Source organism: Papio anubis, chromosome 14 (assembly GCF_008728515.1).
Source record: "Papio anubis isolate 15944 chromosome 14, Panubis1.0, whole genome shotgun sequence".
NCBI lineage: Eukaryota > Metazoa > Chordata > Mammalia > Primates > Cercopithecidae > Papio > Papio anubis.
The window spans coordinates 71405753-71536428 of NC_044989.1; the positions used below are offsets into that span (position 1 = coordinate 71405753).

Genomic DNA, 130676 nt, shown 5'->3' on the forward strand with positions numbered 1-130676 from the left:
GTTGTAGAAAAAGTTATCTTTTTGTACCCCTGAGTTTGCAGTCTGTAAAACATTGGAGCCGCTACACAGGTACACACTTTCATATACAGTGTGTGCTTATACACTGATATACACAGACCATGAGCTTTCTCACAGGCATATACCCAGTGGTGTGCTGGTAAGTGTTAACAGTCAGCTTTCTGGAAACAATAACAACCTGAGTTGTAGCAGTTACCGATTTCTGTGGTGTAAATACTCCCACCATGGTGATTTCAAGCTACCAACATAATTATACCTCATGGAAGATGGAGAGTTGTACATGAAACTGGGTTTTTGTGAGCTGTGTGAGCTGGCTCCAGCGTAAGTTACAGGTGCACGTTTACGCATCTGCCTAAAGGTGCCTAAATATGCAGGCTTGCTTAGGTTTCTTTGAGAACTGAAACGTTAACTTGAAATCTGTAGACACATTAATATAGAAAAATACATGAGGACGTCATCTCAACTACATGCATCTGTAGACACATTCAGTCACTTAGAAACATATACAAAGAGAAGTTCGAATATAAAAAAAAAAATACACACCTACGCATAGATTGACACAAGCCAGGACATGCATATAAACTCACACATAGACACCCACATGTTCAGAAAAGAAGAAGGAGTAAACTAACCAGATTTGCTCCAGTTGCTGCCCTGGCCTGAGGCCCCACATCCCTCAGAACAATTTAAGATCAAGGCAGATAAGATCCCTCTTTTTTTTCAGTTCCCTTACATGGCTGAAGAGACTTGAAGAACAGAACATTTACACCAGCTGTGTATGGCTGCCTCTGTGCTCTGGGGACCCCATGCACCCCTTGTCCCTTGCAGTCCCGTAGGCTGTCTTTCCCTTGCTTTGCAGATGCCAGCCCCAGAGTCCCACCTCCACCCTCGGTAAGGAAGCCCCTCACCTCTGCCTCTTTCATTGTGGGAAAGTGAACTCCAGCCTCTCTCTACTTCCTCATCCCAGATCAACAGATGTTAGCATGACCCCCTCCTTGCTCCCTCCCCGTGACTCCTGCTCTGTCCCCCACCCCCACCTCCATCACTTGCTTGTTCATCTCTCACCTGGACCAATGTCCAGCCTTCTAAGTGTTTCCCTTCTCCAAACTCTTTCTTCCCATTTGTCACCCTGTAAGTGACCTACCAGATTATTTTAAAGCACAGTGCTGAGGTCACACATGTACTGGCAACTTTGAATGCAAGACCGACTAGGGCTAGATCTCTTTGAGGCCCCCTGACCACATGTCCAATTCCTGCTTCCTCAGTTCACAGTTTCACTTCTCCTTATTTTCTCTTTCTCTTCCTGATCTGTTCTGTAAATTTAGTTTCCGCTGTGGAATTTGCTTGCTCCCTTCTTTAGCTCAAATTGGGCATTTGCTACCCGTCATGTTTGTGACACCATGCTTTATAGTTTATAAACCACTCTCAAAGCTATTTGTGGAGTACTGAGGTTAGCCCTGGACATACTGTGGTGAGTAAAAACAGATGTCACTGTGTTTCATGAATTAAGTTAACAAAATCTGTTGAGGACCCTGACCAAAAGTCATCTGTCCCAAAATTGCAAGTAGATTTGTGAGGAAAGATATTTTCCTATTGTCTCTCTTACCACTCTTTCCCCAAACTATGGCCTCCCTGGGGTCATAGGGACAAAGTACAGAAGACAGAGAAGACTGTGGCTTACAGATTCTTAAAGAACTTTATCAACCTTGTGAGCATCATGGGAGCAGCCACTGGATGTTGCAAGCCCAGTGTACACTTGTATACCCTGCTATATTGCAACATCTTGAATTTCTTCCCCTTGATATTAACTACCCACACATAATAAGCCACATATATTATTTGTGTGAGCCTAGGCTTATTACTTTTATTTTAGAGCCTCCCGTTTCCTCATTTGTAATATGTGATTAGAAATCTGTCATTCTTGGCCTGCCGCAGTAGTTCACCGCTATAATCCGGCACTTTGGGAGGCCGAGGCAGGTGGATCACTTGAGGTCAGGAGTTCGAGACCAGCCTGGCCAACATGGTGAAACCCTGTCTCTACTAAAAATACAAAAATTAGCTGGGCGTGGTGGCGCATCCCTGTAGTCCCAGTTACTTGGGAGGCTGAGGGGCGGAGGCAGGAGAATCACTTGAACCCAGGAACCATAGGTTGCAGTGAGCTGAGATCGCGCCACTGCACTCCAGCCTGGGCCACAGAGTGAAACTCTGTCTCAAAAAAAAAAAAAAAAGTGTCATTCTCATAAGGTTTTTAGGATGATCAAACAAGATAAAGGTACATATAAAACAAGTTAAAGGTACATAAAAGGTACATAAAAGGTACTATACAATTATAATATACAACATCAATGTATTTTATTTATTCAATGCCATTTCTTCTTTAAATCAATTATTGGCCATTATTTATTTCATAAATAGGCACTCAGTGACCTAGAAATATTATGGTCCAGATGGAGACAACAGGGTTGTACAACAGAAATACAACGTGGGTCAAAATTTTAAATATCCTAGTAGCAACACTAAAAAAGGTAATTAATAAATTGGCAAAATTAATTTTACTAATCTATAATCTTGACCTACTATATCCAGAATGTTATCATCTCAACATGTGATTCATATAATAGTGACTAATGAGGTATTTTACACTCTTTTCTTGGTACTAAGTCTTTGAAATCCTGTGTGTATTCTACACTGACGGGATATCTCATTTTGGACTAACCACATTTCAAGTGCTTAGTAATCACATATGGATAATCACATGTGGATACTGTGTAGGACAGCACACACTAATTGGTAATGTAAGTACAAGTTAGTTAAGATCTGTGAAGGACTTTATGATTTCCAAAAGTCTTTCGGCATTTAAATCTTGCGTTAGCCCCAGCAGGTGGATGTTTATCATTTCCATTTTGTAGAGGACAGGCTGCAGCAATTACCTGTAAGTCACCCAAGATCATCCAGCTAGTAAATGGTCAACTCAATTCTTGTCTTAAACCTAGGCACTTTCCCTTTTACTTGCTTGCCTAAACAAGCAATACAAAGACAAACTTAATATTATCATACACATAGGCCCCATGGCTCATTGCAGTAGTACAGGAGAGAAACACTTATTTCAAAATCCACCTACAATCTAGTCTCCAAAAATCCTGCCCAGTTTAATTGCACCAGAATCTATTAACTCTGTAATTCTAAAAATATGTGTCTTGGATAATCTTCCAGCTCTAATGTGCTGTGAATAAAAAATGTCGTAGATAGGCATAAAAAAATCCTACCCTCTTCTATTACATTCTCCATCTGATATAGAATGTATGATATACACATATTCTATAAATGAATACATGATATAGAGTCTATCATGTAGCGATTTACTTTTTACTTCTGTGAATTACAACGTGGTACGGTAGGAAATGAGGAAGCTTAAAAAGCACAATTTTCTCACTAAAGCATAACCAGACAAAGAAGCCTATTAGGGTTTCTCCACCAGAAGATGGCAGGCAGTCAAGGGGGACAGAGTTCGACCGGCGACAGGCCAGCTGATTTCCCCTAAGAGATGCCAAGGGCAGCTGACCGCCCCTCCTGGCCCGTGAAGCTGCTCCCTGCGGGCCGAGAACTGCCAGAGGAGGCCCTCAGGAGCCACAGCTCTCCCTGACCTGGCCTGTATTTGCACCCCTAGGGATCCCATTCCCTTTCCCGACGCAGTGGAAGGAAAGGGAGCGGAATGGGGGTTGAAAGGCAATAAAAAACTTGTAAAGCCGTAACTGCTAGTTCTCCCAGTAGCCTATGTCCCTGCAAACATCCTCCACAAGAAGTAAACTGGGTGGGTAGTAAGAGGTGAAGGCTCCCTCCTCACTGCTGCCGGGACCGCCTGGGGGGCTTGTCTCTGTTTACCCAATTCCTCCCGGATCCCTACATTCACACGAGCGCAGGGCAACAATGTGAGCGTGTGTTCGTGTGTGCCCGTGTGACTCGCCATCGCGTGGCAGATGTTCGGTTGAACACTACAGTAATTTATGTAACAGGCTTATGAGCGCAGGTCCCTGAGCCCACAGCTTCGCGGGGGTCTGGTCGAGCGTGCGTCACAATCTACGCGGCCAAGAGCAATGCGCACGCGCAATATAACGCGGGGCTGCCAGCAACTTCCGGGCGCTAAGGGGCAGGCAGGGCAGTGACGTGTCCTAAGGGTCCGACGGACCTAGATACCCCTCTTTGGTTCCTCCTCTTGGGATTAGTGTCCATCTCTGGAAGCAGGATCCAGGAGGACGGGAGGGGCCGCTGCGGACCGCAGTCGCGCGACCCGGAGGACACGCCACTCTTAGGAACTCAGCGATCCACAACTCCTACCGGCGCCCCGCCCCGCCCATGCGCACGCGCACTGGGCGGTAGCTGGCTGCGCGGGAGCTTTCGGGACACGGGGCGGTGCCCAGCCAGCTGGAGGGAGGGAGGTGTCAGGTGGGGAGGAAAGCAAACGGCGGGACCAGCGGCGACGGTAGCAGCAGCATGGCCGCGATCTATGGGGGTATAGAGGGGTGAGTGCGGCCCGGCTGAGGGAGCCTGGGCCCGAGGGTGGGGCGGAAGGCCGTGGCCAGGCTGGCAAGCTGGTGGCCTTGAGCCACGGCGTCCGGGCACTTTGGTCGGCGGGACCTTGCGGAGAAGAGGTGTGTGCACGCGCAGGGGCGCCCTGCAGCGCGCGGCCGTATGCCTTACGGGGACTCTGCGTGTGCAATAGCCACACCCCGGGTGGGGGATCCTTTGTGTTTCTTGGCGGAACCACGCCCCTTTCTCCCACGAAACACCCACTCAGCTGTCTTCAGCTGGGGAAGCAGCGCCTTTTTCCTATTCTTGACCTCGGACAGAGTTTTGCAGAACAGGTGTCAGGTGTGAAATTGCTGAGCGGGGGCAGGGTGGGGAGTGGGAGTGGGGGTGGGGAAAAGCGGGACAGAGATCTTGGTTGGAGGTTATCCGGGAGCTGGAGCAGCTGTGAGCCAGAGTACTAGGTTGTCCTGATGTCTGAAAAACACTCCATCCCTGTTGGCCTGCCATGCTGCTTTCACTAGATTGCATTTTTCTGCTCAGAAGCTTGTTTACTGAACTTTTTGTAATAGTTCTGCCCCTGGGTATGACTATGGACAAGATATTTACCCTCTCTGGGCTACATATGTGCAAAGTGAGGATAGAGATAAATAAGATCGCTACGTCCCTGTCAGTGGCAGCAGTCTGTGAATCTGAGTGTGTCAAATCAGGGAATAATGGGGGTGGCTGTCCTCTCAGCCAGAGCACTGTACTTTCGAATCTGTGATTGTTTTCACTTTCCTGGCAGCCACACCCCACTGCTGATTCACAGACTCTACAGTCTTTTCCCATGAATTATTAGGAATGGTCTTTCCCATCCTGGATCTGTAGCACTTAAAAACAAAACAAAACAAAACAAAAAAAACAGTATAGAAGTCTGCATTCATCCTTGTTATAGTCATCTGTAAGATATGACCCGTTTCTTCCAGTTCGTCAAGACATTCTTTTGGATGTTGAATCTGCCAACTCATGTATTAACTACTCCCTTGAAATTTCATGTCCTCTTTGAGTTTGATGAGCGGTCTTCAGTGTCCTCTTCTTCCATTCCTAAAAGTAATGATCAATAAAGAAACATATATCCCACCACCACAGATCTCCCTGTGAACTATCGTGACCCCCCAGTAATCAACATTTGAAGGTTTACTTGCTTAAGTATGTATGAACTCACCCTGTCATGTGGTCAGCATTTCTCGCAAAGGTGTCTTAAAGACACCTGGATCTTGAAAGGCAGTCTTTAGCTATTGTGAAGGAAGCAGAGAGATGTGCCATTTTTCTTAGGAGTGTTTGCTGAGCATTGCCCGTGCCAGCTCCTGTGCTAGTGCTGAGAGGGTAAGTGATCAGGAGCTTGACCCAGTGGAACTTGAAGTCGAGTAAGAGGTGGACACAAAGCCTCTGAACACACTCTTCATACAGAGGAGTCCTTAATAACTTTAGAGGCACTGAAGATTTGACTAATGGAGACTTAACTAATTCGTGGGGGTGGGCCACACCTCAGAAAAGGTTTCAAGGACTAGGTGAAGTATAAGTAGAGTTTTGCAGGATAAGGACATCCCTAAGGGAAGAGGAGTGAGAATTATGTTTCAGTTAAAGAGCACGCAAACACTGAACCATAGAGGCGGGTTTGGGAGTGGTGATTGAGTTTGTTGAAACTGTGTCTTCCATCACACTGGGCTCTGCCAGTGTGGACAGCACAAGTTTAGTTCTCTCTGCGGGTTTTTTCTGAGCAAGACCAAGTGCCCTCTTGTGTTCTGTAGGGGAGGCACACGGTCCAAGGTCCTTTTAGTCTCGGAGGATGGGAAGATCCTGGCAGAAGCAGATGGACTGAGCACAAACCACTGGGTAAAAACCATACTGAGGGGATCAGAGGGCTTGGTTCTGATTTTATTCTCTGTAATTCCTGTTGAGGTGGTGGCTGGGGCTCATAGAGCAGCCTGTAGGGGCAACGTAGCTTCTGTAAGCCTTTGTAACTCCTTCTTCCCTTGATTGGGGCCAGCTGATCGGGACAGACAAGTGTGTGGAGAGGATCAATGAGATGGTGAACAGGGCCAAACGGAAAGCAGGGGTGGATCCTCTGGTACCGCTGCGAAGCTTGGTGAGTCTGGGGTGGAGCCGGGGAATTCAGCCATCAGTGACACTGAGACAGCTAGCAAGTTTGAACTAGATGAGTTTGATGACTGTAGAGGGAAGGACCTCCAAGACTTAGTCCCTGGTGTCGAAACCATCATAATCTCACCCAGTCTCATGGCTTCAGTTGCCACCTACAAACTACAAGTGTGTTGGAAGAGCACAGGCTTTGGAGAGCTGCCAAGACCTTGGTTTGAATCCCAGCTTTGCTGCTTAGTATCTGAGTAACCATGTGTAAGTTACTTACCTTCTCTAAGCCTCAGTTTCCTCATTTGGAAAATGTGGATAGTAGCTACCTCAGAGTTGTTGGGAAGGTAAAATGACATGATACATTGCAAAGCGGTTAGTATAGAGCCTGACCCATAAGCACTCATTAAATGTTAGCTATTATTACTCCTGCTTCAAATCTTTCTCCCAAGTTGCAGTAGCTCCAGCCACTCCCTGGACATACATGTGGGATGTTCTGCAGCCATGGGCAAACCCCATGTGTTCCAAACCAAACTTACCTCTCCATCGCCCCTCTGCCTGCCCCGCTGCCTGCTCTTTCTGTTAAGAGCACTACCGCCCTCCCAAGCTCCAAAGCTGGCATTGTGGAATCCATCTTTCTTCTGTCCATCCCCAGTCCAGGTTGTTCTTATAACCACAGCCTTCCGAGGGTTCATTGTGTGGGGTGAAAGGAGGACAGGCTGGGTGAGCAGGGAATGGCCAGATGGGGAGAACAGGAATCAGGCATCAGGACGGGGAGGGGGTTGAGAGAAGAGCTGGGGCTGGGGCTCTGCACACTCGCTCACCTCCCACGTGGCCTAGGGCCTATCTCTGAGCGGTGGGGATCAGGAGGACGCGGGGAGGATCCTGATCGAGGAGCTGAGGGACCGATTTCCCTACCTGAGTGAAAGCTACTTAATCACCACCGATGCCGCCGGCTCCATCGCCACAGCTACACCGGATGGTGAGGAAGTGGAGGGAGGGGTGAGAGTGAGAACTGGTTTTTTTGGGAAAGCCCCCTAGATACAGCTGACAAAACTTGTTCTGCAAATATCCAGAAGGCAGCCTCTCTTATGTTCCCCTCGACTCCTTCAGTAGTTTAAGTCTTTGCCAGAGCAAGGACCAGGCAGCAGGAGGGAGGGCAAGAAAGGTCTCTTGATGGGAATCAAGGAGTGGAGTCAAACGTAACTCCCCTGCAGATGAGGGAACCCCTGGGGGCCGTGTAGTGAGGAAGGCAGACTGTGGAAGCTGTCAGTGCTGAGGAGGAAGTGGGGTGGCCCTGTGATAGTGTAAAGAGTGTTGGTGTTGTGGGATTGGTGTTTGAATCCCAGTTCCTGTTTTGCCTGCTATACCATGTTGATGAAGTTCCGAAACTCTCTTGAGTTTCCGTTTCCTCATCTATAAAATAGAGGTAGTTGTATTCATAAGATGGTTTAGGGTATGAGTGAATATCACTGAGAACAGGTCTAGCACAATCTCAGTAAAGCAAGTAGAGTCACTGGAAAACCGGCTGGGCAAGAAGCCGCATTCCCTCTAAGAGGTGCAGGCTTGCATTTCTCTGTCCCCCTAGACAAAGGCATTATGGGATTGGAGTTTTTCTAAGATCCAGGCCCTCACCCTCAGGCAGGAAACTAGCTGGGCCCTGTTTTCTCCTCTATAGGACTGGGTGGTGATCGCTTGCCTGGGGCTGGTTTCTGTCCTGTCTTTCCACAGCAGCAAGCTGTTGCTCTGTGCTAGGCCTTGGCCACACGGAGCCTCCTATTCCCTTTCCCCCAGGTGGAGTTGTGCTCATAGCTGGAACAGGCTCCAACTGCAGGCTTATCAACCCTGATGGCTCTGAGAGTGGCTGCGGTGGCTGGGGCCATATGATGGGTGATGAGGGTTCAGGTGAGCTCACTGACTGGCCCAGCTCCTGGTCCTGGATCTGCCCCTTCCTTCATTCCCTGTCTTTCTCTCCCTACCCTTGGCTCACGGAGCCCTTGGGGCTTCCTGAGGACAACTCCTGAACCGGCCATTCCATGTGCAGGATCATGACTGAGATCATAGAGGTGCAAAGGCTGGACTAGCTGCTGACCCTGCTCTCCAGCAGTGACTTGCACCCAGGACTCAGATTCATCCCTCAGCACAGGGGCCTACCTGTGTTGACTTGCTGTCCTTAGGGAGGAGTTGAAACTGAGGGTAAGGCCATAGATGCCAGGAGATGGCATACCAGTCTGCTAGGGGAAAGGGTGTAGAAGCCCTTCCCACCATCACCGCTCTCCAAGTAGCATGTGTATATTTTCACAGGGGCCCTTGAGGTCCAGTTCATGGCAGTGACTCCAGTGGTATTTGTGACAACAGACTGACCTTGTCTTATCCTTGGGTAGCAGCTGGTGTGACACAGCCTCACCTATTCTGTCTTCTCCCTCCAACTTTCTCTTATCTTGGTCAGTCAGGTACCATTTGATTAGAGACCTCCCCACCCCCTCTCCCACCCTCTGCCACCCCTGGCTGGGAATCAGGAAACCTAATCTGTATAAAACTCAAGCAGATCACTAACCTGTCTGGATCTGAGTTTCCTTCCTCATGAGCTCAGGGTGACTGCTCCCATCTTCTTAGCCCTCTCTGCTCCCTGCAGCCTACTGGATCGCACACCAAGCGGTGAAAATAGTGTTTGACTCCATCGACAACCTAGAGGCGGCTCCTCATGATATCGGCTCCGTCAAACAGGCCATGTTCAACTATTTCCAGGTACTCCTCCTGCTCCCAGGAAGCATGCACACCTGGGGTAGGGCAGTGAATCACTCCAAGTAAGAGTGGATGCAGAGGAGGGCCTGGGCGGGTGGGCAGGAAATAGGATGAGCTGTGGGTCTGAGTTGCAGGGTGAAGTCGTAGGTGAGGATGGTGCATTCTAGGAGGTGCATTCTAGGAGATGCATTCTAGGACAGGGTGGTGCATTCTAGGAGGTGCATTCTAGGACAGGGTGGTGCATTCTAGGAGGGTGTCAGTCATGAGGAAGGGGTGGTTTGGGGACAAGTGATTAGGCAGACTTCATTATTGGGCAGCTAGAATCTGCTGGGAAGTGAAAGCAGATGGCGTTCTAGGCTAGAATGAAAAGTTCAGGGTGAGGTCGGAGGGCAGAGACAGCAGGTAGAGTATGAACGCATGCACTGGGCTGTGAGCTGCTTCTGGCCTGGAAGGGTCAAGAGAGCCCCTGAAGAGGTGGACAGGGAGAGTTCTGGGGGAGATGCATCTTCCTCCCCAGGGCACTGGAGATTGACTCCTCCTTGTTTGTGCCGTGTTCTTTTGTGGTAAGTTAGGAAACACCTGCCTTTAGCAGAACCAGAAGTAAAAGGCGGGAGAGAAGGTGAAAGGGAGAGGACAAGGTTGTTGAGTTTATTTGATAGTTACCTGTGAGGCCCAGTTAGTCTTCCTCTCCAGCCATTTAGGTGGGCTGGGGCTGGGGCTGGGACCAGGACCAAGGAAGGAAAATAGAGATGCTGGGAAGTAGGGCCTAGATTATCAGGGCTGAGGGATTGATGATGAAAGAGGAGCCCCGGCTAGGCCAAGGTGAGGAATAGGAGGGGACCAGGCAGATAAATCACTTGATGAGCAGTTGTCATAGGAGGTGCAGTTAGTAACTGTTAAGCTATCCCAACTCAGTCAATTGGTTCCAAACTCTACTGATAGGTCTGCTGCTCCCTCTTCTATCCTTTAGTCATTCTTATAGGGTTGTTACAAAGATCAAATGAGATAGTATATAACATGCTTACTACATTGCTGTAGGTGCTCAAGTTTTACCACCCACTCCCTCAGACATTTACTTAAAATGTATTCTGGGCCGGGCACGGTGGCTCATGCCTGTAATCCCAGCACTTTGGGAGGCCGAGGCGGGCCGATCACAAGGTCAAGAGATCGAGACCATTCTGGCTAACTCGGTGAAACCCTATCTCTACTAAAAATACAAAAAATTAGCCAGGCGTGGTGGCAGGCGCCTGTTGTCCCAGCTGCTCAGGAGGCTGAGGCAGGAGAATGGCTTGAACCCGGAAGGCGGAGCTTGCAGTGAGCCGAGATCGTGCCACTGCACTTCAACCTGGGCGACAGAGCGAGACTCTGTCTCAAAAAAAAAAAAAAAAAAAAATGTATTCTGGAGGATGGGTACGGTGGCTCACACCTGTAATCCCAGCACTTTGAGAGGCCAAGGTGGGCGGATCACTTGAGGTCAGGTGTTCAAGACCAGCCTGGCCAACATGGTGAAACCCCGTCTGTACTAAAAATACAAAAATTAGCTGGATGTGGTGGCGGGCACCTGTAATCTCAGCTACTCAGGAGACTGAGGCAGCAAATTGTTTGAACCTGGGAGGCGGAGGTTGCAGTGAGCTGAGATTCGCACCACTGTACTCCAGCTTGGGCGACAGACGGAGACTCTGTCTCAAAAAAAAAAAAAAAAAAAAGGATTCTGGGGAACCGTTGTTTCCTCAGGACCTTAGAGGTGTCAAAGATGTGTAAGTTTGTTGGGATTGCAAGGACCTGCCTTCTGTGGTCAAATAAGTTTTGGGAGAAACAAATTGATTTCTTGATTGCAGGACTTCTCAGAGCCTTAAATTTGCTAATGTGCATTGTGACTCCCCAAGGGAGAGTTACAATATGCAATATTCCTTAGATTCCTTTGACCAAAGAAATCTTTTCAAGAACATCCCAACCCAGCTACTCAGGAGGCTGACGTGGGAGGATTGCTTAAGGCCAGCCTAGGTAACAGCAAGACCTTGTCTCTAAAAAGGAAAAAAAAAATTACAAAAAAAAGAACAGCTCAAGAAACTACAAGAAACACTTTGGTGAACACAATTCTGTTCTATGTGCTGCCTTCAAACTAATCTATAAGAAAAATGAAGTCCATGTTAGAGAAAACAAATAACTTTTCTCAAATGAGAAATCTCAAATCCTTGTACTTTGGAGTTAAAAAAAAATTATTCTAGCTTTTCCAACAGTAGAGACATTAGGAAGGCCAACTTTGGTGAGCAGATTGGGATTTTCTTTTGCTTCTGATGACTCTTGTGCCCTTTCTCCTCTCAGGTGCCAGATCGGCTAGGAATACTCACTCACCTGTATAGGGACTTTGATAAATGCAGGTTTGCTGGGTTTTGCCGGAAAATTGCAGAAGGTACTGGAGGTGGGGTGGGTTTTATGTGGCTTTGTTCTTCAAAGATCCCCAATTGGGAGATTGAATGGGGTTCAGACAGGACTGGACAACAATTTTCCTCTCACCGAGTGACCTCAGTTCTCTGCTACCACTGGCCTTGGTGCTGGTGGGCCTTGGGGTGGAGGCAGAAGGGCACGTGGGTTGTGTTGACAGTTTTGTATTACCTGTGTTTTTCTCTTTAATAGCTGTCATGGCTTGTGTAGGCTGTATGCCTGTTTCTGAGGAATTTATGAAGCAGTTGTCCTTTGGACAAATCTATAACTTTTTTTTCCTGCCAATTATACTCAAAGAACTAGGGTATTATAGAGATGTTAGGCATATTTTGTTGGGTGTCAGAAGATGCTGAACAGAGGGCTTGTATATCTGTACATTGCTCTTTCTCCACTGTAAGGTTCGTCCTGCCTTAATTTGGGTTCCTGCAGCCTCAGGGCATTCTAGGGCTCTCTTCGATCCTGCTGGACTGAGTCCCCTCTAGAAAAGAGCCAGGAACAGGCTAACCAACAACAGATTATTAGAAGTGGGTGGAGGGCACTGACAGGAGTCCCATCCAGCTATTCATCTAGGGTCCTGGGTCCCCAGAGCTGTTTGTCAGTGGAGACTTGCTTCTCCACCTGCCACGAGGCAGGCATCCATCCTGCAGTAGAGTCCTGCTAGCTCAGGGTGCTCCCATGGTGGCTGCCTTGCAACAGAGAGAGAATAGCCCAGGAATGGCAGCTCCCTCATTTCTCACCAGTTCCGTTCTTCCATCCTCCCTACCCCAGGTGCTCAGCAGGGAGACCCCCTTTCCCGCTATATCTTCAGGAAGGCTGGGGAGATGCTGGGCAGACACATCGTAGCAGTGTTGCCCGAGATTGACCCGGTAAGTTGAGGTGGGAGTGAAGGTGGGGAGCTGCTGGGCGAGGGGTGGTCCTTTCCCACTGGGGATGGGACTATCCCATCAAACCCTGTGTAAATTGGATACTATTTTAAATGAACTTAGGGTCTGAGAAACATTCTGCAGAATGTCTGTAACAAAAAAGTTCTTTGGTCAAATGCCCACCTCTGTAATTGACCTGTAATCTGTATTTATATATAGTGTATTGGTTTAATGTATGTGTGTGTGTGCTGTCCCCTTTCCTTTTTTTTTTTTTAATTTTATTGTTTATTTTTTTGCGACACAGTCTCACTCTTGTCAGCCAGGCTGGAGTGCAGTAGCGCGATCTTGGCTCACTGCAGCCTCTGCCTCCCACTCCACCTCCCAGGTTCAAGTGTTTCTCGTGCCTCAGCCTCCCCAGTAGCTGGGATTACAGGCGCGCATCACAACGCCCAGCTAATTTTTGTATTTTTAGTAGAGACAGGGCTTTGCCATGTTGGCTAGGTAGGTCTTGAACTCCTGACCGCAAGTGATCCACCCACCTTGGCCTCCCAAAGTGCCAGGATTACAGGCATGAGCCACTGTGCCCAGCCTGTCCCCTTTTTTTCAGTTCATTTCAGTTCAGTCATGTTTCTGTTCATTTTCCTCACTTCTCTCTTTCCTTCCTCTCTATTGTTGCTCAACGCTTTTTCCTTCCTCTTCTCTCCTTGGCCTCTCTGAGTCTCTCCTGTTTTCCTCCTTTTTTTTTCCCTTTCCTGAGTCTATCTACTGTTTCTTGGCTTGAGGGTGAGTCACCGGGATAGGGTGGGTTGCTCATAGGAGACTCCCTGCTTCAGCACTGGAGAGGCTAGGTTGGCCCCCGTATCCATTTTCTGCTCTCCACCTAGGTCTTGTTCCAGGGTGAGATTGGACTCCCCATCCTTTGCGTGGGTTCCGTGTGGAAGAGCTGGGAGCTGCTGAAGGAAGGTGAGCCTGCGGGGAGGCTGGAAGGGCAAGGGCAGGGGACAGGGCTGGAAAGGAGGTGGCCCAGGAAAGCTGCTTGCCCCAGAGAGAACCTGCTTCCTGGACCCTGAGGCCTAGACAGGCCACTGATGCTCCCATCTAAGGCCCTCAACCTCACTCTGCCATTGAGCCCTTTAATGACGTCCCATCCACCTTCCTTGAACTCTTGAAAACATGTTGTGTTCCAAATGATTTATTGAATCAGAGACACTTTTTAAAAGTTAAAGACAGATCAAACTTAAAATTGGAGCACTGACTGGCACGTGATAACCTGTGGGGACATCCCTAGTCAACATAATTCTAGCCGGAAGAAAGAGGCCTGGCTGCTTAGCCCTGGCAGCCTTATGCCAGGCAGTTGGATGGTTTCCACTGGACATTCTGAAGTAGCTCAAGGACTCCCATTCCTACCATGGAGTTCCTGGCATTGGGTCCTTTGGAGCTGAGAGGAGGACAGGCCCCCTGTGCTACTGGCTCCAGTACCCACGATTTTTCAGGCTCCAATACCCAAGTACCCAGTGCACCCTGTGTGCTGGGGACTTGGCATGTAGGCCCTTCCAGCACCTCTACAGGAGTACCTCCGGGTCTGGGCGTCCTTGTCTCCCTTCCTTCCTGGCCCCCGTACAGTTTGCTGGTCTCCTCTTATCTCTGTCCTTGTGTTCTTCCCTCCAGGTTTTCTTTTGGCGCTGACCCAGGGCAGAGAGATCCAGGCTCAGAACTTCTTCTCCAGCTTCACCCTGATGAAGCTGAGGCACTCCTCCGCTCTGGGAGGGGCCAGCCTAGGGGCCAGGCACATCGGGCACCTCTTCCCCATGGACTATAGCGCCAATGCCGTTGCCTTCTATTCCTACACGTTCTCCTAGGGGGCTGGTCCCTACTCCACCCACTCCAAGCTCAGTGGACACTGGGTCTGGAAGGAAGGAGTCTTTTGCTTCCTTTCTCCTTTTTACAAAAACAAACATAGAAGAAAATAAACGCACTTTATCCACTCCCTAATTGGACTGCATTATCAAACACATATGCTGTGTACATCCTCAGTGCACCTGCCAGCAGATATCCCGGAGCCTAAGGAGTGGATTTAGCCCAGGGTTTAAAGCCCCGCCCCCAGATGCTCGGCCGGTGATCTGCATCCACTCAGCATGCACTTGGGCAGATAATTTATCTGCGTGCTACCCTTCCCCCCACATTACCACACATATGCACTATGTGGCTGCCAGTTAATCTGTGACCTGTTTTCTCCTGTCGTGTCAAGTGGGTAACGATTCCTGTGTGACCACAGCCACCAGAAACAAGTGTTCGCCATGCAGAACATCACAGAGAGTACCTTAGGCATATCACACCCTCTCCTGAGACTCCCAGCAGGATTTAGGGGGAAGGTACAATTCTAGACTGGCGGCATCGGAACCTCACTGGATTTAGTAATTGCAGGTAAGCAGGACGTTTTCCAGTTTTTCACATGAATGAGTTCTTGAAAGGTTATGAGGATGGCTGAGATCTCCAAGAAGACCAACTAGGCATCATTTACCTCGGTGGCCGACCTATTCCTGGCTGCTACTAGCCTGGCTCTGCTTACAGCCGACACTTTCTGTGTTGTGTGGCCCTGGGAATGAGGAGCATCAGTGAAGAGCAGACATGATTCCTGTCCTCTGGATATCACAGTTCGACCGGTGAAGGCAAACCTGAAGCTTCTGTTCCACTGCCTGTGTTGCTTGGTGAAGACTAAGGAGTCTTGATCCACAATAGCTGCCTCTCCGGGTGTTTTATGAGGAGGCATGTGGATCATGTCCTGCACATCAGTTCTCCAACTTGCAGACATCAGTTATTCTAGAGTTTGTTTTAAAATCGGGTTTCTGTCTACTCCCTTCCCCTGCCCTGAGCTATCTGATGATAATAGGTTAAGGATGAGATGGGGAATTTTCATTTCTATTCTACTAAACAGCTTGAGTAATTTCTGCTGCAGAGGTCCAGCATCTGCACTTGAGGGAGTTCTATGCTACAGCTGGTGAGTTCTGGTTAGGCCCTCTAAGACGCCTTGAACACTACCTTGTTGCCCAAGTCAGATCTTTCTTTCACAATGTAGCATTCATGTGGAACAGAATGGTAACAGCTCTCCTTCCATCAGCTCTAGCCCAATGCTGCAAGCTGGAGCTTTGAGCAATAGGAACTCCAGCCAGGTTCCTTCTGAAAGAACAGCCAGCCATCTTCACATTCAGCTATGACCAAATCACTGTGGTCTAGCACCCAGCAAGTCTCCAGTCCAGCACCTGGTAAAAAGCTTGCAGAGAGAGCAAGGACACAGCAGAGGCATCTTTGCTATAACCCACAGTCTTGATAAAACTGTTGGGTTATTAATGAGTGGTGAGCTTTGGAGATTTTTAAAAATATGCTGTCAGGATGAGGATCAAACAGCATTTCAGTGAAAAGAGTTTATAACTACTGAGAGCGACATGTTTTTCAGAATATGGCCCTCACTTTTCCTTAGATTGTCTAGACCGCAATTCCAACTGGACAGTGGAGGTTTTAGTGGAGGAGCACATCTTGATTTTTTTAGTCCCAGCATGTAAGTGTTGAAAAAATGCTGAAAAAAGGCAGTATTAAAGTGCATATGGTCAGATGTGTTCCTAGTTCCTGTCACATTTAGGAGATGTGATGAAGTCGCTTGCTCCCCGGTTATTAAGGCTCTATTAGACAGGCTTCAGTGCAGAAAATCACAAGTGATTCTTATTTTTTTATTTTTTGAGACGGAGTCTCGCTCTGTCACCCAGGCTGGAGTGCAGTGGCGCAATCTGGGCTCACTGCAAGCTCTGCCTCCCAGGTTCACGCCATTCTCCTGCCTCAGCCTCCCGAGTAGCTGGGACTACAGGTAACCACCACCACGCCTGGCTACTTTTTTGTATTTTCAGTAGAGACGGGGTTTCACCATGTTAACCAGGATGGTCTCAATCTCCTGACCTCGTGATCCACCCTCCTCGGCCTCCCAAAGTGCTGGGATTACAGGCGTGAGCCACCACGCCCAGCCAACCACAAGTGATTTTTAAAACTTTATTTTAGAGGTGGGGTCTTACTCTTGCCTAGGCTAGAGTGCAGTGGCACTATCATAGCTCACTGCAGCATTGAATTCCTGAGCTCAAGCGTTCCTCCCACCTCAGCCTTCCAAGTAGCTGGGACTACAGGCATTTACCACTACACCTGGCTAATTCTGTCATTTTTTTGTAGAGGCAGATCTTGCTGTGTTGCCCAGGCTGGTCTCGAACTCCTGGCTTCAAGCAGTCCTGCTGTCTTGGGCTCCCAAAGTGCTGGAATTATAGGTGTGAGCCACCATGCCCAGCCCATAAGTGATTTTTGCTGAGTTTTTCCCCCTTTATTTTATTTTTGAGACAGAGTCTCGCTCTGTTGCCCAGGCTGGAGTGTAGTGGTGTGATCTCAGCTCACTGTGACCTCTGCCTCCCAGGTTCAAGTGATTCTCCTGCCTCAGCCTCCCGAGTAGCTGGAATTACAGGCGTGCACCACCGTGCCCTGCTAATTTTTTGGTATTTTTTAGTAGAGATGGGGTTTTGCCATGTTGGCCAGGCTGGTCTCAAACTCCTGACCTCAGGTGATCTGCTCGCCTTGGCCTTGCAAAGTGCTGGGATTACAAGCATGAGCCACTGCGCCCGGCCTTCTCCCCCTTTAATTTTAAACTTATAGTGTCCCCCAACAAGCTCTCAGGAGCAATTGATGGGATTCTTTTATTACCAAGGCATTATGAGATGTATACATTCCCCATCTGAGCCTGTAACAGCCCTGTGATGAGACGAAAGCTTGGAACAAGCATTGGAATGAGGCTAGCACTGCCTTGTCTTCCTGTGCGATCTCAGGGATACTACAGCTTCATTTGTCCCTTTCATTCAGCAAACATTTATTGAATGTCTTGTAGGTGTGATGAGTACTCTAAGCATTAAAAGTAAGTACACCAAGGCCTGGTGTGGTGGCTCATGCCTGTAATCCCAGCACTTTGGAAGGCTGAGGCGGGTGGATCACAAGGTCAAGACATGGAGACCATCCTGGCCCACATGGTGAAATTCCGTCTCTACTAAAAATACAAAAATTAGCTTTAAGAGGCGTCGATGCAGCCTGTAGTCAGCGACTGAGGCAGGAGAATAGAAGACGGAGGTGGAGGTTTTGATGAGCGAGGTCGCTGCTGCACACTCCAACCTGGTGAGGAGACTCCATCTCAAGCGCCAGTACATCCAGCAGGCCGGGCACAGTGGCTCCGCCTGTAATCCCAGCACTTTGGGAGAATGGGGGTGGGTGGATGCGCTTGAGGGTGGGAGGAGTTCAGGCAATTACAGTGGTATGGTGAGAGAGCCGTCTCTACTAAAAATACAAAAATTAGGCGGGAATGGTAGCAGGTGAAGAATGAGAATGGCTTGAATCCAGGAGGCAGAGGTTGCAGTGAGCCGAGATCACGCCATTGCACTCCAGCCTGGGCAACAGAGCAAGACTCCACATCTCAAAAAAAAAAAAAAGAATATACCATCCACCTCTTCAAGGAAGCTACATTCTAATAAACCCTATATATACAAAACTACATACGACTATAGTATTTTAAAATGCTGTAAATAGGCAAGTCAGCTCAGGATCCACCAAACCCTGCCCCCTGCCCCGCCCCCTGCCTTCCGCCACCGGTCCTGACCTTCCATTTTTAGGAAGGAGGCAAAGAAATGATAGGGCTCAGAACAAAAGCCATGGGCATTGGGTTGGTCCCATATCGTTTTTACCATATGATAAAGCCCCTCAAGAAATCACTGGGAGATTTGAACGAGGTTTCAGTTTAAATAATTAGGCATTGCCAAACCATAATCACAACAGCAGGGACTGTGGCTGCCTGGTAACCCCCGTAGCCCTGTCCCTAAGACAATGCTTGACATGTAGCAGGCTCTCAAACTTGTTCAATAGTTGAAAGGCAGATAGGGAATACTTGTTTTCTAGGGAGGTAGTCAGTTTTGCCCAGAAACAGGAAAACAAATGTCTAGTTTCCCTTCTAGCCCAAAGATGTCACTGACTCTTTGTTCAAAGTTGTACATATCATTGTGACTATGGGCAACCATGTATTAAGTGCCTATTATGTGTCAGGCAGTATTTTAAAATTCTGTCATTATAGTTCCAGGGGAGAGGTGTGGCACCTTTACAAATAAAGAGGTTATTTGTAAATAAAGTTCAGGCCAATGGCACAAAGTAGTGAAGGTGGGATTCACTCAGGTCTGTCACTTCCAGGCCCATGGTTTCTGCTTTGTAACCCTATTTGAAAGGAAAACCACAACTAAGATTATGACCCATCCTGACACAAGAAGTTTCACACATATACACCATACATACCGCCCCTGCCCCAGTATGATGGCACAGTGACCCAACCTCATGTAGAAGGGTACCAGTGCCAGCAAATGCATTTAACTTTTACTGAGATTCTCAACAGCTGCCTTTTGTTTTGTATAGCAAATTTTTTACAAGGTAATTTTTTTCCATTTTTGATATTTTTATGAAAATTATTTTCTTAAGTTTTAAAGCCCTTTCCCTCCCCCAAAGAAGGATTAATAACTACCAAGTAATGATTAGGAAAAAAAAACAAAAGCAAAAACAGCTTTTAAACACTTGTGAAACAAGGGTAAGTGTCCAAAGTCAAGACCTTCTGGGCCCAGTGGAGGTGCTGGGCTGCCCCGGGACACCATCACTACCTCACCATCTACAATATCCTCAAGAGCTGAGCAGCCCTGCACAGACCCTTGGGGGCTTCCTGTTCCACAAGTTCCACACCCTTTTCTTCTCCATCTTTGCTGTTGGGCCTCCCCTCCAAATCTACCTAACAAAGGCAGCACGATCTTTAATACCTGTGCAGCTTTGTAAATGGAGACAGGATACTCTATTTCGAAAGCTGAGATTCCCTGTCCAGTCTGGGGGAGGAAAAATTATCCAATGTAGCATGGATGGTTTCACTTTCTTGTCCACTCAGACACACGCTCATATTTATTACATGGATTTATCGGATGCTTCAAAAGTCCTGATGTGTAGTAGCACAAAAGTTCCTTGTAAAAAAAGAAGTTGCAAAATTGTAAAAATTTCTGCAGCAGTTCTGACGCCGGATGACAAAGCTCGTTCTGATTAGTAGTTTTTTTTAACATGCACAGCAGCTTCCCCTATAAGTCCTGTTTGGAGGGTTCTGTTTAGACCACAGAAAGTTGGAATCCAAGTTTAAAGGCCTCTCTGCTGACAACATATGGTACATTATCAACAAAATTCTACTCGGCAATAAAAGGAACAAACTACCAAGATGTTATATGTCATGGACGAACCTCAAAAACATTAGCTAAGTAAAAAAGCCAGACACGGCCCGGGCACAGTGGCTCACGTCTGTAATCCCAGCACTTTGAGAGGCTGAGGTGGGCGGATCACGTGAGGTCAGGTGTTCAAGACCACCCTGGCCAACATGGTGAAACCCTGTCTCTACTAAAATACAAAAATTAGCTGGGCATGATGGCTGATGCCTGTAATCCCAGCTACTCAGGAGGCTGAGCCAGGATAATTGCTTGAACTGGGGAGATGGTGGTTGCAGTGAGCCGAGATCACGCCACTGCACTCCATCCTGGGCAACTGAGCCAGACTGTGTCTCAAAAAAAAAGAAAAAAAAAAGCCAGACACAAGACCACATATTATATGATTTTATTGATTCGAAGTGTCCAGAAAAGGCAAATTTATATAGATAGAAAATAGATTGTTGGTTGCCTGGAACTGGGAGTAAGAACAGGATTAACTGTAAAAGAGCATGAAGGATCTTATTGGGAGGAATACAATTGTTCCAAAACTGAGTAATAGTTATGGCTACACCATCGAGGGAAGTTACTAAAATCACTGAATTGTACACTTAAAATGGGTGAGTTTTATGATATGTAACATATGCCTCGTTAAAGTTTTTTTTTGTTTTAAGTGACGCAGGAAAATGGGGTCTGGAGGCAGGGAACATAAGGCCAATTCACACTTCAGCTGTTACAGGAAGGATCCTCTCCATAGGGCACAGACCAAGTAAATGACTTTGTAACTTTACTTCATCCTCTCCATTTACATAGGGCTTACCCCAAGTAACCAGTGGAATCCTCTAGAGGGTATTTAAACTCCCCAAAATTCTGTAACTATGCTTGGGTACACTCCCACACTGTGGAGTGTACTTTCTTTTTCAATAAATCTCTTCCTTGCTTTGTGCATTTTGTCCAATTCTTTGTTCAAGATGCCAAGAACCTGGACACCCTTCCCCATTAACAAAAGGACTCCCTGCCTCCCGGACCATCCTTCAAGCATTAAACATTTTTGAAGGCTCACAATCAACAGGACAGAATAATTACTTAGTGATGATTTCCAGAATGAAATATTTTACTAGTTTTTAGTAAGCACATTTTAGTATCTGTACACTAGTAAAATGTTTTTAAGTAAATTTTTAAGTACACTGGATAATGTAATTAAATGTATGCTAGTAAAATGTTTTATCTCATTTTTGTCATATTAGTCTAAAATGTTTATTATTTTTGTATAAAAGGTAGCCAATAGGAAGGTAGGACTGGGGAGAAAGCTCAGCAAATGTCACAAAGGAGACTCCTAGTAACAAAATCTGAGGAGCTTTTTCTTTTAAAATAAAGATGGTGCATCTGTCCCTTTACAGATTTCTCTCATGTCCCCTGGGCTGGGGAAGGTGAATCTCCTGCCTGACACCCTGTCGAGAATAGTGTATCCAGCTCTTCTATTCCCATGATGCCTCTAAAAAACCAGACTGACTGGGAACAGCAGTAGGGGTTTGGCCAGTGAGGGCAGGTGGCCAAGTGGTATGCAGGAAACTCTCATGTTTCCCTGGGTTGGCTTCCTGCTCCCCTTTCCCTGTCACCAATAGCAGCTTCAATATGGGAGAAGATTAAAACAAAGGAAAAAAAACAAAAAACTCTTTCCAAATTATAACCAACCAAGTCTGTGGAGGAAATTCACAAGGCAGTAGAGCAGCGTCTGCAGAAGGTGCTCTGCCTACTGGGAGAACTAATGATCCCTGTGAGCAATGCGGGCTGCAGTGAGTCACACGGGGAAATGTGGACAGAGGCAGAAGGACATCAAGGCCCCCACTACACACCAAATCGGAGTCAATCCTCCTCTTCTCCCCACCTGCTTCCCAAACTAATGACGTCCGCGTTATCCCAGAGGAGAGTGGCTAGGGACACCCAGTCCTTCCCAATATGTGCACATCTCCAAATCTTGGTCAAATCTGTCAGATTTCTAATAGTCCCAATACCTCAATATCACCTAAACTGAGAAAGATTATTAGCCCGTGATGGTGGGATCCTTATTGAAGAAGGCCTGCCCCCTCCTCACAGTAGGGCAGGCTCCTGGGTTCCCGATGGTTCAGGAGCCTGGGCTGTCATTTTTCTACCTGGGATTTGCAGCAGCCCTAATACAAGAAGATTCATTCATGCTGTTTACTTTGGCGGCCTCTTCACACAACTTTCCTCTCTAACACGTGTTAACTGTCACAGTATTCACCTCACCTCCTTACTTCCCAGCTTCTCCAAAATCAAGGCAGTAGCAATAAACAATTTGGAAAATGCTGCTTAGTATTTTATGCCATGGTTAGCTTTATAACCTTAATTAAAGAGACCCCAGGCTGAGGTGGCTCACCACACCCAGCCTATAATCCCAGCACTTTGGGAGGCTGAGGTGAGAGGATCACTTGAGCACAAGAATTTAAGAACAGCCTGGGAAATACAGTAAGATCAAGTCTCTACAAAAAATTTAATTAAAAAAAAAATTAACTGGGCATGGTGGTGCATACCTGTTGTTTCAGATACTCAGGAGGCTGAGATAGAAGGATAGCTTGAGCCCAGGAAGATTGATGGAGTCTTCATGCATGAGATTCATTTTCCTATAAAAGAGTCCCCAGAGAGCTGTCTTGCCCCTTCCACCATATGAGGATGCAGGGAGAAGCTACCATCCAAAGAGAAAGTACCAGTTAGAAGGAAGCAGACCCTCACCAGGCACCAAATCGGCCCAGCCTCCAGAACTGAGAAATTTCTGTTTTTTATAAGGTACCCAGTTTATGGTATTTTGTTGGCATATGGGCAGCCTAAATGGGTCAATGCAGTGGGTAAAATTTATGACATGATGGCTTTGGATCATTGGGCACAGTGAGGCAAGTTTCTTGAACAGCTTTGGCAAGCAAGTTGTGAGTCTTGAGAAATAAACTATATTAGTTGGTTCACTCCCAGAGCAAGTGTTTCCTGGAGTAAGTACTAAGTTCTTTTTTCCTGATTCCAGTAATGTGTAGTACAGGGATAGGAAAGTATTTTGGTATCAGTTATCCCAGCTGAGTGCAGAGGACTACTCAACCATACTGGAGCAGGTCGAAAGGCTTTAGGAGGCACATGTTAAAGAAGGTGAAATCGGGGCTGGACGTGGTGGCCCACGCCTGTAATCCCACTACTTTGGGAGGCTGAGGTGGGCAGATCACAAGGCCAGGAGTTCAAAACCAGCCTGGCCAACATGGTGAAAACCCGTCTCTACTAATAATACAAAAATTAGCCAGGCGTGGTGGCACATGCCTGTAATCCCAGCTACTCGGGAGGCGAAGGCACAAGAATCGCTTGAGCCCAGGGGATGGACGATGCAGTGAGCCGAGATCACGTCACTGCACTCCAGCCTGGCAATAGAGCCAGATCGTGTTTTTTTTTTTTTTTTGCTTTTTAAAAAAGAAGATGAAATTGATAGCATCATTTAAGAAACAGTACATCTTGAGATAGGATAAAACAATTGAGAGTTTGGGGTACATATATAACTAATCAAGTAAACAAACAAAAAGCAAACTTATTTACTCCCCTCCCCACCAAATAAATTATTTGCAGGGAAGGAAATCATAGTATACTACCTGACCCTGCTGTAATCATACATAGTAATAATAACAGGGTCTATTAATAAAAACACCTAATATACATCTAACCAAAATTATTATGTTTGGAAGACGTGAGGAAGGGAATGGGGTGAGTGTGTGAGAGATAACACACCAGGAGATAGGAAGATATTGAAAGAGAGACAAATGTTATCTTCCATAGAGGGGAGTCAATGGAAAATACAAGAAACTAAAAAAATCAAGAAATAGTAATAGAAGCATTTTATTTAGTGATATGAAGGTAATTTTTTTCTCTTTTCTTTTCTTTTCTTTTCTTTTTTTTTTTTTTTTTGAGACAGAATCTCACTCTGTCACCCAGGCTGGAGTACAGTGGCATGATCTAGGCTCACTGTAACCCCCGCCTCCCGGGTTCAAGCAATTCTCCTGCCTCAGCCTCCTGAGTAGCTGGGATTACAGGCAAGTGCCACCACACCTGGCTTTTTTGTTTTTGTATTTTTAGTAGAGAAAGGGTTTCACCACACTAGTCAGGCTGGACTCAAACTCCTGATCTTGTGATCCACCCGCCTCAGCCTCCCAAAGTGCTGGAATTACAGGTGTGAGCCAGCGTGCTCAGCCGAAGGTAAATAATAATAATTTAAAAAGCAGTTAAAATATTTTACAGAGATTGTGTCTTATTGAGGGCAGAATGGGAGAAGCGGGGAGTAGGCAGTGGTACTCCAAGATTGCCTTTTTACCATTAAAAGTCTTCAGAAGTGTTTTATTTAAATTACATGCATACAAACTTTAATAATATATATATATATATTTTTTTTTTGAGACAGAGTCTTGCTCTATCACCCAGGCTGGAGTGCAGTGGTGCGATCTCGGCTCACTGCAACCATCACCTTCCAGGTTCAAGCGATTCTCTTGCCTCAGCCTCACAATTAGCTGGGTTATAGGCGCTTGCCACCACGCCCGGCTGATTTTTGTATTTTTAGTAGAGATGGGGTTTCACCATGTTGGCCAGGCTGGTCTCGAACTCCTGACCTCAGGTGATCTGCCTGCCTTGGCCTCCCAAAGTGCTGGGATTATAGGCGTGAGCCACTGCGCCCAGCCAATAAAGTATTTTTTTTTTAATGTAAACCTGAAAGACAAAAAAAAATTGTCATTTGTAGGCTCAGGCTGAGAGTTGGGACGAGGACTATGAGAAATAAATTTCTGTTTTTTATAAGGTACCCAGTTTATGGCATTTTGTTACAGCAGTTTGAATGAACTAAGACAGTGGGCAAAATTTATGACATAAAGGCTTTGAATCATGGGGCACAGTGAAGCAAGCTGTGGTCTAATTATTTTGACCCACTTTAGCACATCTTTTGTTACAAACAAACTTTCTTAGACAAACTGTTGTTGAGCACACGTCAAAGTTTATTAGCTTTTTAGCAAGGGAATCTGAAAAGAGTGCCTGGTGCCAGGTCTGAGAGGGCATGGAAACTGGAGGGCCATATATTTGGGAAAGAGAATGCTTACATAAGCAGCTAATTTTTAAAATTAAGCAACTTATTAGATTAAAAATCCAGTTTCATTTCATATGGTCATAAAAACACTATGTTTGTAGAAAGGAAATCGGGAGCAAAAAGTCCAAGAAAGAAAAGCAGATGATAAGGAAACATTAGTGTTCATTAAGTGAATAACCAGGGTTTGGTCCCCTGATGATCCAATTCACATTGAAAGCATGCGTGGTCCCCAAACAGCTCAGAAGCAGAGTGTGGAGGAGGGCTATCTTTGCACAGTGAATGCACACGTTGCAAATGAAGTTAGAGTGTCAAACCATTTGTCTGTTCTCTAATCTTGGGACAAATATTTTCAATACTTCACACAAAAGTAGGACCAGACAACTAGTAACAGTAAAAAACACTTTGGGCTTCCAGTTTCTAGAGTGATAAAACTATAAAACAAAGGACTAGGCGCGGTGCCTCATGCCTGGAATCCCAGCACTAGGCCCATGTGGGCAGATCATTTGAGGTCAGGTGTTCAAGACCAGCCTGGCCAACATGGTGAAACCCCGTCTCTACTAAAAATATAAAAATTAGCTGGGCGTGGTGGCGGGCACCTGTCATCCCAGCTACTCAGGAGGCTGAGGCAGAGAGAATTGCTTGAACCTGGGAGGTGGAGGTTGCAGTGAGCCGAGATCGTGCCATTGCACTCCTCTCAAAAACAAACAAAAAACAAATGAATGACAATCCTCAACAATCAGATTAGTATTTTAACAATTCCATCTTGCAGTGTGCTGTGGAGATGTCTCTTAATGAGGAATTTGTATATAACCCCAATTCATGCTGAATGTAATGGATTATATAGAGTATCTGATTTTTCCTGATACATTCCTGAATTTTATTTGCTATGTTTTTAAATTTTATTTTTCCTTTTTTTCCTATGCATACCCACTTATTTGTTGTTTTTAAATGTAGGATGTATGCATTTAAAAATGGTTTTGTCAGGTTTTGAATTGAAGTTCTAGGACAGCAGAAAATGAACTGGGAGAGCTTTGAACTCCTTTCTGTTTTCCTGGAATTGCTTAAATACCATATGAATTATCTGTTCCTTAAAGCCTAGGTGAAATTCAGTTGTGGACTTACTATTCTATAACTGAATTTTACATACATAACAGAATTTTACATTCCATAACTATTCCTGGTGACTTTTCAATGGCAGAATTTTAATCACAATTTCAGTCTCTTCTGTTGAAATTGATCTATTCATGTTTTCAACTTCTTCAGATAACTTTGGTAATTCATACTGTGCTAGGAAATAATCTATTTCTTTTGGAGTTTCAAATATGTTGCTGTGGAGAAACATGTACTATTGTACAATTATTTGATTTTACTTCATTTTATTTGAGACACAGTCTCACTTTGTCACCTAGGCTGGAGTGCAGTGGGGTAATCACGGCTCACTGCCATCCTTGACCTGCAGTGGCACGATCACAGCTCATTGCAGCCTCAGCCTCCTGGGCACAAGTGATCCTCCCACCTTGGCCTCCCAAGTAGCTGGGACTACAGGTGTGCACCACCATGCCCGACTAATTTTTCTGTTTTTTGTAGAGACAGAGTTTCACCATGTCTCCCAGGCTGGCCTCAAACTCCTGAGCTCAAGCAATACACCTGCCTTGGCCTCCCAAAGTGCTGGGATTACAGGCATAAACCACCATGCCTGACCAGTTTGTACAATTAGTTTACAATCCTCCCTGGATTTTTATTATGTCTTCTTTCTCATTCCTATTAATCTATATTTTTGCATTGTCTGTTCCTAGAGATGGGCATGAACCTTATTTTTGAGCATCTTTAATTACCAAGATATTTAGGTTTATAATATTTATTGTATTGTACATTAAGCATTCTCTGTGTCCCATAGATTTTGGCATGGAATGTCTAACCTTTCTTTGTTTCTAGACAGTTTATAATTTTCCATTGTAGGATCCAACTAAAGCAGTACTTAGAGCAAAATTTACAATGCTGGGTGCCTATAAAAGAAAAGAAGAAAGGTCTCAAATCAATTACTTCAACTTCCACCTTAAAAAACTAGAAAAAGAAGAGCAGGGCTGGGCGCAGTAGCTCACGCCTATAATCTCAGCACTTTGGGAGGCCAAGGCAGGTGGATCACTTGAGGTCAGGTTTGAGACCAGCCAGGCCAACATGGTGAAATCCCGTCTGTACTAAAAATACAAAAGTTAGCCAGGCATGGCGTCACCCTGTAGTCCCAGCTACTCAGGAGGCTGAGGCATGAGAATCGCTTGAACCCAGAAGGTGGAAGTTTCAGTGAGCAGAGATCCCACCACTGCACTACACTCCAGCCAGGGTGACAGAGTGAGACTCTGTCCAAAAAAAAAAAAAAAAAGAAAGGAAACAAAGGAAGGAAGGAAGGAAGGAAGGAAGGAAGGAAGGAAGGAAGGAAGGAAGGAAGGAAGGAAGGAAGGAAGGAAAAATAAAGGAAGGAAGGAAGGGAGGGAAGGAGGGAGGGAGGGAGGAACAGAAAAAGAAGAGCAAATTAAAGCCAAAGTAAGATGAGGGAAGGAAATAATGAAGATCAGAGTGAAAGTCAGTAAAATAGAAAACAGAAAAACAATAGAGAGAATCAATAAAATCAAAGTCTCGTACTTTGAGACAATACAATTGACAAACCACTCATCAGACACATTATCACACAGTTATTGCGAAGTTTCTGTGAGTCTGGAATCTGAATGTGACCTCAAGGTGTGCAGTCAAGGTGTCAGCTGAAGGCTCAACTGAGAGAGAATGTACTTCTTTTTCTTCTTCTTCTTTTTTTTTTTGAGACTGAGTCTCACTCTGTCACTCAGGTTGGAATGCAGTGGGGTGATCTCGGCTCACTACAAGCTCCGCCTCCCAGGTTCACACCATTCTCCTGCCTCAGCCTCCCAAGTAGCTGGGATTACAGGCGCCTGCCACCACACCTGGCTAATTTTTTTTTTTTTTTTTTTTTTTTTTGAGACGGAGTCTCGCTGTGTCTCCCAGGCTGGAGTGCAGTGGCGCGATCTCGGCTCACTGCAAGCTCCGCCCCCCGGGTTCACGCCATTCTCCCGCCTCAGCCTCCCAAGTAGCTGGGACTACAGGCGCCCGCTACCGCGCCCGGCTAGTTTTTTGTATTTTTAGTAGAGACGGGGTTTCACCATGTTAGCCAGGATAGTCTCGATCTCCTGACCTTGTGATCCACCCGCCTCGGCCTCCCAAAGTACTGGGATTACAGGCTTGAGCCACCGCGCCCGGCATTTTTTTGTATTTTTAATAGAGACGGAGTTTCACCATGTTAGCCAAGATGGTCTCGATCTCCTGACCTCGTGATCTGCCCGCCTCAGCCTCCCAAAGTGCTGGGATTACAGGCGTGAGCCACTGCGCCCGGCCTTTTTTTTTGAGACTGAGTCTTGCTCTATTGCCCAGGCTGGAGTGTGGTGGCACAATCTCAACTCACTGCAACCTCTGTCTCCAGGGTTCAAGCAATTCTCCCATCTCAGCCATCCAAGTAGCTGGGATTACAGGCGTGTGCCACCACACCCAGCTAATTTTTGTATTTTTAGTAGAGATGGGTTTTCATCATGTTGACCAGGTTGGTCTCGAACTCCTGACCTCAAGTGATCCACCAGCCTCAGCCTCCCAAAGTGCTGGGATTACAGGCGTGAGCCACCGCACCTGGCCTGGGAGAGAATGTACTTCTAAGCTCATGGGGTTGTTGGCAGGATTCAGTTCTTCCCAGGCAATTGGACTGAAGGCCTGAGTTCCTCACTGTTGGCTGGAAACCTCCCTCAGTTCTTGGCCACACACACCTCTCCATGGGGCAATCCACAACATGTCAGCTGGCTAGAGCGAGCCAGCAAGTGGGGGAGTGGAAGAGTATCCGCAAGACAGAAGCCAGAGTCTCTATGCAACCGCATCTCAGCAGTAATATGTCATCACCAGTGTCATATTCTGTTGGTTAACTGGATAATCAAAATAAGACTTTCAAGCATAAAAAATATATAACATTTGTAAAGTTATGTGGGAGAGTCGGAATGGAAGTTAAGTTTCTATAGGTAAAATGCACAAGGTACAATTTCTGATCCTTAATGAAGAGCTTGTTTATAGTATTTATGTTATTATTTATTAATTTTTTTTTTGAGATAGAGTCTTACTCTGTTGCCCAGGCTGGAGTGCAGTGGCATGATCTTGGCTCACTGCAACCTCCACCTCCCAGGCTCAAGCGATTCTTGTGCCTCGGCCTTCAAAGTAGCTGGGATTACAGGTGCCCACCATCACACCTGGCTAGTTTTTGTATTTTTAGTAGAGATGGGCCTATGGTAATTTGTAAGTGGATAATGGAGGGTTTCGAATCGCTATTGTATTAATATTCCAGTATACATGTAATAAGACTGATGAGACAGTTTTGTTTTAAAATATCAGTGTTTACAGTACCCCAGAAATTATATACTTCATAATTATTTGAACTTGTGATAAAACAATTTCTTGTCACATTTGTTAAAATGAGAAAGGAGGCACACAATTTTTTCCTAGTAATTTTATGAGGTGTGCAAGTCTATAACTGTGAAGCCACTGCTCCAAACCACCATGCTATGTTGCCCGGTTGTCTTGAAGGTATGGCCAGGCTATTGTTTACACTACACACACCTTAGCTTCCTAAAATAGTCCTTGGTCCGTCTGCTCCCCAAAGTTTGCACAGCAGTTACTCCAGCGTCTCTCTCATTGGGCCCCTCGTTGTGACTCCCTCACACAGTGTTCCTCTCTTGTTCTCCAGCTCAGCAGTCCCTGCACTCTGCTCCTGACTTCTGTCCCTCAAGGCGCCCCTGAGAGGCAGGGCCTGGTCTTCCACTCTGACAGCTTCTCTCCCGCAGGAGTAGCCCCTGAAATCCTGCACAATGACATTTCTCGTTTTATTTCATGTGGATTGGGGAGTCTTAGTGCCTCATAGAATTGCTTTTTACTGGACTGCATAGTATGCCATTAGTCTGCACAAAGAGACATTACAAGAAAGAAAGCACTATTTGAAATGTGTTCCTTATTTATCATAGGGGTGCTGTGGAGAACTTTTTTTTCTTTTTTTTTGAGACAGTCTCGCTCTGCTGCCCAGGCCAGAGTGCAGTGGCACAATCTTGGCTCACTGCAACCTCCACCTCCTAGGTCCAAGCGATTCTCCTGCCTCTGCACGCAGCTGTTGAGAACATTTTCTATAAGCTCAAAGTGTCTTCTCTATGGGAACCTGAGGAAAATACTCTCTCGGCTCTATTGGGTAGAGTTGGCTTGTCTTAGACAACAATTTAATTCCGTTAAATTTGGAACTGATTGTGCTCCTGTGTCTGGCTACTAAGATCAGAGACAAACGTTTGGCTGCCCTTTGGAAACCGCATAGGCACTGATAAAGTATGTTACTTTACTATCATACCCTAAATTTCTATTTACTGTGACATCTAAAATCTATTTAATTGTTGCATTGTATGTATCTTTGTAATGTACATACATATATAGTGTTGCCCTCAAACGAGAAAATGTTGTATAAAATACATTCAGAGCCAAAAGAGAGTGAAATGTTGAACTGCACTTTCCATTGTCTTCTGCTGCAGTTCATATTAAGCTATGTTGAAGAAATGAGTACTGACTGAGAAGACCAGCACTTTAACTGCCAAGAGTCTTGGAAGCGACATTACTTCGGTCTGTCTCTCAGTCTGCTAGCTCAAAAGACAGATTTGGGCATAGCCTGACTGATCCTGTCTTGCAGGGTAGATTAACCAAACTCATTAGAGACAGATATATAAACCAGAATTTCACATCACAAATTTGTAATGAAAGATATACCTGTCAAGTAGACCTCGAATCCTGGCACTGACATGTTTGATGAAGATGGAGTGACAACAAAGGGAGTTAATATCAGGCCCAACAACAGGAATACAAAAACCCCCGGGGCCCAGGACACACACATGGGATGGTGTGCTCAGAGATGGTGGTTAGAAACCTCCAGCTCTCTGGGCATCTCTCTTCTGGCTCCCAGTGGATTGACCTTATCATGTCCCTTTAGTCTTGTTCCAAAAGATCAAATTTTTAGTTGGTAAATTATGTCTACATTCCTGTCTTCCACTTTGAGCCTCAGCCTCTATTTTCATCACCTTAACAGGAGTTTGGGGATAACGACTTAGTCAAGCATTTGAAAACAATCTCTTGGTTTATTCCCTGAAAAAGATCGCCAATCACTTCCATTCTTTGTAGATGTTCCATGTGTACCCGGCAGAGGGCGATCATACTTCCCTCATCTCCAGGTTCTTAGGAGGCACTTCTTGGAACCTCTCTCAGCAAAAACATGGCAGCCGTCTTCCCTTACAAAAACTATTTCTTGTTGTTTATAAAAATATAGAATAAATTTGACTTTTAAATAACTAAAGTTTGAATTAAAACTGAGAGGTAGCTTTCTGAATACAATATGCATTTTAAAATAAAATATGTGTCCAGTGGGTGAAAGGCACAGCACTAACAGCTATTATGGCTTAAAACTCAGCAGAGCCATGTGATCTATACTAGCACACCTATAGTGCTGGTAATCTGTGTCACATTTATAGGTCACCTTGAGACACAGAAACCTGTTGTTTCTGTAACTTCCAGCTGAATATAGTTATCTGACTGAAGAGGACATACAAATTCATAAAGCTCTCAGTTCATTTTGATAATTTTATAGCTGCTTCAACATTTCTGAGACAGGTAACCTGGAATACATTTTGGCAGAGATAGAGGAAAAAAAGTTTACTCTCTTACCCCAGACTCCAAGCATACTTTTCAAGGCTAGATCTCTTTCATTAAAATGTTACTTCTGGAGGCCATGGTGGGTGGATAACTTGAGGTCAGGAGTTTGAGACCAGCTTGGCCAACATGGGGAAACCCCGTCTCTACTAAAAATACAAAAAATAGTGACTGGACACGGTGGTTCAAAAATAGTAACCCCAGCACTTTGGGAGGCCGAGGAAGGCGAATCACCTGAGGCCAGGAGTTCAAGACCAGCCTGGCCAACATGATGAAACCCCGTCTCTATTAAAAATACAAAAATTAGCCAGGCATGGTGGTGTGTGCCTGTAATCCCAGCTCTTTGGGAGACTGAGGCAGGAGAATTACTTGAACCCGGGAGGCAGTGGTTGTGGTGAGCTGAGATCATGCCATTGCATTCCAGCCTGGGCAACAAGAGTGAAACTCTGTCTTGAAAAATAAAATAAAATAAAATAAAATAAAATAAAATAAAATAAAATGTCACTCTGGTCTTGTTCTCTTCTAGGAACAAGAAGTACCTACTTGTTTGTTTGTTGCAGGAGTACCTGCATCCACCCTGGGCCCATCATCAATATAAACAGCAAGGAACTGCAGTTTTAGATTAACTATCTAGAGATGAGCAGGTCCAGATTCTGGCCTTTAAATAGGTATAAAGACGTCCTCATACATTTGTTTCTTCCCTGAAGGTAGAAATAGTGGAAGTAGCATGGTTGGAGGACATCAGGCAGAAGTGGGCTTTTACTCCAGCTGTTTCCTCATTTGTAAAATGGGGTTGATATTAAGACCTAATCTCGTGGAGCTGTGGAGTTAAAATGTTTAGCACAAGTTAGGGGATGGAACTTTGTGAACATGAAAATCATCTTTAGGATGAGGTGAGGATCATCTATCAAGGCAGGGGACCCAGAGAAGAAAGGAGGTAGACAGGACATGGGACACATAAGGGGCAAGAATCCCGTCCAGGAGTGAAGAGTCTGACAGCGGGAACTGACAGTTAAGCTTTTACCTGTTACAACACCTACGCTTCACAGAGCAGAGACAACACTCAGGCAAACAAGGGCAAGGAAGAGCCGACTCCAGGACAGCTTCCCCTCAGTTCCGAGGACAGCCTCTAGTTGTCTGCTCTTCTGCCCAGTGGCGTGGAGCTGCCTGGGTCCCCTGACACCTTGAGGGGTCTCCTTCCTTTACCAACACCAAGGGAGCCAATGGAAAGGGGGTCAACTCCAGACAACCCCCCACTTCCCATTCTCAACAGTGAGAGGAGCAAGTGCTTACTGACCTCAGGTTAAAGACATGGTTATAGTAGCAGAAATGCTAAGACAAACTGAATTGGGTCTTGAAATTCAAGTCCAGTTATTCCTCCAAAGAGCCATTTTAGCATGTCTTTAAATCTCTTCTCATGCTTCACCATAGTTTCTTTGGATTTTGGTGGTGAAAATGCCAAACATCAGAAAACTTGAATACATGTGTATCCAGATTTAGCAAAACCAACCTGTGTCGGTTTATATCCATTGTGAACACCGTGTGTAGCTTGTGCTTCTCCATGTGCCACTGCTCCTGGCTCATCTTAATTCATCCCTGATTTCTGGTTATTATGAATCTTTAATCTGGCTGGCTTTCTCAGAAGTTTTAACACAGAAGTGCAAGGAAGATATGGAAATTGTTTTGGTAATTCTGGAACAAGATATTTTGAAACTCTTTTAAAAAATCATTTTAAGGCCGGACACGGTGGCCTACGCCTGTAATCCCAGCACTTTGGGAGGCCTAGGCGGGCGGATCACGAGATCAGGAAATCAAGACCATCCTGGCTAACACAGTGAAACCCCGTCTCTACTAAAAATACAAAATAATTAGTTGGGCGTGGTGGCGGGCGCGCCTGTAGTCCCAGCTACTTGGGAGGCTGAGGCAGGAGAATGGTGTAAACCCGAGAGGCGAACCTTGCAGTGAGCAGAAATCATGCCACTGCACTCCAGCCTGGGTGACAGAGTGAGACTTGGTCTCAAAAAAGAAAAATCATTTTAAAAACCAGATGCCTTTATGTATTCCCCTATGTAAAATGTGAAAGGTTCAGATGGTCATCAAGCCAGTGTCAAGTGGAATTGCTTACAAGTATTTGCTTTATGAGGAGAGGGGACATTATTTGGTCTGAATGTAGCAACCTTAACACACTGAGATTAGTGTCATCATCTTAATTTACAACAATAAAGATGTGCACCTGCTACAGTAATATGATGCCCAGGCAGGTCAAAGAAATGATTTAGTTGGTTTTACTTGCTTTAAGTAAACATCAAGACTAAGAAACCACACATTTGCATTTTATCAACTGCTTTGTAAAGAGGTTAAACCAACAAAATTAATTAAAATTGACAGAATTTACTGAGCATTGATTAGGGGCAAGGAAATGATGAACAAAACAGCTCACACCCAAAAACATTCTTGCAATGCTAACTAAACCACTGCAATTAACCTTTTAAAAGAAAGTTTAAAAAGATAATATATAATTATTTATTATTATTATTATTATTTACATTTTTTTTTAGATGAAGTCTGGCTCTGTCGCCCAGGCTGGACTGCAATGGCACGATCTTGGCTCACTGCAACCTCTACCTCCCAGGTTCAAGCAATTCTCCTGCCTCAGCCTCCTGAGTAGCTGGGATTACGGGCATGCGCCACCACACCCAGCTAAATTATATGGTATTTTAAAACCTATTTGAATAAACTCCAAGAATTTCCTAACTTTTTTTTCTCAATGGTACACTGTTGAGTTAGTCAGCCACAAGTACTTGGTCTTTTGTTCTGTATTTGATACTAATTAGAGTTTCTTCATGTAATTGTGAGGGTTTTTGTCTCATTTTTATGGTCAACTGTACTTTATTGGAATGCTTTCAGTTTCAAGTTAGTAAAACCTTAACTCAAACTGACTTCAAAAAATAAGGAAATTAGCCCATATAAAAAGCAGTTCAGAGAGGGTAATTTCAGGACTGAATAATCCAGCAGATTAAAATGCCATTGAAATCCTGATCTGACATGTAAGGACTTCAAAGATGCCACTCCATCCTAGTACGTCAAAAGCTAGACAAACTGAAAAATCAACAACTGTTCTCAGATCTGTCGGAGAAGTGAGGTCACAGGGCAAACTGTTGCCCCCAGACAGAGAAACAGACAGGTGGACACAGAGAACCACAACTTACTGGGGAGGAAACTCACAAACAGAAAGCTTTGTGGGAACCAAGCTTGCCCTGTAATTGTCAGTTATAGGAAACCTGCCCTGTAATTGACAAATCGTTTAAGGTTCTGTGTGGACTACTCTATGAGTTAAAAACTCCAACGACTCAGTCATAGCTCCCACCCCCAGTGCTCTTTTGTGACTTTTTCCTCTGGGACCTTCTACCAGGTTCTCTCAGTGCATAGCAGAAAAATCTCCTCTGGCTTCCAGCAGAAAGGGTGGGAAGTAACCATTTAAAAAAAATATACCAGAGCATTTCATTCTTTTTTTTTTTTTTTCTTTGAGACAGAGTCTTGCTCTGTTGCCTAGGCTGGAGTGTGGTGGCATGATCTCGGCTCACTGCAATCTCCACCTCTCAAGTTCAAGTGATTCTCCTCCCTTAGCCTCCCGAGTAGCTGGGACTACAGGCGTGCACCACCACACCCAGCTAATTTTTGTATTTTTAGTAGAGACGGGGTTTCACCATGTTGGTCAGGCTGGTCTCGAGCTCCTGACCCCATGATCCTCCTGACTCAGCCTCCCAAAGTGCTGGGATTACAGGTGTGAGCCACCGCAACTGGTATTCTGTTCTTTCTTAAAAGGCCTGTCCTCAAGATAAACTAGTTTACCAGAGCCTAACCTATTGGTGTTTTATCAAGGTCTAACTAACCTAGAGGAAGGGATACCCAATTTCAGCCCCCCATCCCACCTAAGGTGAGGAAAAACTGACAGGCACTTCAAAATTTACAGCTTAGGCACACAGGGTCACTACAAGACAGACTTAATCATAGGACTATTACCCATCAAGCACATACAAACACATTAGTAATAAAGAACTATTTACCAGAGTTCCTTTTCACCCAGCCCATCATGTCCAACTTTCAATAAAAAATTACAACGCACACTAAAAGGCAAAAAACACTGTTTGAAGAGACAGAGCAAGCATAGAACCAGACTCAGACTTGCAAAGGATGTTGGAATGATCAAACTGGGAATTTACAACAACTATGATTAATATGCTAAGGGCTCTAATGAAAAAAGTGGACAAACTGCAACAACAGATAGATAATGTAAGCAGAGATATATAAATTCTGAGAAAGAATGAAAAAGAAATGCTAGAGATCTACTATGGTTTGGGTATTTGTGTCCTCCAAATCTCAAGTTGAAATGTGACCCCAAGTTGTTGGAGGTGGGGCCTGGTGGGAGGTATATGGATCATGGGGGTGAATGCCTCATGAATGGCTTAGCACCATCCCCTTGGTGATGACTCAGTTCACGAGAGATCTCATTGTTTAAACGTGTGTCCCTCCTTGTTCTCTTGCTCCTGCTCTCACCATATGACATTTCTGCTCCAACTTCATCTTCGGCCATGTGTAAAAGTTTCCTGAGGCCCCTACCAGAAACCAAGCAGAGGCCAGCATCACACTTCCTGTAAAGGCTACAGAACTATAAGCCAATTCAATCTCTTTTCCTTATAAATTACTCAGTCTGAGGTATTCTTTATAGTAATGCAAAAACAGCCTAACACACAATCAAAACTGCTGTAAACAGAAATGAAGAATGCCTTTGATGAGCTCAAGGTGATAGTGACAGCAGGCAGCCAAATTCCAAGGCAGTTGGGGGTGGATCTCTGTTGAAACCCCACCCCCAAGCTGAAGACAGTTCAAAGCCTTAAAGTCACGCTACAGGCTAAATCCTCGGAATGGATTGAGAAATCATCTTCCTGTTTGGCATGCTTTCCTCTGATTGGGCCCCACCCTTCACCTATTTTACATACATCTATCCTTTTCTAATTGGTTTTCTACACTGTCATGCCCACCTTTGAGTGGAGGCTTTGCTTTAAACTTTCTTGCATACACACAAACCAATCCGCATCCACTCCCCATCCTGTGCCTATAAAAACCCCAGACTCAGTCAGAAGAGGAGGAGATGGCCTGACTTTGGGGAAGAGATGACCTAACTCCAGGGAAGACGACCTGCCCTTCCCATCTCCTCTCCAGTTCCCCTCTCTATTGAGAGCAGTTTTCCTCACTCAATAAAATTCTCTGCCTTCACCGTCCTTCATCTTCATGATCTCATTCTTCTTGGAATCTGGAAAAATGCTCAGGACCCATGGAATGCAGGTCCCCAGAAAGGCTGTCACATCAGCCCTTTGCACTTGTCAGTGGAGGGCAGCCGCCCCACACGACAAGGCAAGGGGCCAACTGAGCTGCTAACACACCACTGTCCGCGGACAGCAGAACTAAAGGAGCACTGTAACACTTCCTTGGGACTTCAGGGTTGTGGGCACCCTCACCTGGGTGCCACCATGTTCCCCTTGAGGCAACACACCTGGTCTGGCTGCAGGCCCTGCGTGGAGCTTGCTCATGTGTCAGTGCCTGGAGCAGCCAGTCAGAGCCTGCACTCACTCCCTTATGTTCTCCCTCCCACAAGTGGTTGAGCTTGGCGGGCCGAGTAGATGGGCATCCCTTCCATGAGTCCAGTTACTATTGACTCGGTGTGGTGGCTCACACCTGTAATCCCAGCACTTTGGGAGGCTGAGGTGGGCAGATCACTTGAGATGAGGAGTTCGAGACTAGTCTGGCCAACATGGTGAAACCCCATCTCTACTAAAAATAAATTAACCAGGCATGGTGGTGCATGCCTGTAATCCCAGCTACTTGGTCCCAGCTACTGAAGCAAGAGAATTGCTTAAACCTGGGAGGTGGAGGTGGCAGTGAGCTGAGTAATCGCTCTAGCCTGGGTGACAGATTGAGATTCTGTCTTTAAAAAAAAAAAAAAAAAAAAAAAAAAAAAAGCCAGGCCCAGTGGCTCACATCTGTGATTCCAGCACTTCAGGAGGCCAAGATGGCTGGATCACTTGAGGTCAGGAGTTCGAGACCAGCCTGGGCAACATAGTGAAACCCCATCTCTACTAAAATACAAAAATTAGTCAGGTGTGGTGGTACATACTTGTAATTCTAGCTACCTGGGGGGCTGAGGCAGGAAAATCACTTGAACCCGGGAGGCAGAGGTTGCAGTGAGCCAAGGTCATGCCACCGCACACCAGCCTGGGCAACAGAGTGAGACTCCATTTCAAAAAAAAAAAAAAGAAAAGGCTACTATTGAAAAGACAAAAGATAGTTTGGTGAGGATGTGGAGAAAAGAAAATTCCTTGTACACTTTTGGTGAGAATGTAAATTAGTACAGTCATTATGGCAAACAGTATAGAGGTTCCTCAAAAAATTTAAAAATAGAACTACCATGTTGTCTTAGTCCATTTGTGTTGCTACAAAGGAATACTTGAGGTTGGGTCAATTACTATTTTATTTTTTGTAGAGACAGCAGTCTTGCTATGTTGTGCAAGCTGGTCTTTATCTCCTGGCCTTTAGCAATCCTCTTGCCTCAGCCTCCCAGAGTACTATTACAGGTGTGAGCCACTGTACTCGGCCGAGGCTGGATAATTTACATAGGAAATAAGTTTATTTGGCTCAGAGTTCTGTAGGCTGTACAAACACAGTACTGGCATCTACATCAAACTGCTTCCACTTATGGTGGAAAGCAAATGGGAGCAGGCATGTGCAGAGATCACATGGTGAGAGAGAAAGCAAGAGAGAGGAGACAGGCATTAGGCTCTTTTTAACAATCAGTTCTCATGGTAACTAATAGAGTGAGAACTCACACATTACCTTGAGAATAGCACCAAGTCATTCCTTAGGGATCCAATGACTCAAACACCTCCCACCAGGTCCCACCTCCAACACTGGGGATCAAATTTCAACATGAGACTTGGCAGGGTCAAACAAACCATATCTAAAACATGGCACATATGATCCAGCAATTTCACTTGAGTATATACACTTGGATATATTTCCAAAGGAAATGAAATCAGTATGTCCAAGAGATATCTGCACTCCCATATTTGTTGAAGCATCATTCATAATAGCCAAGACACAGAATCAACCTAAGTGTCCATCAATGCATGAATGGATAAAGATAATGTTACACACACACACACACACACACACACACACAGAGTGGAATACTACTCAGCCTTAAAAAAAGAAGGAAATCCTGTCATTTGTGACAACATGGATGAATCTGGAGGATGTTATACTGAGATAAGCCAGGCAAAGAAAGAAAAATTCTGCATGCTCTCACTTATACAAGGACTCTAGAAAGGTTGAACCCATAGAAGCAGAGAGTAGAATACCAGGGACTGAACAAGGTGGGGGCAAAAGGGAGATGTTGGTCTAAAAGTATGAAGTTTCAGTTAGATAGGAGGAGTAAATTTTGGAGATCTGTTGTACAGCATGGTGGCCATAGTTAATCATGTATAACTGAAAATAGTCGAGAGATTTTAAATGTTCTCACAAAAAATGCTAAGTATGTAAGGTGATAAATATGTTAAGTAGCTTGATTCACTTAAAAAAAGGCAATATAGTGAGGCTTCATCTCTACAAAAAAGCTTAAAAAAACTAGCCAAGTGTGGTGCCATGTGCTTGTAGTCCCAGTTACTCGGCAGGCTGAAGTGGAAGGATTACGTGAGCCCAGGAGGTGGAAGCTGCAGTGAGCTGAGATTGTACCACTTGCACTCCAGCCTGGGTGACAGAGGGAGACGCTGTCTCAGAAAAAAAAAAAAGTTTCAAAATGTATACATATATCAGAACATCAGATTGCACACCATAAATATATACAATTTTTCTCAATTAAAAAATTAAGATACACATATAACAAAGATACAACGATGAAAGCAAAAAAAAGAAAAGAAAATTCCAAAACTAAAGAGTAAAGAGAAAAAAAGGCTGAAAAAAAAGGACCAGAATATCCAAGAACTATGGGACAGCTACAAAAGGTGTAACCATCACATAATGGGAACACCAAAAAGAGGAGAGAGAAAGAAACAGAAGCAATATTTGAAGCAATGACTGGAACTTCCCCAAATTCAAGCTATACACCAAACCACAGATCCAGGAAGCCCAGATAGGATAAATGTAAAAAACCACTCCTCACAAAACAAACAAAACAACCCAAAGCCCCCTCAAAACCTGCACCTAGGCACATCATATTCAAACTTCAGAAAATCAAAGATAATGAAAAAAATCTGGAAAGAAGCCAAAGGGGAAAATACCTTACCTATGTAGGAGCAAATATAAAAATAAAATCCAACTTCTTAGAAACCATGCCAACAAGAGGAGAGTGGATTTAAATATTTAGTGATGAGAGAACACACACACACACACACACACACACACATGCACGGAATCTTATATCCTTCAAAAGTGAAGGGGAAAAAAAGACTTTCTCAGACATACAAAAATTGAGGGAATTTATGATCACTAGGCCTGCCTTGCAAGAAATATTAAAGGAAATTCTTAGGCTAGAAACTCACATCTACATAAAAAGAAGAGCATCAAAGAAGGAATAAGATAAGTGAATTTTTCTTATTTTTAATTGATCTAGCAGATAACGGTTTGTTCAAAATAATAATAGCAACAATTTGAGGATTATAGTTAACATATGAGTAAAATGACACCAATGATACAAGGGACAGAGGGAAAAATTGGAAACATTTTGTTATTACTACAACACCTGTGAATTGTATAGTATTAATTGAAAGTGGACTTGAAGTATAGAAACAGAGAATAGAAAGCTGGTCACCGGGGCTAAGAATGGGGGAAATGGAAAGATGTTGGTCAAACAGTACAAATTTCCAGTTGATGAATAAGTTCTGGGACCTAATGTACAGCATGGTGACTATAGGTTATAATGTACTATGTACATGAAATTTGCTGAGAGAGTAGTTCTTAAGCATTCTCATCACACACAAACACACACACACACACAAGTAACCATGTGACATAATGGATATGTTAGCTGGACGGTGGCAGTCATTTCACAATACATACCTATATCAAAACATCACACAGTACACCTTGAATATATCAACAATTTTTTTGTCAATTATACTCAATAAAGCAGAAGAACCAGAAAAGAAAGAAAGTAGACTTGAATATGTTGTAAATGTATGTTACTAACTCTAGGGCAGTCACTTTTAAAAAGAAAAAAAAAATGGAATCATATAAAGTGTTCAATTAAAATCACAAATGGCAAAAAAATTGTGGAAGACAAAAACAAAAACAAGGCCAGGTGTGATGGTTTACACCTGTAATCCCAGCAATTTGGCAGGCCGAAACAGGAGGACCCCTTGAGCCCAGAAGTTCAAGGCTACAGTGAGCCATGAGTGTGCCATTGCACTCCAGCCTGGGTGATAGAGCAAGAACCTGTCTCAGAAAAAAAAAAAAAAAAAAAAAAAAAATTCCAAGAGAAATAAATAGAAAACAATAATAAATATAGTAGATGTTAATCCAACCTTGTTAGTAATCATTTTAAATTTTAATGGCTTAAATATACCAGTTAAAAGAGATTTTAAGTCAGAGGGGATCAAAAAATAAGACCCAACTATATGCTGTCTACGAGACATAAACCAGTTGGCCATTTGTATGTCTTTAAATATAAAGACAACTATAAATTAAAAGGATTGAGAAAATATACCATGCTAACACTAATCAAAAGAAAGCTGGAATAGCTATATTAATTTCAGACAGAACAGACAGCAAGCACGTAAAATTACTAGGGATAAAGAGGATCTTCACAGAATGATAAAAGGGGTCAATTCTCCAAGAATACACAACGAATCCTTAAAGTGTATGTGGCTAATAACAGAGCATCAAAATATGTGAGGCAAAAGCTAATATAACATCAATAAGAAATAGATGAATCCACTATTACAGTTAGAGACTTCAATATCCCTGTCAGAAATAGACAGAGCCCGGGCACGGTGGCTCACGCCTGTATTCCCAGCACTTTGGGAAGCCAAGGTGGACAGATTACCCAAGGTCAGGAGTTCGAGACCAGCCTGGCCAACATGGTGAAACCCATCTCCACTAAAAATACAAAAATTACCCAGGCATGGTGGCAGGCACCTGCAATCCCAGCTACTGGGGAGGCTGAGGTAGGAGAATTGCTTGAACCAGGGAGGTGGAGCTTGCAGTGCACCAAGATCACACCATTGCATTCCAGCCTGGGTGAGAGAGCAAGACTCCATCTTAAAAAAAAAAAAGAAAAGGCCGGGCGCGGTGGCTTAAGCCTGTAATCCCAGCACTTTGGGAGGCCGAGACGGGCGGATCACGAGGTCAGGAGATCGAGACCATCCTGGCTAACACGGTGAAACCCCGTCTCTACTAAAAAATACAAAAAAACTAGCCGGGCGAGGTGGCGGGCGCCTGTAGTCCCAGCTACTCGGGAGGCTGAGGCAGGAGAATGGCGTGAACCCAGGAGGCGGAGCTTGCAGTGAGCTGAGATCCGGCCACTGCACTCCAGCCTGGGTGACAGAGCAAGACTCCGTCTCAAAAAGAAAAAAAAAAAAAAAAAGAAAAAAGAAAAAAAGAAATAGACCCAGCAGGCAGAAAATCAGCATGACACAGCTGAACTCCACAATACCATCAATCAACTGGATATAATTGACATCTATAGACTACTTCATCCAATTACAGAATACACATTCTTCTTAAGCTTATATGGAGCATACATCAAACAGACCACATTCTAGGCCACAAAATACACCTTAACAAGTTTAAAAGAATAGAAATTATATATCATGCATGCACTCAGACCACAGTGGAGTTAAACTAGAAATAAAAAACAAAAATAGAACTACAAAATCCCCAAATACTTGAAGATTAAACAAGACACTTCTAAATAACACATGGGTAAAAGAAGACATTTCAAGAGATATGAAAAAAATATTCTGAACTAAATGAGTATGCAACTTACCAAAACTTGCGGGAACACCAAAAGCAGTGAGATTAGAGGGAAATTTATAGTATTGCATGGATATATTAGAAAACAAAATCTAGGCCAGGAGCAGTGGCTCACACTTGTAATCCCAGCACTCTGGGGGGCCACGGCAGGCAGATTGCTTGAGTCCAGTTCAAGATCAGCTTGGGCAACATGGGGGAGACCCTGTCTCCATTAAAAATACAAAAAATTAGCTAGGTGTGGTAGTGCATGCCTGTAGTTCCAGCTACTTGGGAGGCTGAGGAGGGAGAATCACCTGAGCTCGAAAGGTCAAGGCTGCAGTGAGCTGAGATCATGCCACTGCACTCCAGCCTGGGGGCAACTGGTGTGAGACCCTGTCTCAAAAAAAAAAAAAAAAAAAAAGAAGAAGAAAAAATCTAAAATAACTAATAGTCTAAGTTTCTACTTAGAAAACTAGAAAAAAATAGAGCAAATTAAACACAAAGCAAGCAGAAGGAAATAAATAAAAATCAGAACAGAAATCAATGAAAGTAAAAACAAGAAATCAATAATCAGTTTTCAGCTGATTCTTTGAAAAGATTAGCAAAATTTATAAGCCTCTATTTAGGCTAAGAAAAAGAGAGACACAAAAATTAAAAAAAGGAAGTAAGAGAGACAACATAAATTACCAGATATATAAAAAGGGCTATCACTACAGTCCCCATGAGCATAGTAAAGGAATACTATGAACAAGTCTATGCCCACAAATTTGATAACCTAGATAAAATGGACCAATTTTTGAAAATCGCAATCCACCAAAACTCACAAAAGAAGTAAGGCCACTTGAATAGGCTTCTATCTACTAAGGAAATTGAATCAATAATTAGCAACCTTCCAAAACAGAAACCACCAGGCTCAGGTGGGTTCATTGGTGAATTCTACCAAACATTTAAGGAAGAAACAGGCCTGGCATGGTGGCTCAAACCCATAATCCCAGCCCTTTGGAAGGTGGGAGGATTGCTTGAGGCCAGAAGTTTGAGACCAACCTGAGCAACATAACAAGACACTATCTCTACAAAAAATTTAAAAATTAGCTGGGTGTGGTGGTGCACAACTATAGTCCCAGCTATTTGGGAGGCTGAGGTGGGAGGATTGCTTCAGCCTAGGAGTTTGAGGCTGCAGTGAGCTATGATCATGCCACTGTACTCCAGCCTGGGTGATAGAGCAAAATCTCATCTCAAAAAAAGAGGGATGGGGGAGGGAGAATATATTGTCTATAGAGAAGAGTCAATTAGATATATCAACAATTTCCAATATGCAAACTATAAAGTGTAATTTGAAGAAAACTGTACACAATTTTATTTTAAAAAATTAAATGACTATACTAAAAAAATAAAATTTTCAGGAAAATGCAATAAGGTGTTACAAACAGACATGGCTAAGGCACTGATTGAAGTATATAAATAACAATAATTATTATTTTTTGAGACGGTTTCTTGCTCTGTTGCCTGGGCTGGAATGCAGTGGCGCGATCTTGGCTCACTGCAACCTCCACTTCCCAGGTTCAAGCAATTATCCTGCCTCAGCCTCCCGAGTAGCTGCGATTACAGGCACCCACCACCATGCCCGGCTAATTTGTTCTATTTTTAGTAGAGTTGGGGTTTCACTGTATGGGCCAGACTGGGCTCGAACTCCTGACCTCAGGTGATCCACCCACCTCGGCTTCCCAAAGTGCTGGGATTACCCCACCCTGGCTTCCCAAAGTGCTGGGATTACAGGTGTGAGCCACCATGCCCGGCCTATTGTTTTTAATGTTCAAATAATCCATATCAAGCTTTTAAAATTATGTAAACATTCTGGATAATTGTTATTTATCTTTAAAAATTTTTATTAGTGAAGTTTCTTAATTTTAAAAAGCCCACTGATAAATTAAACTTGTTATTCAATAAATGATTTTTGTTTTTGAGAAAGGGTTTCACCCTGTCACCCAGGCTGGAGTGGCACAATCACAGCTCACTGCAGCCTTGACCTCCCAGGCTCAAGTGATCCTCCCACCTTAGCCTCCTGAGTAGCTGAGACTACAGGTGCATACCACCATGCCCAGCTAATTTTTCTATTTTTTGTAGAGGCAAGGTTTAGCCATATTGCCCAAGCTGGTCTTGAACTCCTAAGCTCAGGGAATCCACTTGCCATGGCCTTCCAAAGTGCTGAGATTACAGGAGTGAGCCACCAATCCCAGCCAATGAATTAATTTTTTAAAAAGTGTCATTGAAAAGTTTTTTTTTTTCTGTCTCTCTACTCTGCCAACCAGAATCACCATTATCCTAAGGTTTTTGTGTTTTTGTTTGTCCCATAGTTGTTGGATAGTTGCTGGTAGCAACCAAATTACCTGTTTTCCTTCTTCAACTCTGGTGGGAGAGAGGCTGACTTATAGTTCTCATCTAGATGTGGGAAAGAACGTTTCCAGATGTCTCTAGAAAACCTTTCTTCATGCTTTTAGTCTACATATGAATTACATAACCATATGTAGTTATGAACCACATCATTAAACCCATCACTGGCAAGGGTGATGTAATTTCAGTCTAACCCTGGGGCTCTGAGAATTTTACCTGTGTGGGAGATGATAAGGATGGGAATCTAACCAAGTCAGAATTCTATTAAAGAAGAAATGATGGGGCCGGGCGCGGTGGCTCAAGCCTGTAATCCCAGTACTTTGGGAGGCCGAGGCGGGTGGATCACGAGGTCAGAGATCGAGACTATCCTGGCTAACATGGTGAAACCCCGTCTCTACTAAAAATACAAAAAACTAGCCGGGCGTGGTGGCGGGCGCCTGTAGTTTCAGCTACTTGGGAGGCTGAGGCGGGAGAATGGCGTGAACCCGGGAGGCGGAGCTTGCAGTGAGCCGAGATCACGCCACTGCACTCCAGCCTGGGAGACACAGCGAGACTCCGTCTCAAAAAAAAAAAAAAAAAAAAAAAAAAAAAAAAAAAAAAAAAAAAAAAAAAAAAAAAAAAAAAAAAAAAAAAAAAAAAAAAAAAAGAAGAAATGATGGATGGGTGCTAACACTAGCATCTACCAAACATACTGTTTTGCATTTCTTGTGATCACATTTCATTCTTATGAAAGCAAAATTTTATTATTGATTTATGGATTAAAGCAATAAATAAATTTTATAAAAAATGATTGTTTTATTTCCAAAGTTCATTCAGCTCAGGATGTATTTCACTTCTCTTGAGGCTACTTCTTTTGACAACTTACAGGTTTGGTGAGATTTTTCTGTTGTTACTGATTTCTAGTTTGATTCATTTATGGTCACGTATTTTATGTTTCAATTATTTTAAATGTGTTAGTTTCATAACCCAAGATATGGTCTACCTTGGTGAATGTCCCATAAATGCTCAAAAAATGTGTATTACATATTGGCTGATGGGACTGTTCAGTTCTCCCACGTACTTGCTTTTTGTCTAGTGGGTTTATCCATTACTAAACAAGGGGTGTTGAAGTCCCCAACTGTAAACTGTAAATTGGTCTATATTTTCCTTTTAGTTCTATCAATTCTTAGATCGTATACTTTGCAGCTGTGTTATTTGGTTAATGCACACCTGCGGTCTTTTTGTGATCGGACCTCTTCATCATTATGTAATGTACTTCTTTGTCCCTGGCAATTTTCTTTTGTCCTAAAGTTTACCTTGTCTGATAGTAATTCACTCCAGCTTTCTCTGAATTAGCGTTTGCAAGGTGTATCTATTTCTATCCTTTTACTCTTAGTTTATTGATTTTTACTGATAAATCATTGCTAATTTACCGGTATTTTGAGTTTCTTGTATTTAGCATTTGGTTGGGTCAGGTTTTTAAATTCACTCTCACAATCTTGGTGTGTTTAGAGCATTTACATTGAACCTAATTACTGATAAGTGAGGTTATCGGTCAGTCATTTTATTGTTTTGCTTTTTTTCCTGTTTCCCCTTACCTGTCTTCAAGCGGGTTATTTGGGCATTCTTTAGTAGTCCACTTTATCTACATTTTTAAGTGTATCTCTTCATATAGTTTTTCAGTGGTTACAGACTGCAATACACACATGCAGTTTATTGCAGTCTACTAGTATCAACATCTACCACTTGAAGTGGAATGTGGATATTTAACCACCATTTAAGTCCCTTTTACTGCCCCCACCCTGTGATGTAATTGTCTAAAGTATTTCCTCTACATACACTAAGAACCACATCAATGTTGTAATTTTTACTTTAACTTTTAAATGACAAGTATAATTGGATATTATACTTGTCTTCCATAACAAGTTCAGTGTCTATATATCTTCTCATTTACGCAACATCCATTCATCCATGAACTTGTTAGCCATTTTTCCATCCACTATGCATTCAATGCATCCATCTGTGATCCTTGAAATTTATCTGAAACTTGTTTCTAACATACTTGAGTCTGACCATCCTCTGCGATCTATTCTCTTTCCCTTCCTTTTTAATTCATTCAGATGTTGTTTTGTAAGTGTTTACATTTATTTCAAGTAGTGCTATCCCCAACTGAACCGTAAGCATCTTGGCAGTGGATTTCTATTCATTTTGTATATTTCCCCTAGGACCTGTTGTGGTGTTCTAGCATCTGAGTGATACCTAACTCTACAAATTACTACTGATTTAAAAAATAATTCAGCCACCTACGCACCCACTGGATGATGCACCAGGTTTTCCACAAAACTTCCTATACATCTAGCCCTAGCACCCAAGACACCTGGACCCTGAGGAACCTGTGACCATGAGTTGTTTTTGAAGAGCAAAAATTCTGAGATCAAAATTCCCTAATCTTAAACAGTTTGCTCTAAAAAAGTATTTCGAAACATTCTTAGAAAGTTTTGCCCCAAATAAGAGCCACAAAATTGTCATATACTTTCATAACTCCTTTGTGTATCCATCCAACATCACACACATACCCTTGTACATAGCTAACACATTACATTCAATTACCCCATTGTAGAAAAGGAATAATCTATTTCTATATGACTTTAATAATGTTCCCTAAGTAATTAGTAATCAAGGTTTTCTTCAAATTCAAATTAACAAATATGTTTAATTAAATATACATATTTATGGATTTATATACGTATATAATCTTTCTGTAATTCAGTTTTTAACTGTGAACTTTTACATGTTGGAAGCAGTGAAGGACTCAATGTCATAGTACATTTTGATAGTATTTGATAGGCTTTTTCAGGTCAATTAATTTAGTTGCTTGCAAATATAAATCAAGCTTGCTCCAGTTCCACAAGGACTCCATCACAGTCTTTAGGATGGAGAAAAATCACTGGTTTTCCATGTGCTCCTATTTTGACCTCTTCACTTAGACTGCGGATCTTCTTTGTTTTCAAATCCGTCACAGCTGCATTAATATTATCCACCTTAAGAAAAGGAAATACATTGAACACATTTGAGACCATAAAAATACCAACTTACAGTATCACAATATTCAAAAAAAACTGAGAGCTCAGGCAGTCTATCTCCTCTGCCTGTGGGCAGGACCATTCTTAAATCAACATTAAAAAAAAAGCTTAAGGCCGGGCGCGGTGGCTCAAGCCTTTAATCCCAGCACTTTGGGAGGCCGAGACGGGTGGATCATGAGGTCAGGAGATTGAGACCATCCTGGCTAACACGGTGAAACCCCGTCTCTACTAAAAAATACAAAAAACTAGCCGGGCGAGGTGGCGGCGCCTGTAGTCCCAGCTACTCGGGAGGCTGAGGCAGGAGAATGGCATAAACCCGGGAGGCGGAGCTTGCAGTGAGCTGAGATCCGGCCACTGCACTCCAGCCTGGGCGACAGAGTGAGACTCCGTCTCAAAAAAAAAAAAAAAAAGCTTAAAATTTCCAGAGAAGTAAAAGAAGTTACTAAATTTTTCTAGGTAAGCAACCACAATGCTTAGAATTTTCACCATTAGTAAATGTTTCTTCTTATAATCTGAATCATGTATGATATACTTTATAATAGTTTATTCTGGCAGTACTATTAGTGAGATTGAAGACACTGATTTTGCCTGAGAACCCTGGGTTCCTCATCTATAACACGCAAGTGAGGTCTAGCATATAAATTGACTACAGATTAAAATGAGGTAACAGATAAAAAGCTCTCAGTACAGTTTACGGCATAATAGGTACTTAGCAAATACGAGTGTTTCCCTGATCCCCAAAACTTGCCCTGCCAAAATACCTTTGACATTATCAAGATATACATGAAAATCACTATTAAATTGCCATTAAAATGCTATTCCCCATCTAAAAAAAATTTCAAACTTTAATGTTTTTGCAGCCTCTTCTAAGTTATTTCTATTTTCTTCATACTTATGGACACTCTAGGAGGAGCAGATATGTCTCTCTATACTTGACGGAGAAATGATCTGCCTCTATCTTGGGAAGTCACCCATTTAGACTGGGAACCTAGGAAATGGATGAAAAGGTATGATATGAATGGCCACATTCCTAGGCAGTCATAAATCACTAGTTTAATTAAAATCATTAGTTTAATTTTAAAAAACACAGAAGCACAGAGACTAGTATAACACCCATGTACCTACCATTCAGATCTAATACATATTAACATTTATACAATTTTATTTCCAAAGAGCCAAGGATTATATACTGAATTCTAAAACCAGTCGAACAGCTAATGAAGATACTAAATGTTACATAAATAAGCTATGATTTCTTCATATGGCACATATTCTACTTATATTTCTGATATTTCTTTTTGAAACCTCATAGGTATACAAAGTCATACATGCCTAGATTCTGAACACGGCTCATTTCATGACATTTTGCACTGTAGCTGGTTAATTCTCATCTTTTTCAGAATAGAACATGACCTAGAAGTTCGTGGCAGGAGCAGCCCGACCCACTTAGTGAGGAAAATTGGTCCTCACTGATGTCAGACATTGTCAATTTTATTTTTAAATTCATATCAGTATTATTAAGCTTTTTTTCTGCTGTGTTAGGTGGGATTGGAGCAGGTTTTAGTCTAGGACTAATTTTCCTCACTACCAAGCCAAAGTCCCTCTGAGTACTCTTCCCAATGTTACGGAAATTACTATGACTAGTAAGAAAAAACTATCCCCACCTCTATGTGTGGATTATTCCCTCCAATGCTTTCAAGGGGTTCTATTTCTAGCTTTCTAACATGCGTGCAATACTCAGATGAAGACATGAAAGGTACTACAGATCTTTGGAGTTCACTCTCTGTGCAGCTCTCCTGCAGCTCTCCACGAGAGAGCTGTGAACTCTAGCACCATGGCCTCCTCAGACTTCCAACTCCTATCTCCTCAACTCAGGGAGACCACTAAGTTCTGTGTGGATTCCCCCTTCCTGTACTGCAGTCTGGAAACTCTCTACAGCCAGTAAACTGGGTAACTGTAGGGCTCATCTTGTTTGTTTACCCTCTCTCAGAAATCAACTCCTGTGCTGCCTGATGTCCAATGCCAGAAATCCATTATTTCATGTATTCTGTCTACGTTGCTTGTTTGTTTCAGAGAGGAGGATAAACTGATCTCTTTTACACCAACTTGGCCAGAATCAGAATTCTAAATTGGCAGGTTTTTTCTGTCAGCAAGTAAAAAGTGTCATTACATGTCATTCTATAATATGTCTTTTTTACTTTGATTACTTTTAAGATTTTCTCGTCATCTTCGATTTTCAGTTTGACTATGGTGTGCTTAGGTGTGGCTTTCTTTTTCTTTTGAGACAGAGTCTCACTCTGTCAGCCAGGCTGGAGTGTAGTAGTGTGATCTCGGCTTACTGCAACCTCTGCCTCCAGGGTTCAAGCAATTCTCCTGCCTCAACCTCCAGAGTAGCTGGGACTACAGGCGCACGCCACCATGCCCAGCTAATTTTTGTATTTTTAGTAGAAACCAGTTTCACCACGTTGGCCAGGATGGTCTCCATCTCTTGACCTCATGATCTGCCTGCCTCGGCCTCCCAGCGTGAGTCACTGCACCTGGCCTTTTTTTTTTTTTTTTTTTTTTTTGAGACAGTCTCACTCTGTTACCTAGGCTGGAGTGCAATGGCACAATCTTGGCTTACTGCAGCCTCCGCCTCCTGGGTTCAAGTGATTCTCCTGCCTCAGCCCCCTGAGTAGCTAGGATTATAGGCATGAGCCACCATGCCTGGCTAATTTTTGTATTTTTAGTAGAGACTGGGTTTCACCATGTTGGCTAGGTCGGTCTTGAACTCCAGACCTCAAGTGATCTGCCCGACTTGGCCTTCCACAGTGCTGGGATTACAGGTGTGAATCACTGTTGCCCGGTCTGGTGTGGTTTTCTGTTTGCCCTACTTGGGGTTGCTGACTTTCTTGAAACCATAGGTTGTTTTACACCAGATTAATAGTGTCCCTGTCAACTATTTTTTCAATTATTGCTTCTGTTCTATTTTCTCTCTCTTTCTTTTCTGGGACTTCAACTATACTCTGCTAGAACTTTTGACCATGTCCTACATCTCTTTTATGCTCTATTCTGTTTTCTTTTTCTTCCATATTTTTTACCTCTTGATTTTGGAATTCTAGTTTCTAGAACTGTGAAAAGAGTAATTTCTGTTTTAAGCCACTAAGTTCGTGATCATTTATTATAGCAGCCCTAGAAGATGAATACAACTACCACACATCATACTGAAATTGAACAATGAAGTAGATGGATAGCTGATAGTGGGAGCTAAGTTTCTCACTGTTGGAATGAGAAGATAAAGGCCAGTGTGGTCTATGTGGTAATGGATTAGAGCTGGAGACATCAGTATACACTCAGGAGTTTATGACATTTCATGAATTCTATAATATAGTTATATATAGAAATGTGTATAGATATGTGTATATACACAGTATACACACCTATATCTCCTTGCCGTGCTGGCTCAGTACAATGATCCCCCTAGTAGCAATAAGCACACTTACCCCCCTAGTAGCAATAAGCACAAACCTAGATCTTGGCTTCTAATACCATTCTCCAATAGTAGGAACCAGGGCTCCTCGATAAAATGGCTAATTACATGGCTAGGGCAAAGAGTAAAGACGAATTTGGAGCATCTTATATAGAAGATGAATTTGGAGCATCTTAGAGTGCCAGAAAAAGAAAGGAAGTGCTTAAAAAACAAACACAAAACCAAAAATGATGGGGGTATGTCAAAGGGACACATGAATCAACTGAAAGAGCTCCTAATGGCCAAAGCTGGAACAATCTGAGGGGAAAAAAAAAAGTAGTATTAGATTGTAATGCAAGTCATAAAATAAATATCCACAAGTCCATACTGATATAACTCTCCATTCCTTAAGTGTGGGCCTTGCATAATGACTTCCTTCCAAAAGAGGATAATATGGAGAAGGGGGAAAAAAGAACAGCTTTCCAGTGGAGAAAGCTGACAACACCTCCTCACCTGGGAGATCAAGATTAATATCAACAGGAGTAAGTCATGTTGATAGCATGAATCCTTGATATGATGTGATGAGAATGGCACTTTACCTCTATGGTCTTTCTCCCCAAAATCAATAACATGAGTCTCTTAAGAAAAATATCACACAAATCTCAACTAAAGGACAGTTTACAAAATAACTGACCAGTAATCTTCAAAAGTGTCAAGGTCATCAGAAACAAGGAAAGGAGATCCTAGAAAAAGGTTAGAAAACAAAACAAAACAAAAAACCAAGGAAAGTTTGAGAAACTGCCACATGCGAGAGAAGCCTCAGCAGATATGATGACTAAATATGATGTGCTAGGGATGGAGGAGTAGGGGAAGGGAGAGCATCAGGATACATAGCAAATGCATACAAGGCTTAATATCTAGGTAATGCATTGGCAGGTGCAGCAAACCACCATGGCATACGTTTACCTATGTAACAAACCAGGATGTCCTACATATGTATCCTGGAACTTAAAATAAAATTAAAAAAAATAAAAATAAATGTGATGAGAAATCCTAGATGGGATCCTGGACTAGAAAAGGGACACTGGGTAAGAACTAAAGGAATCAGAATAAAGTACAGACTTTAGCTAATAACAATGAATCAGTATTGGTTCACTAATTGTGGTAAATGTATCAAACTATAATAAGATGTTCATAATTTTTTTTAAAGAGTCTGAAGAGATTAACCACCATTTATAATGACTGGATCTTGTTTTTATCCTGATTAGAATAAATCAACTATAAAAAAAATTTGTAAATCAATCTGGGAAATTTAATTTATGAGCTGTGTATAGATGGTTCCAAAAGATTTACCTTTAATTTTGACTGAAGTGCCAGAAAATAAAGATGATAATGTCACCGTGGTTATTTTTGTATTTCTTAGAGATTCAAACTGAATAAGGGTAAAATGACATGCTGTTCATTTAAAATAATCTAAGGAAAAGAAAAAAGATGATGTGTAGCAAGAGCTTGAACACTGTTGAACCTGGGTGATGAGAGTACTGATATGATTTTTTTTCTGCTTCTCATAAGTTTGAACGATTTCATAAGAGAACTCCTAATGCTTTGTTTGGCAGTAAACCTGCACATTCTGCACATGTATCCCAGAACTTAAAGTATTAAGGGTGTTGGGACCCTGGGCCGGGCGCGATGGCTCACACCTGTAATCCCAGCACTTTGGGAGGCCCAAACACCCTGCTTTAGGCCAGTCTGGTTCTCCCTATCAACATAAATGACTCTTCTGCTCTGTCCTACCTGAAGTCTTCAGGAAGGGAAGGAATGGGGAGGAGTCATAGATACTATGACATATTGTATGTCATGTACATACGACATACAATACTATTTCCCTTTTTGTTTTTGGTAAGTAGAAAGAAATACAGTCATGTGTCACTTGATGGGTACAAGTTCTGAGAAATGCATCACTAGGCAATTTCATTGTTGTGCAAACATCACCACACCTGGATGGTGGAGCCTACTATACATCTAGGCTATAGGGTACAGCCTATTGCTCCTTGGCTACAAACCTGTACAGCATGTTACTGAATACTGTAGGCAAGTGTAACACAATGGTGTCTAAACACATTTCAACACAGAAAAGGTACAGTAAAAATACAGTTTTACAACCTTATGGGACCTCATGTGGACTCATCACTGACTGAAACATTGTTATGCGGTGTGGACTGTATTTGGCTAAACTAGTAAGGTATGCTAATCATTCCTTATATTTCCTCTTTGTTTCAACTAGCACTAAGTTTCAACTAGCACTATTACTTCTGTTTATCCTTTTGTATTTTGTAGGCTGTCTTTTAGTCAGTCACCTTTAATCCTCTCTGGAAAATGTGGAGCATGTATGAATAAGTGAAGCAAGCAGGCAAGCTCTGGGTAGACAGGGACTACTTGTTCAGCCACATATCCCCAGCACCTTCTACAGTGAAGGACAGAGTGATACCAAAAATACTTAACAACCAGAAAAATACAGACAAAGATACTAATCAGATAGAATTGTGCGGCTGAGCATGGTGGTTCATGCCTGTAATCCCAGAGCTTTGGAAGGCTGAGGTAGAAGGATTGCTTGAGCCAAGAGTTTGAGACCAGCCTGGGCAATATATCAAGACTTTGTCTCTTAAAAAAAAAATTAGCTGGGCATCATGAGGTGATGCCTGTAGTTCAGGAGTTCCAGGTTACAGTGCATTATGATCGTACCACTGCACTCCTGCATGGGTGACAGAGTGAGAGCCTCTCTCTGAAGGAAAAAAATTGTAGAGGGAGAAGGGTGTCTGAAGGGTCCCAGAAAAGGGTCCTTCTGGAAAAGGAATGTTACTCAGGGGTTACAGAGCAGCAGCTGTTTACCAACCAGCAGGGAAGCATTTAAATATTTTTACAAACTCAATACAAATTTGAGTAAGTAAATATTTCTGGTGGCCCTTAAAGTTTTCACTGTGACACACTGTGCTGTCTGGGTAAACTCTCTAGAGAAAGCATGGCCAGCTCTGTCTCCTCAAGCAGAGGCACGCAGAAGGCAGGCAAGGCGACTCCCCTCTTGCCATCGCAGGCAGCAGGTTTGGACCACAAACACAAGCTGTGCCAGAAAACAGTGGGTGACTCAGTCCATACATGAGCAAGAGAAGAGATGGAACAAGATGCCCTCTAAACTTCCTCTAGTGAGAGGCAAAGACACACAAGAAATATGGGTAAACCTCACAAGAGAAAATAGAAACCAAGTCAACCTCAACAGAAAAATGCTGATTAACTAGTGAGATAGTAATCCACGTATGAGAAAGGGACATTTCAGCAAGTCTTTGAGTCAACGAAAAGCTACGGAGCATGCGCAAACAGATACATGCTAAGTCAGAGGTTTTATAAGATCCTGGTGAAAAAGGACAAAAAGTATCCCTGTGATAATTACACAGGGGAAAGCCAATTCTCTGATGAGTGGTTCAATATTTTTTTTTTTTTTGAGACAGAGCTCTCACTCTGTTGCCCAGGCTGGAGTGAAGTGGCATGATCTTGGCTCACTGCAACCTCCGCCTCCCAGGTTCAAACAACTTTCCTGCCTCAGCCTCCCGTGTAGCTGGGATTACGGGTGTGTGCCGCCACGTCCAGCTAGTTTTTGTATTTTAGTAGAGACGGGATTTCACCGTGTTGCCCAGACTGGTCTCAAACTCCTGAGCTCAGGCAATCCGCCCACCTCGGCCTCCCAAAGTGCTGTAATAGGCGTGAGCCACCGCGCCCAGGTGACACACCACTTTTTAAAAATCACCAAGTGTGGCATCCATTGATGGCCTTCAGTACCTTTCTCCTTTTCCTCCTTTTAATTATAGCAACCCCCAAGTTTCAGCAGGGCACACAACTGCCTAGCTAGAGACTACATTCCCGAGCCTCCCTTGCAGAGAAGTGTGTCATGTAACTAAGCTTGGGCCAATGGGATAAGGACAGAAGTGATCCTAGAGCATCTCCTTAAAGGTCCTTGCCAGGTATTCCCGCTCCACCTTCCCTTCCCTCTGGTTGGCAAATGGTGATGCCTGGAGTAACCTTGTAAGTCATGTGTTACGTGTCATATGTAAGTCATGTGTCATATGCAGAGCTGCCCATCAGCATAGGATAGCTAATATTAGACTGAAAACAGAAAAATAAAATCTTATTAAGCCACTTAATTTTTTTGTGGAGGGCAGAGAAAGATGATGGTGGTGTTATACTAAAATAGCACCTAACTAACCACTTTTCACACCTTCTCCTCTTACCTACCTTCATTTTATACTCAATACATTTGCATGTAACTCTTCCAATCTCTGCTTTTGAATCTGCCATTACATTACTGAGCCTCCACTATTCCTTATTTAACTGAACTTCTAAATCACATAGCCAGCCTCCTTTGAAGGCGTGGACTCTGTTGATGGAATACCGATAGTGCAGTGTGGGAGAGAGGGAAGTGGATTCAAAGGTCCTGCTTCTCACCCTGGGGGGTGGGGTAGGGCTTAGACAGACCCTCAGGTCCACTGACAAAGACCTGCAGCCAAAAGTAGCTCCCTAAAAATAAAATAAAGGCTAATATTAGGCCTTGTTTAGTTCCTTGCTTAAGGTCTTATAGCTTCCCTACCACGAATTTAAAACTCAGTTAATATAAGGAAGGCAACTGGCAACATGGGTAAGAGTGCAGACCCTGGAATCAGAACCAATCTGGGTTTCAGTCCCAGCCTCACTCCCTGCTACTGATACGACTGTGGGCAAATTAACTACTCTGTCTCAGTTTCCTTTCCAGTCAAATGGGGATAATAGGGCCCTCACAGGGGAGCTATGAGAATTTAAGAAAATAATATGTGTTGAGTTACTTTGTAGACATACTACTAGAGGACTCACTAAATGCTAGTTCTTTTTTTTGAGACAGGGTCTCGCTCTGTCATCCAGGCTGGAGTGCAGTGGCGTGATCACAGCTCACTGCAACCTCCACCTCAGCACTTCCTGGGCTCAAGTGATGCTCCCACCTCAGCCTCCCAAGTAGCTGGGACTACAGGTGCATACCACCACACCTGACTAACTTTTTGTATTTTTAGTAGAGATATCTTGCCCAGGCTGGTCTCAAACTCCTAAGCTCAAGCAATCTGCCCACCTTGGCCTCCCAAAGTGCTAAGATTACAGGTATGTATTAGTCCATTTTCATGCTACTGATACAGCCATACCCGAGACTGGACAATTTGCAAAAGAAACAGGTTTAATGATTTACAGTTCCACATGGCTGGAGAGGCCTCACACTCATGGCAGAAGGCAAGGAGGAGCAAGTCACATCTTACGTAGATGGCGGCAGGCAAAGACAGAGATTGGGCAGGGAAATCCCCCTTATAAAACTGTCAGATCTTGTGAAACTTATTCACTATCACAAGAACAGCATGGGAAAGGCCTGCCCCCATGATTCAATTACCTCCCACCGGGTCCCTCCCATAACATGTGGGAATTCAAGATGAGATTTGGGTGGGGACACAGCCAAGCCATGTCAAGGCATGAGCCACCACACCCCGCCACTAAGTGTTAGCTGTTATGATAACTCTGTGCCTTTCCACATGCAATTCCCTCTGCCTGGAGTAACTTTCTCCTTTTGTTCACCTGGGGAATTCTTTCACATTCATTGTAACTCACGCTCTATGAGGACTTCCCAGCAACTCAATTTGCCAGAAGCAATCAATCTCCTTCATCTGTGCTACTGCGAAGTCACACATATCAAATCTACTTATCATAGTATATTGCACTTGAGTGTTTAAATTTCTGCCCCTCCTCCCTATGGACATGACTCATATCTTATTCACTGCTAAATTCCAAGTACTTGGCAGAATACACATTGTAGGGTTTCATATATGTTTGCAATAATGAACTGAATACATCCTTGAATTCACTCTAGAATCAAACTACCTCTCCTCTGTATTAGAAATTTGGCCTAACAGGCCGGGCAAGGTGGCTCACGCCTGTAATCCCAGCACTTTGAGAGGCCGAGGTAGGTGAATCACCTGAGGTCAGGAGTTTGAGACCAGCCTGACCAACGTGGTGAAACCTCATCTCTACTAAAAATACAAAATTAGCTGGGCATGGTGGCGCATGCCTGTAATCCCAGCTACTTGGGAGGCTGAGGAAGGAGAATCACTTGAACTCAGGAGGCAGAGGTTGCAGCGAGCCGAGATCACACCATACTGCACTCCAGTCTGGGTGACAGAGTGAGACTCCATCTCAAAAATAAAAAAAAAAGAAATAAAAGAAAAAGAAATTTGGCTTAACAATTATGTCATTCTTTCTATCAAAAGAATTGTCCTAGCAAATTAAATCTATGCATAATTGTCATTGCTGATATTCTAAAAGGCAGTTATCTGAACATGAACATCTATAGAAATGTTCTCTAATGAGACTTTTCTTGTCTAACATTTCTTCACATTCCTTTAAAAATTGTTGGCAGATGCAATTCAGAAGATCTTAAAAATCAGTCAGTAATTGAAAAGTATTGACTTTGTAATAATGAAGTTATTAGAATTTTAAGGAGAGAAAAGAGTTATAAAGAATACTTAGCATGTGCACTGAAAGCTTTACTTTATAAAGTCTTTTCATTTGTTTCTCCTAATTGCCTTGTGATAGTGAAAACAGCTGTATTCCTGTTACATGGGAGGTCACACATGATCAGTTCTAAAGCAGATTCTATATTGTGGCTAACTTTGGTGGCACTTACAGTGGTCACTGAATCCAGACTTCAAAAAAATACATTAATATTATATGTTAGAATTTTCTAAAGGGAAAAGAAAGGTATGTAAGGATCCATCTTTGAGGAGGATGAATATTATCATTCTGCATAAAGAACCTTACAAAAGTTTCTAATGACAGTGACCATAATTAGTCTTAAAAAGTAAAAGACATATTTTAAAAGACAGATTTAAAATACCAGGCATTAAAATAATTAAAATACCTCGATGCAGATGTGATGCATTCCTCCAGCCTTGTTTTTCTGCAGAAAACCTGCAATTGGACTGTCACGTCCCAATGGATGAAGCAGTTCCATCTTGGTATTTCCCAGGTTGACAAAAACAACAGATACTCCATGTTCAGGAAGAGGGACCGCTTCACTTACCTGGGCCCCGAGAATATTCTTATAAAATGCTGCAGCCTTTTCCAAATCTGGCACTGCTATGGCTACATGATTGAGTCGACCCAGGTTCCACAAAGAACCTGCCACTTGATCCAAGGGCTGTGATGTGGAAGAAGCTCTTAATGTTGGAATGGGAGCTTGGAGTCTGGAAAAAAGCCCTGAAAAATTGAACAGCCATTGATATCCTTCTTTTGAGAATACACTTCTAAATTGAATTTAAAAAACTAAACAAATAACACATGCAAAAATTCGGTTATTTATATATCTATTATTTTCAATTATTGAAATGAAACCAGGAGATAAATGGAAAAACTTACACCAGAATTACTCTGCTCTGCCCATTCAAATAACTGACTGGAATAAAAAAGCTAATTCTGAGCTGTAGTTAGATTTAAAACACAGAATAACATTTTTTCATAATGATTCATATTTACCGGTAACACTTAAAGAATAGTGGCATATTAAGAATTATTTGCTATTCTCTCTCTGCATTTCACAATGAAACAACATATTTAATAAGAACAAGCAATTTCTCTACCTGTACCCAATTTTTTGTCTTATATTTTGTAATAAGTCCATTAAAGGTATAAACATACATTAAAAGAATACATACAGTATTCTTTAATGCTCTGTTGCCCAGCCTGAAGTGCTGGAGTGCAATAGTGTGATCTCAGCTCACTGTAACCTCCGCCTCCTGGGTTCAAGTGATTTGCCGGCATCAGCCTCCCAAGAAGCTGGGATTACAGGTGCCCGCCACAATACCCAGCTAATGTCTGTGTGTGTGTGTGTGTGTGTGTGTGTTTTTTATATATATATATATATTTTTTTTTGAGACGGAGTCTTGCTCTTTTGCCCAGGCTGGAGTGAAGTGGCGCGATCTGGGCTCACTGCAACCTCTGCCTCCTGGGTTCAAGAGATTCTCCTGCCTCAGCCTCCTGAGTAGCTGGAATTACAGGCGCCTACCACATGCCCAGCTAATTTTGTATTTTCGGTAGAGATGGGGTTTCGCCATGTTGGCGAGGCTGGTCTTGAACTCCTGACCTCAGGTGATCCACCTGCCTTGGCCTCCCAGAGTGACATGATTAGAGGTGTGAGCCACTGTGCCCACCCTAATTTTTGTATTTTTAGTAGAGACGGGTTTCACCATGTTGGTCAGGCTGGTCTCAAACTCCTGACCTCAGGTGATCCACCCACCTTCGTCTCCCAAAGCGCTGGGATTATAGGCGTGAGCCACCATTCCGGCCAGTTTTTAGCATTTTTAAAATTCACTATCACTGTGTCCTCATCAGATAGTTTCTTGATTTCCACAGACAACTCTGCATTCCATTCATTCAGCAAAGAGTCATTGTATGTCATTAACAACAAGAATGGCCTGAATTTACTGTGCACCTACTGTCTGGCACTGTATTTATTTTTTTACACCAACTGTCTAATATTCACAACAAACCTACAAGTTAGAAACTTAGTAAGTTTCATTGTTACCATGAAATCCAAGTGGATTACAACCCAGTACACATATACATAAATGTACAACTGAAACTAAATTGCAAAAAAAGAATACCTTCCACCTCAGCCTCCTGAGTAGCTGGAACCATAGGCAAGAGCTACCATGCCTGGCTAATTTTTGTATGTTTTGTAGAGATGGGGTTTCACCATGTTGCCCAGGCTGGTCTTGAACTCCTGGGCTCAAGCGATCCTCCCACCTTGGCCTCCCAAAGTGCTGGACTACAGATGTGAGCCACCACACTAGGCCAGTGAAAATGCTTTGAAACAGATAAACGTGACAGTTGCACAAACCCAGTGAATGTAATAATTGCTGTTAAACTGTACTGTTTTTTCTTTTTTTGAGACGAAGTCTTGCTCTCTCGCCCAGGCTAGAGTGCATTGGTGTGATCTCAGTTCACTACAACCTCCACCTCCCGGGTTCAAGCGATTCTCCTGCCTCAGCCTCCTGAGTAACTGGGATTACAGGTGCGTGCCACAACACCCGGCTAATTTTTGTATTTTTAGTAGAGATGGGGTTTCCCCATCTTGGTCAGGCGGTCTCAAACTTCTGACCTCGTGATCCACCCACCTTGGCCTCCCAAAGTCCTGGGATTACAGGCATGAGCCACTGCGCCCGGCCTAAACTGTACATTTTTAAAGGGTTTTGTTATGTAAATTTTACCTAAAAAAAAAAATGGCCCAACAATAAAAATCCAAAGGTGAAATTGTGTACACCAAGCAAACTGGGTAGAGAACAGTGAATAAAGAGGTTAAAATGAGATAGAGCTTTATATTTAATAAAAATGTGCTCCTGAAAATTTGTTGTGAATTGAATTCTTATTATATTTTCTCTTGCTACAAGTAACTGTAGCAACTTTTTTCCAGCTTGAGGTCCCATGACTAATAGAAATGGTGTATCTTTAAGGTATACAATGTGATGTTTTAACATATGCATAAATTATGAAAATGATTACCAACACTGAAGCTAACTTTTTAAAGCTATTTTTATTTCAGGTTGCCCTCTAATTCGTAGGAATTCACAGCTCTTTAGTTTTAGGTTTCTCTGCCTCCCATTTCAGAATAGTGCAGCAGAACTGCATTATTTTGAATTCTGTAATGTTTAATTTGTGATTTTTCCAATAAAGGTTGCTTTGCATGAATATACTACAATGTAAAACCACGTGCAAATAAATGCGTAAGATATTTAAAAATAGAAGTGTTAATAAAAAATGCGTGTAAAGATGAATACAGATTTAAGAAACTACTTTCACATATGTCAGGAAGCTGGTATACAGGTAAAAGATCAAAATTGGATGTGTATGTTAACTCTCATTCCAATCTTCCTTTCAATATCAGTTCTTGTTAATCACTTTTAGTGTCCTGACTTAAAAATAACATTGCATTTCTTTCAGTTCAGATTTTGCGCTTATTTCTGATTACACTTTTTAAACACTGTCCTTGCATACATAAAAGTTTAGCTGCAAGGATCTATAGTCAAATGCATTAAGAGTACTTATTATTTAAAGACATTAGATGTTAAATTTGTACAAAAAGTACTAAGTTCACCCATTTGAAGTGTACAATTCACTTCATATAATCTAATTTTAGAACATGTAATGAGATTTTTTTTTTTTTTTTTTTTTGAAACAAGTCTGGGTCTGTAGCCCAGGCTGGAGTGCAATGGCACAATCTCGGCTCAGTGCAACCTCTCCTTCCCAGGTTCAAGCAATTCTCCTGCCTCAGCCTCTCGAGTAGCTGGGATTACATGAGCGTGCCACCACACCTGGTTAATTTTTGTATTTTTAGTAGAGATGGGGTTTTGCCATATTGGCCAGGCTGGTCTTGAACTCCTGACCCCAGGCAATCCACCTGCCTTAGCCTCCCAAAGTGCTGGGATTACAGGCGCGAGTCACCGCGCCTGGCCAAACATAAGTCTGAATTTTCACGTATCTGGTTTGAGGAAACATACATATTTAGAAAGTCATTCATTAGAAGTGCCTTCAAGTTAGTCTGGTAAGTTTTCTCTTAACCATTTGACCAGTTAATTTCACAGCACCATATATATATCTCCAACTTGTTTCAAACTATGATCAAATTTTATTTTTATTCATTACAGTAACTAAACAGATTACATTTCTGTTAGCCCATTTACAGATGATTAATAAAAGTAAACCTATGCAGTCATGTAAGTTGGTCATTCTTGTCTCCCACCTAACAGGTTCAATTTCCATTTTCAGAACTTTTCTACGTGTTCAATCTGATTTTTCTGTGCTTTTGTTTTCCTGCGAAGTTTTACGTTCCTTAAAAGAGGGGCCATAACATAGAATTACCATGTAATCCAGCAATTCCACTTTTGAGAATATACACCCCCAAAAAAGCGGGAATTCAGAGGTATTTGTATACTCACGTTCATAGCTGTATTACAATAGCCAAAAGGTGGGGAAAACCCAACCGTCCACCAAGAGATGAATGGATAAACAAAATGTGGTATACACACACAACGGAATATTATTCAGTCTTAAAAAGCACCTTTTTTTTTTTTTTTTGAGACGGAGTTTTGCTCTTGTTGCCCAGGCTGGAGTGCAGTGGCGCAATCTTGGCTCACGGCAACCTCCGCCTCCCGGGTCCTGCCTCAGCCTCCCGAACAGCTGGGATTACAAGCGTGCGCCACCACGCCCGACTAATTTTTGTATTTTTAGTAGACACGGGCTCACGCCTGTAATCCCAGCACTTTGGGAAGCTGAGGTGGGCGGATCACCTGAGGCCAGGAGTTCGAAACCAGCTTAGCCAACATGGTGAAACCCTGTCTCTACTAAAGGTACAAAAAATTAGCCAGGCGTGGTGGCGGGTGCCTGTAATCCCAGCTACTCGGGAGGCTGAGGCGGGAGAATGGCTTGAACCTGGGAGGCGGAACTTGCAGTGAGCTGAGATCACGCCACTGCACTCCAGCCTGGGCGACAGAGTGAGACCCTATCTCAAAAAAAAAAAAAAAAAAGGTAAATTTTACTTTATGTATATTCAACCACACACAAAAGTGCAGCCATTAAGTTTCAAGTATCTTAATAGGACAAATCAAAGGCAATCTTTGGAATACACTATCTTCATTTTTCCTTTATGCCAAGACGTGTATGTAAGTTACAAAACAAACATTCACCTTTATCTGTATTGAGTTCTTGCAGTATGTATATGACCCGTTGGAAACCATACTTTTTCTCAAACTGTCAATCATTAAAGGGTGCAGTTCTAAAAGTACACATAAAAATGCCTTTTCCCAAATATTCATTTATTTATATTTTTACGTTCCTATTTTGTGTATCACCTAAGAGGGTATGCCTTACGGTTAAGAATGTGCTCTGGTGCTAGAAGGATTTATCACGAATGTCCCAGAGTAACTCTGGGGCATTACCACTTGGCACCTTCTTCCTAACAGGGAATCTCAGATTAAGGGAAAAACTTGCCCTCTCATAAAAGGAGGAAGAGAAAAAAAAGGATAAAGAGGAGAAAGTGAGAGTCAGAAAACGTGACAATTATTACAGTTATTTCTGTCATAACTTATTCTATGTACACATTTTTTAAAAAATGAAGGGGGAGAGAACTCAAGGAAGTTTCCAAATCCACATGCTTTTATCTATGTACGCGATGATAAACACATTAGTGCACGTGGAAAAATCCCTCCTTTTGTATTCTTTACACCACTGACCTTTGACTGTTCCCAACAGAAAGCTGGTCATGCTTGGAGTTCGGCCGAAGTAGCAGTTGTTGTTTTTACAGGACTTGCTCTCCTTTCTGGTTTCTCCCCATTCTCTTTATTGGTGCGCAGTAAAATAACTTACCAACCCGCTTCTATTCACTTCTGTCCCTGCCCTGCCTGACCCACCGGGCAAGTTCCCTCGCCTCTCCCGCCCACATACTGGAAGGTGCAGTGCCCAGGGCGCACAGCTCCCGGATGGCAATGGGACTCGTGCACAAGGCAATCCCCGCTACTACGCGGAGGCGTTTCTGGAAGTTACCGTCAGCCTAGGTGCCAGCAGCGGCCGTGGAACGCGCCCCCGGGGGAGAGAGGGCATTAGATAAAGGTGCTTTGGCCACGCCGAGGCCTCCTCCGCCCCCGACCTCCGTTCCCACACGCCCTGCCCCACGGCGACTTTCGCCGGTGCCCGGTATTCACCTACGGCATTCCCGGCGGCAGCCCTCAGCGCCCGCGCCATTTTGGAAAGCAACCCGCCACGTCCAGACCCGCAGAGGACGGTGAGAAACGCGCAGCAGAGGACGGGGCGGGAGGCAGAGGGGGCGGGGACAGACAGGTTAGGGGCGCGGCGAAGGGCGCTGCTTTCCTGCTTCAACACGCCTACTTTAGCTAAACAGAAACTTAAAGCCAGGACGGGTCACCCTTTGTGGGCCCCTGAAAAATACAAAACGAAGTTTCGAGAGAGTTCAAAGGCGTTTGGACCGACCATGGCGATTTTAGATTTCCGTGCCCCTGCAGAAGCGAAAGCGCTCGCGGTGCCATTGGCTCTGGATGAGGGCGAGTCCGGAACCTGTGCGCAGCGGAACTTTCGGCTCTGACATCCACGTTGCGCTACGCGCCTGTTTGCCGAGCGGTTTCCGGGCGGCTCCCTTCCCTTGCATGCGGCATTGTGTCGGGAGTTGCTGACAGCCATGGCCCCGCGGGTCTGGCGTCGACGGACCCTGGAGCGGTGTCTGGCAGAAGTCGGCAAAGCCACGGGTCGGCCCGAGTGCTTCCTCACGTAAGTGCGCAGATCCCGGGCTCGGGGTGCGACCGGGGTCTCACGTGGACGCGGGTTGCAAATTGTGGAGCTGGGGTAAGGTAAGGGGAAATATAAATCACTTTTCCCCAAATTTCGGAGTCTGTACTTTCCTAGGCTATCAAAATTTTAAAAATTGTTAACATTTATATAGATGGATCTCTCAGTTGAGTGTTACTGAAATCACCCTAACCTCAGTTATTAACGGCTAGAAGCTTCCCTTGGGCTTCTGACGCCCGCATCCCTCTACACACAAACTGTTGGTTTCTGCTTCCTCCAATGTGCTCCTAAAGCACTCAGTGCTTAGCATACTTTATTGAAAGTACGAACTTGTCACTTGTCTGTCCACCCCCCACAACTAAGCTTCTTGAGAATTAGAACTTTCATGTCTCTTCCCAGCACAAGCGTTTTATATGTATTTTGTTGAAGAATTTAAAATACGATCTGTGAAATTATTACTCATTTATATTTCAAACCCCGGCTCACAGCAACTACAGATTTTGCTTAGTTTGAATTCAGTAGCACACAACTGGGATATCCGCACTGTGCAACTTTTAACGATTTTTAAAATTTTGGTACTGTCAAGCATCTCAAATTCACTGCGTCCAAAATAGAGCTGTTGTTTCTGTTTAATAGAATTGTTGTTTCTGCCCACCCATACTCTGCCATCCCCTGAAGTCCTTTTCCCATGCTCACCTGTCAAGCACGTCCGTGTGAAGAGACCACTAAAACAGGCTTTGTGTGAGCAACAAGGCTGTTTATTCACTTGGGTGCATGTGGGCTGAGTCCGAAAAGAGAGCGAACGGTGATGGGGAAGAGGTTGCTTTATAGGAGTTGGGTAGGTAATGGAAAATTACAGTAAAAGGTGGTTATCTGTTGTTAGCAGAGGAGGAGGTCACAAGGTACATGGTAGGGAGATCATAAGACTTATTGTCCAGAAGAAGAATATCACAAGGTCCATTGATCAGTTAAGGTAGGGCAGGGACAAGTCACAATGGAGGAATGTTGTAATCTTGGTTAATCAGTTAAGGCAGGAACTGTTTTACTTCTTTGGTGGTTTTTCCGCTGCCCCAGACTTCTTGGCTCCTGCGGGCCACCTGGACGTATATGTGCAGGTCGCAGGGGTTACAATGGCTGAGCTTGGGCTCAGAGGCCTGACACCACCACGCAAGCCTTCCCTAGACAGAAGTAAATGGCACTTCTGTCTTTCCAGTTTCTCAAACATGAAAGTAGGCTGCTACTTTATTGTCTTCGTTTTTCTCTATTCTATATCTAATTCCTTAGCAGTCCTGTCAGTTCTACCTCCAAACTAAGCATATTCACTGCTGTAACTCCAGTTTACATCACCATTATCCTTTGCCTGGAATGCTGCATCAATCAACCTTCTAATCACTGTACTTTTCCTCCTCCTCCCTCCTCCCTTTCTTCTTCCTTCGTGTAAATCATCATTTCATCCCTCTGCTTAAAATGTTTTCTCTTTTTTTTTTTTTTTTTGAGACAGAGTCTCGCTCTGCCGCCCAGGCTGGAGTGCAGTGGCCAGATCTCAGCTCACTGCAAGCTCCGCCTCCCGGGTTCACGCCATTCTCCTGCCTCAGCCTCCCGAGTAGCTGGGACGACAGGCGCCGCCACCTCGCCCGGCTAGTTTTTTGTATTTTTTAGTAGAGACGGGGTTTCACCGGGTTAGCCAGGATGGTCTCAATCTCCTGACCTTGTGATCCGCCCGTCTCGGCCTCCCAAAGTGCTGGGATTACAGGCTTGAGCCACCGCGCCCGGCCTAAAATGTTTTCTCTTTACACTTTAAATGACAAACTCTTACTCCTGAGCCACGCGTAATTTGGCTCCCATCAGTCTCTCCAGCTTCACCTTCTGCCTCCTTCACACTTTAGCCGTGCTTACTTTTTTGTTCCTCAAGCTCACCTCTAGAGGATTTGCATCTTAGAGGATTTCTTCTGCCTGGAATACATGTTTCCCAATCTTTATAAGACTATCTCCTTATCTACAGCTTTCCCCTCGGATGTGGCATTTAAGAGAGGTTTTCCTTGACCACTGTAGCCAAAGCAAATGTTGATCATTGAATGAATAAGTGAATGAATGAATGGAGTTGTATATAATGTAACAGAATTGATCATTTAAGGCTAATTTACTACATATCTCCAAGCAAATAAATTTGTAATGGTTTTCCTGCCTAAAATCTATACAGCTGATTCACAGATACTTGGTTGACAGGTTTTATATATCAATGTAGGTCATCAGCTTATATGTTGTTGGGGGCCAGAATCTATACTTACACTTCATTCAAATTTGATTTTACAAAAGAGTTGGGTTTTTAAATTTTATTAAGAGTGCTGTGAAATTATTACCTATAATTCTAAATCTCAATTCCTCCCAATAGGATTCAAGATGGATTGGCATCAAAGTTCACTTCTTTAACAAAAGTGCTTTATGACTTTAATAAAATATTAGAGAATGGTAGGATCCATGGAAGCCGCTTGCAAAAACTTGTGATAGAAAATTTTGATGATGAGCAGATTTGGCAACAACTGGAATTGCAAAATGAACCAATTTTACAATACTTTCAGAATGCAGTTAGTGAAACAATTAATGATGAAGACATCAGTCTTCTCCCAGAGAGTGAAGAACAGGAACATGAAGAGGATGGTTCAGAGATAGAGGCTGATGACCAGGAGGACCTAGAAGATTTAGAAGAGGAGGAAGAAGTGTCAGACATGGGTGATGATGATCCTGAAGTGGGTGAGAGAACTAAAAACTCGAGCAAATCTGGTCTGAGGAAAAGCCCAGTTTTCAGTGATGAGGATTCTGACCTTGACTTTGATATCAGCAAATTGGAACAGCAGAGCAAGGTGCAACACAAAGGACATGGAAAACCTAGAGAAAAGTCCGTAGTAGATGATAAATTCTTCAAACTCTCCGAAATGGAGGCCTATTTAGAAAACATAGAAAAAGAAGAGGAACGAAAAGATGATAATGATGATGAGGAGGAAGATATTGATTTTTTTGAAGATATTGATTCTGATGAAGATGAAGGGGGACTGTTTGGAAGTAAGAAACTTAAGGTAAAGTTTTGAGAGAGGAGAGAACACTTTCCTCCTCAAATTAGCTTTCGTTCTCTTTTTCTAGGGGAGATTGAATTGTAGTTAGAAGTTTTAGTGATAAGAAATATTGTGCTCTATCTTATCAGTTACAAATGAATCTTCTTCCGTTCAATTTATGTTCCAGTTGGTCTTATAGTTTTGTGGTAGTGTTATTAGTTGCCATTTTCATCTAATCACTATTTAGTTATTCGTTTAGTTATTAGTTATTAGCTCATAGTGTTATTAAGTCAGAAAGTAATATATACATACAAATCTATGTGCATGTGTTAATATATTTTTCTATTCCTAATTAATAGTTTTTAAAATCTTTTTAGTCAGGTAAAAGTTCCAGAAATCTGAAATACAAAGATTTTTTTGATCCAGTTGAAAGTGATGAAGACACAACAAGTGTTCATGATGATGAGCTGGATTCAAACAAAGATGATGATGACATTGCTGAAGAGGAAGCAGAAGAACTAAATATTTCAGAAACGTGAGTATTTTGAACCATCCTTTATATTGTAGGCTGGAATTGCCCAATCATGTATGTGTACTCGTAGTTATCAAATGTGTCTGTCTTAAGAAATTGGATTCTCTAATATCAGATATTCTCAAGATAGCCAGAGGAAAGTCTCTGAATGTAAAGGGACATTAGATATCACTTAATGAAGAAAAATATCACTGGTAGTAGCAATCAAACCTTCCTTACCAGGAACTTTGATTTGGTTTTGTGTCAATAAAATCCTGTTATTTTTGTGAGATAAGAGATTTGTATTGTAGATTGATTAATATTTTATATATGTTGGACACTTTTTGTTCTGTTTCTTTTTTTTTTTTTTGAGACGGAGTCTTGCTCTGTCACCCAGGCTGGAGTGCAGTGGCGCAATCTCCACTCACTGCAAGCTCCGCCTCCCGGGTTCACACCATTCTCCTGCCTCAGCCTCCCGTGTAGCTGGGACTACAGACGCCCGCCATCACGCCTGGCTAATTTTTTTTTTTTATAGTTTTAGTAGAGACGGGGTTTCACTGTGTTGGCCAGGATGGTCTCGATCTCCTGACCTCGTGATCTGCCCGTCTCGGCCTCCCTGTTCTGTTTCTTACATAGCATTTTACCTAAATAATACCTTTTGTTCCTTAATAACTGAATGATTTTGGAAGTTCTGAGTATTTGGTTGCATTAGGTATATAAAAGAAGAACTTTATTAAGGGAAAATTTGTTTCCTTTTGTTTTTCTAATGGAAAGTAGCATATTTTTTTTTGTAAGAGTTTTGGTATTGTAGGGATGAAGATGATGACCTTGAAGAAAATGAAGACGATAAACAACATAAAGAAAGCTTGAAAAGAGTGACCTTTGCTTTACCAGATGACGAGGAAACTGAAGATACAGGTGTTTTAAATGTAAAGAAAAATTCTGATGAAGTTAAATCCTCTTTTGAAAAAAGGCAGGAAAAGGTAATTAGTAATTTATGGAATTTTTAATATACTTGACATTAACCATCCTTTGAAAACTATTAACCATCCTTTGAAAACAGATATCTTGGCCAGGTGCAGTGGCTCACGCCTGTAATCCTAGCACTTTGGCAGTCCGAAGCAAGAGGATCGCTTGAGCTCAGGAGTTCAGAACCAGCGTAGGCAACATAGTGAGACCTTGTCTCTACCAAAAATACAAAAATTATCTGGGCATAGTGATGTGTACCTATAGTCCAACTACTCTGGTGGCTGAGGCGGGAGGATCACTTGAGCCTAGGAGGTTGATGCTGTGGTGAGCTATGATTGCATCACTGCTCTCTAGACTGGGCGGCAGAGCAAGACCTTGTCTTAAAACAAACAAAAAACCAAAAATATTCCCATATGGAAAGCATCTGATGAGCAAAAGTCAGTGCCTGCATTTCAATTTGGGGCCTGTGAGTAAAATAGTTGCTTCTGCTGGGCGCAATGGCTCACACCTGTAATCCCAGCACTTTGGGAGGCTGAGGCAGGTGGATCACTTCAGTTCAGGAGTTCGAGACCAGCCTAGCTAACATGGTAAAACCTCATCTCTACTAAAAAAAAAAAAAAAAAAAAATAGGCATGGTGGCGGGCACCTGTAATCCCAGCTACTCGGGAGGCTGAGGCAGGAGAATCCCTTGAACCCAGGAGGCGGAGGTTGCAGTGAGCCGAGATGGTGTCACTGGATTCCAGCCTGGGTGGCAGAGTGCGACTCTGACTCAAAAATAAAAAAAATTTTTAAAGATAGTTGTTTTTTCCTTTGTCCCTAATGTCTTTATATATATAGCATGTCTCTCCTGATAAAGCTGTCCTGTGAGCCTCTTAACTGTTTTGACTGCTTTGGAGGATACCGTGTATGTCCTTTTTTTTTTTTTTTTTTTGAGATGGAGTTTCACTCTTGTCACCCAGGCTGGAGTGCAGTGGTGTGATCTTAGCTCACTGCAACCTCTACCTTTCAGGTTCAAACAATTCTCCTGCCTCAGCTTCCTGAGTAGTTGGGATTACACCACGCCCAGCTAATTTTTTGTATTTTTAGTAGAGACAGGGTTTCACCATGTTGGCCAGGCTGGACTGAAACTCCTGACCTCGGGTGATCCACCCGCCTCGGCCTCCCAAAGTGCTGGGATTACAGGTGTGAGCCACTGCGCCCGGCCGACACCACCTGTGTCTTTAAGGTACTCTGCAGATTTTTGTGAGTGCTGAATAGCCATAATTTTAATTTATGCCATTGCAAACATATCTTCAAAGTTGGTAAAAATTGTTTCTTTGTGTCATGATTTCAGACAAGTGAAATTTCATTTAATTTTTGTAGATGTAGTCTGGGTCTAATAATTTGGCTCTATCATTTATTTATCTTAAAATTTTTATCACAATAAAAATGAGAATAGGGCTAGGCACAGTGGCTCACACCTGCACTTTGGGAGGCTGAGGAGGGAGGATTGTTTAGAGCCCAGGAATTCGAGGCCAACCTGGGCAACGGGTCAAAAGCCCATCTCCACTAAAAGTTAAAAAAATCAGCTGGGCATGGTAGTGTGCGCCTATAGTATTTGCTACTCGAGAGGCAGATGGGGGAGGATCTCTGGAGTCCAGCAGTTCAAGGCTGCAGTCGAGATATGATTGCACCACAGCACTCCAGCCTGGGCAACAGAGCTAGAGACTGTGTTAAAAAAAAAAAAAAAAAAATGAGAATAGGCAGATAATAAAAGATACCAAGAATATCAAAAGAATTGTTTTTAAAATTTGAGAATCTGAATTAAATCCGTGGTTGTCAGATTGTCCCCAGAAGATAGAGAAATTCTAAGGTAAAAAAAGCACCATTATAAAATATCAATGAGTTAGTGTCCTTCCACCCCACTCCTCCCACCCTCCCCCAACACATAAAGAAAGAAAGGTTTGGTTTTATTGTGAAATTACATCAGACCTTCAAGTTAAGTTTCAGTAAATCACAAATAATTTATTTCAGTTTCCACATATAAAGAATAAAGTAGAACTTTCAAACTTTTTTTTTTTGAAACTGTTAGAACATGAAAACCCAAACCTGACAAAGGTAGCATTAAAACGCACGCGCGCGCACACACACACACACACACACACAAATTCACAAACGGGGTTGTAAAAATCCTGCAGCACGGTGGAAGAATTATGCCACACAACTGCATGAACCTTATTCTCTTGAATCAGTATTAGAAAATCTAGTATGATTCCTGACTGCAAGACATTAAGGAGAAAAAAACATATGGTCACCTCCATATGTCAGAAAAACATTTGATAAAATTCAATATTCATTTCTAATTTTTTTTTCACTCCTAGTGGAATACAAATATATCTATGCCATCATGCATGATGGGTGAAATTCTAGAAGCATCCCTTTAAGATTAGGAATGAGATAAGATGTCCAGTATTACAGTTACCACTGTTGATTAACATTCTTTTAGACTCATAAGCCAGCGTAACTACAAAAGATAAGGATAAGAGATTAGGAAAACTGCCAGGGGTGGTGGCTCATGCCTATAATCCCAGCACTTTGGGAGACCAAGGTAGGAGGATTGCTTGAGCTCAGGAGTTCGAGACCAGCCTGGGCAACATGGTAAGACCTCGTGTCTACCAAAAATACGAAAATTAGTCAGGCGTGGTTGCACATGCCTGTGGTCCCAGTTATTTGGGAGTCTGAGGAGAGAGGATTGCTTGAGCCTGGGAGGTGGAGGTTGCAGTGAGCTGAGATCACGCAACTGCTCTCCAGCCTAGGCAACCAAGTGAGACTGTCTCCAAAAAAAAAAAAAAAAAAAAAAAGATTAGGAATCCTGCAGATGTAATTATATTCCACTAGAAGTGAAAAATGAATGCGTTAATATTTGGAGAGGAAACTGAATGGATAAACTGAATTGATATTAGGAAAATAAGAGAATTCTGTAAGATAGCTGAAAAGGCTGGCATTTTATACACTGAAGTCATCATTGTTGTCTTTTAGAAGTTAGAGATAATGACCCGGCGTGGTGGCTCACGCCTATAATCCCAGCACTTGGTGAAACTCCATCTCTACTAAAAAATACAAAAATTAGCTGGGCATGGTGGCACACGCCTGTAATCCCAGCTACTCAGGAGGCTGAGGCAGGAGAATTGCTCAGGAGATGGAGGTTGCAGTGAGCTGAGATAACACCACTGCACTCCAGCCTAGGCGACAGGGTGAGACTCTGCCTCAAAAAAATATAAAAAAAGGAGTTAGAATAAGAATTTGAGTTTGGAGTCAAAAGAGTCAGACTCCATCAGATACTAATATTCTTTTTTTGAGACGGAGTCTTACTGTGTCAGCCCAGGCTGAGGTGCAGTGGCCGGATCTCAGCTCACGTAAGCTCAGCCCTGGTTCACACCATTCTCCTGCCTCTCAGCCTCCCAAGTGCTGGGACTCACAGGTGCCCACCACCTCACCCGCTAGTTTTTGTATTTTTTAGTAGAGACGGGTTTCACCGTGGTTAGCCGGGATGGTCTCATCTCCTGACCTCGTGGATCCGCCTGCCTCGCCTCCAAAGTGCTGGGATTACAGGCTTGAGCCACCGCGCCCGGCCCCAGATACTAATATTCTAATCAAAGAATTACTTCACTTGCGAATAGATAGATCACTTGAATAAAATAGAGCCCAGAAACAGACCCAAATGCGTCTGGGGAGTTTAGTATATTATAAACATGGCATTTTAAATCAGTGAGGAAAAGAAATTGTTTACAGCTCACCCCACCATAGGCAGCAGAAATAGGAAGTCATTGACAAAATAAAAAGATGGCAAGAACGGAATTGTAGAACAGTACATTTCTTGCTTTCCCACTTTTTAAAGTATTTTTTACTTTTACACAAATATAAGTGTAATTTTATTTTCTAAATGTATACTAATTATTTTGTGTCTTTCTTAGATGAATGAAAAAATTGCATCTTTAGAAAAAGAGTTGTTAGAAAAAAAGCCGTGGCAGCTTCAGGGGGAAGTGACAGCACAGAAGAGGCCAGAGAACAGCCTCTTGGAGGAGACCCTGCACTTTGACCATGCTGTCCGGATGGGTATGGGGCCCTCTTCTGTAAAGTGGTCATGTCTGTGCTTTTTCCATGGTTCCATTTCATACAAAGATTTGGGGTGATGTTTCTTTTCCCTCAACTTTTTATTTTAAAAATTTGTAAACACATGGCTTGGCACGGTGGCTCTCGCCTGTAATCCCAGCACTTTGGGAAACTGAGGCAGACAGATCACCTGAGGTCAGGAGTTTGAGACCAGCGTAGCCAACATGGTGAAACCCCATCTCTACTACAAATACAAAAATCAGCTGGGTATGGTGGCAGGTGCCTGTAATCCCATCTACTCGGGAGGCTGAGGCAGGAGAATCCCTTGAACCCAGAAAGGGGAGGTTGCAGTGAGTCAAGGTCATGCCGATGTACTCCAGCCTGGACGATAGAGCAACACTCCATCAAAAAAGAAAAAAACAACTTACAAACACAGAAAAGTTGAAAAAATATTACAGTGAACATCTATATGCTATTCAACTGGATTCACCAGTTACCATTTTGTCGTATCTACTTTCTCTCCTCAGCATATGTAAGAATGTATATGTGCCCCTTTTTTAAGTAAGTTGCCAGTCTCATGGCACTTCACTTTTAAGTGCTTTTGCAGGTATCTTCTAAGAACTAGGACATTCTCCTATATAATCACAATACCATTAATCCACCCCAAAAATTTAACATCAGTACACTGATGATACCTAATATATAGTTTATAATCAAGTTTTTTGCAGTAATCTGTTTCAAAGGCTTGCATCCTGTCATGGTCCACTGATTAAATTTTGAACTCCAACCTGAAACCGTGGTCATCTCATTGCCTTCTTTCTTGTACCCATTAAGTCAAAATGAGTTTTCATTTTATTTCAATGGAAGAGAGAATGGAAAAGAGGGGAAGAGTCCTTGGGTACCTTGGATAAAGTATTAGCACTTATTACCATATGTATCCTAGTTTTGTGGTTTTCAAACTTCAGGGAGCATCACAAGGCTTATTAAAGCACAGATAGCTGTCCCTCTTCCCCACTTTCTGATTCAGGAGGTATGGGGGTGGCCCAGAAATTTGCATTTCTAACAAGTTCCCACGTGTTGCTGACGCTGTGGATCCAAGGACTGCAATGTGAGAATCAGTGGTCTAGTGGATATCTACCTAATGAATAAATGTTGTATTTCCTTTAGCACCTGTGATTACAGAGGAAACCACCCTTCAACTGGAAGATATCATTAAACAGAGGATAAGAGATCAGGTCAGTAAGAATTAAATTTAACTTAATTGAAATGTCACTGAAATTTTTAGGAATAATGTGAGAGTACTTTGAGAGTGGGACTATTGCTTTTTATTTTCACTTAGTGTTCACAAACCTTAAATCTAGGCTACCTAGTCAGCTTTTGTTGTGTGAGGTGCTGCTCTTTAGTAGTACCTAGGAAAGACGAGTATTGTGCCTGAGAGGAGCCAGAAGCCATTAGTCTTGCTGACCTTTTGGGCGGTGCTTAATGAAGCTGGTGGCTGACCTGTGGTGGTTGCACCCAGAACCCTTGGCTTAGGCACAGTATCTGGTGTGGCAAATTACTCAGTATATATGTCTTAGTCTTTTTCCTGTTGCTTATAACAGAATATCTGAAACTGGGTGACTTATAAAGAAAAAGAATACAGTTGTGGAGGCCGAGGAGTCCAAGGTGGAGGAGCCTTCTTATCAGAGGGGATTCTGCAGAGTCCCAAGGTGGTGCAGGGCATCACATGGTGAAAGGGCTGAGCATGCTAAGATGCTGGCTCAGGTGTCTCTTGCTCTTCTTAAGAGCCACCATTCCCCCACCAATGATAACCCATTAATCCATAAATGCAACTACCATTCATGAGGGCAGAACCCTGGTGATCCAGTCATGTCCTAGAAGGCCCCACATCTCAGTTTTGCCACATCAGGGATTAAGTTTCAAAATGAATTTTGGAGGGGACGTTCAAACCCTAACATTTGTGGTAGTACTACAATTTAAAACCATTTCTCAATGGCATATTTTTTTCAAATGTTAAAAACCTAGTGGTTTTTGTTAAAGAATTGATCTGATTTTGTAAACTTAGAATAAATCTTAGATATATGGCATGTATAGTAAGAAATGGCTTTATAACATGTGTATAATGTTTGCCTACACTTGTAGGTCTAAAATAGAGTTTGAAGGGTGAGTATCATGTGCAGAACATCTTAAAATTTGAAATGAAATGTGATAAACTAACTCAAGGCTTGACTTTTAAACAAACTGTGTTGGGGAAATGTGGAATTAAAGTTGGTAACGAGGAAGGCTCATTTAAAACAAAAAACAGAAAAAGATATTTGAGTATTGCCTCCTTTGCTTTCCAAATGTTTATTCTTTGTGACTTGAATAGTTATTTCAGAAGTTGAAAATTTTCTTTTTGCTATAATTTGCTTACTCTGGAATAATGAGTAGTAATAAATATAACATATATTTACAATAATTTATTAATATATAATGATAATTTATTAATATATTGATAATATTTATTATAACAATATTCCAGAGGAAGATTCTTAAGTGAACCTAGAAATAAATTGTAGGTTTTGTTATGTTCTACCTGCCCTTTATGTTTCAGGCTTGGGATGATGTAGTACGTAAAGAAAAACCTAAAGAGGATGCATATGAATATAAAAAGCGTTTAACCTTAGACCATGAGAAGAGTAAATTGAGCCTTGCTGAAATTTATGAACAGGAGTACATCAAACTCAACCAGGTGAGGAAGCCTGTAAGGCAAAACCGTTATTAAAGAAATAGAAGTAGAGATCTAGGCTTTTTGTGACTGTTGAAAACATGAAATGGAAATCTTGAGCTCTTCAGCTACATCATTTAAGTATAAGACAGAGCATGCTAGGAATAGAAGGGTTCTAATATTCCCGCTTTATGTGAGGGGTTGCAGGGGTTGCTTTGCAATTAGGCTTTGGTCACCTGATACTTTTACAACTAATTATTAGCTTTCCAGCAATTATTATGGTGGTGCTACAACTTTAAAACCATTTCTCATTGATATTTTGAAGTAACTGACATATTTTACATGATTATAAATTCATTCTGATTTTTAGGTCTATTTTTTCTTTCACTTAACTAAAATCTCTGGGCTGAGTGTAGCGACACGTACCTATAATCCCAGCACTTTGGGAGGCTGAGGCGGGCGGATTGCTTGAGGTCAGGAGTTTGAGACCTGTCTGGCCAACATGGTGAAACCCCATCTCTGCTGAAAATATGAAAAAATTAGACAGGTGTGGTGGCGTGTGCCTGTAATCCCAGTTACTTGGGAAGCTGAGGCAGGAGAATTGCTTGAACTAGGGAAGTGGAGGTTGCAGTGAGCCGAGATCGCATCATTGCTCTCCAGCCTGGGCGACAGAGCGAGACTCCATCTCAAAAAAAAAAAGAAAAGAAATCTCTGGTTAAATAATAGGACAAGGTCATATTCCTAGGAATATTGTATGCTGATATAATGATCGAATTATTCCTTCACATTTGATTTAGTGGGAATGTGGTTAATATGTACTTAGGGATCAGATGGCATTTTTTTTCCTGCAAAAGCCATTTATGATTCCCAACAGATTTTGTTAATGAATGCCCTTCAGTTAGCAACAGCAAATTGCCCTGATGCCACTGTAAAATTGAAGAACTGAGAAGATTTGAATTAAAATTCTTCCTGCCTGCTTTGCAATCCAAGGTGGTAGCTGAAGGAGGATGTGTACAGTTTCATTTGAATCTTTGAGGAGATTCAGTAGATACAGAAAGTATTTGGTGACCACGAGAGTTAAAAATTATATATGTAATGCAATAGTTTATGCTAGCTCTAAATGTTAGTTTCGTTTCTCTCTTAGAAGTCAACAGCCAGTTCAGAAGTTTTTGAGGATGGACTTGGAGTTCTAGGAGCTAGGCTAATTCTGGAAGTGAAATGATGGTAAACAGCACATGTAGGAGCTTTTACTTACAGTTGTGTATATAAAGTGGCTCAGAAAAATGCTATATAGCAAATATACAGCTACATATTTGATTTTACAGCTATTGTTACCTAGAATGAGGTGAAAGGACATGTTTAGGATTTTTTAAAGTGTGAGGTAAGTTACAATAGTAAGAAGCGATAGTAGCGTGATGCCTGACCATGGCTGGAAGGTGGGTGCTGATGATGGACATTGGAACCAGACCTGGATGCGTCTTTGTCATCAGGATCAGGAGGCAAAGAGCCTATCTTTTCCTAGTTCTGCTGGTTTGTTTTTTTTTTTTTTTTTTTTTTTTTTTGGGTCTTAATAACAAAAAACAAAAAGCCCTCTTAGGCATTTAGAATAAGCATTTGGGGCCAAAGGGGACAGAGAGAGAAGCATGAAATTTACTTTTTCTCTTCAATAAAATTAACATTGCTGTCAGTTTTTTCAATGTGATTTGTCAGAATAAATCTTTAACACATTACATGTAAATAAAAGAAAAAAAAGTCCCTATCATCCAAATGGATATTTGGATAATTTTATGAAGTCTATATTAACACTTCTTTTTTTTCTTTTTTCTTTTTTTTTTTTTTCTTGCTCTGTCACCAGGCTGGAGTACAGTGGCGCGATCTAGGCTCACTGCAACCTCTGCCTCTCAGGTCCAAGCGATTCCCCTGCCTCAGCCTCCTGAGTAACTGGGATTACAGGTGCACACCACCAAGCCTGGCTATTTTTTTGTATTTTAGTAGAGACGGGGTTTCATTATGTTGGCCAGGATGGTCTCGATCTCCTGACCTCATGATCTGCCCGCCTCAGCCTCCCAAAGTGCTGAGATTACAGACATGAGCCACTGTGCCCAGCCAGCCACTGTGCTGGGCCTTTTTTTTTCTTTTTAATTGATGTGAGATTTATATAACATAAAATTAACCACTTAAGTGAACAAATTTGGAGCATTTAGGACAGTGTTATGTAACTACTAACTGTATCTCGTTCTAAAACATTTTTATCAGCCCACAATAAAGCCCTATATGCATTAAGCAGTTGCTACCCTTTCCTCACTTGTCCCAGCCCCAACAAACCCCAGTCTGCATTCTATCTCTGTGGATTTGCCTATTTTGGAACCATACCATATGTGGCCTTCCATTTCTGACAACTCATTGAGCGTCGTGTTTTCAAGACTGGCATTTGTCAGTGCTTCATTTCTTTTTTATGGTTGCACAGTATTCCATTATGTGTGTGTACCACAGTTTATCTGCTCATCCACTGATGGACATTTAGGCTGTTTCCATCTATTGACTGTTAATAGTGCCATGTACATGTATTTGTTTGAGTATCTGTTTTTAATTCTCTTGGTTGTACACCCAGGAGTGGCATTGCTGGGTCAGATGGTAATTCTCTGTGTAGCTTTTTGAAGACCTGCCAAGCTTGTTGCCACTGTGACCGCATGATTTTACATTCCTACCTATCAATAATGCACAAGGGTTCCAGTTTCTTCATCCTTGCCAACACTTGTTATCACTTGCTATTTTCTTTAAAAAAAAAAAAAAACAAAAAAAACTGTAGCTATCTTAGGAGGAATAGCTTAATTTTTGACAGAAGTAAATACCAAGGTTGTTAAATTTTTAAGTTCTGAATATTAGAGGTAATGGTTACTGTAGCTCCTAAAATGCACATCACATCTCTGGAAGGTGCTGGAACCCTCATGGTTTTAATTTTGCTTTTGGAATGTTTCCTTGTAGCTGAAGCTTTGGTGATGAGAAGTTGGGAATACCCTCATTGACCTTTAGTGTTTTGTCCTGTGATACATATCAAGTCTCTTAGTTTGACATTGTTGAACTTATTTCCCAAGCAAAAAACAGCAGAAGAAGAAAATCCAGAGCATGTAGAAATTCAGAAGATGATGGATTCCCTCTTCTTAAAATTGGATGCCCTCTCAAACTTCCACTTTATCCCTAAACCGGTAAGTGTGTTAACAGTTCAGTGTGTAGCTAGAGCAGGGTGACCTTCATAGCTTTGATCCTTTGTGAGACTAGCTCTTTATTTTGTTTCAGGATACAAACTTGTAGTAATTTCCTGTAAATTCCAGGCAGGGTCTCCATGAGGAAGGCTCAGTTCTGGTTCCATGACAGTTCTGGCTCTACCCAGATCTTCAGTGAGCCCCTGCCAGCTGGGGCTGGCATGGTCAGGCATCCCACTACTACTGCCTCTTACTATTTTAACTTACCTCACACTTTAAAAGACCCTCAGCCATAGCCACAGGGGCTCCTCCCTTCTCTACCCTCTCAGTCTTGTTGCATTTTCATTGTATAATGGGTTTGGAGATGTATGGATATCTATACCCAGCATTTATGGAGTATCTGCTATGTGTCATATTACATACATTAATAATATGTATGTGTCTTTACATACATTAACACTTAATGCACACAACACTGAGGCAGGTACTATAGTTTCCATTTCTCAGGGGAGAAAACCAAGGTTTAGGAGGTGGGAGGGTGAGAACTAACTCTGGGCCCATGCTGTCTCCGCTGCATGATGTTCCCTCACCAGGCCCAACCCTCTCAAATGCTCCTCCCCTGTCTGTCTGTCACCCAGACTTGGCTCTACCTGTCTACTCCTTGGAGCCTCATCTACTCACCAGCTTCTGTGAACCCATAAAACATGCTTGTACCATCCTTTGGTACTTGTTCACATGTTGCCCTTTGGTGCCTGTGTTGTTGTCTGAAATGGAATGTCATGAATTAAGGACTAGTTTAGAAGTCAGAACCTGAGTTGAGTTCTGCTCCTAACTGGCTTTATGATACAGGCAATCACTTCACGTTTCATCTGTACAGAAGAGCTAATCTCCAAGATCCTTTCTTATTAGTTGATGGCTAGGTGATTTTTTCCCATGCAGATATTTTGTCTTCTCAGACAATAAGCTTTTTTACCTGTTTTGTTTGTTTTTTTGGTGTATATGTATGCTTTTAATCCAGTTGTAATTACATGCTAGTAAGTTTTTGATGGCAGGAGCCATCTTTAGATTCCCAAAGTCCCTACTCTGGGTTGTGTGAAATAAACAGGTGAAGAGATGAGTGGAATTTCTCAACTCCTCTTGTCCAGCAGGTCTTACTGAGGTGAAGGATGTGGGCCCTTTCTGGGCCTTAACCTGTGTAATCTGGCTCTTCCCACCTCTTTGGTCTCTCTTGGCTTGCTACCCCCACCCCCACTAATCTTTTGATTCCTTCAGCAGGCCAAGTCCCTTGCGCTTTCTCGCTGTGCTCTTCCCCCTGGCCCAGTAGGCTGCACTTCCTTTTTGGCATGGCTGGCTCCTTATTGCCCAGGCTAGACGCCTTCCCCTCCTTGCAGATGTTCCTTGGCTCCCTACCTAGGGTAGACTGTCCTTCCCGCCTTGCTGCATGTCTCACCACTCGGCTCCTTTTCCTCATAGTTGTATTGCACATTTGCAGGCATTCACTAGTTGTTCATTGCTCTCTACTTGTCTTCAGGCAGCACAAAATGCATCTACTGTTCCACTCTGTTCCTTGCACTAGCTAGGATCTAATGCAGGGAAGCAGTTAGACATTCCTTGGAATATTGGGAAGTGAAGGAGAAGTGAATGTATTTGTGTCTATGTGCCCCAAATGAAAAGCCTTTCTTTTTTCCCATAAGAAATGTAGAATTGCTAGTGTAGGTTCTCTTTGATACTACTTTTTTCATGTTCTGGTTGGTATTTCACACACCATCTCTGTAGACTCCATTTACCAATCACAGCTATCATTTTTTGTGGCTTTTTTTTTTTTCCTTTTTTTTCTTTTTTTTTTTTTGAGACAATCTCACTCTATTGCCCAGGCTGGAGTGCACAATCTTGGCTCACTGCAACCTCTATCTCCTGAGTTTAAGCAATTCTCCTGCCTCAGCCTCTCAAGTAGCTGGGACTACAGGCATGTACCACCATGCCCAGCTAATTTCTTAGTATTTTTAGTAGAGACGGGGTTTCACCATATTGGCCAGGCTGGTCTCAAACTCCTAACCTCAAATGATCCGCCCGCCTCGGCCTCCCAAAGTGCTGGGATTACAGGTGTGAGCCACTGTGCCCAGCCTTTTGTGGCTTTTTGGACTGTCTTCTTTTTCTCCGTATTTCTCTTTAAATGCTAGAATGGAATACAGTGTTTTTAGTAACAGTTGAATGGTGGTCCAGTAGAAGAAATGATTTCTTTCACACTCTCATTTTTCTCTCACTTAGAATCCAGGATCCTATTATGTTTATGGCTTTTGTTCTTTGTGAAGTTTCCTTGAGCAGATAGCTCCATGCACAGGATGGTGATGAGGAAGAAAGAATACTAATGTAATTGCAATACATAGTCACCATTTTAATCACAGGATCAGTATGAAACCTGTTTTAATTACTGGATTTCTTGGGTAGTTCTTTCAAAAAAAGGCAAAAATCTGAAGCAGATGGTCCTTCAATTAACATTGCATCCTTTCCCCCTTTTTGTAATTGATAGCTTTGATTTATTCTGATACTGTTTTAGTTTTTCAAAATAGTTCAGTATTATTTCATATTTATGTTTATGGAGATGTTTTCAGTAGTTGAAAGATGAGGAAATTTATCAGTCGTCTGGTTTTGACTCTTGTTCCCATAAACGTCTTTCCTTGCATCTTTTTCCATATACTTCTTAGAGCTAGCGTTTTTTTCTGTAAGCAGAGTCAAGATAATAGAAATCAGCAAATCTTACCAAACAGCATTAATGGTTGTTTGAGAATGTCCACATGCATGGTAGATAGGAATAGTAGAGGAAGAGATGGAAGAACTGATGTTTGAAGATGGCAGAAATGTTATGGAAAAATGTAGAAATACGTGCTGTTGGAATGGTTTTGAGACGGAAAACCCTAAAATACCCAGGTCTCTGGGATCCTGAAGCAGTGCCGCCCCTCAGCACTGCCGTCATGCCAGTCCACTTAGGACTTTGGCTGTTACCATATCTAACGTTTTAAATAGTCTCCATTAGGTTTGCTGACTTTCAAGCAAGTGAAAAAAAAGATAATCTCCATAAAGTATTTTATATATTACACTTTAAGTTAATAGGTTCACAGTTCACACATTTTGTGCGAGAGTCCCTTCTGGCTTCCCATTGAATATATTATCTCTTTTCTAGCCTGTACCAGAGATTAAAGTTGTGTCAAATCTGCCAGCCATAACCATGGAGGAAGTAGCCCCAGTGAGTGTTAGCGATGCAGCTCTCCTGGCCCCAGAGGAGATCAAGGTAAGAAGCCAGTGTTGAAACCTTAAATGTCTGTTACAAGTTAGTTGATTTTAGCCGGACTCCATTTATTTAATGTCATTTGTCTTGCATTTGTAGTTCTTATTCCAGTGTATCTCGGCAGTTTCTAAGTATAAGCAAACTAGTAATGTTACAATATTCAAATACCAGTCTCCTATATTGTGGCTTTATTATGAGGTACAGTTTGAGAGTTACCATAAGAGCAGTTTTAAAATAGCTAGTATCAATATCTTGTTATAATCCAATCCAAATACTAGCAGTGATACTAAGTTTAAAACAAATTGCTTGCATTGCGTATATACTAGCAATAGTTTAGTATCAGCATTTCCCCCTTATTTTATTCGTGTAATGCTAATTAGTAATGGAATCCGAATCTAGAATTGAGCATTTGGTTATCAAATGCAACAATCGCTGCCATGTGAACACTGAAGCTCATGCCTCACATAGTAATAATGGTTTCTGCCAGGTGCTCATCTTCCTGGCTGGCTTAGCAGCAGGGCCTTCCTTGTCCCTCTTCACTTGATTTGCTACACCTACACTCACCCCTTCTGTCTGAGCCTCTGCCACCTCAGTGCTGGTGACAGCCCTGGCAGGATAGGCTGGCAGCTGAGGAGAAAAGAGATAAAATTGATCCTCACTAGAGAGATGTTTCCCTTCCCTTCCTCGGTTCTTTGGTCTCTGCCCTCTGTTCTCAGTCCAGTTGCTGTCATTAGCAGCTCAGAGCTGAGGCTGCCTCTGGCATGTCCCTGAAGCCCATTGGAATCTAAATGCTGTGGAGGGCTGGCTCCTCTTGTGCTGATAGGTTGAAAACCCAACTCTCCATGTTGCCTTCTTGTGAATTAGTTTGGGAACTGAACCGTCACTGTAAGAGTCTGTGCTGTCAAAGAATGCATTTCAGGTTTTAAAGAACTGAGTTACCAGTGCTCACTGGAATGTAGGTGGGGATTGCTCTGCGTCTTCGTGCACTTGGCCACAGACGCACAGCCTGCTCCCCAGCTACCCTGCAGTTTCTTCCATTCCAGTTTCCTAGTTGTTAAACTTGATTAACAAATATGTTGGTGGTTTTTTTTTTTAATAGGAGAAAAATAAAGCTGGAGATATAAAAACAGCTGCTGAAAAAACAGCTACAGACAAGAAACGAGAGCGAAGGAAAAAGAAATATCAAAAGCGTATGAAAATAAAAGAAAAGGAGAAGCGGAGAAAACTGCTTGAAAAGAGCAGTGTAGATCAAGCAGGGAAATACAGCAAAGCAGTAGCTTCGGAGAAGTTAAAACAGCTGACCAAAACTGGCAAAGCTTCCTTCATAAAGGTAAGGACAAGGGAAAGAAAATTGCTCAAGGGGACCTTTGTGGGGGAAGTGGATAGCAAGCACTGGGTGACTGGAATGTCTGAGCCAGCCGACAGCCCACCTGCGGGATGGAGGCGCATGATGCTGACCGGCTGGAATCGCAACCTTTAATGTTCTGGGGTTTTTCATGTAGGGTCCTCACAATAACCTGGGTACTGGCAGCAGTTTGTCTTTCACTCCTTTCTCTGTTAGATTATAAGAACGTTGTAGCAGTATGGAATACCTCCATGCTAACTGATTTAGTTTTCTGTAATTCTGGTCCTTTTTTTTCATATTTATGGTTGTATATGTTGTTGTGATGTACTATTTTTGGCTTTTTTCACTTATAAGTACATTTTACAGCATAAGCATGTGTTGTTTTTAATTGCAGGATGAAGGTAAAGACAAAGCCTTAAAGTCCTCTCAAGCATTCTTTTCTAAATTACAAGATCAAGTAAAAATGCAAATCAATGATGCAAAGAAAGCAGAAAAGAAAAAGAAGAAAAGACAGGATATTTCTGTTCATAAATTAAAACTGTAATATATTTTGAATATAATGTAAATATTAATGTGTAAGCTTATGTTGTGTCATTGTTCTGTTTTATAATACAATTCTTGAGAACCTTTCTTTACATTGGTGACAGATATTTGAGAGTTCCATAGTGTGAAAAGACAAACTCCTGACTATTTGCAAAGCCCTTCCGGTTTCCATTGGTGTGAAGCAGCACCTGGCTCCTCCCTAGGCCCTTCCTATTCAGGCACTGCCTGAGCTGATCCTGCTGTGCTCTTGCCATGGCCCAGGCCTGTGTGAGGGCCAGGCCAGCTTGTCCATATGGGCTGGTGTGCAAGCACTGGCCTGCAGGCTGAGAAGAGGACAGAGCCAGCCAACCCCCTCACAAGCAGCTGTCTACAGCAGAAGTCCTCACTTTTTGGGCTCTTAATTTCCTTCTCCCATTGCCCTGTCATTTCATAAAACAGTAGCATTTTCATGCCTGTGCCTTACTTCCTTCCCCTTTGGGAAATGATCTCATGTCATCTGAACAAAGGTTTAATGTAGGCTGTAGAGCCCTATCCACAGTCAGCTGCAGAGGACAGGTATGATGGAGAAGTGAATCTAGAAGCAATAGAAGCTCAATACAGCCAGGAATGTAAACTGTAGTCTGTAGAGTGTTCTGTGACCACCAGGTGCTCATTGTTTCAACCTCCCCATCCAGGGAAAAATGCCTTTTGTCTAATAGGCTCTCATATTGATTTGATGGAAATGCAGTAAGCCTTAGTCCAGATGGGTAGAGAATGTGGACTAAGATTCCACCAAAGCAACAGGTAAAGCCCTTCTGATTTTTTATCTACAAGGGGTCAATCAGTGGTCAAGAAGAGCCTGTGGAAGTTTGCAGTCTGCATTCCTGTTACTGCAGAAGATGGCTACAGCAGGGTAGAGCTAAGCTGTATGGGGCTAAATTAAGCACTGGCTTTTGTCCATTTGTGCTGCTGTAACAGAATACCTGAGACTGGGTCATTTATAAACAACAGAAACATTTCCTGCGGTTCTGGAGGCTGGGAGGTCTGAGATGAAGGTGCTGGCAAGTTGAGTGGTAAAAGCTGCTCTGCTTCAAGGTGGTACCTTGTTATGTTCTCACTTGGCAGAAGGTGGAAGGACACAAAGCCACCAAACTCCATTAGTCTTTTTATAAGGATGCTGATCCCATCCGTGAGGGCTCTGCCTTCAAGACTTAATCATCTAAAGGTCCTACTTTTTAATATCTCATTGGCCATTAAGTTTCGGCACGTGAATTTTGAAGGACACATTCAGATCATAGCATAGCATTCCACCCCTGGTTTCTCAAATTCACGTTCTTAACACGTTCATTCCATTTAAGTCCAAAGTCTCCTGTAAACGTGGGTAAGACCAACTCAAGGTGTGATTCATCCTGAGCCAAATTTCCCTCCAGCTGTCAAATTACATGCTTCCAGAATACAACGGTGGAATGGGCATAGGATAGATACTCCCATTTAAAAGGGACAAATAGGAAAGAAGAAGTAGTTTCGTCCCAAGTAAGTCCAAAACCCACCAGGGGAAACAACATTTAATCTTGAGGCTTGAGGATAGTCTTTGACTTTATGTCTCACCTTCCAGCCACACTGGGGTGAGGGTTGGGTCCCCAAGGCTCCAGGTGGCTCCACCCCCATAGCTTTACTGGGTGAAGCCCATGCCCTGACTCTCACTGGTTGGAGTCCTGTGCATGCAGCTCTCCCGGCCTGGCATTGCACACTGGTGGCTCTATAGGTGCAGGGTCTCAGGGGCAGCCCTGCCCCAATGGCTGTGCTGGGCATTGCCTGGGAATGTGTTCTCTGTGGTGACCCTGCCCCATGGCATTTCTCTGCCTGCATCTGATGCCCCTCAGTCCTTGACATACATCACTCACTTGGTTTTCTGGCTGCCAAGTCTCTTTTCCTCCTCCTCCGCTAGCTCAGTCTCCCTTGCAGGCTCCTTCTTACTGCCCCGCCTTTTGTTAATGAAATGCTTAGTCTTTTGACCTCTTAGTTATCTATCTACAGTCAATCCTTGGTCCCATGTATTGATACCATTTAAACCCCAACGACTCCCAAATTTATATTTCCAGTCTGACCTGACTTGATTACATCAGTTCAAGGGTTTTCATCCACAAGAATGTCTACGTGGTATCTCACATTTACATGTCCGAAACTGAACTCTTACTCTTTCCCCTCCCTCCTGCCAGTTGCTAGGCTAAAGGCCTCAGAGTTTCCCTTGACTCTTCTTCTCTTGTACCTTACCACCTTTACCATGAGTGAATCCTGCTGGCTCAGTCTTCTAAATGTATTCAGAATATAACGATTTCTTATCAATGGCAATGCCAACACCCCGACCCAAAATGTCATCATCATCTCCCGTTGGATTACTGCCTCAGCCTTCTGTTTTCCTCGCTCCCTCTCTTGCTTCCACCCTAGTGACCCCGTGATCTACTCTTAATGCAACAGGGAAAGGGGTCCTTTCAGAGCTTCTGCTCAAAATCTTTTTCTTCCCTCCTCCCATCTCACTCAAAGTTGATGCTCAAATCCCTACAATGACCTGCAGGGTCCTACATCAGGTGCTGGCAAACAGTAGCTGGATGGCAAGTTAGCCAGCTGTTTTTGTAAATAAAGTTTCATTGGAACACAACCACACTCATATGTTACGTATTGTCTATGGCTGCTTTCACACTACAATAGCAGTGTTCCCTAGTTATGATGGAGGCCACGTGACCCCCAAAACCTCAAATATTTACTATCTGGCCCTTCACAGAACAAATTTGCTAACGCTTGCCCTCTGTGATCTGGCTCTGCTACCTCCCTCGCTTTGTTTCTGCTCCAGTCTTCTGGGGTCTCCTTGGTGTTCTTAGAGCCCGCTAGGCAATCTTCCACCTCAGGGCTTTTTTTTTTTTTTTTTTTTTTAGACAGAGCCTCACTCTGTCGCCAGGCCAGGCTAGAGTGCAGTGGCGTGATCTTGGCTCACTGTGACTTCCATCTCCTGGGTTCAAACGATTCTCTTGCCTCAGCCTCCTGAGTAGCTGGGACTACAGGCGCATGCCACCACACCCAGCTAATTTTTTGTATTTTTAGTGGAGATGGGGTTTCACCATGTTAGCCAGAATGGTCTCAATCTCTTGACCTTGTGATCCGCCCACCTTGGCCTCCCAAGGTGCTGGGATTACAGGCATGTGCCACCGCGCCCGGCCCATCTGTCTTTCAAAAAATGTTTTTAGTTGGAAGTATAATTTATATTCAGTGAAATGCACAGATTTGAAGTGTACATTTTGATAAGTTTTAACAAATGCATTACCCATATAACCTACCTCCTTTCAAGATACAGAGCATTTCTATCATCCAGAAAGTTCTCCTGTGCTTTAATCCTGTCCAGCACTCCCCCAGCAGCTGCTGAACGTGCCTGAGGACATTGGTACAGGACTCTGGCCTCCCCAAAAGAGCTACTTGGACAAGTCTGCTTGGCTTACCCTAAATCCCAGCCTGCACTCTAAAAATTTCCATCCATCTTTAAACTGGTTGTACCTGTAACCCTCCTTCATCAAATAAATAAACCCTGAAAAATAGGAGGACAATACCCCTTCCTGGCCCAGCAGCCCAGGACCTAATATTTACTGTATACCTAAGCTTTTAGAAATACGATTTGCATGGGTGGGGGCTGGCGGCTGCATCCCCTCCTCCTCCTGGTAGCCCCTATCAGCCTACAGTTTCCGCAGAGCAGATCTAGCCAGGCAGCCTGAGCCTGGAAGTGCGGCGGAGCCTCCTGCTCATTCACCCTCACTAGGGTGGCAGCTGCACAGCAGCAACTGGGCTCACCCATTAAGCAAGAAGTCATTGTCTGGAAAGTGACACTCAGACCCCAGCCTGGGCAAGCGTGTCTGAAAGCTCCGTTTCTTCCAGTCCAGCTGTGGAGGGAGGGGGCAGAGCATACAGGGTTCTACTGCCCTCCCCATCCTTTAGCCGCCCTTCCTCCTGGGAGAGAGCGCCACTTGTTAATTGGCCAAAGCCTTCCTGAGGGCTGTAAGTTTGACAGGCTGGGTGTGTGTGGGCCAGCCATGCTAGACAGACAGGCTGGTGTGTCAGAAGGCAGCCACCTGGCCAGAAGAGGGTCAGCCCCCTTGGTGATCTCCTTCCCCCGGCTGGACGCAGCGTCCTGCCCTCTCCCCACGTGAATGCTCCACTCAGAGCTGCTTCCAAGGGCAGGGTTCTAACCCTGTGAGTGGGGACATTGTGTTAGTTTACAATGGGCCACGGTTTCCTCTGACATCTCCAACTCAGAGGCAGTAGAGAGGAGAAGAGAAATTCCCTGCACCTCCTCCCTCCTCAGCACCCCCACCTCTGCACACGTCCACATATGGAGAGCCTAACAATGGTCCCTGGGAGTGCCGCCATCTGCTTCTCCTTTCCATGCCTGCAGCAGCTATGCCCACCGTCCAGACCCTCACCCGCCTGACTCAGTAGGCGCTGCACTGCCTCTGGTCCTGCCCCTACACCTGGTCCTCTGTACCCATCAGTTCCCCCAGTCTGATTCTTGTTTCCCCCAACAAGTAGGGAGCATGTAAGGTCATCTGTTGGGTTGGGGGAGAGAATAAGGTGGGCCTGTGAGGATGAGGAGAAGCTTATGGTTGTGCTGGACACTCAGCTGACAGGCCCATTGGCCGCCTACCCAGTGGTCATCCCGCTCCCACCCTCATTTCTTCTTTGTTAACAAAACCTTGACTTCATTAAATATTGGACACCTATGAACTTTATGGACCCTTCTGCAGCCTCCCTGCCATGTAATGGTAAGTCTAAGTCAACCCTAGCAATTTCATTCCTCTGGCCAATGATTGCTTGGGGTGTGGGCATGAGCTGCCTCTTCACCTCAGCCTGAACCACAGCTGCCCTCTGCACTTACTGTGCAGACACACTGGGCCAGGGAGAGCTCCATCTTGATGGAGATGAGCTGTGAGGGCCTCTGCTGGTGGCTGGGTGGATCAGGTAGCTGTAACAGGTTTTGTTCAGAAGGTCATCCATCAGCTTCTCCTCAGCATTGGCCATGTGGTAGTCCCCTGGGATAACACACAGACCTGCTGTGCCCTTGTGCAACTGCCCCCACTGCAGCTGACAGCCACAAAGGGGAGAGTCGAAAGGGCCAGGGACCACAGGTGCCCCGAGGGCCAGCTGAGGCAGTTCATGAAGGTCCTGGCAGGCCTGTCTCTCCTTGGGAACTTCAAATGACATTCAAGACAGAGCTCAGCTTTCTCCTCCCATGCCATACCTCTTCCTCCTCCTCTTCCCTTGAGCAATAAATGGCATCCCACACTCTACACATCTGGTACAAAACCGGGTATCTCTTCCTGACCTATCCCTTGGTTTATCTAAGTAGCCACAAAGTCCTGTCTATTCTCCCATCTCCACCGCCACAGCCATGTCCCTACCTCCCCAGTCCTGCTCTCCTTCTGGTCTCTCCACCCGCACTCTTCCCCTGTCATCCATGCACCATACAGTGCCAGACAGGTCTTTCTACAGCAAACTGGACTAAGCCCTTTCCTTACCCACAACTCCCGGAGCTGAAGGTGGAGTTAAAACTCACATGTTTTGGCTTGGCATTCAGAGCTCTTTCCCCCTTGGCCCTGGCTTATCCAGAGTGCTCAGAGTGTGGGTTTGGTGCAGAACTGGGTCTGAGACGGTGCTTTCCCTAAGAAGAAACAGGGCTGAGATCGGGGGATTTTCCGGGTTCAGAGTTAGACCTATGGAGTGCAAGGTTTCTCTGAGACACCAAGTGAAGGGGTCCAGCTGGCAGCTGGCTCCTGGTCTGGAGCTTCAAGGAGAGGTCTCAGCTCAGAGCCATATTCAAGAGCCAGCTTAAATGCAGCCTCCTGCCGGGAACCCGCAGAGCTTCCACAGCCTCAGATCTGCCCCCTGCATACTCCAGATCTCTTGCCAAGTGGCGTTTGGGTCTTCATGTCATCTCCCTCCCATGTCTGGGAGTAAAGGTGAGGTGCAGGGATTTGCAGGGACTTGGGTACTCTGGTGTCTTCAGGGAGAATGTATTAGGTAGAGGGGAGGCGGCTTGGAAAGAGGGAGACTCAGAGGAGAGTCAAGGACATCTGAGCAGGCGAGCCTGGGAGCAGGAAAAGGGATGAGAGTGAGCAGAGGAAACTGTTGGGGCAGGGGAGCAGGTGGAAGGATCAGGGAGTGAGGGGGGGCTGGAGAGGTGGGGGTGGGGATGCTGGTGAGGGGCTGCCTGCCTCCCACCAGGGCCAGTTCACCTGGTCACCCCACACCCCTCCCTCTGAGGGTGGGGCCAGAGGGCCCAGAGCACGGATCAACCCAATTGAGCAGGCCTGAGGTGGACTCGGGTGGGTGCTGGACTGGACTCCTGGCCCTGGGGAGCAGCTGCCACCCTGCCTATTCCATCCACTTTCCAACTCACTGCCTATTGGAGCAGATGCAATATGGGTGCCTTCTGAAAGATGCTCCTGGTGCACCTGCTGCCTGCTGACCCTCCCCCAGACGGCCCCGAGCTCTCCAGAGGGGGGTCCTGTGGAGGCTTGGCCTAGATTCTGAGCCCTGCTTCTCGTAACTGGGACTCCTCCCCCCGAGGCAGCTGCTTGAGTACCCTGGAAGCCAGTCTGTAGCCTCAGGCTAGAGATGGATCCCTCCCACAACCCTTCTTTAGCGTATCTATTTGGACGGACTGCTCATTTCATAGAGAGGGGTGTGTCTTGCCCCAGTCCTTGTGGTGTATCTAAGGCAGCTGTGGCGTCAGAATCTGCAGCTCCCATCCCCCAGTCCTGCAATACTAGGCGAGGCTGGATCCCACATCTCTGAAGTCCCACCGGACTGGTGCGAGGTGGCTCCCAAGTCCAGGGCTGCTCTGCGGGCTGTGAGGCTCATGCTCCAGCTCCGAGCCCACCTGGTGTGCTCAAGTTGCCCAACTTTGGGCCTGTCCTGCCTCTCCGGCATTCAGCTGACCCCGAGGGACTCTCCCTCAACTTGACCACCAGTTACAGGCTCTAAGTTAAAGGTTCCCAGAACCTTAGACCTTTTGGCCCAACCCTCCATTTCTCAGCTGGGGAAACTGAGACCAAAGAGGGGAAGCAACTTTCTCAAGGACCCCCAGCAAGTCAGAGGCAGAACTGGGTCTAGGAGCCTCTTCCCAACAGAGGTCTTCCCTGACCTGTGAGCCTTTACTGCCTGGTTAACTTTCCCATAAGGAGACTGGAAATGGTGCTGTCCGGGGCGGTGTGTACCCGTGACTGCGCCAGTGTTTGTACCCATGAGTGTATGTGGGGGTGGGGGTGAGGGGTGTGAATAAACAGCAGGGATGCTAGGGGCTGGAATGCACTCTGCCTCACTCCAAAAAGGGGCGCGGGGGAGCCCAGCCCACCCCAGTACATGCTTAGACTTTCCAATCTTCAGAATGCCTGTGAGGCCGTCTGGGCTCAGAAGACAAGGGACAGGCCTTTCCCCCACAGATGGCAGGGGTGGCCCAGGATGGGTGAAAGCTTCTGCAGCACCGTTGGGGGTCACACCCCAGCCCATGAGCTGACAGTTAAGCAGAGAAGCCGCCACTAGGGGTCAGTCATGATCCAGCGATTCTGGTGAGCAGCGTGTCCCACCTGCCTCTGTCCAGGATCTTGTCTTCCAAGCCTCCTTGGGAAAAACTGCTCCCTGGCAGAAAAGGTCTAATAATTCGAGAGGAAGCCAGAGCTGGAATTCTAAACGGTGTGAGTGTGTGTCCCGTTTGAAAAAGCATATCCACCCTAAACATTTATATTGAAAAAATGGAAAGATATACCCACTGTTTTAGAATACAAACTATAGAAAGTAACAGTTAACAGAATCTTACTGGAAAGATAAGATTCTGCATCTGGAAAGGCAGAGTGATTTTCAGCTGGGTTGTGTGTCCTTAACTGAGGAAGGGAAGATGAGATTTATGTTTATTAAAAGGCAGCTATGAATTTATCTTTTATAAAGAGCTTACAATATATTAGTGCTCTTCAATCATGTGTCTGAATCACCCAGATGCCTGTGTAAATGCAAATTCCCAGGCTTCATTCCCAGAGATTCTGATCCTGTGAGCCTAGGGTGGGGCCCAGAAATCTGTACAGGGTGGTACAGGCTGCACCAAGACTGCACCTAAGAAACACTGCAACTGGCCCCTACACACACCCAAGTCTCCGGATATATAGGCAGGCATATTATCTCCATAAAACAGATGGGGAAACTGAGGTCCAGAATGGGGAAAGAAATGGTACAGGGCCACTCAGCAACTAGTAGCAGAGCCATGATACACCCACTGCCTGTGGACACCATCTCTGATGACAGCTTCATCTCCCTACAGGAACCTTGCCTACCCCCACCCCTACCTCCCGCCACCCCTGTGGTAGGTCTCTGTCCAAGGAAGATGTAGCCCTGGTCCTCTAGGCTGACTGGGTATCAGAGGAAAAGCCTGGCCCAGAGTGTAGGAGCTAGAAGGGCCCTTGGAATTCAGGCGGGGAAACTGCAGCCCAAAGAAGGCAGTCCTCACATTTGAACTCTGCCTGGAGAAGGGCTGGGTCTCCTTCCTGAGTGGTAGGTTCGGCTTCACTAGCTTGGCCCTCAGTCAAGGTGACTGTCCAGGCCCACCACACCTCGAGGTGGGTGACCAGAGGCAGTGGTGCCATAAAATGTGTTTCCTGGGAGATCCACCCAGGAAGAGCAAAACATTCCAGGGCTGGTGATTTGGGCAAGCCCCCTTCCCTCTTGGCCCAGTTTCCCCATTTCTGCAACAGCTGTGTCAGAGGAGACTTCCCTCTGAGACTGAGCTGCAGATTTGCTCCCGGGTGCCTACACCGCCCAGGTTGTTGGCTCCTCTGCCCCCATTCTTCAAGAAAGTCACCTCTTAGGTGAGGAAGGAGCCTCGGCCCTGTCAGGAGTGGGAGTTGGTGCACCCCCAGCCTCCCAGACCACTGGGGATGACCCGGGCTGCCTACAAAGATGGTGCCATCCATGGCTGCTCCCCAGCCTGCAGACGCCCACCATGGAGAGTGACACTGGCTCTCGCAGTGGCTCTGAGAAGAGGCAGCCCCCACTCCAAACCTTGCAGAGCCATCCAGGCCTTCCTGCACCCCAAAGAGACTTTTAGGAAAAGGAATCATCTCAAGTTCATACCCATGGGCGTTGCTGAAAGAAAGGACAGTGTGGGGTGAGCTGGCGTGAGGGAGTGCTGCTCTCTGCAGACTTTGCAGGGAGGTCACTTAGGAAAAGGGAGTGGAATCTGGGAGAGTGAATAGCTCAGGGTTAAAGGGAGGGGATGGGGCTGGAGTGGGCTGGCCGTGTGCTCTGCCTTGGGCCTTCCAACCTGGCCTCAGGTGATTCAAGGGAGCAAGCACATCCCTCTGCCAGCCAGAGAGCTCTTGCCACGTTTTGGAATCAGTGCCATTCCCTTGGGGGTTGGGGGGCAGCCCCTAACTCCGGACCTGGCTGGAACTGCTGCCTCAATTCTGGATCCAAAAGGGCCTCTGGCAGCTTCTCCATCTCCCTCTCAGTCCAGCTCCTTATCTCCTTCCCCGTGTGGGCCCCAGCAGGCAAATCCGACAACAGGAGGAACAAGGCAGGAAGAGTAGGTTCTGAGGGGGTGACCGTCTTAAAACTGCAGCTCTGCCGCCTTCTCTCCAGGACTCTCAGTCTTGCTTTCATATTGCCCCTTCCACATCATTTTGCTATAATCTAACATGTTGGCATGTGGTCGTTAAAAACAGTAACATTGCTGAGGTGGAGCAGACGTCCCCTTTGGGATGGTTTGGAGAAGTTAGGTTTGAGGGCTTCCTCTCTTCCGCAAACTGCAGCAGTAATAGGTGAGATATATAAAGTAAATAAAGGTCAGGCGCGGTGGCTCACACCTGTAATCCCAGCACTTTGGGAGGCCGAGGCAGGAGGATCACTTGAAGTCAGGAGTTCAAGACCAGCCTGGCCAACGTGGTGAAATCCCATCTCTGCTAAAAACAAAAATACAAAAACTAGCTGGATGTGGTGGGAGAAATCACAAGAACTTATGGTCAGATTGACTTGGGTTCAAATCCCAGTTTGGCCACTTAGCAACTGTGGTGGGCACCTCATCTTTCTGGGCCTTGATTTTTCCATCTATAAAAAGAGGGTGATAATTGTAACTCTCCCTCCCGTAGGGTTAGTCTGAGGTTTAAACAGGATAATGAACATGAAAGCCTCTGCAGACAGCACACTGCCCCTTCCTTCTCCTTTCTCCTGTCTCCTTTAAATTAACCACGGATGGGAATTCAGTAGGTGTTTAATAGTTGCAAGATCCTTTTACAGTGTAACCCTGACTGTTGCTTCTTCAACCATTAGTCATAACAAATGGTGTGTACTTCCATCTGAAAGTTCTGAGGGAAACAGGACATTAAGCTGTTTCAAATGCAGGCTTTAAGTCTAAAGTGTCCACTCTGCCTTGTCCTGAGTCACCTCCTCCATCCTTCCTGCTGATCAGACGCATCTGTGCTTTCAGGACTTATCTCCAAAAAGCCCGCCCTGATTCCTCCCAATCTTTATGGTCTCCTCACTGAAGGACCTCCTTACTCTGCATTTGATTCCCCATAGCTCCCTTACCGGGCTCCCCGGCTGTCTATTGGCGGCCAGGCAAAGGCTGGCGGTGCTGGTGGGAAACCTGCTGGGTGTTTTTCTTCCCTTCAGTGATGTGACCACTGCGGAGATGTTCAAATCTCCCAGCTAAAGCATGCAGTTAGCGGCCTGCCTCCAGTGGCTAGCATCTTCAGGCTTCACCCCAGCTTTTGAGTTGAGGCCACACTACTCCCGGGCAGCCCCCAGACCAACTACTGAGCACAACAAGAGTCCTAGGGCCTGCCGGCCCAGCCCAGGACTCCAAGGCTTCCTGTTGGGTTGGCTGAGACTTTGTTAGATCTGCACAGCAGTCTGAAGTCTTCCCCTGGCCAATCCAACTGCTTCCCCCTCTTATCTTTCACAGTAATTAGCCCTCCCTACCAAACCCTCTTCTACGCCTGACTATACCTCAGCATCTGCTGTCCAGAGCGCCCACCATCTCCAGCACCAGCGCAGCACCACGGAAGCGATGGGCTGCAATGGGCTCCAAGATGAAAGGCCGTGCAGAGGAAGCTCAGGGCTTCAAGGACTCCTGACCCTCAGGGGCCAGAAAGGGACCTGAGAACCTGTCTGTTCCAATTCCCCCTTTCACTTGTTCACATAGCACGGAGACCCAGATCTGGGCCAGGCCTTGTGCTTCAGGGATGGATGAAGTCAAGATCCCTGCTCTGGATGACCTTGTAGGGGAGAGAGAAGCAGCCTCACACTCTGTACCAGGGTCTGGGCATCTTGCTGGGAAAGCCGAATACTCAAAGGGAGTTGGGGTAACATTGCTGGATGCTCCACTTAAGGGCAGATGATGATTTTTAAGTCTGCCCCGGTGGGGCCTGATTTCCTTTTGTTTCCTTTGACAGAAGCCTTTTCAATGGAGACGCCTTAATAACAACGACAGCAAAGAACATGTAGTCAGTGCTTTCCCATCTACTGGGCACTATGCTGAGTGCATCAGGTAAAGCCTGGATTAGGAGAGACTGCAGAGGTGAGTCATAGCGTCAGGGGTCCTGGGCTTGCAATCTGTAGCTTACTAGCTGTGTGACCCTGGACAAGTTCTTTAACCTCTCTGTGCCTCATGTTTTTAATCTGTTAAATAGGGAGATCAAGAGTATCTTCCTGACACATGCTGTGAAAAATAAGCAATGCAGAACCCAGACAGGCAGATTCCGGAGTCCAGATCATCCCTAGATGGTTTGTAACTATAGCACTCATCTAAGGCCTGGTGAACAGCTTTATAAAAAAAACCTTTTTATTGAGATATAACATACATATAGGAAAGTTCACAAATAAATGTTCAGCTCAATGAATTTTCACAGACAGAACACACCTGTGTAATTAGCATCCAGCTCAAGACACAGAACATTACCAGCACCCAAAAGACCCCATACTTCCTCTGGGTCCCTGCCCTCCCAGAGGGAGCCACTATTCTAATTTCCAATGCTATAGGTTAGTTTTACCTGGTTTTAAGACTTTTCTTCAAACATTTCCATAATTTCTCCAAAGTGCTCTCATGCCCCTTTGTCATCCGTCACTCCCTTTGCCCTTGTCCCAAGCAACCACTGACCTGCTTTCTGTCTCTATAGTTTGTACTTTCTAGAATTTTGCATAAAGAAAATTATACAGTACATGATACTTCTTTTTTTTTTTTTTTTTTTGAGACTGGGACTTGCTCTAGCACCCAGACTGGTGTGCAGTGGTGTGATCAAGGCTCGCTGCAGCCTCAACCCCACAGGCTCAAGCCATCCTCCCACCTCAGTCTCCCTATCCTGGTAGCTGGGACTACAGCTGCACACCGCCACACCCAGATAATTTTTGTATTTCTTTTTTTTATAGAGACAGAGTCTTGACATGTTGTCCAGGCTGGTCTCGAACTCCTGGGCTCAAGTGATCCTCCTGCCTTGGCCTCTCAAACTGCTGGGATGATAGGCATGAGCCACCTCACGCAGTCTTCATTTTCTTAGTGGTGACTTTCAAAGAGCAACAGTTGTTCCTGATTTGCCTTCTTTCTCTGTGGATTAAAGACACACTTTATCAGTTTTATTTTATTCATGCTTTTTATATTCTATCTTAGAAATCTTTGCCTTTCTCACAATTGCAATGACATTCTCCTATCTTTTTTGGTCTAGAACTTTATAGTTTTAGGTTTTACATTTAGGTGTCTGATCCACGTTGAGTAAATTCTTAGTGTGTGGTAAGTATCAGTGCTCATTTTTTTCCACTGGATATCCAGTTGATCCAGTGCAATTGTTGGAAAGACTTTACTGTTCCCATTGAATTGCTTTAGCACTTTCGTCAAAAATGAACTGACCATATGTATGTGGGTCCATTTCTAGACTATTCTGATCAATTGATCTGTGTGTCTATCCTTTATCACCAAGAGCAAAGTATGCTTTAAGTATGTTCTGTGGCTTTAAGTACGTTCTGAAATCAGAATGTACTTGTATTTCTTTTTAATCCTTGTTCTTCTTTTTAGAATTTCCTTTAGTTGCTTGGCATGGTGGCTCATGCCTGTAATCTCAGCACTTTGGGGGTCCGAGGCAGGCAGATCATTTGAGCCCAGGAGTTCAAAAGCAACCTAGGAAATATAATGAGAAACCTGTGTCTACAAAGAATAGAAAAAATTAGCTGGGTGTGGTGGCACGCACCTGTGGTCCCAGCTACTTGGAAGGCTGAGGTGGGAGGATCACTTGACCCAGGGGAGGCCAAGGCTACAGTGAACCATGATGGCACCACCACACTTCAGCCTGAGTGACAGAGCGAGACCCTGTCTCAAAAAAAAAAAAAAAGAATTGTGTTTTCTTTTTGAGACGGAGTCTCGCTCTGTCGCCCAGGCTGGAGTGCAGTGGCACGATCTCGGCTCACTGCAAGCTCCGCCTCCCGGGTTCACGCCATTCTCCTGCCTCAGCCTCCCAAGTAGCTGGGACTACAGGTGCCCACCACCATGCCCGGCTAATTTTTTGTATTTTTAGTACAAAAATTGGGTTTTTTAGATGGGGTTTCACCGTGTTAGCCAGGACAGTCTCGATCTCCTGACCTCGTGATCCACCCGCCTCGGCCTCCCAAAGTGCTGGGATTACAGGTGTGAGCCACCGCACCCAGCCAAAAAAATTGTTTTAATTACTCTAGGTCCTTTTCATTTCCATATGCATTTTAAAACCAACTTTTCAAATTCTGAAGAAAAAAATAAACAATGCCTGCTGAAATTTTGATTGGGATTACACTCAGTCTATAGATAAATTAGGGAAGAATTATCACATTGGGCTATTTTGTATCTCCTAATCTAAAACATGGCATATCCCTCTGTTTATTTAGTTCCTCTTCAATTTCACAATGTTCTATAGTTTTCAATGTAGAGGTTTGATAGATTTATTCTTAGGCATATTATAAAATGTTTGGTACTACTTTAAGATTTTCAAAATTTCACTTTCAAATTGTTTCACACACAATTAGAAGGAATAAATTCAATGTTTGATAGCATAGTAGGGTGACTAGGGTTAAAAAATGTACCGTACTCAGGAGATGGACACCCTAAAGACCCTGTCTTGATCACTATGTGTTATTTACAGGTAATAGAATTTCACACATGCCCCACAGATGTGTGCAATGAAAATACATATATACATACATACATACCACTTGTAGAATAAAGTAACACACAAAAAATCATTTGCTGATGATAACTTTTATGATGAACGCTCCTTCCTTTCACAACAGGGATGTTGGGAGCACCCAGATATAGGGGGAATTCCCGCAGCACTCATTGGCAAACACTGTAGAAGATAAGATATCAAAAGGCTGAAAGAAGAGGAGAATGACTAATAAGACTCCAGGCCAGGTGCGGTGGCTCACACCTGTAATCCCAGAACTTTGAGAGGCCGAGGTGTGTGGATCACTTGAGGTCAGGAGGCCGAGACCAGCCTGGCCAACATGGTGAAATTAGCCAGGGTGGTGGTGCCGGTCTGTAATCCCAGCCACTTGGGAGGCTGAGGCAGGAGAATCGCTCTCATAGGCCCTTAATTTCAGCATCTCTAGAATAAAACTCAGGATCGTCTCTCAAACCTGTTTCTTTTTCTTTTTCTTTTTCTTTTTTTTTTTTTTGAGACAGAGTCTTGCCCTCTCGCCCAGGTTGGAGTGCAATGGTGCAATCTCAGCTCACTGCAACCTCCCCCTCCAGGTTCAAGCGATTCTCCTGCCTCAGCCTCCCAAGTAGCTGGGATGACAGACTGGCTACAAAAAAATAATTTTTGTATTTTTAGTAGAAACGGGGTTTCACCATGTTGGCCAGGCTGGTCTCGAACTCCTGCCCTCTTGATCTGCCCACCTTGGCCTCCCAAAGTGCTGGGATTACAGGCGTAAGCCACCACGCCCTGCCTCTTTTTCTTCTTTTCCTTCTTTTTGAGACAGAGTCTCACTCTGTCACCCAGGCTGGAGTGCAATGGTATGACCTCGGCTCAATGTAACCTCCGCCTCCCAGGTTCAGGTGATTCTCTTGCCTCAGCCTCCCAGGTAGCTGGAATTACAGGCACATGCCACCACACCTGGCTAATTTTTGTATTTTTAGTAGAGACAGGGTTTCGCCATGTTGGCCAGGCTGGTCTGGAACTCCTGACCTCAAGTAATCTACCCGTCTCAGCCTCCCACAGTGCTGGGATTACAGGCATGAGCCACCATGCCCAGCCTCAAACTTGTTTCTTGTCCAGTGTTTCTTTCACTGTAAATGGCAACCTTCTCCACCTGTTGCACAACACCCAATGGGAATAGTAGTGAATATCCAATAAATAGTGGTTGTATGGATGAGTGAATGAAGATTGGTAGCATAGAAAGTGAACTTATTCTCAGGCTGGGCATGGTGGCTCGTGCCTATAATCCCAGCACTTTGGGAGGCCAAGGCGGGAGGATCACTTTGAGGTCAGGAGTATGAGACCAGCCTGGCCAACATGACGAAACCCTGTCTCTACTAAAAAAAATACAAAAATTAGCTGGACTTGGTGGCATGTGCCTGTAGTACCAGCAGCTTGGGAGGCTGAGAGAGTGAAACGCTGTCTCAAAAAAAGACAAAAAAAAAAAGTGAACTTATTCTACATAACTTTTGAAGATAACTCCTCTGAGCTGGCTTGGGCTGTCCCTCCATGCCTGTTCCCATAATGCTACAGGCATTGTGATTTAAATAAAGTTCCATGAGACTGTGGGCCAGAGCATGTCCTTTCTCCTATGTTGTTCTGGGACTTCACTGAGACCACAGCTACCAGCAGGAAGAGGGTGGGCCACTTCTGGTCTTGGGGACACATATATCATTATTCTTCTTAATGTGTTTTATTTATTTATTTATTTATTTATTTAGAGATGGAGTCTTGCTCTGTTGCCCAGGCTGGAGTGCAGTGGTATGATCTCAGCTCACTGCAACATCTGCCTCCCAGGTTCAAGTGATTCTCCTGCCTCAGCCTCCTGAGTAGCTGAGACTACAAGCATGTGCCACCACACCCAGCTAATTTTTATATTTTTAGTAGAGACAGGGTTTTGCCATGTTGGCCAGGCTGGTCTCAAACTCCTGGCCTCAAGTGATCCACTTGCCTCAGCCTCCTAAAATGCTGGGATTACAGGTGTGAGCCACTGTGCCTGGCCTCTTGTTTATTTCTACATATCACCTGGGTCTTGGTTCAGTCCCAGAATTCAGAAGATAATAAATGTTTGAAGGAATGAAAAAATAATTGAATGAACGAATGAAACAACTCCATTGTCTAAGTACTATCAGTCCCTTTTTATAGATAAGGAATCTGGGGCTCAAAAACTGCCCTCCCTAGGAAGCAGCAACAACTGGGGTGCAAATCCAGCTCTCTCGGTACCCAGACCAGTAATTCCTCTACTACATCAAGAAAGTTGTAATTACTTGCCCTCGGTGTCTTGAAAAAAAGAAAAAAGAAAGTTGTGATAACTAAGTACAGATTTCATTTCATCTTCCTTTCAACTAATAGTTTTTAAGTGCTTCCTGCCTGCCAGGATGAAGCTATTGGATGAAGCTATTAATGTCCCCTTGAAAGCACAGACAGTCAGCCACAAGAATTTGAAGAGGGGGGAAAACCTTTCTGTTAGGCCCTGACCTGAATCAATTCTTGGTCACCTAAAGCAGTGGCCCCCAACTAAAAATTCCCAGGACTCTCCTCTAGAAATTCAAATTCACGCCTTTGGAGACTCCTGGAAACTTCTACAGTAACCACTGCTCTGGGCTGATGTGGTGCCCAGTCAGTCACTGCACACAGTCCAGCAGGAAGGCTCCAGACAGAAGCTTCATGAGGGTGAAGAGTAAGCATCTTTATTACTTTGTTCGCAGACATTAATATTACTTTGTTCGCAGACATTAACTGAGCACCTACGATGTCCCAGTCACTATTCTAAGTCCTAGGGATACAGTAGTGAACAAAACAAAACCCTTATCCTCCTTCATTCTATGGGTGATGGGGGTGTGAGATGGGGAGACAATGACCAAGTAAAGAAATAGGGCCAAGCATGGTGGCACATGCCTGCAGTCCCAGCATTTTGGAAGTCTGAGGCAAGTGGATTGTTTCAGCCCAGGAGTTCAAGACCCACCTGGGCAACATAGTTAAGCCCCATCTCTACCAAAATAAACAAACAAACAGATAAAAATTAGCCAGACTTGTTGGTGCACACCTGCGGTCTCAGCTACTCAGGAGGCTGAGGTGGGAGGATCACTTGAGACTGGGAGGCAGAGGTTGCAGTGAGCTGAGATCATGCCACTGCACTCCGGCCTGGGCAACAGAGCCAGACCCTGTCTCAAAAAGAAAGAAAAAGGAAGGAAGGAGGGAAGAAAGGAAGGAGGGAGGGAGGGAGGGAAGGAGGAAGGGAGCAAAGAGAGAGAGGAAGGAAGGAAGGAAGGAAGGAAGGAAGGAAGGAAGGGAGGGAGGGAGGGAGGGAGGAAGGGAGGAAAGAGAGGGAGGAAGGAAGGAAGGGAGGGAGGGAGGGAGGGGTTGGATAACCACTCTTTGTGGTGGTGAGCGCTCTAAAGAAAACAGAACATAGTGATGTGCCGCAGGGTGACAGAGAAGGGGTACTCTAGCTCTCTGAGGAGGTGACATTTGAGCTGAGACCTGAATGACCAGAAGGAACCAACTCTAACCTGGGTGAAGAATATTTCAGGCAGACAGAAGCGGAAATGGTGAAGGTACAGAGGGACAGGGTCAGTCCATGGAGGGCTTTGTGTCCAGAGGCTCTGGGTGGCGATACCAGCAGGGCCAGCAGTTTCTGAGGGGACTATCCACCCACACCTCCTCATTCCCACTCTAACCATGAGGCGTGTGTGTGGGGCGGGGCTGGGGGGAGGTAGGAGAAGCTGCTTGAGTGACACCAAGGACAACTTGGTGAACATGGGCAGTCCCGCTGAAAGGAAACCCAGGTTCATTGAGTCCAGTGGTCTCATCATACAGCCAGAAAACTGAGGCCCGGAGAGAGAAGGACTAATGTTGTACCTTGATCAGCAGCTAAGCCGAGACGGGAACCTAGGCTCCCTGCCTGTCCCTGGGACGTGTGTGTTTACAAAGTGCATGCTTGGGATAAGGCTGCCCTGTGTGTGGGTTGAAGGGTTGGGGTGAGCACATTCATGCAACACTCCGTGGCTGATAGTGCTGGGTGTTCAGCTGGGCTGCATCCTGTGGGGAAGATGTTCAACCTGATGGCTTCCTTGAGAGCTCCATGCAAGGGGGAAAGCCCAACACAAGAGGCAGGGGCCCAGCACAGTGCCCAGGCCCTTATGGGAGGAGCAGGGGAAGGAGGAGGAAGAAGAGGTGGTTGAGGAGGGAGCTCACAGCTGAGCAGGGTCAGGAAAGGACCCTGCAGGACTGTTCCTCAGTGGATGGGCGAGCTCTGTTCTTTTGTGGGGACTTTTATTTCTTCCCCTTGGGGAACTATTCTGGGCTCCTCACATCCCTCGGACCACAGATCTAACACCTACAGGAGCACTCCAAGGAGAGTGGGTATCAACTGCCTCCCACGCCGGTGAGTGCTGCCAGTCCCTCACTATGGGGAGGGTGCTCGGAGGCCCCCACACCAGGTGGAGGACCAGCATCTGGCGGACGACAGACTCATGGTGCAGAACATGCTGCTAGGCCCTGCGGGGAATTCGGTGAAGGGATTAACCAAGAAATAATTTACCATTTCAATGCAATGAGACTCCAAATCTGTGGGAAACTGCCTGGCGTGGAAACCTTTACAGAAAGCAGGTAAATGTATGCAAATCTTCATGGCCTACGTAATTTTCTTTTTCTTTTTTTTGAGAGGGAGTCTCACTCAGTCGCCCAGGCTGGAGTGCAGTGGCCGGATCTCAGCTCACTGCAAGCTCCGCCTCCTGGGTTCATGCCATTCTCCTGCCTCAGCCTCCCGAGTAGCTGGGACTACAGGTGCCTGCCACCTCGCCCGGCTAGTTTTTTGTATTTTTCAGTAGAGACGGGGTTTCACCGTGTTAGCCAGGATGGTCTCGATCTTCTGACCTCATGATCCGCCCGTCTCGGCCTCCCAAAGTGCTGGGATTACAGGCCTACGTAATTTTCTAACACAGAATGAAAACACAGCGTGAGTGGTTTGGGTGAAGGAGGAGGAGGCAGGCTCGAAGCAGGGCCTTCGGGGAGGGGAAGGACAATGCCTGACATTGGAGAGAGGGAGGGTTGTGGTTGGGAAGTACAGGGGTGAGCGCCAGAGGCCCAAGCCCGCTCCACAGTCTGTGATCTCCCTCGAAGCTATGAAAGGCTTTACTGGTCTCCACAGTGAACCAGCTTTTTAGAAAGGGACACACTGTAATTGTACATGTTTGTGGACACAATTTGATGTTTCAACACAGATATCCTCCATAATGATCAAATCAGGGAGTTAGCACATCCACCCCCTCATGCATGGATCATTTCTTATATGTAATGGAGTACTATTCAGCTATAAAAATTATGAAATCCTGTCATTGGTGACAACGTGGATGGACCTGTAGGACACCATGTTAAGTGAAATAAGCCAGACACAGACAGACAAATAGCACATGATCCCACTCATACGTGGAGTCTAAAAAAAGTGAACTCAGGGCCAGGTGCAGTGGCTCACACCTGTAATCCCAGCACTTTGGGAGGCCGAGGCAGGCAGATCACCTGAGGTCAGGAGTTCAAGACCAGCCTGGCCAACATAGTGAAACCGTATCTATGAAAAATACAAAAATTCGTCAGGCATGGTGGCAGGTGCCTGTAATCCCAGCTACTTGAGAGGCTGAGGCAGGAGAATTGCTTGAGCCGAGATTGCACCACTGCACTCCAGACTGGGCGACAGAGTGGGACTCCATCTCAAAAAAAAAAAAAAAAAAAATTAAAAATGAACTCGGGAACCACCAGAGCATTCAGTGGTGCCCGGGCGGGGAAGTGGCTGTCACAGGCCCCTCCCCTGTCACTTGATCTGTGCTCCTCCCCCATTCCTAGATGTTTTTCCAGGAACAACTCCTTTTACCATTTGGGTCTATCTTATTTCTCAGCATGCTGTCCTAGAGCGGATTCTCGGTCAGTCTGTACACTGTGTATAGCTCTCCTCTTAGACTGGGAACACTCTCAGCAGAGGTCTGGTGAGGGAGCGACAGAAGAGAGAAGAGAAGAAGCAAAACAAACTCCCAGTGGTCAGACCTTTCCTCAATGCAGGTCTTACGTATTTGAGTCAAGGAGATTTCTTTTCTTTTTTTTTTTTTCCTTTTTGAGACAAAGTTTTGCTCTTATTGCCCAGGCTGGAGTGCAATGGCGTGATCTTGGCTCACCGCAACCTCCACCTCCTGGGTTCAAGTGATTTTCCTGCCTCAGCCTCCCAAGTAGCTGAGATTACAGGCACCTGCCACTATGCCCAGCTAATTTTTGTATTTTTAGTAGAGACGGGGTTTCTCCATGTTGGTCAGGCTGGTCTCGAATTCCTGACCTTGTGATCCACCCACTTAGGCCTCCCAAAGTGCTGGGATTACAGGTGCGAGCCACCGCGCCCGGCCAAGGAGATTTCTTTTTTAATTGTGGTGAAATACATGAAACATAAAACTTACCATTTCAACCGTTTTCAAATGTACAATTCAGTGGCATTAGTACATTCGCCATGCTGTGTAACCATCACCACCAATCACTGCAGAAGCTCTTCATCACTCCAGAGGACACCCTGTGCCCATGAAACACTCACTCCCAACTCCGCCCCTTCCCCAGGCGTTGGTTGCCACTCATCTCCTTTCTGCCTCTGTGGATTTGCCTGTGTGTCAAGATGTTTCGATCTTGTGCTCCACTTAAAATACAAATAACCATAGGAGAACCCACAATCCACAATTCCAATTTCATCATTTTCAACAACACCCATCTTCAGAGTTTAGAAATTACTATTATTATCATTTTAGAGACAGGGTCTTGCTCTGTCACCCAGGCTGGAGTGCAGTGGCTTAATCACAGCTCACTGCAGTCTTGAAGTCTTGGGCTCAAACAATCCTCCTGCTTCAGCCTCCCAAGTAGCTGGGACTACAGATGTGCACTACCACACCTGGCTTTTTTTTTTTTTTTTTTTCTTTTTTAAATAGAGACAGTGTCTCAAATTGCTTCCCAGGCTGGTCTGAAGCTCCTGGTCTGGAGCAATCCTCCCACCTAAGCCTCCAAAAGCATTTGGATTACAGGCCTGAGCCAATGAGCCCGGCTAGGAATGATGTAATCCCCATGTGTTATGGGGCAAACACTAACCTGGAAGTTCAGAGACCAGGATTCTAGCTCATTCTGTCCAAAGTTATGTGATTTCTTGTGGATGAAGGTCTCTGACTTGCTTTAGGCCTTAACATCCCCATCCTGAGGCATGGGAGGTAGACTCAGCTAATAAATTCCAGGGCACTCTGCAGCTCTGACCCTCTAGTGCCATAGCAGAAGTCCGCTGATCTGGGAGAGCACAGGGTGGGTGGAACCTGGGTGACTGAATGCCAGGAGGAAGCCAGGCCTGGGGATGAGGGCAGCACTGTTGAGGGCTCAAACTTGGCCTGCCTCTCCTGCCACTGGGCTTGGGGCCAGCTCTGTCCACCTGAGCTTCCTGGCTGGTGCAAAGCCCCAGGCAGAATCTTCGGGTTGGACATGTCCGTCCCTGTCATAATGCCTACTTTGGGGTGAGCCTCCTGGAGGCCTCGAGCAGTGGCCTTCCTGGGCAGGCTGAGGCAAACAGGGCAGGGCAGGCCTGGGGGACCAGGAAGGGGCAGAGGTCAGGACAAAAGAGCTGCAGAGTGGGATGCACGGTCCTTAACACAGAGGCTCCCTGGGCCCCATTTGCCCCACGGTCATGAGAGCTGGGTTCTGAGATCTGCCAGGACTGGGGCTCAGCACTGCCCATGGAAACAGGCATGGCAGGGAAGAAAATTATAACTAAATATTTGCAGTCACCTCTCTCCTCCCTGCTGGAAAGGGAGGGTCCCTGGTTTGTGAACTCTTGGCCTCCTGGACATTATTGTGTAGTGAAGGGAGAAAGGTTGAGATGCAGAGTTGGAGAAGCTAAGAGAGGCCAAACTCGTCCATTTGAGGAAAGACGGGAGATGCCAGGAGGGGAGGAGGGGACATCCTGGGGAAGTGTGGGGCTTCCTGGGTGGTCCAAGAAGGGGAAGGAGGGATATAGAAAGTCAGAGCACAGCTTTCAGTTTTGGAGACAAGAGAAAAGAGGGAGGGATTTGGACAACTATGGAGAGGACTGGGCTTGCAGAGAGAGAAACATTTAGAGGAGATGAGGAAGATGGTATGTCGTGTGATGTATTGTGAAAACCCCTTCTTCATATCCCTAAAAAATCACCACTGATGATTCATGGTACAATTCAGTGCTTTTGCGAGAAATTAGTGTCTTTTTTATTTTTATTTTTTGAGATGGAGTTTCGCTCTGTCGCCCAGGCTGGAGTGCAGTGGCCGGATCTCAGCTCACAGCAAGCTCCGCCTCCCAGGTTGACACCATTCTCCTGCCTCAGCCTCCCGAGTAGCTGGGACTACAGGCGCCCACCACCTCGCCTGGCTAGTTTTTTGTATTTTTTAGTAGAGATGGGGTTTCACCATGTTAGCCAGGATAGTCTCGATCTCCTGACCTTGTGATCTGCCTGTCTCGGCCTCCCAATTTTTTTTTTTTTAATAATACATTGGCTTGGCTTCATTTGAATTGGCCAGAGACAGACAAGTTGAGCAGGTTTTATCAGTGTTCCATTAGCTAATACTGGGTTTCCTATTTTGTGGGTTGCCTTCACCACTTTGTAGGCCCTTCTGCACTGGCAGGCGCCTCAGAAATCACCTCTTTGGCCTGCAGCTCCATCTCCCCAAGCTCTGGGTTTTCCTGAATCAGTGGCCTCATTCAGAAGATAATATAGCATCCTTCATCCAAAATCTGAAATCTGAAATGCTTCAACATTCAAAATTTTTTGAGTTCCAACACGATATTCAAAGACCAGGTTCAAAAGAAATGCTCATTGGAGCATTTTGGATTTCAGATTTTCAAATTCCAAAATCTGAAAAAATCTGAAACCCAAAATACTTCTGTAATTGTAACCTGGAACTGCCATTGGGTCCTGACGTGCCGGCTGAGGGAGCGAGCAGTCAACAGAGGGTCACCATACACCCTCCCACCCCTCACTCCCCCAGGGGCTTGTGCGTCACCTCCCAGCCTCCCTTGCACCTGCTGGAAAGTGGGCACGACGCTCCTGCTCTGCCTTCCTGGATCTCGGGCCACTGTGACAGTTGCAGGATTCCAGCCAGGGAAAGTGCTACGGATAGAAGTACTTGGTACTCTCTAAAGAGAAGGTTCTAGCAATGGCACAGCAGCCCAAGGAGGGTCTGTGACTGTCCACTCCTCCAGCTCTGGTCCCTCCTCTTGGGGAGCTGCACAGCACCGCCCTCAGAGTGAGACGGTGGTGGCTCCCAACCTCGGACTCAGGTCCCTGCTTCTCCTTCTCCCCAGTGGCCTCCCTGTGGCCTGGCCCATCTGTGACATGAGGGTGGTAGTGTCTTCCTCAGTGGGCTGCTGGGAGGTCAGAGAAAATGGATGCAGAGTGCTGCGAACAAAACCCCAGCCCTGGGAGGTGCTCCCTCAATGGCACCTTGAATCCCAGTCCAGAATGCAGTGCATGAGAAATTTCATCTTAAATTCCTTGATTTTTAGTGTCACACTTGAGTTTCTGAAGTCAACGTCCCTTTCCTGGGCAGTCAGTTGTGCCTCAGTGCTCTGGTCCTATGTGAGGTCAGGCGGCTTGGGGTGCAGAGAGACACCTTGTCTTCGGTCATCTTTCCACCTTGCTTGCCACTGAGACATCCATCTTCTCTCTCTCTCCCTTTTTTTGGGGGGGGTTTGCTTTCTGTTTTGATTTTTTTTTTTTTTTTTTTTTTTGAGATGCAGTCTCACTCTGTCATGAGGCTGGTGTGCAGTGGCATGATCTTGGTTTGCTGCAACCTCTGCCTCCCAGGTTCAAGTGATTCTCCTGCCTCAGCCTCCCTAGTAGCTGTGACTACAGGCGCATGCCACCATGTCCAGCTAATTTTTGTAGTTTTAGTAGAGACGGGGTTTCACCATGTTGGCAAGGATGGTCTTGATCTCTTGACCTTGTGATCCACCCACTTCAGTCTCCCAAAATGCTGGGATTACAGGCATGAGCCACCGTGCCCAGCCTACATCCATCTTTTCTATCCATCATTTCTGTTCTGTGGTAGGCCTGGGATCATCTAGATACACCACTGTGTTGCTGGGGGCAGCAGGAAATGCTATGCTAGAGGGTCGGGGGGCGGTCCCCCTGCCTCCTGCCTCCCTCCTTCCGCTCTGCCACATCCTCCCTGCAGCAGTGAAGTTTAGAGCTGCTGCTGGCTGAAATGAGAGGGAAGGGCAAAGAGGAGAAAGAAAACCTAAGTTAGTATCTCAAAACTTGCTCCCATTCCCATTATATGTCTGAATATAAATGTTTCTCTGAGCCACGCTCCTGCCCTAGCACAGCACCGAGGCCATGGGAGAGAGGGAAGATGTTCAGGAAGAGATGAGTTCACAGTGTGGAGGGAGAGATGAGGGAGCTCTCCGAGGCTGTCTGGATGGTGTACTTCCCATTCCCCAGTGGGGACACTGTATGGCCCCCTTCCTAATTACTTAGAGATTAGCTTTCAAGCTAATTAGCTTTCAAGCTAATTAGCTGAGAGCACTAATAGGGTTTCACAGAGGGGCTTCCTGGCATATGGCTCGGAGCCTCCCTGGGTACACAGGGAATGGTGTTTGGGAAGCTCAGGGAGTGACAGGTGGGTTTGGTGACATTCAGGAAATTATGCAGACTTGCTCAGTGCTGGGCCTGGGGCCCTGATTCATGGCAGTCCTTGGGAAGGCCAGGGCCAGGGAGGGAGGACAAATGTGAATTAGTGATCATAGGAGTGTGTTCCTCCAGCCCGCTTTGAAACTCAAGAGCCTTTAAAAAAAACAGAGTACAGATGGGTTTCCAGAGGGTTCTGCCTCCCGGCAGCTGTCTTGTGCAGAGAGGTGGAGGAGGAACTTCGCTGGACTCCACCGAGAGTGCAGAGTGCAGCTCTGTCCCTTGCTTGGGCAAGTCACTTCTCCTGTCTGAGCCTCAAGTTCCTGTCCGTGAAACAGGACAAACCTCATCTCCTAACTGTGTGGATTCAATGAGATCATGGGTGGAAATTCACCTGGCTGTGTCTGATACAACATAACTGCCGAATATAGCTAGCAGGCCACTGTCCTCACTGTCCTCGGCCAAATGAAAAACATGCTGAAAGAGACACCAGCATGGGGCAGTGGCAGGAAGGAGAAAACGGCCACCCACTCCTGTCCCCACACCTGCAGGGAGGTGCCTGCAGGAGGAGGCATTGAAACAGGAGCCTGGAAAATGAGAAGGTCTTCAGGACGAAGAGAAAGGGAGAAGGCAGGCCCTGTGTCCAGAGCGGCACGAGCAAAGGTTCTGAGACAGGAAAGCATCCTCGGGCTCTGACAACAAGGCTCCTTATGCACTGGAAATGAGAATAGAATGACAAGTGGTGGGTGCTGGGTGTTCTGTTAAGAACATAGACTTTATTCTGTAGGCCATGGGGAGCCCTTGATTTTTGAGGAGGTGACTAGCAGGATATGATTTGTGTCCTGGAAGCACAGATTTGGCGAGATGTGGAGAGAAGTTTGGAGAGGGCAAGACTAGAGCCAGAAAGGCCAATCCAGGTGAGAGGGGCTGGGAGGGCTGGAAGGGGAGGGTCGAGAGAGGCAATGGTAAGTTATGGCTGTGCAGAAATAGGTGGGGGATGGTCTAGGACAATGTCCAAGCAGCTTATCAGGAAATGTGGGGGGGCCTGGAGAGGCTGTTATGAAGATTGGAGTCAGAATTGGGGAGCAGCAAGCATGAGTGGGGTGATGAGTTGGTGTCTGGACGCAGTGGGTTGGAGGAGACCATGGGCCATCCAGGACATGCCAGCAGTGGTGTGGGTCTGAACCCCAAGGAGGGATTTGTTCAAGTTATTTGTTTGGGGTTTTCCATCCTCCCCAAGCTTGGGGCACTGTTGAATGGGCATCCCACACCTGGGTGTTGGCTGTGGAGGCTCGGGGCAGCCCTGGCTGAATGCTGTGTGACCGGCTCCATTGCCTCCTTCACCTCCCATGCTGTGTGCTCCGGTGGGCCCACAGCAGGGTCTCTGTGAAGCGTGGGGCTCAGCTGTTCCACCTCCTCCACCACACCCCGGAGTCGGTGTCCCTCTCTGGGGCATGGGCACTGTGGCTCTGCTCCCCTAGACTTCATATCCTCACCTTGCCAAGATCTTCACGTCAGCCACAGAGAAAGTCCCTCAGGATGGCTACGGGGGGCTCAGCTCCCCACACACTCTGATTTTGATTTTTAAAAGTCCTGCCCTTTCAAATCTCAATTTCCTCCTCATTTAAAAAGCTATTTAACAGCTACTTGGGAGGCTGAGGCAGGAGAATGGTGTAAACCCAGGAGGCGGTGCTTGCAGTGAGCTGAGATCTGGCCACTGCACTCCAGCCCGGGCGACAGAGCGAGACTCCATCTCCAAAAAAAAAAAAAACACAAAGAAGCTATTTAAAGATAAATTTAATCTCCCTCATTGGACTACTCAATGATTAAAAATTGAATTGGATGTTTGACTCTCATGCTCCCCGGCATGAGTGAGCTGTGCAGAGGCTGCAGAGGCAGCACCGGCAGCCTTCAGACGGCTCCCGAGGCCTGGCAAGGGGATGCATATAGGCTTTCCCAGATGTCACCAGGAGAAGCAAGCTGCTCTCTGGGAAGAGGCGAAGGTCAACATTTGCAACCTGGGATTTCATTGAAAAGAATATCTGGCAAATTCCCACTAACTGAGCAACTGATTCAGAGAACCCCACACACACTTATTCTCTCCTTAGATTTTATAATCCTCATTCAACAAGCACCATTCATTCAATAAGCTCTTACTGAATGTCTCCTTGTGTGTCAAACATTGTGCCAGGCTTTGGGGACACAGATGTGAAGACAGGATTGCACATGGAGGAACCTGGACTTTGGAGCCCCGCAAAGGGAACACAGCATAATCCCACCCCTTTGTCACCTATGCCAATCATGGAATGGATGCCCCCAGCCTCAGTGATGGCTTCTGAAGTGGGAACGTGACCTGAAGTGTTCTAATCAGAGCACCACCCAGGACTTTTGTTCCACGTCAAAGAAAAAAGAGCTTTCTTCTTCTGGATGCTGCAGAAGGTAGGTGCGATACCTGGCACAGCTGCAGTCATTTTATGCTCTAAGCAAGGCTGGAGGACAGAAAAGGAAACAATTACATAGAAGAGAGGAGAGCCCTGGGAATGCAAAGAAACAGAGGCAGAACTCTGATCCAGTTCTGCTTACACATGGCAGGTTGCCGGACTCTGCAGTTAGGCCAGCCTCCACCTTCCTTTTAAATAAAAGGAAGTGATTTAAGTAAATCAATCTGTGTCCAAGAGCTCTAACTGAAATAGGCGTGTATTATGTGCTTGCCATTTACATGACAAATTTGAGTCCTCATAACAGCTTTTTAATGTAGAGATCCACAACCTCATTTTACAGATGAAAATACTGAACCCCATGGCGAAGTGACTTCCTGAGGTCACCCCATTACATAAGTAAGGGAGTTGGGTTCTAGAAGTTTGACTCCAACACCTGTTCGCTGCAAAACAAGGTTGCTTACTGTGTTGGCATGGGGAAACGTCCTCAAATTCTCTCTCTTTGGGATCCATGTGGAATTGTTTTTTCTGTTTTTGTTTTTAGAAGTAGAGAAGGATCAAGTTTCATGGCTGGGTTGACAAGGACATGCAGGGGGACAGGCCACGTGATGCTTGATGCAGTCCCCCCAGACCCTTGTAGAGAGTTTGGGGAAGCCTTCGGAACGTGTGGAATTGCAGAGGCAGGACCACAGTTAGCTAGATCTCCAGAGGCAGGGGACTCAGCTGCCATCTGGGCTCTGAGTTGAAAAAGAGAAATCAGTCTTGAGAAATCAGAGAGAAAATGTCTATATCTCGTCCTGCAGACAGGCTCCTGCTATGATGACCTCCTCACTTTTGCATACAGAGCAAGCTTGACATTTATATAGATTGATTCCAACTTGACATTTTGACCAATGGAACTATTAGCCCCTCCCCTCCTGTCCTGGGGGAAAACCGGCTTGTGGGGTCTGACCCACAGGTGACCCCCTCAAGCTGTTCCAGCCCCTTTGCTCGCTCAGCCTGTGGCTGGGAATGGATGGCTTCTCCATGACTCTGAGGAGGTTTGGCCAACAGGAAGCACAGTTGCTCTCTCCTGGGCTCATTTTTCGCCCTGGCTGGTTTTGCTGGAGATGCAATCAAAGCGAAATCTCAATTTTTTGAGCACAAGGGGCAGCGGTGGCAGTTATCTGCACCTGGGCTGTTAGATGGAAACCAAACTCAAGATTTAAAAGGGAAGAGCTTTATTGTGTTGACAATTGCTTTACAATTCACTTAGTAACATGCCTGCCCTTTGTACAGAGGTGTATACTTTCACTCAGTTGCTCCACCTGAACCTAGCTACAGCCCTGCAAGGGGACAAGCATGTGTCATGATCTTTTCACTCCGAGAATGTTGAAGCCCAGAGAGGTCAAGCCAGTTACCCTACTAGCACAGCTGTTCAGTGGTCAAGTTGGTGGTTTTAGCCGCTGACAATCCAGAGCTCTTTCTACTACTCCACACTGCCTTTCATGCAGATTTAGAGGGAAACAGAAAGAATCTGCTAAACTTAAAATTTAATAACTTGTGCCCCTGTCTCTTCCACTCTCAGCAAAAATGAAGACATCTTCCCCATACCACCTCGCCCTCGAGGGAAGCCTCCATCTGTCCTCGCGCTGACCACTCTGTGCTCCATGCACCCTCTCCCCATAGGACTGCGAGCTGCTCAAGGAAGGGTGGCAATGGAGTCGCATCTGGGCAGCATGATGTGGAGTGCCGCTGACATTTGGGAGTCCATTTGGGACTGGGTAATTTTTTGTTTTACGGACATTTAAACAAGTCTGCCGGACGTTTGGCATTCCTGGATCCTGGCCACTAAAATCCAGCAGTGCTTCCTCATTCTTTTAAGTACCCCTTCCCCACAAAACAGCCCCAGATATTTCCAAATCTCTCAGGGTGGAGGGAACAGGGTGGAGAAGGGGCAGGCAGTACCACCGCTGCTTGAGAATCCAGGCTTTGAAATAAGATGGTTGAAGTTTCAAACACTGCCTCTGCTCTCCCTAGCAGAGGGAACTTGGAGGCCTGGCTTCCTGAGTTAGAAATTTACTCCAGAGAGTAATCAGGAAGATGAAACAAGCTAATGGACCCAAAGCACGAAGCTCCATGCCAACATGAGATGTTTTGATTAAGTAACTAATAAAAAGAACAAATGAAGTCCTGTGCCATTAAGAGTTGACCCTACTGTGTGTACAGTAGGTGCTCAATAAATGTGACTTCCTTTTTCTGCAGTCTCAGCACCTACCTGAACAACCAGATCAATAAAAAATGTTTACTGGCTGCTTATTATACATAAGGCATTGAGCAAACAATTTGACACTTTGCCCCAATTATTCCCACCACAAGCCGGAGAGCCATAGAGCAGAGGTTCGCAAACTGCAGCCTGGGGGCCAAATCCAGCCACTGCCTGTTGTTATTGGAACACAGCCTCGTTCATTCATTCATGTGTTGTCTATGACTGCTTCTTTCTTTTTGAGAGGGAGCCTTGCTCTGTTGCTAGGCAGGAGTGCAGTGGTGCGATCTCAGCTCACTGCAGCCTCCACTCACTGCAACCTCTGCCTCCCAGGTCCAAGTGATTCTCCTGCCTCAGCCTCCCAAGTAGCTGGAATTACAGGCATGTGCCACCACGCCCAGTTAATTTTTGCATTTTTCGTAGAGACAGGGTTTCACCATGTTGGCCAGGATGGTCTTGATCTCCTGACATTGTGATCTGCCCGCCTTGGCCTCCCAAAGTGTGGGATTACAGGCGTGAGCCACCGCGCCCGGCTGACTGCTTCTTTTACCTTGAGTAGTTGCTGGCAGCAGAGACCATGTATAGCCTGTACAACCTAAAATATTCACTGTCCAGCCCTTTACAGAAGAAGTTTACTGACCTCTACTCTGGAAGGTTAATTTAGTTGCTTTATCTAGAATATTAATTTAGAAGGTGACAAAACTAGTCACTGGTGGAGCTATGAGTCCAACTTAGTTCAGTTTGGTTCCAAAGCTCAGGCTCTTCGATGCCACACACTCCCACTGGAGGTGCTGGGTTTTCATTAAGTGGTCGTTAGAAACTGAAATTGTAAAACATATATTTTAAAATAGATTATGTTATGTATTTGTTTTTCTTTTCTGGTAAAGTGTTTGTAACATAAAACATAGTATTTAACCACTGTTAAGTGGACAGTTCAGTGCCGTGAAGTGCATTCGCAATGCTGTACAACCATCGATCGCTGTTGCCCGCCTCCAGAACTTTTTCATTATCCCAATCAGAAACTCTGTATCCATTAAACAGTAACTCCCTTCCGTCTCCCCGCAGGCCAGGCCGTAGTAACCACTATTCTACTTTTTGTCTCTATAAATTTGCCTATTCTAGGTACCTCGTGTAAGTGAAATCGTACAGATTTGTCTTTCTGTGTCTGTCTTATTCCACTTAGCATAATGTTTTGAAGGTTCATTCATGTTGTAGGCTGTATCAGAATTTTATTCCCTTTTATGGTAGAATAATGTTCCATTGTGTGTACTCTACAGAGGTTCCTTGATTTACGATGCAGTTACCTCCCAATAAACCCACTGTAAATGGAAAATATCGTGTCGCAAATGCATTTAATACATTCAACCTACTGAACATCATGGCTTAGCCTAGCCTACCTTAAACATGCTCAGAATGCTTACATTAGCCTACAGCTGAGCACAATCATCCAACACAAAGCCTGTTTTACAATCAAGTATTGAATATCTCATGTAATTTATTGAATACTGAAAGTAAAAATCAGAATGGTTGTATGGGTACTTGAAGTACAGTTCTTACTGAGTGTGTATCACTTTTGCACCATTGTAAAGCCTAAACGTATTAAGTCGAACGATCGTAAACTGGAGACCGTCTGTGTTTGTTTTTGAATAGATAGTACATGCACAGAGTACAACATTCAAAAGTTGCAAAGGACCTAGAGTGAATAGTAAATCTCTCTTCTATCCCTTCCTGGTCCCGGCCCCAGCTCCCCTCCCAAGAGACAACCAGTGTTACTGCATTCTTGTGTATCTTTTCTGAGAGTGTCTAATTCACACTCAGCATCTAGGTTTAAATAGTATTTTAAAATAATATTTTCTTACAAGTATTAGTACACCAGGCATGTTGTTCCCACATCTTGCTGGTATCCTTTTTCTTTCTCGAGACAGGGTCTTGCTCAGTCACCCAGGCTGGAGTGCAGTGGCCCAGTCATAGCTCACTGTGGCCTCTACCTCATGGACCCAAGTGATCCTCCCACCTCAGTCTCTCAAGTAGCAGAGATCACGGGTGTGCACCACCATGCCCAGATAATTGTTTTATTTTCATAGAGATGTGGTCTCACTATGTTGCCCAGGCTGGTCTCAAACTCCTCAGCTCAAGCCCTCCTCCCACCTGGGCCTCCCAAAGTGTTGGAATTACAGGTGTGAGTCACTGTGCCTGGCTGTGGGATTCTTAATAATATGTCTTGGAGATTGTTTCATATCATTATATTTAGAGCTACTTCACTCTTTTAACAACTGCATATAATACCACTGTATGAATGTACCGTAATTTACTTATCCGGTCCTTATAAGTGGACATTTAGGTTTTTTTTTTTTTTTTTTTGTCTTTTTCAGTTATGAACAGTGCTACAGAAAATGTCTTTTTCATATTTTTAAGATGAGTTTTTAAAGCCAATGTACTAGAAGATGGAAGGAAGCATGTTCGATTTTGGACTGCATTTTTGGGGGAAATTGTGCTATCTGGAGAACCATATTTGGCTCAGAGGATCAGGAGTGCTTGGATCCTACCCTGGTCTAACTCTTCCCTCCCCTACATCTGGGCTGATGAGAGATGGAGAAAATAAACAAGGAACATTTCATTCTTAGAGGGGCTGAAAATCTAAGGCCATGCTCTCTGGAGGACACTCCTTCCTATAACCAAGGGTTTCTCTTTGACACTTTGGACTCAATAGACCTTTGTTATGAGGGCTGTCCTGTGCACTGTAGCATGTTTAGTAGCATCCCTGACCTTGACCCACTGGATACCAGCAGCACCTTCTCCCTAGTTGTGACAATGTCTCCTGACTGAGACCTACTGCTCTAATCCAACATGGATCTCAGAATCCTACCACATACAGGCTGACACAGTGGCAGGAGCCTGAGGCACCAGGAGTGCCTGGCCTAGAATAGGAATGGAAGTGAGATGACCAGGCTTTGCACACCAGGACCAGCCTGTCCTGCCATAGGAGGCTCATGGGGGCCCCAAGTGCGGAACCTTTTCATAGTAGTCCCCCTACCCATTGGCAGACATGGCCCCATGGCACCCTGGAATCTATCCAAACATATAGTGACCTCTGCATGAAGGATGGGGTGGGAAGCTGGGGGAGATCTGGAGGCTATATTCACACATGTGCAGAACAAGCTAATGGAACTGCCGACCACGGGTGGCCTCCTTCAGAATCAGGACAGTAGATGTGAACTTTGCTTTCATGTCAGGGTCTGAGGACAAAGCTGATAGAATTGGCATTTTTTCCCCACACTTCTAGATCAGGCCATATTTGAGTCCATGATCAGCCTGTATGTCTTCAATTGACTTAAACCAGGGGTGACAGATAATCCACCCCCCACCTCCTTAGATGGTTGGTCTTCACTTTCCCCTGGTTGGCTCATAGGAATTACGTAATTTTTTTGTATTCATCTGGTTTGTTGATGTGGGACACCAAGAGGGAGGAACTTGGTACTCAAACATCAAGGTGCATGTCACAAATAGAGGACAGTGGAGGGTGGGAGGCTCCCAGGGGAGGCATTGCACAACGCAGGGTAAAGGTTATAGCGTCAGGCTAAGGTTTTCTAATGAAGCTCCTGGTTGTCATGTGGTGGGAGAGGGGAGAGCTGAAATCAGGATTGTGAGGTGTGGCTGAAATGTCTGCTGCAGCTCCAGGTGAGAGAGGCCCAAGATTTAGGATGGCAACAAAATCTCCCAAAATCCAGCAAGCCAAGCAAGCTTCTACTATCTTGATGTTCCCCCCAACCCATAAATATCACAACTTTTGCCAGCCACAGTGGCTCATGCCTGTAATCCCAGCAGTTTGGGAGGCTGAAGCAGGAGGATTGCTTGAGCCCAGGAGTTTGAGAACAACCTGGGCAACATGGTCACTGTCTCTACAGTGAAAAATACAAATATACAGTGAAAAATACAAAAATTAGCCGGGCATGGTGGTGTACACCTATAGTCCCACCTACTCAGGAAGCTGAGGTGGGAGGATCACTTGAGCTCTCAAGGCAGAGGTTGCAGTGAGCTGAGATCACACCACTACACTCCAGCCTGGGTGGCAGAGGGAGACCCTGTCTCAAAAAACAACAACAACAACAAAACATAGCACACAGCTTTTGAAAAGAGATGGGGTGACAAAGATCACGGAATAAAGAGTTGACAAAAGAACCGGGCTGGGCTAAATGTGGTGGCCCATGCCTGTAGTCCCAGCACTTTGGGAGGCCGAGGTGGGCAGATCACCTGAAGTCAGGAGTTTGAGACCAGCCTGGCCAACGTGGTGAAACCCCGTCTCTACTAAAAATACAAAAATTAGCCTGACCTCGTGGCACGCGCCTGTAATCCCAGCTACTTGGGAGGCTGAAGCAGGAAAATTGCTTAAACCCAGGAGGCAGAGGTTGCAGTGAGTGGAGATCAAGCCACTGCACTCCAGCCTGGGTGACAGAGCAAGACTCAAAAGAAGGCAAAGGAGGTATGGCTTCCAAATATTCAGACTTTTGCAATTGGAAAATTTAAGAAAAAAGGCATTTTATTTTTAGTGTACATATAAAAGTTGTATGGTTTGTGGTTTCGTTTTTATTTTGAATTTCTCCTGGGTAGAAGCACCAAACCATTTCCAAAAAAAAAAAAAAATGGAACTGGGTTGTAGGGCTAGGCAGCAATTGAAGCTGTTTCCCTTCCCAGATGATTGGACAGCTCACCTTTTAGGGGGTGAGGGGTCCTCAAGGGCAGGGTCTGGGTGGGAGTCAGGGAGAAACCTCCTTTAAAACCAACTTCCAAAGATTTGGATGCTTTTTGGAGAGGACTGAATTCGGATTAGGCATTTACATTTATTGCTGCCCTTTGCAGTTGTCTCATGGAAGCTAAATTGTTTCTTAAAACCAGTGTTATGTCCACCCCTTCCAAAAGGAGCTTTATCATGTAAACTGGGCTTGTGCAATCCAATCCTATAATGACTCAATAAGTCCTAAGAAAGCTCCTGCCTTTAATCCTCTTCTCCCTCATCTTTGGGTGCCAGGAAGGGTCCCCACAGGACCCTCCTAGGTCTAGAGGTGTCCTCCTCACTGTCACTCTCTCCTCCCCGCTCGCCTGCTGGCCCCTGAGGCCTTCTGGGTGATGGGGAGGGTTTGGCCCAGATCCTTCTGGAGAGGAAGCCCGGAGATGCTTCTCTAGGTCAATCCCTGGGCAGGCCCCACTTTTTCATTTCCTCCAGTTCACCCGGTTAACACATGCTTAGTGCTTCTCATATGCCAGGCACTGTGCTCCGCACTTCACTCTGTGAGCTCTGATAATAGGGACTAGTATTAGTTTTCACTTATGGATGAGGAAATCAAGGCTCACAGGGATTAAGTCACCTGCCTAAGACCATGTGGTTAATGAGTGACATTGCTGTACTGGGACCTAGGGTCTGAATCCAGCCCAGCGACTTCCAATGCCAAGCTTACACCAGATCCACACTCAGAGCAGAGCAAACCACATTGCAGTGGACAACAGGGCTTCCTGGAAGTAGTGTGTGGCCAGGCCGGGAAGGACCAGGCTGGGAGAGGGCCACCAACTGCTTATCTATAATCACCTTCAGAATTTCAGAATCAGCAAGGCAGAACCCCAGTGAGACACGCCAAGGTGGCAGGAGGCTCTTTGGTTGACCCTAGATGGGCTCTGCTGGTGGCAATTTGATCCCACCATTAGTTTTTGAGCTCTTGCCACATGCCAGGCAGAGGCCCTGCTCCAGGAATCCCACACTGTACCAGCTGTCATCATGTGTCATGGCCTGAGTCTCTGCTGTGGCTTTAGTAGCTCATGTTCCCCTCTTCCTGGACACCTACCTTGGAGGATCCTTGAGCCCCAGGCCAAGGCATCCCCAGAATCCCCAAGCTCCTGGGCCCCTGTCTGGCAGGACTGACACTGATCAGAGTCCTGCTCCCTCCTCCTGCTCCTGGTCCAGGTCAGGGTTGGCTTCTGTTCACCTGGGTCTCCCCTGAGCTCAGCCTAGCTCCAGCCATGGTGAGTCATAGGTTGGGAGTGAGCTGAGGGCTGACCCTGGAGATCGCTGAATAACACATCAAAGCCCTTCTCCCCTGAAGAGCCATTAGGGTGGGGATGAGGGAGTGCTGGAAAATGCAGAGGAATCAGTGTGTCCGCCACCCCAGGAAGAATAGTAGGGGCTCCAAAGGCCTTTGCCCTGGTGTTCATGGGCTTGAGACTCAAAGGTCCACAGGGCTGGGTGACCCAGGACACAGGTGAACCAAGGCAGACTCAGAGTGGCTCCACAACCAGTACATCCTCCAAAAGAGGGCAAAGGAGGTTTCGCTTACAAATATTCAGAATTTTGCAATTGGAAAATTCAAGAAAAAAGCCATTTTATTTTTAGCGTACATATAAAAGTTATATGGTTTGTGATTTTGTTTTTATTTTGAATTTCCCCCTGGGGAGAAGCACCAAGGCATCTTCAGTGCTTAGACCTGGAAAGGTCAAAGTCCATCCTGGAGATCCAGTCACAGCCACAGGACCACAGAAGGGTAGAGCTGGGACGGCCTGCTGAGGTCACTCCATCCACCCATCCCACTCCCAGAACCGTACAGGCTGGGCAGTCCAGGCCAATTCAAGCATCCCCTTCTGGTTCTATCAAGAAAGTCTAGGAGGGGAGTGGAGAGCTGCAGAGGGGAAGGAGGGAGGGGATCAGAAGGAGGAGGAGGAGGAGCAGGAGGAGGAAGTAGAGGTGGAAGAGGAGGAGAGTGGCAGGCTGACAGAAATTTTTGCTCTTCCTGGCACCCTGCTCCTACCCCTGGACCTAACTGAGCCTTCCCAGGTGCTATGCACTGAATGTTTGTATCCTGCATGATGGGATTAGTGCCCTTATAGGAAGAAACATAAGTAAGCATGCCTTCTCTCTCTGCCATGTGAGGATATAGCGAGGAGGCATCCGTATGAGAAACCAAGAAAAGAGTCCTCACCCAGTCCCAATCATGCTGGCAGCCTAATCGCAGACTTCCCAGCCTCTAGAACTATGAGAAATAAATTACTGTCTAAGCTACCTGGTAATTTGTTATAATTTGTTATAGCAGTCTGAGCTGACTAAGGCACCAGGCCACCTAAGTGACTTGACTGCCTGGTCTCTCTCTTTGCTGTCCAGACCATGGGGACTCTGGTTCTCTGCCCCTTTCTCTGGCTGCTCCTTCCCTGTGTGCCCTCCTTCCTGCAGTCTGCAGCCTCTGCTGCTTAGTCCACTGTTCTTGGCCATCTCTTCCATCTGTGGAGCACTCTCTCCTCATTCCCTCTGGGATGAGCTCACTCCCTCCTTTGGTACCAGTTACAATCTATGGCAGTGGGTCTTGACCTTGGACAGACCCACACCCCCCTCCAGACATGCTGAGTGATTGGTCTGGGATGCAGTCTGGCCATAGAGCGTTCTGGAAGCTCCTCAGGGCATTCTAATATAGACTACTGGGCAGCAAAGTGTTAGTTAGCTCTAACTAGCCTTGGACCACTCCAACCCTGCACATGCCCAAAAAAGGACTGGTCTTTGACCAGCTCTTGAGAGGTCCTTGACCTCTAAGCCTTTGGAATATTCTGCCTTCTAACAATGTTTTTGTAAGCCTGAGGCTTTGGGCCTTGCTGTGTCAATTTGATTTCTCTAGGGGCTGAAGCCTGAGTAGCTGGGGTCAATCCCCCAGGAGCTGCATGCCTGCATGACTGACCCCTCAAGAAAAACCCTGAATGCTAAGGCTTGGTTGGGCTTCACTGGTTGACAACACTTAGCATGTGCTGTTACATATTATTACTGGGAGAATTAACCATTGTCTGTACAACTCCACTGGGAAAGGATAATTGAAAGCTGGTGCCTCATTTCTCTGTTTTCCCTTTCTGGTTTTAACCTGTATCTTTTCACTGTAATGATCCATCACTGTGGGCGTAATGACTTTTCTAAGTCCTTTGGGTTCTTATAGCCAATCATCGAGCCTGTGGCTGGTCTTAGGAATCCTCTACACAACTACAAAGACCAGGAACACTGAGCTGCAGTATACACATTGCTGAGCCCCACTCTGGAGATTCTGATTCAGTGTGCCTGGGGAGGGCCTAGGAACCCATGTGCTTAATAAGTTCCCTGGGGCCTGTGATAGGCAACCAGGATTGAGAAACATGGATTAATGTGCTGATAACTTCCAATCAGTGTGAAGCTCTGGTCTGCCCACTGAACATGTCCACTCAGACGGCCCACACACCCGTCCGCTCCCCCACACCCTCCTCTGCTAACATTTCAGTGAATACAGGTTGCATGGCTACCTGTCCCCTCTCCTTACCCCATAAAGGTCAATCAGTCACCCAGTCCTCCCAACCATCTCCAGAGTCTCATCCCTTCTTCCTTTCCTCTGTGCTTCATCCACCAGTTCCATTCCACTTGGCCACACTGTATCCAAACTGGAATCTGGTGTTTCCCTTCGGGAAGGTGCTCACTGGCTCCCTATGTACATGTGGTTCAAACTCTTGGTGGCAGTCAGGGTCTTTCTTGGCCTTTCCAGGCTCCCCTGTCACCAAAACACATACTGTCCCTTCCAGCCTTGGGGCATTCCTTGCAGCCTCAGAGTAGGAGGCCTCTCTCCATCTGCAATGCCGTTTGCCTCCCTCTGTACATCCTGTCTTAAGCTATTCACCAGCCTGCATTTCAATTGCTCACTTGCCTGCCTGACTCCCTCTCTATGCCAGCACCTGGCAGCTTCATACAAGTACCTTAATAATTGTTATATTGAATAAATGAATGAATGAATGAGAGTCTTGTTCATCTGAGTCCCCAGGGCCCAGCATGGTGCTTGGTACACGGTAGGCTCAAATAAATGAGAGATGAATAAATGGATTTTGTACACCCTCCCAAACCCACCTCCCTTCCTTCTTCTCCCCTCCTTTCTGTCATTCTCCTTTACCATTGAGGACCTTTCTTGGTCATACTCTGATTCTGCTATCCAGGGGCACTTCTGCAGAAACTCTCAGCTGCCTCCTCATTGATCCTTTCACCTCCAGCCCCAGCAGATAAGGAACTGAGGGCTTACAGGGGGTCAGCTGAGGAAGACTGCAAATCAGTGACAAATATCTATGTAGAGCTGAACTTCATTTGAATCTCCCACAAGCCCAGGGAGGGTGGCGATATTCTCCTCAATTTACAGATGAGGAAACTAAGGTTCAGAGAGGTTGAGTGTTTGCATATAGTAGCATGATAGCAGAGATGCGATGGGAGCACAGACCTTCAGTCACACATCTTTGTGCTCTCCCTTTCAGCCACACACCAGGGGCCTTGAAGGCCACAAAAGGATTTTGGTCTTTGGGTAGTTCAGTGCTGCATTCCCTTTGCCAGCCTTTTCTTCTTAAATTGCTGCTCCTGCTGCTCAATGATCTTGAGTTCCAGGTGAAAGGAACACAATTTTATCACTGTGTCAAGGCAGAAAAAAGCTCAGCACTGGGAAAGGAAATCACTCTTTTTGGAGAAAGTCAGATGGGATGTGCCACTTTTAGGCCCACCTGGATGTGCAAGGAGGGAGCCCCCAGACCAGCTACCACAGGCCAGCTTCCTCACCAGCAGGGCGTGCCCCCAGGCCCTGCATTCTCCTTCTCCCCAGAGACCTCCCTCTGCCTGATAAAGCTCCAGCTCTTGGCAGGCACTCAAGGCCTTCTCTGATCCCACTGTGACTATAGGTCAGACACATTCTACATGAACAGAATATTGCCCATGGGCTGAAACCCACATAATACCTTCAGTGTTTTCCAGAGGGACTATGGGGTCTGGCTTGGCCCATCTCCTTAGGAACAGCCGAACTGAGAAATGCAGACTACCTTCCTGGCTGCCCCGGGGAGGAGGAGTCAGCTGGGTAGCACAGGCAGCACATCTCGCAGGACTCCAAATTCAAGTCCTGCCTCTGCCTCTGCCTGGCGGTCTTCCCTTCTCTTGGTCTCCTTTTCTCTTTCTGCCAAATAAATGAGTTAGACCAGATTTTTTTTTTTTTTTTTTTTTTTTTTTGAGACGGAGTCTCACTCTGTCGCCCAGGCTGGAGTGCAGTGGCCGGATCTCAGCTCACTGCAAGCTCCGCCTCCCAGGTTTATGCCATTCTCCTGCCTCAGCCTCCCGAGTAGCTGGGACTACAGGCACCCACCACCTCGCCCGGCTAGTGTTTTGTATTTTTTGGTAGAGACGGGGTTTCTCCGTGTTAGCCAGGATGGTCTCGATCTCCTGACCTCGTGATCCGCCCATCTCGGCTTCCCAAAGTGCTGGGATTACAGGCTTGAGCCACTGCGTCCGGCCAGACCAGATCATTTTTAAGAGTCCTTCCTTCTCCACCATGCACAAGTGAGAACACACCTCTCTTAGATGCTGTTCTATTAATTACACTGGCTCAGCACCATCACTTTTCAACCCAAGGCTTTACCTTTGAGGGGCAAGCCTTGGACCTTGCATTGTAAAAAATTGTCACTGACCATTTGGTTTTGAATCATTTCAAAATGTCAAGTCCATTCCCCTCCCTTTAGGACCAGCAGTACCATATCTTTCTCTCTGATTTGTAAATATGACCATTTCCTGCCTCTCTGTGGAACTCTCTGCTCTGATCAGACTGGCATCTTCATTGTCCCTAATGCCTTTATGATCCCATTTTTGAGGTCTTTAGGTCCCTCTCCTCTGCCTGTCCAGATCCTCCCTATCCTTCAAAGACTCCTCATAAAGGCCACCCCTGATGATGGCCTCCAGGAGTAAGTCATCTCCTCTGATCACCCATAGTGTTTATCTGTTTCACTTCGTTCATTTATTCAGCCCTTTATTTACTCAAGTTATTGAGTACCTGTATTAGTCTGTTCTCGCACTACTGTAAAGAAACACCTGAAACTGGCTAATTTATAAAGGAAAGAGGTTTAATTGGCTCGTGGTTCTGCAGGCTATATGGGAAGCATGGCTGGGGAGGCCTCAGGAAACTTACAGTCACGGCGGAAGGGGAAAGCCTTCCAGGTTTTCTTTGGCGCTGAACCAGGGCAAAGAGATCCAGGTTCAGAACTTCTTCTGCAGCTTCACCCTGATGAAGCTGAGGCACTCCTCTGCTCTGGGTGGGGCCAGCCTAGGGGCCAGGTGCATCGGGCTCCACCTCGTCATGGACTACTATCCATGATAGTCAATCCCATTGCCTTCTATTCCTACAACTTCTCCTAGGGGGCTCCACCCACTCCAAGCTCAGTGGACACCAGGTCTGGAAGGAAGGAGTCTTTTGCTTCCTTTTCCCTGTTTACAAAAACATACACAGAAGAAAATAAACACACTTTATCCATTTCCCAATTGGACTGCATCATCAAACACATGTGCTGTGTACAACCTCAGTGCACCTGCCAGCAGATATCCCGGAGCCTAAGGAGTGGATTTAGTCCAAGGTTTAAAGCCCTGCCCCCAGGTGCTCGGCCGGTGATCTGCATCCACTCAGCATGCACTTGGGCAGATAATTTATCTGCGTGCTACCCTTCCCCCCACATTACCACACATATGCACTATGTGGCTGCCAGTTAATCTGTGACCTGTTTTCTCCTGTCGTGTCAAGTGAGTAACGATTCCTGTGTGACCACAGTCACCAGAAACAAGTGTTCGCCATGCAGAACATCACAGAGAGTACCTTAGGCATATCACACCCTCTCCTGAGACTCCCAGCAGGATTTAGGGGGAAGGTACAATTCTAGACTGGCGGCATCGGAACCTCACTGGATTTAGTAATTGCAGGTAAGCAGGACGTTTTCCAGTTTTTCACATGAATGAGTTCTTGAAAGGTTATGAGGATGGCTGAGATCTCCAAGAAGACCAACTAGGCATCATTTACCTCGGTGGCCGACCTATTCCTGGCTGCTACTAGCCTGGCTCTGCTTACAGCCGACACTTTCTGTGTTGTGTGGCCCTGGGAATGAGGAGCATCAGTGAAGAGCAGACATGATTCCTGTCCTCTGGATATCACAGTTCGACCGGTGAAGGCAAACCTGAAGCTTCTGTTCCACTGCCTGTGTTGCTTGGTGAAGACTAAGGACAGGAGTCTTGATCCACAATAGCTGCCTCTCCGGGTGTTTTATGAGGAGGCATGTGGATCATGTCCTGCACATCAGTTCTCCAACTTGCAGACATCAGTTATTCTAGAGTTTGTTTTAAAATCGGGTTTCTGTCTACTCCCTTCCCCTGCCCTGAGCTATCTGATGACAATAGGTTAAGGATGGGATGGGGAATTTTCATTTCTATTATACTAAACAGCTTGAGTAATTTCTGCTGCAGAGGTCCAGCATCTGCACTTGAGGGAGTTCTATGCTACAGCTGGTGAGTTCTGGTTAGGCCCTCTAAGATGCCTTGAACACTACCTTGTTGCCCAAGTCAGATCTTTCTTTCACAATGTAGCATTCATGTGGAACAGAATGGTAACAGTTCTCCTTCCATCAGCTCTAGCCCAATGCTGCAAGCTGGAGCTTTGAGCAATAGGAACTCCAGCCAGGTTCCTTCTGAAAGAACAGCCAGCCATCTTCACATTCAGCTATGACCAAATCACTGTGGTCTAGCACCCAGCAAGTCTCCAGTCCAGCACCTGGTAAAAAGCTTGCAGAGAGAGCAAGGACACAGCAGAGGCATCTTTGCTATAACCCACAGTCTTGATAAAACTGTTGGGTTATTAATGAGTGGTGAGCTTTGGAGATTTTTAAAAATATGCTCTCAGGATGAGGATCAAACAGCATTTTAGTGAAGAGTATGTAACTGCTGAGACCTACTTGTTCTTCAGAATATGGCCATCACTTTTCCTTAGATTTTCTAGAGTGCAATTCCAATTGGACGGTGGAGATTTTAGTAGAGGAGCACATCTTGATTTTTTTAGTCCCAGAATATAAGTGTTGAAAAAATGCTTAAAAAGAGGCAGTATTAACGTGCATAAGGTCAGATGTGTTCCTAGTTCCTGTCACATTTAGGAGATGTGATGAAGTCACTTACTCCCCAGTTATTAAGGCTCTATTAGACAGGCTTCAGTGCAGAAAATCACAAGTGATTTTTAAAAATTTATTTTACAGGCCTGGTGCGGTGGCTCATGCCTGTAATCCCAGTGCGTTGAGAAGCTGAGGCGGGTGGATCATGAGGTCAGGAGTTCGAGACCACCCTGGCCAACATGGTGAAACCCCATCTCTACTAAAAACACAAAAAATTAGCCAAGCATGGTGGCAGGTGCCTGTTACTCAGGTGGCTGAGGCAGGAGAATCGCTTGAACCCAGGAGGTGGAGTTTGCAGCGAGCCAAGACTGCGCCACTGCACTCCAGCCTGGGCAACAGAGCGAGACTCCATCTCAAAAAAAAAAAAAAAAATTATTTTACAGGTAGGGTCTCACTTTTGCCTAGGCTAGAGTGCAGTGGCATGATCATAGCTCACTGCAGCGCTGAATTCCTGAGCTCAAGCGTTCCTCCCACCTCAGCCTTCCAAGTAGCTGGGACTACAGGCATGTACCACTACGCCTGGCTAATTCTGTCATTTTTTTGTAGAGGCAGGTCTTGCTATGTTGCCCAGGCTGGTCTCGAACTCCTGGCTTCAAGCAGTCCTGCTGTCTTGGGATTCCAAAATGCTGGGATTATAGGGGTGAGCCACCATGCCCAGCCCATAAGTGATTTTTGCTGAGTTTCTCCCCCTTTAATTTTAAACTTAGTGTCATTTCCCCAACAAACCATCAGGAGCTATCCATGGGATTTTGTATTACCAACGCATTAGAGATGTATACATTTCTCTCATCTGAGCCTGTAACAGCCCTGTGATGAGACAAGAGAGCTTGGAACAAGCACTGGAATAAGGCTAGCGCTTCCTTATCTCCCTGTGTGATCTCAGAGATAGTACAGCTTCATCTGTCCCATTCATTCGGCAAACATTTATTGAATGTCTTGTAGGTGTGATGAGTACTCTAGGGATTAAAAATAAGTACACCTTTTTTCCAGCAGTAAAAATTCATAGAACTGCACATAAAATATCTGTACTTTTCTGTACATTATACTTCAACTAAGTTAATGAAATTTTATCTTTTTTAAATGGAATTTTTAAAATGAATATACCATCCACCTCTTCAAGGAAGTTACATTCTAGTAAACCCTATATACACAAAACTACATATAACTATACTATTTTAAAAAGCTGTAAATAGGCAAGTCAGCTCAGAATACCCCAACCCCCACCCTCTGTTTTTAGGAATGAGGCTAAGAAATGAGGCTCAGGGCAAAACTCATGGGCCTTGGGCTGGTCCCATATCGTTTTTTAACAATATGATAAAGCACCTCAAGAAATCACTGGGAGATTTGAACGAGGTTTCAGTTTAAATAATTAGGCATTGCCAAACCATAATCTGGTAACTCCCGTAGCCCCGTCCCTAAGACAATGCTTGACATGTAGCAGGCTCTCAAACTTGTTCAATAGTTGAAAGGCAGATAGGGAATACTTGTTTTCTAGGGAGGTAGTCAGTTTTGCCCAGAAACAGGAAAACAAATGTCTAGTTTCCCTTCTAGCCCAAAGATGTCACTGACTCTTTGTTCAAAGTTGTACATATCATTGTGACTATGGGCAACCATGTATTAAGTGCCTATTATGTGTCAGGCAGTATTTTAAAATTCTGTCATTATAGTTCCAGGGGAGAGGTGTGGCACCTTTACAAATAAAGAGGTTATTTGTAAATAAAGTTCAGGCCAATGGCACAAAGTAGTGAAGGTGGGATTCACTCAGGTCTGTCACTTCCAGGCCCATGGTTTCTGCTTTGTAACCCTATTTGAAAGGAAAACTGCAACTAAGATTATGACCCATGAGACAACTTACGTGTGAGACAAAAAATTTCACACCTCCCCACTGCCCCCAAACACACACGGTATGACACAGTGACCCAACTTTAGGCAAAAGGGTACCACTGCCAGCAAATGCATTTAACATTTTATTGAGATTCTCAACAGCTGCCATTTGGTTTGTATAGCAAAGTTTTTACAAAGTAAAGTTTTTCCATTTTTGATATTTTTATGAAAATTATTTTCTTCCGTTTTAAAGCCCTGTCCCTCCCCCAAAGAAGGATTAGTAACTACCAAGTAATGATTAGGAAAAAAAACAAAAGCAAAAACAGCTTTTAAACACTTGTGAAACAAGGGTAAGTGTCCAAAGTCAAGACCTTCTGGGCCCAGTGGAGGTGCTGGGCTGCCCCGGGACACCATCACTACCTCACCATCTACAATATCCTCAAGAGCTGAGCAGCCTTGCACAGACCCTTGGGGGCTTCCTGTTCCACAAGTTCCACTCCCTTTTCCTCTCCATCTTTGCTGTTGGGCCTCCCCTCCAAATCTGCCTAACAAAGGCAGCACGATCTTTAATACGCGTGCAGCTTTGTAAATGGAGACAGGATACTCTATTTCGAAAGCTGAGATTCCCTGTCCAGTCTGGGGGAGGAAAAAGTATCCAATGTAGCATGGATGGTTTCACTTTCTTGTCCACTCAGACACACGCTCATACTTATTAAATGGATTTATCGGATGCTTCAAAAGTCCTGATGTGTAGTAGCACAAAAGTTCCTTGTAAAAAAAGAAGTTGCAAAATTGTAAAAATTTCTGCAGCAGTTCTGACGCCGGATGACAAAGCTCGTTCTGATTAGTAGGTTTTCTTTGACAGGCACAGCAGCTTCCCCTATAAGTCTTACGTTCGGAGGGTTCCATTTAGACCACAGGAAGCTGGAATCCAAGTTTAAAAGGCTCTCTGCTGACAAAATGTGGTACATCCATCAATGGAATTCTACTCAGCAATAAAAGGAACAAACTACCAAAACATGTTGTATGTCATGGACGAACCTCAAAAACATTAGCTAAGTAAAAAAGCCAGACCCAAGAGACCGCATATTGTATGATTCCATTGATTCGAACTGTCTAGAAAAGGCAAATTTATAGAGAAAGTAGATTGGTGGTTGCTGGGGGTAAGAACAGGATTAACTGTAAAACAGCATGAAGGATCTTATCAGAAGGGATAAAAATGTTCTAAAACTGAGTAATAGTTATAGCTACACCACTGAGGGAAGTTACTAAAATCACTGAATTGTACACTTGAAATGGGTGTTTTATGATATGTAACATATGCCTCATTAAAGTTGTTTTGTTTTTAAGAAAAGGAGTCCCTGCCTCCCAAACCATCCTTCAAGTATTAAA

At 44.8% G+C, this 130676-nt stretch overlaps 3 protein-coding genes and 1 pseudogene across 8 annotated transcripts; 2 read left to right on the forward strand and 2 right to left on the reverse strand.

Moving 5' to 3' along the window:
• The first annotated feature begins 3228 nt into the window (after positions 1 to 3228).
• On the forward strand, positions 3229 to 14717 carry NAGK (N-acetylglucosamine kinase). 3 transcript variants are annotated; one of them, XM_003908795.5, is made up of 10 exons: positions 3229 to 4538; positions 6336 to 6420; positions 6575 to 6673; positions 7513 to 7654; positions 8467 to 8577; positions 9308 to 9420; positions 11743 to 11830; positions 12631 to 12728; positions 13610 to 13688; positions 14394 to 14717. In XM_003908795.5, the coding sequence occupies exons 1-10, from the start codon at positions 4510 to 4512 to the stop codon at positions 14582 to 14584; spliced, it is 1035 nt and encodes a 344-aa protein (XP_003908844.3). In that variant the 5' UTR covers positions 3229 to 4509; the 3' UTR covers positions 14585 to 14717. The 3 variants fall into 3 exon arrangements, with proteins under 3 accessions (XP_003908844.3, XP_017803103.1, XP_017803102.1); XM_017947614.2 differs by having other exon boundaries at positions 4481 to 4667; XM_017947613.2 differs by having other exon boundaries at positions 4493 to 4887.
• A 31351-nt stretch (positions 14718 to 46068) lies between these two features.
• On the reverse strand, positions 46069 to 64743 carry MCEE (methylmalonyl-CoA epimerase). Of its 3 annotated transcripts, XR_004178308.1 has the most exons (4): positions 64613 to 64725; positions 64145 to 64248; positions 58780 to 59117; positions 46069 to 48313 (listed from the first exon to the last, which is right to left on the reverse strand). XR_004178308.1 is itself a non-coding variant. In XM_021924934.2 (3 exons), exons 1-3 carry the CDS (start codon positions 64650 to 64652, stop codon positions 48161 to 48163), a joined length of 531 nt encoding a protein of 176 aa, XP_021780626.2. In that variant the 5' UTR covers positions 64653 to 64743; the 3' UTR covers positions 46069 to 48160. The 3 variants fall into 3 exon arrangements, 2 of the variants coding, with proteins under 2 accessions (XP_021780626.2, XP_031511122.1); XM_021924934.2 differs by lacking the exon at positions 64145 to 64248 and having other exon boundaries at positions 64613 to 64743; XM_031655262.1 differs by lacking the exon at positions 64613 to 64725 and having other exon boundaries at positions 64145 to 64467.
• On the forward strand, positions 64591 to 85008 carry MPHOSPH10 (M-phase phosphoprotein 10). Of its 2 annotated transcripts, none has more exons than XM_021924933.2 (11): positions 64591 to 64692; positions 67603 to 68284; positions 68638 to 68795; positions 69583 to 69754; positions 73694 to 73835; positions 75000 to 75067; positions 76426 to 76563; positions 79635 to 79745; positions 82924 to 83031; positions 84128 to 84358; positions 84768 to 85008. In XM_021924933.2, exons 2-11 carry the CDS (start codon positions 67937 to 67939, stop codon positions 84915 to 84917), a joined length of 1626 nt encoding a protein of 541 aa, XP_021780625.2. In that variant the 5' UTR covers positions 64591 to 64692; positions 67603 to 67936; the 3' UTR covers positions 84918 to 85008. The 2 variants fall into 2 exon arrangements, with proteins under 2 accessions (XP_021780625.2, XP_003908845.3); XM_003908796.4 differs by lacking the exon at positions 64591 to 64692 and adding an exon at positions 64747 to 65192.
• A 3052-nt stretch (positions 85009 to 88060) lies between these two features.
• LOC110741016 lies at positions 88061 to 94585 on the reverse strand (annotated as a pseudogene).
• Between the last annotated feature and the right edge of the window lie 36091 nt (positions 94586 to 130676).

Excerpts from the sequence above, each read along its gene's own strand:
- NAGK (XM_003908795.5), top strand. The coding sequence starts at position 4,510 with ATGGCCGCGATCTATGGGGGTATAGAGGG. Across the intron at positions 4,539-6,335 it reads ATCTATGGGGGTATAGAGGG|GGGAGGCACACGGTCCAAGG; the intron begins GTGAGTGCGGCC and ends TGTGTTCTGTAG. Across the intron at positions 13,689-14,393 it reads CTGGGAGCTGCTGAAGGAAG|GTTTTCTTTTGGCGCTGACC; the intron begins GTGAGCCTGCGG and ends TCTTCCCTCCAG.
- MCEE (XM_021924934.2), bottom strand. The coding sequence starts at position 64,652 with ATGGCGCGGGCGCTGAGGGCTGCCGCCGGGAATGCCGTAG. Across the intron at positions 59,118-64,612 it reads TGCCGCCGGGAATGCCGTAG|GGCTTTTTTCCAGACTCCAA; the intron begins GTGAATACCGGG and ends TCAATTTTTCAG. Across the intron at positions 48,314-58,779 it reads TGCATCACATCTGCATCGAG|GTGGATAATATTAATGCAGC; the intron begins GTATTTTAATTA and ends CCTTTTCTTAAG.
- MPHOSPH10 (XM_003908796.4), top strand. The coding sequence starts at position 65,104 with ATGGCCCCGCGGGTCTGGCGTCGACGGACCCTGGAGCGGTGTCTGGCA. Across the intron at positions 68,285-68,637 it reads TTGGAAGTAAGAAACTTAAG|TCAGGTAAAAGTTCCAGAAA; the intron begins GTAAAGTTTTGA and ends AAATCTTTTTAG. Across the intron at positions 68,796-69,582 it reads GAACTAAATATTTCAGAAAC|GGATGAAGATGATGACCTTG; the intron begins GTGAGTATTTTG and ends TTGGTATTGTAG.